At 38.2% G+C, this 131790-nt stretch overlaps 4 protein-coding genes and 1 pseudogene across 6 annotated transcripts; 1 reads left to right on the plus strand and 4 right to left on the minus strand.

Moving 5' to 3' along the window:
- Positions 1 to 12475: 12475 nt before the first annotated feature.
- On the minus strand, positions 12476 to 74339 carry LOC116144528 (annotated as a pseudogene).
- LOC116144500 (MATH domain and coiled-coil domain-containing protein At3g58250-like) lies at positions 63836 to 65125 on the plus strand. 3 transcript variants are annotated; one of them, XR_004130267.1, is made up of 3 exons: positions 63836 to 64082; positions 64651 to 64820; positions 65024 to 65125. XR_004130267.1 is itself a non-coding variant. In XM_031429940.1 (3 exons), exons 1-3 carry the CDS (start codon positions 63992 to 63994, stop codon positions 64838 to 64840), a joined length of 393 nt encoding a protein of 130 aa, XP_031285800.1. In that variant the 5' UTR covers positions 63836 to 63991; the 3' UTR covers positions 64841 to 64974. The 3 variants fall into 3 exon arrangements, 1 of the variants encoding a protein (XP_031285800.1); XM_031429940.1 differs by lacking the exon at positions 65024 to 65125 and adding an exon at positions 64406 to 64517 and having other exon boundaries at positions 64651 to 64974; XR_004130266.1 differs by lacking the exon at positions 63836 to 64082 and adding an exon at positions 64351 to 64517.
- A 33857-nt stretch (positions 74340 to 108196) lies between the features above and the next one.
- LOC116144532 (GDSL esterase/lipase At4g10955-like) lies at positions 108197 to 110162 on the minus strand. The gene is made up of 2 exons (XM_031429973.1): positions 110055 to 110162; positions 108197 to 109428 (listed from the first exon to the last, which is right to left on the minus strand). The coding sequence occupies exons 1-2, from the start codon at positions 110147 to 110149 to the stop codon at positions 108474 to 108476; spliced, it is 1050 nt and encodes a 349-aa protein (XP_031285833.1). The 5' UTR covers positions 110150 to 110162; the 3' UTR covers positions 108197 to 108473.
- A 5551-nt stretch (positions 110163 to 115713) lies between these two features.
- On the minus strand, positions 115714 to 116258 carry LOC116144499 (non-specific lipid-transfer protein 1-like). Its single transcript, XM_031429939.1, has 2 exons — positions 115870 to 116258; positions 115714 to 115773 (listed from the first exon to the last, which is right to left on the minus strand). Exons 1-2 carry the CDS (start codon positions 116214 to 116216, stop codon positions 115761 to 115763), a joined length of 360 nt encoding a protein of 119 aa, XP_031285799.1. The 5' UTR covers positions 116217 to 116258; the 3' UTR covers positions 115714 to 115760.
- Positions 116259 to 121664: 5406 nt separating this feature from the next.
- On the minus strand, positions 121665 to 122277 carry LOC116144511 (non-specific lipid-transfer protein 1-like). Its single transcript, XM_031429954.1, has 2 exons — positions 121833 to 122277; positions 121665 to 121724 (listed from the first exon to the last, which is right to left on the minus strand). Exons 1-2 carry the CDS (start codon positions 122174 to 122176, stop codon positions 121715 to 121717), a joined length of 354 nt encoding a protein of 117 aa, XP_031285814.1. The 5' UTR covers positions 122177 to 122277; the 3' UTR covers positions 121665 to 121714.
- Positions 122278 to 131790: the final 9513 nt, after the last annotated feature.

Below are 131790 nucleotides of genomic sequence, written 5' to 3' on the forward strand. Positions count from 1 at the left end.
TTGGGCGAAAAAGGGAAAAATTGAATTGGGTGAAGTGAGCTGCCTTTGGTCTCTTCTTTTCTTTGTAAATTTGAATTGGGAAAACCAAATATGAAAGAAGAAAAATAAAGATTCGCCATTGTGAAGAAAAAATGAATTGGGAGCAAGGTGGCAGACGAAAGGTAAGAAGGAAAATATGCAAGGAGAGGGGACAAACAAACAACTTAAACGCCGTCGTTTCTCTCACACTTTAGTTCTTTCTAGGTAGATATAAAGAAATTAAACATATCTAATTAATAAGGATATGCAATAAATGAGCAGATTTGCCCGGGTGGTTGAGGGGGAAAACTGGGGAGAACACTAGTTCGAATCTTACTATCCTCATTTAAAAAAAAAAAAAATTTTTTAATTTTTTTTTAATCCGTTTCATTAGCAGCTCCACCAATGATCTTTGCATGTTATTTACTCTTAATTTGGAAAAAGAAAGAAAAAACCCATTTTAGCATATTAGAATATATCCTAACCTAATAAAAATACAATGATAATCCATGGTTTAGGCTTTTTATACAGACTTACATCTTATCCCAATTCATAATCCTAAAATGATTGTAATGGTATAATATAATGAGTAATATTCCTAACCATAGCTAGTAATACTTAATCTTAATACTACTCTAACTTATAATAATAACTCTAGACTAATAAAACTTGACTAAATTAATTAATATCAGAAAAAATCCTACAACCAATATTTGACCATACAGACGGTTGTCTCGTCCTCTTTAGAACACTTTCATTCTTTTAGGTTGTCATGTACTAAAATATATATAGTATATGATCATATGAAATNAGCGGAATGGACATAAATTGCTTGGCAGAAATTCTCTAAAACTTGAATGCTAGCTATGTGAAATTGTTAGAATTTCGATTGGAAAGTTTTGGGGATTTAAGGAGTATAAATTGTTGTTGGAAATTTTACTTTAAGCTTGTATAGGTGTTGTTTTGCTTTCATTAATGTTGGTCGAGTACCACATGATTTTATACGTTAAAGAAGAAATTGCGCTATAATCGTTCTATAATTGTGCAATTATAGTTTATTTTATCTAAATCAACCTAATTCTAACGTTATTTTGGATTTTAAGTCAATTACACACGTAGTCACACCAGGGTACTCTCATTCATCTTTGATTTAGCATGTTCATTGTTTTATGGTATGAAAATAACTAATTTTCGTAGTCAAACTCCCAATGTTGGTAGTGCTCAGGTTGATGACCGACAAACTCTCTCTAATGGCAGTGATGTTCATGATAGTCCACCATCGAGCAAAACTTCAACTAATAATACTTCATTCTTCTCTACAGAAAGGAGCCTAACTCGTGTGGTAAACAATGTCCATGAAGACAAATACGCCAATGTCTTAGTGATGGGAGGTCATATAATTTGAACCACCTCTGTAATTTTGGCGATTAATTGCAAATCTGAGATGTCTAGTAGAGCAAAATACCTATTATATTTTCTTATATCTTTGTTAGTGTACTGTCCCATTTGTATGATTAATTTCTTTCTAGGTACAAGAGAGTTGTAGGGTTTATGACGGCAACTACAATTGTTGCCATGGGCTTTAGCCTTGTTACTGCAACTGGGCTCCATATGCCAAACGAGGTGGTTGTCTTGTCACTGTTGGTGTTTTAATTGTAAGTGCACCAGTGATTTTTGGTTATGCTATAAAAACTCTTATCTGATATTTTTGTATCGTTTGTAAAGACATATAAAGACATTCTCTAGAATTTGAGAAAGGTTTATAGGAGTTTTAATATAGTTATCGGTTTCCCATATTTCTTTTGCTGTTTACTGTAATTAGTGTTTCTCATAGTTATAAAAGACATGTTTTTGCACCATCTTCTTCCTATAAAAATTCGTCTATGTTTTGTAGAGAAAATAAATAATGAGCATCCTAGTTAATGAGAGGAATGGACATAAATTGCTTGCCAGAAATTGTCTAAAACTTGAATGCTAGCTATGTGAAATTGTTAGAGTTTTGATTGGAAAGTTTTGGGGATTTAAGGAGTATAAATTGTTGTTGGAAATTTTACTTTAAGCTTGTATAGGTGTTGTTTTGCTTTCATTAATGTTGGTCGAGTACCACATGATTTTATACGTTAAAGAAGAAATTGCGCTATAATCGTGCTATAATTGTGCAATAATAGTTTATTTTATCTAAGTCAACCTAATTCTAATGATATTTTGAATTTTAAGTCAATCACACACGTAGTCACACCAGGGTTCTGTCATTCATCTTTGATTTAGCATGTTCATTGTTTTATGGTATGAAAATAACTAATTTTCGTAGTCAAACTCCCAATGGTGGTAGTGCTCAGGTTGACGACCGGCAAACTCTCTCTGGTGGCAGTGATGTTCATGATAGTCCACCACCGAGCAAAACTTCAACTGATAATACTTCATTCTTCTCTACAGAAAGGAGCCTAACTCGCTTGGTAAACAATGTCCATGAAGACAAATACGCCAATGTCTTAGTGATGGGAGGTCATATAATTTCAACCACCGCTGTAGTTTTGGGAACTAATTGCAAATCTTAGATGTCTAGTAGAGCAAAATACCTATTATATTTTCTTATATCTTTGTTAGTATGCTGTCCCATTTCTATGCTTTACTTCTTTCTGGGTACAAGAGAGTTGTAGGGGTTATGAGGGTAACTACAATTGTTGCCATGGGCTTTAGCCTTGTTATTGCAACTGGGCTCCATATGCCAAACGAGGTGGTTGTTTGGTCACTATTGGTGTTTTAATTGTAAGTGCACTAGTGATTTTTGGTTATGCTATAAAAATTGTTATCTGACATTTTTGTATCGTGTGTAAAGACATACAAAGACATTCTCTAGAATTTGAGAAAGGTTTATAGGAGTTTTAATATAGTTGTCGGTTTCCCATATTTCTTTTGCTGTTTGCTATAATTAGTGTTTCTTATTGTTATAAAAGACATGTTTTTGCACCGTCTTCTTCCTATAAAAATTCGTCTATGTTTTGTAGAGAAAATAAATAATGAGCATCCTAGTTAATGAGAAGAATGGACATAAATTGCTTGCCAGAAATTGTCTAAAACTTGAATGCTAACTTTGTGAAATTGTTAGAGTTTCGATTGGAAAGTTTTGGGGATTTAGGGAGTATAAATTGTTTTTGGAAATTTTACCTTAAGCTTGTATAGGTGTTGTTTTGCTTTCATTAATGTTGGTTGAGTACCACATGATTTTATACGTTAAAGAAGAAATTGCGCTATAATTGCGCTATAATCGTGCTATAATTGTGCTATAATAGTTTATTTTATCTAAGTCAACCTAATTCTAATGATATTTTGAATTTTAAGTCAATTACACGCGTAGTCACACTAGTGCTCTCTCATTCATGCTTGATTTAGTAGGTTCAATTTTTTATGGCATGAAAATGACTATTTTTCGTAATCAAACTCCCAATGGTGGTAGTGCTCAGGTTGACGACCGGCAAACTCTCTCTGGTGGTAGTGATGTTCATGATAGTCTACCACCGAGCCAAACTTCAACTAATAGTACTTCATTCTTCTCTGCAGCAAGGAGCCTAACTCGTGTGGTAAACAATGTCCATAAAGACAAATACGCCAATGTCTTAGTGATAGGAGGTCATATAATTTAAATCACCGCTGCAGTTTTGGCGACTAATTACAAATCTGAGATGTAGGCGGGCAAAATACCTATTATATTTTCTTATATCTTTGTTAGTCTACTGTCCCATTTCTATGCTTTATTTCTTTCTGGGTACAAAAGAGTTGTAGGGGTTATGAGAGCAACTACAATTTTTGCCACGGATTTCAACCTATTTACTACAACTGGGCTCCATATGCTGAACGAGTTGGTTGTCTTGTCACTGTTGGTATTTTAATTCTAATGCACCAGTGATTTTTGATTATGCTATAAAAACTATTACCTGATTTTTTTTTATCGGGTATAAAGACGTATAAAAACATTCTATAGAGAATTGAGGAAGGTTTATAGGAGTATTAAAATAGTTATTGGTTTCCCATATTTCACTTGATGTTTGCTGTAATTAGTGTTTCTCATAGTTACAAAAGACATGCTTTTGCACCATCTTCTTCCTATAAAAATCCGTTTATTTTGTGTTGAGAAAATAAATTATGAGCATCCTAGTTAATGAGAGGAATGGACATAAATTGCTTGCCGGAAATTGTGTAAAACTTGAATGCTAGCTGCTTGAAATTGTTAGAGTTTCGATTGGAAAGTTATGGGGATTTAACGAGTATAAATTGTTGCTAGAAATTTTACTTTAAGCTTGTATAGGTGTTGTTTTGCTTTCATTAAATGTTGGTTGAATAACACATAATTCTATACGTTAAAGAAGAAATTGTGCTATAATAGTTTATTTTATCTAAGTCAACCTAATTCTAATGATATTTTGAATTTTAAGTCAATTACACACGTAGTTACACTAGGGTTCTCTCATTCATCTTTGATTTGGTAGGCTGACTGTTTTATGGTATGAAAATAACTAATTTTCGTAATGAAACTCCCCATGGTGCTAGTGCTCAAGTTGGTGACTGGCAAACTCTCTCTGGTGGTAATGATGTTCATGATAGTCCATCACTGAGCCAAACTTTAATTAATAATACTTCATTCTTCTCTACGGAAAGGAGCCTAACTTCTGGGGTAAACAATGTCCATGAAGACAAATACACCAATGTCTTGGCGATGGAGGTCATATAATTTCAACTAGGGGTGAGCACGGGTAGCGGGTAGAACCGGAATCGGGGGTAAGAACCGGAACTAGAACCTACCCAGAACCTGCACTATGCGGGTAGGTTCCGGTTCCAATTTTTTGGAACCGCTATTGTACGGTTCCGGTTCCGGTTCCGGTTCTTGCATGTGGAAGAACCGAAACTGGAACCAGAACCTGTAAAAAAGGTACCCTGTTTGGAACCTATAGGGGGTATCCGGTTTGGAACCTGTTTTGGAACCTGTTTGGAACCTGTTTTGGAACCTATTTGGAACCTGCTTTGGAACCTGTTTTAGAACCTGTTTGGAACCTGTTTTGGAACCTGTTTTGGAACCTGTTTGGAACCTGTTTTGGAACCTATTTGGAACCTGCTTTGGAACCTGTTTTGGAACCTGTTTGGAACCTGTTTTTAGAACCTGTTTAGAACCTATTTTGGAACCTGGACTATAATGAAATATTTGTGAAATGTAAATAATGGGGGAGTTTATATTATTTTACATATAAAAAAATTTAAAATAGAAAAAGTNTTTTTGGTTATGCTATAAAAACCATTATCTAATATTTCTGTATCGTGTATAGACATATAAAGACATTCTATAGAGAATTGAGAAAGGTTTATAGGAGTTTTAAAATAGTCATTGGTCTCCCATATTTCATTTGTTATTGTTGTTTGCTATAATTAGTGTTTCTCACAGTTACAAAAGACATGTTTTTGCACCATCTTCTTCTAATAAAAACCCGTTTATGTTTTGCAGAGAAAATAAATTATAAGCATCCTAGTCAATGAGAGGATTGGACATAAATTTCCTGCTAGAAATTGTGTAAAACTTGAATGTTGGCTACGTGAAAATGTTAGAGTTCTGATTGGAAAATTTTAGGTATTTAAGGGTATAAATTGTTACTGGAAATTTTACTTTAAGCATGTATAGGTGTTGTTTTTGCTTTCATTAATGTTGGCTGAATAACACATGATTTTATACGTTAAAGAAGAAATCGCGCTGTAATCGTGCTATAATAGTTTATTATATCTAAGTCAACATAATTCTAATGATATTTTGAATTTTAAGTCAATTACACATGCAGTCACACTAGGGTTCTCTCATTCATCTTTGATTTGGTAGGTTATTGTTTTATGGTCAAAAAATGACTAATTTTCTTAATCAAACTCCCCATGGTGGTAGTGCTCAAGTTAACGATCGGCAAACTCCCTCTGGTGGCAGTGATGTTCATGATAGTCCACCACCGAGCCAAACTGTAATTAATAATACTTCATTCTTCTCTGCAGCAAGGAGCCTAACTCTTGGGGTAAACAATGCCCATGAAGATAAATATGCCAATGTCTTAGTGATGGGAGGTCATATAATTTCAACCATTGTTGTAGTTTTGGCAACTAATTGCAAATATGAGATGTCTAGTAGAGCGAAATACCTATCATATTTTCTTATGTCATGCATCTTATATCTTTGTCAGTCTACTAACCCATTTCTATGCTTTATTTCTCTTTGGGTACAAGAGAGTTGTAGGGATTATGAGGGCAACTACAATTGTTGCCACGGACTTCAACCTTCTTACTAGAACTGGGCCTTATATGCCAAACGAGGTGGTTGTCTTGTAACTATTGGTGTTTTAATTGTAAGTGCACCAACACTTTTTGGTTATGCTATAAAAACCGTTATTTGATATTTTTATATCGTGTATAAAGACATATAAAGACATTTTATAGAGAATTGAGAAAGGTTTATAGGAGTCTTAAAATAGTTATTGGTTTCCCATATTTCATTTGTTGTTTGATGTTTGCTGTTTGCTGTAATTAGTGTTTCTNGGTTTAAAGCCACAAACCACTAGATCATTGCTTCACAAACTTGGGCCTCATCGTGGTGCCATGGCACCATGAACTTATTGAGATAGGAATGTGAAACCTGAAGAATTGCAGTGGCAGGGCAGCAATATAGGCAAAGGAATTGAGACAGTTTCTTCATCCAAAGCATATTAATGTTTTCACCACCACTAGCTTCTTCAATTATATGGGTGAAGAGTGAGTGTTGTGAATCGTGAGGACTTCGCTTTTTGGGATTTGTGTGTATAAAAGTGGGAGAGTGTTAAAGAAAGTGAGAGATGGGTGTACGTTTGGGTTCGGGTTTGGGTTTGGGTTTAACATGAGTGTATTAGATTTGTACTATATTCTTCAATTCAATCATTTGATTTATATCCCGTGGATGTAAACATAATTTTGCCAAACCACGTAAATTTGGTGTTCTTAAGTGTGTGATTGTCTTATTGGCCTCTTTATTTTTCATATCTCTTATTTAAATCCTATTTTCTAAACAGAGTATGAAAGTCATTGCAATTTTTATGCAACATGTGTTAATCAAGCCGCTTTCATCAAGGTTGAAGTTGGACATTTTGTAATAATTATTTTATAGGAAAGAACAGGGAGCATTAAAAACAAAGCGAAGCATAAAAGGAGAATATGCAATTATTCGAGCTCATAATTTTTCTGCCAACTAGTAATAGCACTAAAAGTATGTTAGTATCATTAATTTAAGAATAATACTACACTCACAAAGACTCTATACAAGGTCTTTCACATAAAGTGAAGTGTGAAAACATGATAAGATAAATTAGTATAAAAATTTGATTTTTATATTAATTCATCTGATCATATTTTGACACGTCACTTTATGTGAAAGATTTTATATAGAGTCTTTGTAAGTGTAGTACACTCTCAATTTAATTACGATAAATTAGGCATAGTCTATACATCACAATTAATTAGTCCTCGTATAGAAGGCATTTCATAGGAACGTCCTTCCAATTAATTCCTATAGTTTTAGTTCGACGAATTGCTGATGACAACGATGAGATCATTTCTTGGCTACTTTCAATACCATTCAAACATGCTGGCTTGGAAGCTCCATAATAAGAGAAAGCCATCATTTGTTATAACTCATCTGCAGTTTGAATTGCTGAAAAACCAATAAAAAGGAAGTTTAGATCATAAGAATTATTAAAGACCACCTAGAGAAAATTATAGACTTTTANTTGGTTGAGTGCCACATGATTTTATACGTTAAAGAAGAAATCGCACTATAATCGCGCTATAATCGTGCTATAATTGTGCTATAATAGTTTATTTTATCTAAGTCAACCTAATTCTAATGATATTTTGAATTTTAAGTCAATTACACACGTAGTCACACTAGGGTTCTTTAATTCATCTTTGATTTAGTAGGTTCATTGTTTTATGGTATGAAAATGACTAATTTTCATAATCAAACTCCCAATAGTGGTAGTGCTCAGGTTGACGACTGGCAAACTCCCTCTGGTGGCAGTGATGTTCATGATAGTCCACCACCGAGCCAAACTTCAACTAATAATACTTCATTCTTCTCTGCGGCAAGGAGCCTAACTCGTGTGGTAAACAATGTCTATGAAGACAAATACGCCAATGTCTTAGTGATGAGAGGTCAACAACCGCTGCAATTTTGGCGACTAATTGCAAATCTGAGATGTCTAGTATAGCAAAATACCTATTATATTTTCTTATATCGTGCATCTTATATCTTTGTTAGTCTACTGTCGCATTTCTATGCTTTATTTCTCTCTGGGTACAAGAGAGTTGTAGGGGTTATGAGAGCAACTACAATTATTACCAGGGACTTCAACCTTGTTACTGCAACTGGGTTCCATATGCCAAATGAGTTAGTTGTCTGGTCACTGTTGGTGTTTTAATTGTAAGTGCACCAGTGATTTTTGGTTATGCTATAAAAACTAATATCTGATATTTTTGTATCGGGTATAAAGACATATAAAAACATTCTATAGAGAATTGAGGAAGGTTTATAGGAGTTTTAAAATAGTTGTTGGTTTCCCATATTTCATTTGTTGTTTGTTGTAATTAGTGTTTCTCATAGTTACAAAAGACATATTTTTGCACCATCTTCTTCCTATAAAAATCCGTTTATGTTGTGTAGAGAAAATAAATTATGAGCATCCTAGTTAATGAGAGGAATTGACATAAATTGCTTGCAGAAATTGTGTAAAACTTGAATGCTAGCTGCCTGAAATTGTTAGAGTTTCGATTGGAAAGTTTTGGGGACTTAAGGAGTATAAATTGTTGCTAGAAATTTTACTTTAAGCTTGTATAGGTCTTGTTTTGCTTTCATTAATGTTGGTTGAATAACACATAATTTTATACGTTAAAGAAGAAATTGTGCTATAATCATGCTATAATAGTTTATTTTACCTAAGTCAACCTAATTCTAATGATATTTTGAATTTTAAGTCAATTACACACGTAGTTACACTAGGGTTCTCTCATTCATCTTTGATTTGGTAGGTTCATTGTTTTATGGTATGAAAATGACTAATTTTTGTAATGAAACTCCCCATGGTGGTAGTGCTCAGGTTGACGACTGGCAAACTCTCTCTGGTGGTAGTGATGTTCATGATAGTCCATCATCGAGCCAAACTTCAACTGATAATACTTCATTCTTCTCTGCGGCAAGGAGTCTAACTCCTGGGGTAAACAATGTTCTTGAAGAAAAATACACCAATGTCTTAGTGATGGGAGGTCATATAATTTCAACCACCACTGCAGTTTTGGCTACTAATTGCAAATCTGAGATGTCTAGTAGAGCGAAATACCTATTATATTTTCTTATATTGTGCATCTTATATCTTTGTCAGTCTACTGTCCCATTTCTATGCTTTATTTCTTTTTTGGTACAAGAGAGTTGTAGGGATTATGAGGGCAACTACAATTTTTGCCACGGACTTCAACTTTGTTACTACAACTGGGCTCCATATGTCAAACGAGGTGATTGTCTTGTAACTATTAGTGTTTTAATTGTAAGTGCACCAACGCTTTTTGGTTATGCTATAAAAACCGTTATCTGATATTTTTGTATCGTGTATAAAGGCATATAAAGACATTCTATAGAGAATTGAGAAAGGTTTATCAGAGTTTTGAAATAGTTATTGGTTTCCCATATTTCATTTGCTGTTTGCTGTAATTAGTGTTTCTCATAGTTACAAAAGACATGTTTTTGCACCATCTTCTTCCTATAAAAATATGTTTATGTTTTATAAAGAAAATAAATTATGAGCATCCTAGTCAATGAGAGGATTAGATATAAATTTCTTGTTGGGAATTGTGTAAAACTTGAATGTTGGCTGTGTGAAATTATTATAGTTTCGACTGGAAAGTTTTGGGGATTTAAGGGGTATAAATTGTTGCTAGAAATTTTACTTTAAGCTTTTATAGGTTCTGTTTTGCTTTCATTAATGTTGGTTGAATAACACATGATTTTATACGTTAAAGAAGAAATCGCGCTATAATCGTGTTATAATCGTGCTATAATATCTGCTAAAGATCCTTTCTACTATGTTTTCCAGATCTAGGTTCAACTGTTGGGCATGAAATTTTTCCTTCAAATTCATTTTTCTTCAGGTGTCGTTGTCTCCAACTTCACATAAGCAACTGTTAGAACCTAACTCCTAGCATGTCTAATTTTTCCAGATCTAAACTTAGTAACTGGCATGTCTACTTGCACTTTTAGAACCTAACTCCTGACTTCAGGTTTGGAGCTGTGTATTCCTTGTTGAAATTACAATACAGAGTTTGGGAGATTCTAGCTGTTGCCACTGTTAATCAAGGTGCATTTTTTTGCTTCTCTGTATAGTTTATTTAATGTTGTCTCATTGTTTTGGTTTTGGGCAAAGAGATATTGTGAAATGCATCAAGATTTTTCCTTAGTTTATTTAAGGAATTGTTATTTACTTTCTCTATGCAAAAAGCACTATGTAAGATCCCTACACTTAGATTTAACATCGCAGGAATCACTGTAGGGCTTAAAATTTTCCTTCTGCAACTTCATGTAAGTATATTTGACACTGTTTTTCTATATATAAACTTTTAACAAATGATGATCCCAAATCATTTTCTGTTGCCTATCTTATTGTTTATTATGTACCTTACTCTTGGATTTGCAAATGAAGTCCACCAAATGATATGAGAAAACCAAGTAATGGACCTCTAGACATCCTGCTAAAGCAGAACAACCAATCAGTGTTTGTCTAAACAAAGTATGCAGTTACCTCATATAACATAAAGTATCTCTTATTCAAGTCCTATTTTCTAAAAAAAGTATGCAGTCATTTGAGTTGATTTCATCAAAGTTAAAGCTGGACATATTATGAAAATTATATTAAAGGAAGGAAAATAGAGATCATCAAAAACAGATAGAAGCATAAGAAAATCATCAACTCCATGAATATCCCAAAATTTAAGCTGGACATGATGCTTAATGTCTACATTTCAGCTAATAGTTTTACCGCTAAACAGTAGGTAATAGTACTATAAACTCGATATCCCAAGAACGATTGAGCTAAAAACCATAGATCTTAATTATCCAATTAGACATATGCTGTACAATTATTAGTGCTCGCGAACAATTCTAGTTTTAGTTCTGTTGGATTGTTGATGATAACAGATGGGATCATATCTGATTTGTAAATGTTTTTCATTAAAAAGAAATTTATAGAATGCTTGCTCAATGTAACTATTTAACTGTCTCTTGAAAACTTTAAATCTAGAAAACAAACTTCTTCTTCAGACTCTTATTGTTTCTCAGTCTGATCTACTCTTAACTCGTAAAGGAGCTGAATCTTCTTCTTCTTCTTCTTTATTTTGATCAACAAATTTAGAGATTAAATATTACTCAATCCATAGCTCAAACAATGCATATTTGTCAGTTGCTTAAAACCAGAAAAAATGAAGCTCTTCACATTAGTGAGATAAGTGAAATTTTTATACTTTGATGACAAGCCTTTTTCTTAACTGTGCTTGATTAAACTTGTATGCATCCAATAGAGATATTAATCAAATTATTCACACAAAAGGGGATGAAATAAGAAACTTGGAAACTGGCAATTAATTATTACATTATTAAGAAACAGAGTATATGACAGAAGAAAGAATAAATCCTGTTGTCTTTCCAAGAATGGAATTTGAGTAACTGGTGAAGAACAAGAAGCTTAATTGCATAATCATTGACAAACAGTCTGCATGTTTCATCTGGATTCTGGGTTGGCATCTAAGCAAGAAAAAGTAACCTCTACAGTGGATATGAGATTGCGAGTCGTGGATCCAACATATCACTGACAGCTACATTCACATTGGAAGACAAGGATGACAACATATCCTTATAGATGTAAATTACGAGATTACAATATACATATAAATATTATTATGTGGAGGTAAATTTTCAATCATGCACTTGATTATGCTTGTAAACACACACACACACACACACATATAATTGTTGTAACAAGCTAAATCTTACCGTGTTAGTTTTAGCTTGACGAAGAATTAACGAAGAAGGAAATGCAGGCTTTTAACTTTTAAATATCAGTTAAGGCTACGTAACAGAAGTTTGTTAAACCCACCATTACAGTTCTAATTTCACAAACAATATCTCTGCTTTTTGGAAGTAGCATAGGCACCTCAAAAAAAAAAAAAAAAAAAAAAATGAAGAATGCTTGAACTATATTTCCGATATTTTAACATACTTACAACCCGCTGTTTCCTATCCACATTTTACAAACTTCAGGTGTTGAATGATTTAATATATCAATTTTTCAACTGATGAATAACTCTACCTGCTGTGAACCAATGTTGGTTTTTTGTTTAATGATTTTCAAAAGCCATTAATAAACTAAATGAATAGTCCCTTCACTCAAGATTGACCACTAACCACAAGGGTTTATTTGCAAAGAAAGCCTTCAAGTTAAACACAATCAGCTCCTCCAATGCATCAAAGCATTCTGGAGTAGCAACTGCGCAATGGGGAGGTAACACAACATTATCCATTGAAATAGCTCTTTGGGCACATGTGGTTCATTTTCAAACACATCAAGCCCAACACCACCAATCTCAACACGCACCAAAAGCTTCACCATTTCCTTTTCATCAATGAGCGCCCCATGTCCAACGTTAATTGCCACTCCAATATAATCCATGTCCATTTAAGAGGATAGATGGCAAGAAGTCTCTTGAAGAAACTGGATAAGTTAAACATACATGATTTACCCACTCATTTCTTGTCTTCACTTAAGAAATTTGTAATTCGTAAGTGTCAGTAGCTGATACACTTGCATTGAAATGTTTTTACTTTATCAACTGTTTTGCATATTTTCTTGGTTGTCTTTTCACAAATACTTTCTCTCTTTTGCAGGTGATTTCGCTAATAACACCAACCTGGATAGACATTTGAAGAATACCTAAAGAGTGTCAAGGCCACAAACCACTAGATTATTGCTTCACAAACTTGGGGGCTCCATTCAGTCACCATGGCTCCGTACGTGAACTTATTGTCATCATATGAGGAATGTGGAGCCTTATAAATTGCAGTGGCGAGGCAGCGATGTATGCAGTGGAATCAAGACAGCTTCTTCATCTAGGGAAAACTAATTCGTTAAGAAAATTGGTGAAGAGTGAGTGTTGTTGTAAAGTCTTGTTAAATAGTAAGAGCCAAGACAATAGAAGAAAGTTTCATCTTTTGGGATTTTTGTGCGTAAAGTGGGAGAGATTTAAAAGAAATTTAAAGGAGTAAGAAACCGATGAATCATCTGATTCTGGAGAATCATCTCATTATTCAAGGTTCGTCATTTTCTTAATTTCACCTCTACTATTATCTAGTTTTTTTTTTTTTTTATTTATCTAATACAGTATTTTTTGATTGATTTTATCTAATACAATATAAACTCACTGTCACATATATATATGATTGATTTTATATGTTTTCAATAAATTGATTGTAATCTCTGTACCATTCTGATATCAGGCACTATTGTGTGTGATAGGTAACTGAAGAAAAGAAAAAACTTTGAACTTGGACAAAATTCTAATTTCTGGAGTTCTTAATACAAGAAAATTCTTCATGTTCTATCTTCATTTTTTAATTTCTAAGAGGATCTTTGAATAAAAAATTAGATAATATTATTGGTTAGTTTGTGTGAGTTTTGAGATTAGATGCAGATTAGACAATTTTGGCTTATATTTTTATGCTTATACAATATTCAGGGCAAGAACATTTAGAGGCGAGTGTCAACGAGATTCTCAGATTGGAGGTTCTTAAGGTACTTGTATGTTTCGTGTCAATCTCATTTCTGGTTGAATTTAACACTCAATATTTGAAATTCAGCTTAGTATTTTTATCAGTTTTTTTTTCTAGCAAGAAGCAAGTGAATAGTTGCTCTAGTTTCAAAAGTACAGCATGGCATTTTGATAGCATAATACTTCCATTGAAAGCGGTTCCTCTATTCCAAAACTTCACTACTTTGTCATCTCATAGATTTTCTCAACTCTTGTGGTTCAAAGGTAACCAAAAGTAAGCAATATCTGCAATTTCTGATAAAACCATCTGCTAAAGATCCTTGCTACTATGTTTTCTAGATCTGGGTTCTACTACTGCATAGGCATGAAATTTTTTCTTCAGATTCATTTTTCTTCAGGTGCCGTTGTCTCCAACTTCAAGTAAACAGCTATTAGAATCTAACTCTTGGCATATCTAACTTTTCCAAATCTAAACTTTAATAACTGGCATGTCTACTTGCACTTTTAGAACCTAACTCCTGGCTTCAGGTTTTGAAGCTTTGGATTCCTTGCTGAAATTACAATATATAATTTAGAGCTTCTGTTTGTTGCAACTGCTAATCAAAGTGCATTTTTCTACCTCGCATAGTTTCTTTATTGTTGTCTTATTGTTTTTGTTTTGGGCAAAGAAATGTGAAATGCATCTGGATTTTTTATAGCTTATTGAAGGAATCATTGTTTACTTTCTCTGTGCAAACAACTCTATGTAGAATCCCTACACTTAGATTAACATTGCAGGAATCATTGGAGGGCTTAAAATTTTCCTTCCCCAACCTTGTGTAAGCATATTTGACATTGTTTTTATACATTTAAACTTTTAACAAGATCACAAATCACTTCTATTTCGCACATCTAATTGCAAATTTTGTATCTTACTCTTGGATTTGCATATGGAGTCCACCAAAAGATGAGAAAAAACCAAGTAATAGACCTTTATATATCTTGCTAAAGCAGAATAACTAGTCCATGTTCTTCTAATGCAAGCATTTAAGCTATTCTTGCTTGATCCTCTTACGTAGTCTTATTCTTACATTTTCCCACCATAATTTCCCTTTTTATTCTAGNACCCGTTTTTTTAGACCCGTACCTGGCCTGGCCCGGCCCGTATAACTGATGGGTTATATGAGTGAACCCGCGAACACCTGCAGGTACCCGTTTTTGCAAATCTGAAATGAATCCCTAACCCCTAATTTTATCAGGCCTCTCATCTCTCACTCTCAGTAACTCTATCGCGGCCGCATCTCATCTCTCAGACTCTCAGTAACTCAATTCTGTCCCGTATCTCAATCTCTCATCAGTCAACTGAGTACCTCCCTCTTTAGTCTTTGCCATCTTCTTCATACCTCAAGTTCAACTCCCTGTCTCCCTCTTCGATTAATTGTCAGTTCGTCACTCATCAGTCATCCAGTTCGTCATTCCCATTCTTAGTACCACAGTTGCCGGTCGCCGTCACTCATCCTCATCGGCTGGTCATCTCCTCTCTCTCATGTCGTCGGCTGGTAAACAATTGTCTTGGTTTTTTCGTTAAGCATTAAAATTTTTGTGTATTTGTTTTTGTTTTTTTGACAAATTTTGTGTTTTCTTTTTTGATTGAATGGTTAATGTCGGTTATTGCATATTTTGTATTTTAATTTTTGTTTGTGAGATTAACATTGTCTACACTTATATTATTGTTTGGTTGAGCTTTCCCCATACGTCGATCTGTGTATAGTTGTTTTCGTTGAGTGTGTTTGTGTTGAGTTCCCCTGGTTGATGGGTTTTGCAAGTGGGGTTTACTGAAATGTATAAGGGATGCATGTTGTGGATCAACTCGAACTTTAGTGCTGCAAGGATTGAGATGGGAATTAACCTTCTGCTGGAATATTTTTTTCTTGCCCTCGCAAAAATCAAGATTGTTGTTGCTATTACATAATATGTATTAACTAGTTACATGCATGGCATTAACATGTAAAAGCTCCTGCTATCCCTATTAGTTTTTGGTTGAAGACCGAGTGAAGAATTTGGCATGAATATTTCTCTCTAAATTTTTTATGTTTGGCCAATTTATTTAACCTCTAATTTTCCACCTTTGTCAGGGCTTTCTAAGCTAAAGGAGTTACAAATTTCTAATTATAACATTACAGATTTCGGAATTTCTTATTTAAGAGGTATTTTGCAGTTTGCTTTGTTTAATTATTTTTTAGTTTTATTTTCATCTTTGTAGATCATGAGCATTAGTGTTTGTAAGGGTATTTTAGAAAGTTTATTTCTTATAAATAATATGTACTGAGATCAGGGAAAGTTTGTGGTTATACACTACTTTTTGCATACTTCTCCTTGTAATCTAAATCCTAGCATGATATCCATGCTAAGTTGACTAGTAGTCTTTTGTTCAAGTTCCTTCATTATTGAGATGGCAAAGCCTGATCCTAACAGTGTGTTGATTGGTCAAAAAATGCTTTTTTTATTCAGCTTTTGTGTTAGTATGGGTTTTAGAACTCTGCAGATGGAGGCATGTATGGTGGCCGTGGGCTTCAAAGGGTGTGGACTGCCTCTTTTGTAATGCTGCTGCCTGCTTGTATTGGTCTTCTTTTTCCCTTTGTTCACATGGTGATTGGGCCAACATGACTACCTGTTAAAGATTATGATAATTGGAGTCCTTATATCCTTGGCTTTTTGCATACAAACATCATAACTGTCAAATTTGTAATCTTCCATGTCTTTTAGCCATTTTTATTTAAAGCTTCTCAATCCATGAACTCCTATCACTTCATTACCCATTTTATATTTACTTATTTATTCGCTAATTTATCATCAATTATTGAGTCTATATTGAATTTCCTTCTCTTCTAATTCCTTATCAACATTCTTAAAAACAGAAGATTTTGTGAAGATCTCATTCCATTTAATTAAAATACCCAATTTCTTATTTGTCAAACAATTAAGGCCTTAATCAAACTATCTAGACTTGGATCATAATATTTGCGCCACCCACTTTGGATTTCTTTTTTATTTTTATATGCTAATCTTTTTACTTATTTCTTTAATTCTTATAGCCACATTTAATCATCTTATCATAGAGTTCAATCTCATGTTCAAATTCTTCTCAAATAATCAATCTCAATCACTACTAATTATTAGATTAATTAAATCAACTTAGGGTGCTTGGCCAAATGGTTAATTGATATTATTATTATTATTATTATTAAAATAATTAGATTAAATTAAATTAATGAATTAGGGTTTGATATAGAATGAGACATAGAGAAGTGAACAGTAGTAATTGAAGGCGCTAACACTTCGTGGGGTCCAATATAACATGATTCCTAAGAAAAATTTTGGAATGTTTATGTACTTGAATTAAGTCAAAATGTCCCATTAAGTGCTGTTGATGCGTGATTTTGACACCAACAAAACGCACGTGTGAGATGCTAAGCTAGCCCAGAAGACACATGTGAAAGCAAAAGAATCGAGATAAAATGTAGTGGGAAAAGAGTTTTAAAGTGGTTCGAATGCTAAGGAAGCAAGTCCTATGTCCACTGATGTTTGTATTAATAATAAGGGTCAGGTCACTTTAGCCGACTGACTTTACAATGATAATACAAGGTATCAAATGTTGTCTTTTCTAGAGAGAGGGTAACTCATTAGAGTAAAATGTGCCAATCTCTTAAATGAGAGAGGAACTCTCAATTTATAGTAGGATGGAATAAGGTAATCATCACTGAATCTGTGAGTTGGTGGGACTGTCTTTGCAAATCCTTCTTTATGTCACATTACCCACCTTCTAGAGTAATTCACGTGGTTTGCTGCAGGGATTGGACATGTGTACATCATCTAGCCTTTCTTCAATCTGGCGCGCACCCACTGTACTGATAGGAGTGTGCTGCTTGCATCATCATGCGATGCGGCTACGCCAGAATGTCAATTGACTCTTCCCGAGGTTTGACCTTTCTCACTTAACTGGGTGCCATGTCAGCCCTATTTTTCTAGACATAACAGAAGTCTCCTAGTTTTTTAGGTTTGTGAATCGAATCTTGGAAACTATAGATGCCTTGATATAGGGTCTTAAGAGATGTTGATCGCTACGACTTGTTTGTAAAGGAGATCGGGACACTTTCAGGTAGTTGAGGATTTGTGACCTCATGGACAGCGACCTGGGCTCGGATACTCGATGCTAGTGGTGACCCCGACCTGAGGAGATTCTCGACCTGTTCTCACTTGATAGCTTTTTAGGACGAATGGCTATGCTACTTCGCAACAGGCGTCATATCACTTCGTGATTGTCGCAACCCAAACAATCAGGTCGCTTCGCGATCGATGAGGTGCGAAGAGTCGCGTCACCTCGCAACTGGCGACGAAAAATGTTGCTGGTAACGACCTCTTCAGATATTCGTTGTACCTTTAGCTGTGAACGCATTAAATGAAATGCTCTTTATTCTGACAGACGTGTCCTTTGCGCAATAAGTGCCAGCTATGCGCATCAAATGCGAAACATGTTGAAACGACATTCCTTATCAAGGCATTCAATGCGGCAGTGGGCACATTTAATGCAGAAAAGGGAAATCGTGTCATCGCTTGAGCATTTCAACGAGAGGGGGTGACAATCTGGTTTCCTAAGGCGTGATGGTCACTCTTCCTTGTTGATTCGTGACACGTGGTCGCGATCAATGGTCAGTTGCACTCTTCGCTCAAACGTGGTTTGATTTCGGGGAACCAAAGTGCCACTTCATTATAAAAACCCCAAACCCTTTTTAGGTGAAGCCACAGCATTTTCATTTTCAGAGAACAAGAAACCTTTGCCGGTCTTGATTCCTTGCTGTTCAGAGCGGCGTTCGTTTGATATCTGGAACAGAAGAGTCAACCCTTCTCATTTTCAGAGGTAAAGATGACTTCCTTTTTATCTTTAATGTCTTTTAACTTTCGACAGTCACTGTGTGATGGTTGTCCATCGGTAGCTCATCAGAGACGAAATGTTTTTCATCGGGTTGGAGCCGTTAAAGGCTCCAAGTACACTTGTTAGGGTTTTTATGGGTTTAAGGAGGAAAACTTTTCACCTACATCATCATAGGAAAATGTACAAAGACTGAATGGTACCCTTTTGTTGCTTCTGCAGATTGCAAAATGGACCTTCCAATGACCAGAGCCGAGGAAGGCGTTAACTTGCCTATAGAGGGTGCTTTCGCCCCCCCCCCCCCCCCCCCCCCCCCGCACCCCCCCCCCCCCCCCCCCCCCCCCCCCCCCCCCGCACCCCCCCCCCCCCCCCCCCCCCCCCCCCCCCCCCCCCCCCCCCCCCCCGCTTCCCCCCCCCCCCCCCCCCCCCCAAGAGGAATTTACTCAGCGCTTACTGCTAAGGAGCTGTGAAAGGTAGTTAGTCAGTTCACTGTCAGAGTAGATGTCTTCCACGAGGTGGCATATACTGCCCGGGATCTACCAAGTGGGTTCGCTGCAATCTCTAAAGATATCTTTAAGGGTGGGGGATTGATTCCTTTCCACCCTTTCACCAGGTCGGTCCTCGATCATTTCGGGATCGCACCGATGCAGCTCACCCCGAACGCGTACATGATTGCCATTACCATGTACATCGCGTGTCGAGAGAATAGACTGGGCGAGTTAACGCGGTTGAGCTCGGCTGCTCGTATGTCTTGAAAAGGAGCAAGGACAAGGATTCCTGGTACTTGTCCAGATGAAACACAATACAGGCTAAGATACATAGCTATTCGAGCAATGTAGGAGCATATGACACAAGGTTTTTCTTTTTCCATTATGACAACATCAGCCGTTTTCAGGATCTGAGTAGGTTTTGTTTCCTTCTGAGCTCAGTTCGATTTTGACTTTTTGCTAACGAGTCGTTTGCTTTCCTCGATAGTTAACAGAACGACTAGTCTAAACCTGCTCGCGGACCCGGACAGGATTGTAGCATTTAGCTTTCTGCCCAAGGGGAAATACGACGCGAGGTTGCTCATGACAACCAAGAACTTCCGGAGGTACGGGCTTTTCAACGAGTCCGCAGCATTAGAGCCCCTATCGAGTAAGTTTCGACTATCCTTACATTACATTTTTTTTTTGTAGCGAACTGTTTTACTAACGTTCATAGGCAGCGACCATGCCTCCACGAGTGTCCAAGTCGCCGCGAGCAGGACAGTTTTCTTTTCCCTAGAGGTGAACCACCGGACCCGCTGGAGCTGATCCCAGCGGTCCCTTAGTCGCACAGGCGGGTGCTCTGGCCCGAGCTACTGAAGTTCTTCCGCCTGCTGCTCCCCTGAAGCAGAAGACAATTGCGTCAAGGCCCAAAAAGAGGCTGCAAATCCGGATCAAGGAGACAGAGTCCGAAGGGGAGAGTGTGGACATTCAGCCCAATAGGTCACAGCCTTACCGAGCATTCGGCTCGGGAGGGCTACCTAGAGGCACGACCGGCATTCCCATCGGTCAGCCGCTGTGACCTGCAACCACAATCCCCTGGAGGAGGCCAGGGAAAGAACCCACGGGTTAGGCTCCACCCGTCGAGGGCGTCGGCACACCCCTGCTAGAGTCAATGGCCCATCTTCCAGACCATCTACAACTGGTGGTCCTAACACTCTTGGAATGCGGGCTCGCAGAGTCGTTCGAGCAGTTTTTGACATCAAGTTCTATCGAACTCCTGTCCACATCATTCCAACTGTTCAGCAAGCTAAACAAGCTACTCTGGTCGGGGTCCTTTACTCCTTAAAGGGAAATGTATCTTATCGTGCAGGCTCTGCTTTCCTTGTACATGTCTCAGCAGAAGGCCTAGCTAGGGTCTACTAAGCAATTGGTCGAGTTTCAGGGGGAGAATGCTTGGCTCGTGCAAGACCTAGAGGCTGTGCGAGCTGACAGAGATTCGTCCATTGCTCAAGCATACCAATTTATGTCTGAAAGGGACGCTGCTCGTTGTACCGTGGACTTCTAGAAGACCGAACTGGACAAGCATGGCGAGGAGGTGAAAGAGCTCCAGTGGACTGTGGTTAGGCTTTCCAAGGAGGTTGGGGAGAAGGACCAGGTGCTGCAAAATTCCTCTGAACGAGCCATGCGGGCTGAACAGGAAAGGGCCAACCTATGGGAGGCTACATAAAGGCAGCGAACAGAGCTTGAGGCTGCGCTTCACTTCACTCAGGGCCGCGTCGCCTCGCTAACCGCAGAGATGGAAAGGTAGGAGGCGGAAGCGGAGAACAGGGCTGCAGACTAGACGATCAGGTCCATCTTCATTCTTCAGGCGAAGAACCCTGAGATGGATCTATCCGATCTTCCTAGCGAGTACCAGGACGAACTGGCTACTTTAGCCCAGGCTGAGGCTGAGGAGATGGCTATGGGGCCTAATTCGGAATATCACCCGGAGTATATCCCTGAGGTGGTTTCGCCCGAACAAGAGGAACAGGAAGTCGGCGACCAGCTTGGGATCACAAGGCTTGCTCCTCCGCGGATCAGTGATTCGTCCTTGTAGCCCTTATCTTGCTTTATGTACCTCCCCTTTATAATGAATAAAAGTTGCTTTGAATAATTTTTTAGCATGCATAGGAATTTTGAGTACCCTATTACATATGAGATCGCATAGTGGTTGCCTACGATTGCATTGGAACAAGTCTATGCGAACATAATTATACAGAATTGGATATACAAAGCGATTACAAAAAGAACTAAATTACATTCGCTATTTACAAAAGCTTGCGAAAAATAAAAGTTTACAAGGAAAGTAAGTTCGGAATTACTGATAGTAAGGTCGTAGATGCTCAGCATTCCAAGCTCGCGGCACCACGAAACCATTCAGCCTTTTGAGGTGGTAAGTCCCCGGTCTTATCACTTTGGCAATACGGTATGGGCCCTCCTAGTTTGGTCCCAAAACTCCGGCACTTACTTCTCTAGTACCGAGAATAACTTCCTTCAATATAAGGTCACCGACCTGAAGTCTCTTCGTCTGACCTTAGAATTGAAGAACCTTTTCGCGGTTTTTTGATAGGTTGCTATTCTTAGCGAAGCCTTGCTGCGACGCTCTTCAATAAGGTCCAGACTTACGCGCATAAGCGCTTAGTTGTCTGCTTCATTGTAAAGGTCCCTCCGAAGTGAACCGGTTCCTACCTCCACAGGGATCATTGCTTTGCAGCCATACGCTAGCGAAAATGGAGTTTCCGAGGTAGAGGTTCTCAGGGTTGTTCTATACGCCCACAAGACTTCGGGAAGATCGTCGGCCCAGTTTCCCTTAGCTGCGCCAAGTTTGGCCTTTAGAGTGTGCTTGATGGTTTTGTTGACGGCTTCAACTTGACCATTTGCTTGCGGGCTCGCGACAAAGGCAAATTTTTTATGGATACCCAGCTCATTGTAAAACTGCTTGAACTCCTCGTTGTCAAATTGTTTACCATTATCTGAAATGAGGGTATGAGGAATCCTGTAGTGGCACACAATGTTCTTGAAGACGAAGTCCTTAAGCTTTCTAGTCATGATCGTGGCTAATGGCTTAGCTTCGACCTATTTGGTGAAGTAATCCACTACAACCATGGCATATTTCACTCCCCCTTTACCAGCTGGCATGGGGTCGATGAGGTCGATCTCCCACATAGAGAATGGCCAGGGGCTGGTCATAGTCGTCAGCTAGTGAGAGGGAGCTCGCGGTATGTTCACGAACCATTGGCACTTATCACACCTTTTGACAAAGTTGTAGGTATCTTACTGGATCAGAGGCCAGTAGTACCCTTGGCGAATAACTTTATTGGCAAGAGATCGTGCGGCGGTATGATTACCGCAGATCCCTTCATGTATCTCCCTCATGATATAATCTGCCTCTTCATTATTTACACATCAGAGGAGAAGGGCGCTGAACCCTCGCACGTACAACTGATCTCTGATGAGGGTGTAACGGGCAGATCTTGTTCGCAGAGTTCTTGCCTCGACTTTGTCATCAAGTAAGTGTAAGAATCAGCATGCATGAAGAGTGGTGGAGATGGAGAATGAAAGCATGGATTATAAAACCGGTTTTCAAACAAAGCTTGAAAAGAGATTATACCTACTCCTTTGCTTTGGATTGATGAAGATTAGCTTCAAAAGGATGAAACCTCCACACTTTAACACCACCTTGAGAGGATTAGAGAGTGGCCTTGGCTAGGGAGAGAGAGCTTTTAGTTTGTGTTTGAGTGAACAAGTGAATAATGAACAAAAATGCAACCTTTTGCACTTATATATACTTGGGCTATTTTGCAATTATTTATTTTTCACTTCCAAGCCCAATAAAATCTTATTTTATAAAGGGACCCCACGAATTTAATATGCTACCCTTTGAATAATCAATATTATTCAAGGGCCCATGTAAACTAAACTAGTTTACATTAACAACCCATAAATTTACCCTTTTTACCCTTTAACTATTAAAAGGTTATTTTTGTTCATCTCATTAATCTTAACACTTTAAGATATAATAATTAAATATAATTAATTATTGCTTGACCATTTTAACCCTTAAAATGTCACAAATTGTTTTCTATGTAACTATTACTATAGAAATCCCGTTATTACCCTCGGAAGGTGCTAGCCCTCTTCGGATAATCATTTCTCTCTCTCATCCTTCTCTAACTTCTCAAGGCTATTGGTGTGACCATGTAGGTCCACCGTGGATTAGCCGTGAGCCGGTTCTGGATGAATCCGGAAACCTGTCCGGAGGCCCAACGACTATGGTAAACATCTAGCAATGTGCCATAGTCCCTAAACCACGATGAAGAAATACTTCATCGAACCCATTTCAGATCATACGTACCATGCAGGTAAAGTCCCTCCATTGAGATATCCTAATCGAGTATGGATTCATGGAACGTCAAAATCCTAAACTCGATCTTCTACCGAATTGTCGATCAATATGTCCGGAACTTGTCATCACAAACTTACTTTTGTATGACTAATAATAGACTCTGGCCAGAGATTCAGTTTTCTGACATTTATCGATGTTCGTCTAGGAACTCGAATCCGGATGGAGTCAGCGGTACTCCCGATCCTATATTTTCGAGTCAATGGATCCCCTCTTGACCATCGTTCGTTTCCGCATATGAACAACGCATGACCAAATAGGCTTTATTGTACGAAACATGATTAGTCTCGTACTTATACACCGTATGAACCATACGCATCCATATCGGATCCGACTACAATGTCTCAGGTCAAAGGACTACATCGTGCACTGATATAACCAAACGATAAATCATTGACTACATGCTTTTCCAAGTGATTTGTCGTTATTCGGTCACGTTCGAAAAACAGTTCACCAACCGTTAATCCATACCAATGCCCCAGTGACATGACTATCATCGTCATCCGTACTTATATCAACTCATGATATCTTTCGGAAGCATCCGGTATGCCTACTGTACAATATAGTTGCCCAAATTTATATTGCTTCCGTAGGGAACCCTTTTCGATAATTCATTTACCGATTAAATGAATCATCTGGACAATTCATATACATACTTTATTTTAAATGCATGACTGAATAAAGGAAGCAACTTACATATATAAATTGAAGAACTCTTTCTTCTATTATTTATGATATATATATAGATACAAGACAAAATGCTCTGAAACCGACAACACGAATGGTTTCTAGGGCATACACTAATATACACTAACAGTAAGGTCCCATCTTTGAGATACCGAATAATGGGGGTCATCCATGAATCTGAATCCGTTATATTCACGGCCTGTTCGATTGGGCTGATACTGGGAATCTCAATGAATCGAATAGGAATGCTCTCTGGTGCATCCGAGTCCAATGATGAGGCTATTCTTGCCAAGGCGTCCGCCACAGAGTTGCTCTCCCTGGGAATCTAAGTGATCGTGAAGTGCTTAAACGGCTCGAGTGTGGCTTTAGCTTTCTTCAGATAATTGATCATGTTATCTTCCTTGGCTTGGTACTCACCCAAAATCTGGTTAACTACCAGCATGGAGTCACTGTGGACGCTAATCGGGGTTGCACCTATTTCCCTGGCCAACCTGAGTCCAGCGAGCAGAGCTTCATACTTGGCCTCATTATTGGGTTCTTTGAAACCGAACCGGAGAATGCCATGAATGCGAGCCCCTTTGGGACTCAATAAGAGAAGACCCGCCCCGGCCCTCTTTTTGTTAGATGATCCATCGACGTAGAGGGTCTAGTAGAGAGATTTTGAACAGTTTCCTCGATGATTCGTTGGGCCATTCCGACTCGTTCGCTGGATGATGCGAGAACTCTGATACGAAGTCGGCAACAGCCTGCCCTTTAATAGTTGCTCTTGGTTTGTAATGGAGATCGAACTGACTGAGTTCCATGGCCTATTTGAACAATTTACTCGACGCATCCAGTTTTTCGAGGACCTGTCTGAGCGGGTAATTAGTCAATACGTGAACTGTATGGGTATGGAAGTAAAGTCGCAACTTTCGGGAAGCGATCAGCAGGGCATAGGCTAATCGCTCCATTTCTGGATACTACATCTCAGCATCCAACAGACCCTTGCTCGTGTAATACACTGGCCATTGTGTTCTCTTCTCTTCTCGAACTAAAGCTACACTGACCGCGAACTACGAGACGAACAGGTACAAAAGAAGGATCTCTTGTGGGAGAGGTTTGGATAGAAGTGGTGGCTTCCCAAGGTGTTCCTTTATTCTCTGGAAGGCCTGTTCGCACTTGGGAGTCCATTTGAACTTCTTATTGGCCCTAAGTACATTGAAGAATGGAAAACAGCGATCTGTTAGCCTCGATATGAAGCGACTTAGCGTTGCTATATGCCCGTTCAAGCTCATGATCTGTTTTTTATTGGTCGGGCTCTTGATATTGAGGAGAGCTTGGATTTTTTCGGGGTTGATCTCAATTCCCCGCTGGTTAACCATGTACCCTAGGAACTTTTCCGAGGATACTCCGAATGAACATTTGAGGGGATTCAGCTTCATTCGGTACTGCCGGAGGACGTCGAACATCTCAGGGAGATGTGCTACATGATTTGAAGCGACACGCAACTTGACCAGCATGTTGTCTACGTAGACCTCCATCAATCCGCCTATCTGTTCGGAAATCATCCAGTTAACCAGTCGCTGGTAAGTTGCACCAGCTTTCTTGAGGCCGAAGGGCATAACTTTGTAGTAGTATAATCCCCAATCTGTAACAAAAGATGTATACTCTTCGTCCGGCGTGTACATCGGAATTTGATTGTATCCCGAGTACGCGTTCATGAAACTCAGCAGCTTGTGCCTTAAGGTGGCATCCACAAGCTGGTCGATTCTTGGCAGGGGAAAACTATCATTCAGACATGCCTTGTTGAGGTCGGTGAAGTCGATGTAGGTCCGCCATTTGCCGTTAGGCTTCTTTACTAGAACTGGGTTGGCAACCCAAGTCGGATAGAGTGCTTCTCGGATGGATCCATTTCGAAGGAGGTTATCCACCTTAAGCTTCAAGGCAGCATACCGCTCCAGATCCATCGCTCTCCTCTTTTGGCGAACTGGCTTGGCTTCACTGTCGATGTTTAATGCATGGCAAATAACATTTGGGCTGATCCCGACCATATCTGCGTGCGACCATGCGAACACATCGATGTTTTCCCTGAGGAAGCTGGTAAGTTCGATAGCGAGCTAGGGATATAGATTTTTACCAATCCTTAGCACCCTGCTTGGTTCGTTCTGGTCGACCAGTACTTTAGTCAGGTCCTCAACTGGCCCACTGGAAGGGCAGTCTTGAATGCGAGGATTAATACTATCCTCCGCTGGGCCAGGCTGTGGCTCGATCCGGCTGATTGCCATTGCCTGGTTGTGATTGCCGCAGGATGTGCCTTTGCCTTTGCATGCCATTTACACTGCCTTCATATAGCAGTCGCGAGATACACGCTGAGACCCGCTAACTTCCCCAATCCCCGTCGGGGTGGGGAACTTCATCTTTAAATGGTATATTGAAGTGACTGCCGTGAAGTGTCTCAGCAAAGGTCGCCCCAGGATTCCATTAAAGGCGGATGGGCAATCCACTACCAAGAACTCAATTACCCTGGTCACCTCATCGAAGTCACCTAGCATGACTGGGAGTGAGATCGTTACTTTGGGGAGTAGGTGGTCCCCTGTAAAGCCATATAAAGGGAACGAGGCAGGCTTCAGGTCGGCCTCGTCCAAATTTATTCTTTCGAAAGTTAAAGCGAACAGGATGTTCACAGTACTTCCGTTATCCACTAACATTCTCTGGATATTATGGCACCCTATGAGGGGTGTGATCACAAGGGCATCATCGTGAGGATGATGCAGTCGGGCCGTATCTTTTTCAAAGAAGGAAATTTCCTCCTCCCAGCGAACCTTTTATGGTCGTTGTGCCAGGCTCATCGTTCTAATGGGATCGTGATGTGCCTCGCAAGCATACCTTTCTTGGGCACCTCGCAAGTTCCCTGCGAAGTGTGGTCCCTCGAAAATTAAATTGAGGGTACACACTCATTTCTGATCGCGACGCTTCTTAGTTGGCTCCCCCTGATTTTTCTCTTGTGAGGGAGCAGAGTCATCAATATACTCCTTGAAATGTCCCTGCTTGATGAGGTTTTCGATCGCTTGCTTTAGAGCTTGGCATTCATCGGTATGATGTCCATTGTCCTGATGATAGCGACAATATTTTTTACTGTTCCTAGCCGATGGGGGATTTTTCATGGGCTCAGGTTCTCTAAGCATATTGGCCTCTACTGATTTGTCAAGAATAGCTGATACAGATGCATTCTAGGGGGTATATTGGTTCCTATTGCGATCGCGACGAGGAACTGGGGCATAAGATGTTTTGGGCTCATAGCGCGGCTTCTTCCCTTTTCGCTGATCATCGGGAGCCCATCGGCGATCAACTCTCATTCTTTCTTCCTGACCAAGCGCACTGCCTGAGGTGCTGTGATCGCGGCGGTGGAGTGCAGCTACAGAACTTTTAATACTGAGATACTTCTCCACGAGATTGTAAAAACGGGTGAGGGAAACATCATCCTTAGCCTGTAGCTCTTTCCACAGGTCAGTTTGCAGATGAACTCCTACATTGATGAGAGTCCAAACAGACTCCTCGGGAGTGTAAGCCACTTTGTTGAGTTCTCTATGGCATCTGTTTATATATGATTGGAGGGATTCATCCCTCTCTTGCCTTATGTTGCTGAGGTAGCTCAAAGGCATCGAGAACTTTTTGTTCGCTTGAAAGTGTCTCAGGAATGTCGTGCTCATCTGAGGCCACGAGCTAATCGATCCCGCTGCGAGCAACCTAAGCCACCGTTTGGTATGAGAGGTTAAGGTCACTGCCAAACACCGACATTTTGCCAAATCTAAGACCCGGTGAAGCTCCATCAGGTCGTTGAATTCGTATAAGTGATCTTACGGATCAGAATTTCCATCGAACGCCCGCAAGTTAGGCATTCTAAACCACGATGGTAGTGGGATGGCTAATACCGCCAGAGAAAAGGGAGACGCCGATGCGACTTGCCCTTACTCGTTTTGCTGAGCTTTCAGTTGATCAAGAGCTCGCTGCAGCTCTTCGATTTGAGGTAGTGGCGCTACCTGGGGATTACTTTCCGCAACGTGGGTGCGACCCTCATGGTTACGGTTAAGGAATGATCATAGGTCGGATTCCCTCTCGCCTTTGCTAGTAGTCCCAACCAATCTTGACACACGCTGGCTGGAGTCATGTGATGACGTTGCATTGTTCGGGGAGCTTTCACGACCTCCGCAGTGGTACGAACTGACCCACAAAGTGTGGTAGCTTCCCCCGTGACGATCAGGATCATTCTGGTGATGTGAATTGCCCCGCCCAGCACTTTTGTGGGGGTTTTCACACGACGTGTTATGGGATGGCTCGAGCTACACCCTTTCACCGAGTCTCAACACCACAGGTATTCTATTAAGGGCGTGGTCGGTGTTTGCCAGGCCTTTTGAGCTTTTAGGCCCATTCACCACTTGCTTACCCTTCCTTCGATGTGCTACAGTGCTCGTGGCACGGGCTATCGCCCTTTGCCATGCTTTCACGAGACCTGCAGGCGTTTTTGGCGGTTGCACAGCCTTATTTAACTTGGGTGGTACATTCTGGTCCAAACGGTCCAATCTCCGCATGACCGCCTGGAGAGTATTATTGAACCGCTCTAGGTAGCTTAGAACAACAAGCTCAAGTTGTGAACTTGACAGGATGTTCCCCGCGGTAGTCTATGGGGCCGAGGGTACCCTGGGAGAGGTATCCTCCTGCATTTGAGGGATCCCCTCAGTATTTTGGTTGGTTTTCTTAGGTTCAAATCGATGAGCCATTTTTCGCTGTAGGGCCGACAGGTTAGAGACTCTTTTGATAAAGGACGAATGTTAATATGGCCTTCTTCTAGCGCCAAACTGTTGATACGTGATTTTGACACCAACGAAACGCACGTGTGAGATGCTGAGCTAGCCCAGAAGACACACGTGAAAGCAAAAGAATCAAGAGAAAATGTAGTGGGAAAAGAGTTTTAAAGTGGTTCGGATGCTAAGGAAGCAAGTCCTATGTCCACTGATGTTTGTATTAATAATAAGGGTCAAGTCGCTTTAGCTGACTGACTTTACAATGATAATACAAGGTATCAAATGTTGTCTTTTCCAGAGAGAGGGTAGCTCATTAAGAGTAAAATGTGCCAATCCCTTAAATGAGAAAGGAACTCTCAATTTATAGTGGGATGGAATAAGGTAATCATCACTGAATCTATGAGTTGGTGGGACTGTCTGTGTAAATCCTTCTTTATGTTACATTACCCACCTTCTAGAGTAATTCACGTGGTTTGTTGTAGGGATTGGACACGTATACATCATCTAGCCTTTCTTCAATCTGGCGTGCACCCACTGTACTGACAGGAGTGTGCTGCTTGCATCATCATGCGACGCAGCTGCGCCAGAATGTCAGTGGACTCTTCCCGAGGTCTAACCTTTCGCACTTAACCGGGCGCCACGTCAGCCCTATTTTCCTAGGCATAACAAGTGCTAATGATTATGATTTGTTTTGAATGGAAACAATTAATTGTCCCATCACATCATGACTCTTGAGCAAGAGAATCCAAATTAAAGTCTTTCATTTCATGTCATAGATTTCGGCTTGTTGGGTGCATTTTCATCTCCTGTTTCTTTCTTTCTATACACTGCTATCGTGAATTAAAATTTACATCAGTTATAAGTTTTGAAAACCACCCATTTGTGTTTTTTTTTTTTTTTTTAACAGCTGCTGGTGAAAATAAATAATTTTAACAGACTTTGGATCTCATGTGTGTGTATATATATATATACACTTGAAACATTGAAAAAGACTTAACGTAAAATATTTCTATACCAACATGCTGCTTGATGTTTGTTTCTTTATTTCATTGTATTATCCTTTGAGTGTGTATGAGAGACATAGTATCTATATATATATAGGGCTGACGTGGAGCCCAGCCAGCGCGAGTGGTCAGGCCTCGAGAAGATCCCACTGACATTCTGGCACAGTCGCGTCACTTGATGACATAAGCAGCACACTCCTGTTAGTACAATGGGTGCGCGCCAGACTGAAGAAAAGCTAGAGGATGTCCACGTGTCTAATCCCTACACCAAATCGTGTAAATCGCTCTGGAAGGTGGGCAATAGGACATAAAGAAGGATTTGCACAGATAATCCCACCAACTCACAGATTCAGTAATGATAACCTTAATCCATCCCACTATAAATTGAGAGCTCTCCTCTCATTTAAGGGATTAACTACTCTCTCTCAAGAATATACAGCATTTTTTACCTTATACTGTCATTTGTAAGTCAGTCAGCTAACGTGACCTGACCTCTATCATTAATACAAATATCAGTGGACGTAGGACTTGCTTCCTTAGCATCCGAACCACTTTAAAACTCTTTTCCCACTGCATTTATTCTCATTTTATTGCATTCACGTGTGTCTCCTGGACCATCTCAGCGTTTCACATGTGCGTTTCGTTGGTATCAAAATCACGCATCAACAGTTTGGCGTTAAAAGGAGGGCCTGATTTAGCATTCGTCCTTCATCAGGAGAATCTCTAACTTACGGGTCCTACAACAGAAAATGGCACGCCGACTTGATCCTAAGCAGACCAATCAGGGTGCTAAGGGGATCCCCCAAGTGCAGGACACCTCCCTCGGGGTACCTTCAGTTCAGTAAAGTGTCGTGGGGTACATCCCCTCAAGTTCACAACTTGACCCTGCCATCAGAAACTACCTGGAGAGGTTTGATAATACTCTACAGATGGTCAATCGAAGGTTGGACCGTTTGGACTAGAGCGTGCCACCCAAATCAAATGAAGTGGTACAACCATCGAAAATGCCTACAGGTATTGCAAAAGCGCGACAAAGGGCAATAGCCTGCGCCGTGAGCACTGCAGCGCGCCGAAGGAAGGGTAAACAGGTGGTGAAAAATGGGCCTAAGGGCTCCAAAGGGTCAGCGAACACCGACCACGTCCTGGGTAGAATACCCGTGGCGCTAAAACTCAGTGAAAAATCACAGTCGGAGCCATCGCATGTCGCGTTGCATGCACACCCCCATAAAAGTGCTGGGCGGGTCGATTCTTATCACCCCCAGAAAAACGACTCTAGTCGTCATCGTGCGGGAAGTTCCCACACTTTACGGGACGGTTCGTACCACCGCGGAGGTCGTAAAAGTTCCCCACACCATCCAACGCCATCGCACGGCTCTAGCTAGCGTGTGTCAAGGTTGGCTAGGGCTACCGGCAGAGGCGAAGGGGAATCCGACCTACGGTCATTCTTCAACCGTAACCGTGAGGGTCGAACCCATGTTGGAAAACGTAATCCCCAGGTAGCGTTGCTACCTCAAATCGAAGAGCTATAACGAGCTCTTGATCAACTAAAAGCTCAACAAAATGAGCAAGGGTAGGTCGCAGCGGCGTCTCCCTTTTCTTCGGCGTGTTAGCTGCCCCTCTCCCATCAAGATTTAGGATGCCCAACATGCGGGCGATCGATGGAACTTCTAATCCGCAGGATCACTTGTATGAATTCAACGACCTGATGTAGCTTCACCAGGTTTCAGACTTGGCGAAGTGTTGTTGTTTGGCAGTAACTCTAACTAGGGGTGTTCAACCGCTTTTCTAAACCGAACCAGATTTTCGGTTCGGGAAAATTTTCAAACCGAAACCGAACCGGTTTTAGGGAAAACCAGTTTTTCAGTTAACCGAAAAACTGGTTAACCGTTTTAAAAAAAGCGGTTAACCGGTTTTGAACCGGTTTTCTCTTTTTTTTTTATAAAACTTTTTTTTTTTTTTAAAATTTTGTCCTAAATTTAATTGTAAATATAGACAATACATTGGGAACTAAGAAAAAAAATTTGGGTTGGGATTTTAGATTGAGTGAATTAGAGATTTATGTTAGTTTAGGTTATTATTTATTTATTTAATATATATTTGAAAAAAATTGGTTTAGAAAACCGGTTTTCGGTTAACCGTTTCTAATTTCTTCCGAACCGAAAATTCGGTTTTTTGAATTTTTCAAATCGTAACAGAACCGTTTTTTCGGTTAATCGGTTTTTTGGTTCGGTTAGCGGTTCGGTTCAGTTTTTTCATTTTTTTGAACACCCCTAACTCTAATTGCTCATGCTAAACGATGGTTCAGGTCGCTCCCAGCGAGATCGATCAGCTCATGGCCTCAGATGAGTGCGACATTCCTGAGGCACTTCCTAGCAAACCGAAAGTTCTCAATGGCTTTGAGCTATCTCAGTAATATAAGGCAAGAGAGGGATGAATCCCTCCAATCGTACATCGATCGATTCCATAGAAAACTCAATAAAGTAGCTCACACTCCCGAAGAGTCTGTTCGGACTTTCATCATAGTGGGAGTTTCCCACAAACCGACCTGTGGAAAGAGTTACAGGCTGAGGATGATGTTTCCCTCACCCGCTTCTATAATCTTGTAGAGAAGTACCTCCGTATTGAAAATTCAGTGGCGGCGCTCCACCGCCGCTGCCCCGACCCTTCAAGTGGTATGTCTGTTTGGGGGGAAAGTAAGAGAACTGATCGCAGATGGGCTACTGACGATCAGCAAACAAGAAAGAAACCACACTACAAGCCCAAAAAGTCTTACGCTCCAGTTCCTCGTCGCAATCGCAACAGAAATCAGTATACGCCTTTGAATGCCTCTGTATCGGCCATTCTCGACAAGTCAGAAAAAGCCAGCCTGCTCGAAGAGCCTGAAACCATGAAAAATCCCCCATCAGCCAAGAATAGTAAAAAGTACTATCGCTTTTATCGAGATAATGGGCATCACACCGATGAGTGCCAAGCTCTCAAGAAGGCAATTGAATACCTCATCAAGCAGGGGCATTTCAAGGAATATATTGATGACTCCACTCCCTCACAGGAGAAAAATGAAGGGGAACCGAGAACAAAGCGTCGTGATCGCAAAGGGGTATGTAGCCTCAATTTGATCTTCGAGGGACCGCACTTTGCAAGGAACTTGCAAGGCGCCCATGAGAGGTATGCTCGTGCAGCTCATCACGACCCTATCAGTGTGATGAGCATGATGCAGCGACCACAAAAGGTTCGCAAGGAGGAGGAAATTACCTTCTCCGAAAAGGATGCAGTTCGATTGCATCATCCCCACGATGACGCTCTAGTGATCATGCCCCTAATAGGGCGCCATAACACCCACAGAATGTTGGTGGATAACGGAAGTGCTGTGAACATCCTATTCTAGTCAACTTTCGAAAGAATGAACTTGGACGAGACCGACCTGAAACCTGCCTTGTTCCCCCTATACGGCCTTATAGGGGACCACCTGATCCCCAAAGGAATGATCTTACTCCCAGTCACACTGGGTGACTTTGACGAAGTGACCAAGGTAACTGAATTCTTGGTGGTGGATTGCCCATCCGCCTTTAATGGTATTCTGGGGCGACCTCTGCTAAGAAACTTCAAAGCAGTCACTTCGATATACCATCTGAAGATGAAGTTCCCCACCCTGATAGGGATAGGGAAAGTCAGCGAATCCTAGCGTGAATCTCGAGACCGTTATAAGAAAGAAATGCAGATGACATACAAAGGGAAAGGTATCTCCCGCGGCATTCCCCGATAGGCGATGGCAATCAGTCGGATCGAGCCACAGGCTGGTCCAACCAAGGATAATATGGATCCTTGTATTCAGAAATATCCTTCCAGTGGACCAGTTGAGGATTTGTCTAAAGTATCGGTCGACTAGAACGAGCCGAGCAGAATATTAAGGATTAGGAGGAATCTCAATCCCCAACTTGCTACCGAACTGACCAACTTCCTCAAGAAGAACATCAATGTGTTCGCATGGTCGCACGCGGATATGGTCAGGATCAGCCCAGATGTTGTTTACCATGCATTAAACATCAACAGTGAAGCCAAGCCAGTTCGTCAAAAGAGAAAAGCGATGGATCCGGAGCGATATGCTGCCTTAAAGCTTGAGGTGGATAACCTCCTCCGAAATGGATCCATCCGAGAAGCACTCTATCCGACCTGGGTTGCCAACCCGATTCTAGTAAAGAAGCCTAATAGCAAATGGCAGACCTGCGTCGACTTCACCGACCTCAACAAGGCATGCCCAAAAGATAGCTTCCCCCTGCCCAGGATCGACCAACTCGTGGATACCACCTTAGGGCACGAGCTATTGAGTTTTATAGACGCGTACTCAGGATACAATCAAATTCTGATGTACACATCGGACGAAGAGCATGCATCCTTTGTTACAGATTGGGGACTATACTGCTACAGAGTTATGCCCTTCAGCCTCAAGAACGCTGGTGCAACTTACTAGCGGTTGGTTAACCGAATGTTCTCCGAACAGATTGGAAGATCGATGGAGGTCTATGTAGATGACATGCTGGTCAAGTCACATGTCGCCTTAGATCACATAGCATATCTCGCTGATGTTTAACATCCTCCGACAATATAGAATGAAGCTAAACCCCCTCAAGTGCTCGTTCAAAGTGTCCTCGGGGAAATTCCTAAGATACATGGTTAACCAATGGGGAATTGAGATCAACCATGAGAAAATCCAAGCTCTCCTTGACATGAAAAGCCCCACCAACAAAAAGCAGGTCATGAGCCTTAATGGGCGAATAGCGGCACTAAGTCGTTTCATATCGAGGGCAACAGACCACTGCTTGCCATTCTTCAATATTCTAAGGCCAATAAAAAGTTCGAGTGGACTCCTGAGTGCGAGCAGACATTCCAGAGTATCAAAGAACACCTCGAGAAACCACCCTTCCTGTCCAAGCCTCTCCTGCAAGAGATCTTCCTCCTGTATCTGTTCGTCTCTCAGTTTGAGGTTAGTGCAGCCTTAATTTGAGAAGAGGATAGGGTCCAATGGCTAGTATATTACCCGAGCAAGCATCTGTTGGATGCCGAGATATGGTATCCAGAAATGGAATGATTAGCCTATGCCCTACTGATCGCTTCCAGAAAGTTGCGACCTTACTTCCACGCCCATACGATCCATGTAATGACTAATTACCCACTTAGGCAGGTCCTCCAAAAGGCAGAGGCGTCGGGTAAATTGCTTAAATGGGCCATGGAATTAAGTTAGTTCGATCCGAAGTACAGACCAAAATCAACTATCAAAGGGTAGGCTGTTGTTGATTTCATATCAGAATTCTCACACCTTCCGACGAGGGAGTCGGAGCAATAGCCCAGCGAAGTCATTTAGGAAACTGCTCAAAATCTGTCTACCTAGAGCCTTTACGTCGATGGGTCATCGAACAGAAAGAGGGCCGGAGCAGGACTTCTCCTTTTGAGTCCAGAAGGGGCTCGCATTCATGGCATTCTCCAGTTCAGGTTTAAGGCAACCCATAATGAGGCCGAGTATGAAGCTCTACTCACTAGACTGCGGTTAACCAGAGAAATGGGCGTGACCACAATCAGTGTCCACAGTGACTCCATGCTGGTCATTAACCAGATTTTGGGAGAGTACCAAGCCAAGGAAGATAATATGATCAGTTATCTGAAAAAAGCTAAGGCCGCACTCGAGCTATTCAAGCACTTCACAATCACTCAGATTCCCAAAGATAGAAACTCTATGGCAGATGCCTTGGCAAGGATAGCCTCGTTATTAGACTCAGATGCACCGGAGAGCATTCTTATTCAGTTCATCGAAACCCCCAGTATCAGCCCGATCGAACAGGCCATGAATGTAACAGAATCAAATTACTGGATGACCCCCATCATTCAGTATCTTAGGAACGAGACCTTACTTGGCGACAAGATCGAGGCAAGGACTCTGCGAACAAGATCTGCTCGTTACACCCTCATCGGAGACCAGTTATACAGGCGAGGGTTTAGTGCCCCTCTCCTCCGATTTGTAACCGATGAAGAAGTAGATTACATCATGAGGGAGATACACGAAGGGATCTGCGATAATCACACCGGCGTACGATCTCTTGCCAACAAAGTTGTTCGCCAAGGGTACTACTAGCCCCTAATCCAAGAAGACACCTATAACTTTGTCAAAAAGTGTGACAAGTGCCAGCGGTTCGCGAACATACCGCGAGCTCCTTCCCACCAGCTAATAACCATGACCAGCCCCTGGCCATTGTCTATGTGGGGAATCGATCTCATTGGTCCCATGCCAGCTGGTAAAGGGGGAGTCAAGTATGTCATGGTTGCAGTAGATTACTTCACCAAATGGGTCGAAGCCGAGCCGTTAGCCATAATCACGACCAAAAAGCTTAATGACTTTGTCTTCAAGAACATTGTGTGTCGCTACGGGATTCCTCATACCCTCATCTCAGATAATGGTAAACAGTTTGACAACGAGGAGTTCAAGCAGTTTTGCGACGAGCTGGGTATCCATAAAAAATTTGCCTCAGTCGCGAGACCGCAAGCAAATGGTCAAGTTAAAGCTGTCAACAAAACCATTAAGCACACTCTGAAGGCCAAACTTGGCGCAGCCAAGGGAAATTGGGCCGACGACCTTCCTGAAGTCCTATGGGCGTACAGGATAACTCCGAGAACCTCTACCTCAGAAACCCCTTTTTCGCTAGCATATGGTTACAAAGCAATGATCCCTATGGAGGTAGGAACTGGTTCACTACGAAGGGACTTGTACAATGAAGCTGACAACGAAGCGCTTATGCGAGCAAGTCTGGACCTTGTTAAAGAACATCGCAACAAGGCTTCGCTAAGAATAGCAGCCTATCAGCAACGCGGGGAAAGATTCTTCGATTCTAAGGTCAGACGAAGAGACTTCTAGGTTGGCGACCTTGTATTGAAGGAAGTTCTTCTCGGTACTAGAGAACCAAGTGCGGGAGTTTTGGGACCAAACTGGGAGGGCCCATATCGCATCGCCAAAGTGATAAGACTGAGGACTTACCACCTCAAAAGGCTGAATGGTTCCGTAGTACCGTGAGCTTGGAATGATGAACATCTCCGACCTTACTATCAGTAATTCCGAACTTTGTTTCCTTGTAAAGCTTGTAGTTTTCGCAACTTTTGTAAATAGCGAATGTAATTCACTTCTTTTTGTAATCGCTTTACATGTGCAATTCTGTTCAATTATGTTTGCATAGACTTATTCCAATGTAATTGTAAGCAGTTAATATGCGATCTCATATGTAATAGAGGGTACCCAAAAATTCCAAGTACTCGTGAAAATTACCAAAAGCGATCTTTATTCATAATAAAAAAGGGAGGTACACAATCAAAGCAGGATAAGAGCTACAAGGATGGATCACTGATCCTCGTTCCCAGGCCGCGGAGGAGCGACCTCTATATTCCCAGGCTGGTCACCGACTTCCTGTTCAGACACAACCACCTTTGGGACATACTCCGGATGACCTTCCAGGTCCCTGAGCCGTCTCCTCAGCCTCGGCTTGGGCTAGAGTAGCCAGTTCGTCCAGGTACTCGCCAGGAAGATCGGATTGATCCATCTCGGGGTTCTTCGCCTAAAGAGCAAAGATGGACCTGATCGTCCAGTCCGCAACCCTGTTCTCCATTTTCGTTTCCTGCTGTTGCATTTCCATAGTTAGTGAGGCAATGAGACCATGAGCGAAGTGGTACGGGGCTTCGAGCTCTGTTCACTGCCTTTTAGTAGCCTCCCATAGGTTGGCCCTTTCTTGTTCAGCTCGCATGGCTCGTTTAGAGGAAGGCTACAGCACCTGATCCTTCTCTCTAGCCTCCTTGGAAAGTCTAGCCATAGTCCGGTAGAGCTCCTTCACCTTCTCGCCACATTTGTCCAGTTCGGTCTTCTGGAAGTCCACTATGCGGCAAACAGCGTCCCTTTCAGACATGAATTAGTCTACCTGAGCAATGGACGAATCTCTGTGTACTCATGTGGCCTCCTGCTTCTGCACGAGCCTAGCATTCTCCTCCCGCAGCTCGACCAATTGCTCAGCAGACCCCAGCTGGGCATTCTGCGGAGACATGTGCAGGGAAAGCAAAGCCTGTACGATAAGAGTAAAAGAGTTAGTCTACTTCCCTTTAAAAGCGAACAGAGGTCCCCGACCAGGACAGCTCGTTTACCTGGCTAAAGAGTTGGAACAATGTGGAGAGCAGTTTGGCAAAACTGGATGTAATAAACTGCTCGAACGACTCCGCGAGTCCGCATTCCAAGAGTGTTAGGACCACTGGCTGCAGATGGTCTGGGAGCTGGGCCATTGACTTTAGCACAGGCGTGTCGACATCCTCAACAAGTAGAGCTGTCCCACACGACCTCCTCCTGGGGACTGCGGTCGCAGGTCACGTCGACTGACCGATGGAAATGCCAGTTGCGCCTCTAAGCGGCCCTCCCGAGTTGAACACTAGGTAAGGCTGCGACCTCTCAGGCTGAACGCCCAAACCTCCTTCTCGGACTTCGTTTCCTTGGTCTGGATTTGTTGCAGCTTCTTGGGCCTCAAAGCTGCAGTCTTCTGCTTCGGGCGAACAGCCGAGGATGGAGGAACTTCAGTAGGTCAGGCCAGAGTACCCGCCTGTGTTCCTCCAACTAGGAGACGGCTGGGATCAGCTCCAGAGGGTCCGATGGTATGCCTCTGGGGAAAAGAAAATTGTCTTGTTCGTAGCGACTTGGACACCCGAGGAGGCATGGTCGCTGCATGTAAACACCGTTAGTAAAACAGTTTGCTGCGAGAAAAAATTAAAAGGATAGTTGAAACTTACTTGATGGGGACTCTAACGCTGCGACCTCGTTGAAGAAGTCGTACCTCCATAAGTTTTCGATTGTCACGAGCAACCTCGGGTCCCGACTCTCCCTTTGCAGAAAGCCAAATGATACGATTATGTCCGGGTCCGCGAGCAGGTTTAGAGTGGTCGTTCTGTTAACTGTCGAGGAAAGCAAACGGCTCATTAGCAAAAAGCAAAAATCAAGTTGAGCTCAAAAGGAAAGAGAGCCTACTCGGATCCTGAAAATGGCTGATGCCGTCATAACAAAAAAAGAAAAACTTTGCATCGTATGCTCCTGCATTGCTCGGATAGCTATGTATCCTAGCTGGTATTGTGTTTCGCCTGGACAAGTACCAGGAATCCTTGTCCTTGCCCTTTTTCAGGATATACGAGCAACCGAGCTCAACCGTGGTTAGGTCGCCCAGTCCATTCTCCCGACACACGATGTACATGGCAATGGCGATCATGTATGTGTTTGGGGTAAGCTGCATCGGTACGATCCCGAAATGATCAAGGACCGACCTGGTGAAAGGGTGGAAAGGTATCAACCCCCCGCCCTTGAAGATATCTTCGGAGATTGTAGCGAACCCACGTGGTGGATCCCAGGCAGTATGTGCCCTTTCATGGAAGACATCTAAGCTGACAGTAAACTAGTTAACTACCCTTCACAGCTTTCCGGCGGTAAGCACCGAGTAAATTTCTTGAGGGGGGCCTATAAGGGCATCCTCTACAGGCAAGTTAGCCCCTTCCTCGGCTCTGGTCGTTAGGGGGTCCATTTTGCAATCTATAAAAGTGACAAAAAGGTACCATTCAGTCTTCGTACTTTTTTGTACGATGACGTGGATGAAAAGTTTTCCTCCTTAAACCCATAAAAACCCTAACAACATGCTTAAAGAGCCTTCACCAATGACTCCAACCCGACGGAGAATATTTCATCTCCGATGAGCTACCAATGGACAGCCATCGCATAGTGATTGTCAAAAGCTAAAGACATTGAAGATAAAGGAAGGGAAGTCGTCTTTACCTCTGGGAATGAGAAGGATCGACTTTTCTGTTCCGAATATCAAGCGAACGCTGCTTTGAAAAGCAAGGAATCAAGACCGACAAAAGTTTCTTGCTCTCTGAAGATGAAAATGTTGTGACTTTGCCTAAAGAGAGTTTGGGGCTTTTATAGTGAAGGAAATGACGTTTTGGTTTCCCGAAATCAAACGACGTTTGGGTGAAAAATGCATCTGACCGTTGATCGCGACCATGTGTCACAAATCAAAGAGGAAGAGTGACCGACACACCTCAGGAAACTAGACTGTCACCCCAACCCGTTGAAATGCTTAAGCGACGGCACGATTTCCCCTTCTCCACATTTAATGCGCCTACTGCCGTGTTCAATGCCCTGATAAGGAATGTCGTTTCAGCATGTCTTGCATTTAATGCGCATAGCCGGCACTTATTGCGCATAGGACACATCTATCAGAACAAAGAGCATTTCATTTAATGTGCTCACTGCAAAAGATGCAACGAATGATATCTAAAGAGTGTTGTTACCAACAACACTCTTCATCGCCAGTTGCGAAGCAACGCGACTCTTCGAACTTCTCATCAGTCGTGAAGCGACGTGATTGTTCGATCTTATCTCACGACAATCGCGAAGTGATGTGACACCTGCTACGAAGTAGCATGGCCATTTGTCCTAAAAAGTTGTTAAGTGAGAACAGGTCAAGAATCCCCTCAAGTCGGGATCACCACTAGCATCAAGTACCTGAGACCAGGTCGCTGGTCCTGAGGTCGCAGATCTTCCTAAGCCACCTATGAGAATGCCCTCCCGATCTCTTTTACAATCAGGTCAGATCGACCAGCATCTCTTCAAACACATCAGATCGAGGCATTTATAGTTTCCAAAGTTCGATTCTCAAATCTTAAAAACTAGGGGACTTCTGTTATGCCTGAAAATATAGGGCTGACATGGAGCCCAGCCAGTGCGAGTGGTGAGGCCTCAGGAAGATCCCATTGACATTCTGGCGCAGCCGCGTCACGTGATAATGCAAGCAGCACACTCCTGTCAGTACAGTGGGTGCGCACCAGACTGAGGAAAGGCTAAAGGATGTCCACGTGTCTAATCCCTACACCAAATCACGTAAATCGCTCTGGAAGGTGGGCAATGGGACATAAAGAAGGATTTGCACAGATAATCCCACCAACTCACAGATTCAGTAATGATAACCTTAATCCATCCCACTATAAATTGAGAGCTCTCCTCTCATTTAAGGGATTAGCTACTCTCTCTCAAGAATATACAGTATTTTTTACCTTGTACTGTCATTTGTAAGTCAGTCAACTAACGTGACCTGACCTCTATCATTAATACAAATATCAGTGGACGTAGGACTTGCTTCCTTAGCATCCGAACCACTTTAAAACGCTTTTCCCACTGCATTTATTCTCATTTTATTGCATTCATGTGTGTCTCTTAGACCATCTCAGCGTTTCACACGTGCGTTTCGCTGATATCAAAATCACGCATCAATAAAACGTTTCAAAGGAGAGGACTTGTAATTTGAACTGGTTCATTTTTTGCAAAAAGGACTCAGAGAATATTGACCCTCTTTTTCTGTTTTGTCATTTCCAGCTGTTTGCAGAACAATTTGTTAAGGAGTTTAAACTTTCCTAGGCATTACCTTTTAGTTGTCATTTGGCTCTAATAGGAAGACACACAGCTATGAAAGGCAGAAGGAACGCTGGTGTTTTAATAGTCTGTGCTTTAATCATGGAAGTTTATTGGATTTTGTGGTTGGATAGGAATAGGAGACATTTCGAAGATATTTGTGGAAAAGGGAGGTTTTTGGTGGGATAAACTAAAGTTTTGGATATCTCTTAGGCCTTTATGTCCTCGAATATTAAGGAAGTTTTTCTTTATTCATTGAAATTGGGAAGTTTCTATGGCTTCACCAGGGAAGGATTAGCTTGAGAGTCCATTTCTTTTTTCTGGTATAGTTTTTGGAACCCTTTCAAGGTCTTGAGAAAAAATGCTGGTGCAAACTGGCTGAAATAATCTCTCTTTTTTCATATGGCAATAGCATTGATAAATTTACAGCTTGTTATGCTTTCATACTTATAGCTACTTTAATGTTTGTGATGTAGATGGTAGAGTAAGGCGATACCACACAATGAAGACCAGATGGGGTATCACCAAATGCATAGACCTGAAATCATTTCATGACCCTATGAAGGGATACCTTATCAATGATACTTGTGTCTTTGGTGCTGAGGTTTTTGTTGTAAAATGTGTTTCAAAAGTGGAGTGCTTATCTATGATCAAAGAACCTGCTAGATGTTACCTTCTTTGGAAAATCGTTAAATTTTCAAATTTACTTGATGAAACTTATAAGTCTAAACCATTTGGAGACTACAACTGGTACATATACACTTCTGATATGGAATGGCTTTTATTTTCTCTTTGCCATATGAACCATTTCCTGAGTTTAATTATTTTTTAATTATAATGCAGGAAAATTTTGCTCTACCCTAATGGATTTAGACATGCCAAGGGCAACAGTATTTCAATTTTTCTGTCGCCGTTCAACTCAAGTATCCCTAATGACACAACTAAATTGTTAGCGAAATGCATTGTGCGTGTCAAAGATCAAATTAAAGGAAGGCACATTGAATTAGAATGTGAGATTAATAATTCTTACCATACAATTTCTTCAATTAAGAGTTCATGACAATATAGTTTTTACCTAAAAGTTCTTGATTGTTAAGAAAAAAATATGAAACTACTTAATCACTCATTAACTCTTTTGGATTGCAAGTCCAGAGCTCAAGGTTTAGTGTTTAGAGCTTTTGATATTAAGTGTCTTATTGGTGTAGAGAGAAATGGTGCTAAATGAATACTAAAGATTGCACATTGAACTGGCATATAGGAATCTTTTGACTGCAATTTAAAGATTAGTCATTCTCGAATGCAGTTCTGAAATTTTTAACATGCGGACGAATGGTGAATATCTAGAAGATCACTTCACACAACCCTACAATCAAAAGTAAGCAACTATTCGCTCACCTTTGGTGAGTACGTTAAAAGTTTCAGGACATCTGGGAAAAGTTTTCAATGTGAAGATTGCATTACAGCAATAATTTTTTGCCTTGGTTCTTATGGTTGGAATGATTATAAACTCACTTATATATAATTTTTTTTTTCTTCCTTCCTGCAGTTCAAAAGCTGTTTGCTCCAGGCCAGTATGAGGGTTTTCAAAAGTTCTTATCGTTGCATAAACTCAAGGATCCAAAACAGGGTTTCTTGGCGGGTGACACTTGCATCCTTGAAGCTGAAGTTACTGTGCTTGGATTGATTGGAACAGCATGATGAATCTGTTGCTAAATTTCTGATAATGCTTTAGTAATAACAATTTGAATTCAAACTGGTTCTGTTCAATATATGCTTGAGACAAATAATGTTACTCAACAAATTGTCACAGTATTAATACTCGACATTACATGTAATATCGTATTATTGAAATCAATGAGTAATGATGTAATCTGCACCATCACTTTGCTGAATTAGCTCACATGTGGTGGTCCTGAACTGGAAATCAAGTGCAGGTTCATAATCATGAACGGACCAAAATATCATAAAATGGCTCTAGGTCTGAATCTTTCTACAAGTCCATAAGCCGATCCATGAGTAGTTTAACAGTGGCTAGAGCATCAATCGTGACAGCTATCTTCACTGTAGGTTTGTCCGACCACTCGATGTCTTCTGCAAATCTGGTTGAAATGGATGTCTTAGTGGGAGGACAAAGAAGTTGTAGTGACAGACATTAGAAGTTCCGATGAAGCATGATTCAAGAACATGTTAGAACAGAAGTTTGAGAAATTTATCATGTAGCTTTCCATTTTCCATCTAAATTTATCATGATCAGGTTACTGAATTGACTTGAAGAAAAGGTCATACCTCTTCTGTTTGTTGTATAATACTGTGAGTCCCCTTGTAATGCCCCAAATAGGAGCCCCAACTCGCAAGGCTATGGCTCTTCGAATTGTCATGATTCATAAGGCAACGATATAATTTTGAGATAGATATAGAAGCAGAACAATATATTATCTAATGAACTGTTTGTAAGAGTAAAGAAAAAAAATTTTGAATAGTCAGACAGTTGAGATCTGAAGAGTTAGATTTGAGGAACTCACAGTGGCCTCTGCTATTGGGTTCACATTTCCATTTACTGAGAAAGCACCACCAAGAACTACTATTTGCCCAATGTGTCTTTCCCAATGCAAGATCTAGATCAACCTCCCGTACCAATAGAGAATATATCAATATATAACCCCTATACATTGGTTGTTCTTAAAGTACTGTTCATGTGCGAGTAGGAACGACCGTCCCTTGAAGCCGAACGGGTGCTTCATGAGTCGGAACGGGCATAGGAAATTATGCTACTTCTGAGGAGCCAAGTCACCTTTTGCAAGTAAATTAAATAGTTGTCAAAGTTTACTATTACAATGATTTGGTTGGTGGTCCTTTGGGACTACATGATAAACACTACGGTGGCTTCTAAAATACCTGTCCCCACTCCCTAGAGCTCTTTGACAAAAAACCTACTGCCTCGCTGTCTCTCCCTCCCGCTCACCTACTTAGCTGTTCTGTAACAAATTAATGATATGTCTTATTGCTTAGGTTTATAATAACATATAGGGTGCGCTTGATTCATTATTTTGGATAGGATTTTAAGAATAATATTGGATAGTTGATTAGAGTTATGATTACTAGAATAAGATTTACGGAATATGTGTTTGATAGAGTATTTTGACCTTGATATTTGTGTTGAATATTTAATTGATATATTTTTTTATAAGTGATTTATTAATATAATATAAGTGAACAGATGACGTGAAGAAGAAGTGAAAGAAGAAAGAAGAAAAAGTGAAAGAAGAAAAGTGGAAGAAGCAGTGAAAGAAGAAAAGTCAACTCACAAATAACTTTAGGCCTGTAACTGTCTTCAAACGGTCATAAAAGGGTTAGGAAGTGTCGGGATAATATTCTCAAGATTCTATTACACAAATATTCAACCAAACGCTATCTCCAAGTTGAAAATATGAATAAAAATATCCAACCAAACACATAAAAGTATTCAAATATTGATTTTCTTTTAATTTTTTTAATTATTATTTTAAAAACAGGAGAGGGTAATTTTTGTAATAAATTTAAGGGCTTCAATTAGAAAGAAATAAATTGAATGTTACCAAAATAGCTTTCTCGGTTGTTTGGTTAAGTTTTTNGTCGGATTCAGAAACTTGTTCAGAGAAAGCAGAGGTCGTTCAAAGAAAGCAAAATTTTTTGGGTAAAATGAGTATTGTCGAATGGAAGAGACGAGAGTTGGATTTTGGAACCAGGGATTAACTATTCAGGCTTTTTTCTTTTTGTTTTTACACCGGTATATCCGTGGGTACCCACGGGTATATCCGGCACACCCGCTAAAAAGGGGTCAGGTCCGGGTACGGATCCAAACAAAACGGATCCAATTATATGGACCCGCATTCTATATTATTTATCCGGATACAGCCGACCCGCGAGTCTGAACCGTTTTGCCAGGTTTGTAAAGGAATAGTGCCCTCATTTTGTAAACAGTTGATGAAAAAAAAATTTGGCTTCCTTTAGTTCACATATCGCAAAAACTATTTTAGTTTTCCCAAAAACTTTCCAAAAATGTTGGGCTCCGTTTGGTTTGGGAAAACTATTCCCAAAAAAGTTAATTTTATTTCACCTATTTTCAAAATGGTTTTCTAAATTATTCAAATTTCTTTAATCCCCCTAAATTTGTTAATTTAACTAACAACTCCCAAATTTTTTTTAAAAATTAACAAAAACACCCCAATAACCCAAATTTACTAGATTCCAGCCAGCATTATCGGAAGCTAGCCAGAATCTGGTATAATGGCGTACTACCGGCTGAATCTGGTCGGTAGTGCATCGATCTAGCCTTTTCTGACCAGATCCACGTTGGATCTGGCCGAAAAATGCCAGATTTACGACTAAAGATCTAGCCGTCAACGGCTAGGTCTTTGACCGTAGACAGTCGTCAACGACGGCCAAGATATAGTCGTCGTTGACCATCAACGACGGCCGTATCTTTGGCCGTTGTTGACGACCAAATGTGGCCAAATCTGGCCGTCAATGATCAGATCTAGTCGCAGATCTAACATTTTCCAGCCAGATCAATCAGAAAAGGCCATATCAGTGCATGACTAGCAAGATCGAGCCAGTCATACGCCGATAAGGCAACTCCAGCCACCCTCTAGTGGTGGTGGCCGACTGTCTGTATTTTTAAGTGGATTGGGGGTGTTTTTGTTAACTTTGAATATTTTATTATAGGGTGTTTAGTAAATAAAAAAACATAGGGGTATTTATGTTAATTTTCAAAATTCTACATCGTAATACCCACCCAATTTAACTTTTTTCAAAAGATTATTCTAAAAACTACCCAATAATGAACCAAACGGAGCCTTAACTTTGGTTCACCTATTTTCAAAATATAATTCTAAATTATTCAATTTCCTTTAAACCCCCTAAATTTGTTAATTTAATTAAACAACCCCTAAAAAAAATTTAAAAATTGACAAAAACACTCCAACAACCCAAATTTACTAGATTCTGGCCACCACTGTCAAAAACTGGTCGGAATTTGGTGTAATGGTGTACTACCGGCTGAATCTAGTCAGTAATGCGCCGATCTAGCATTTTTCGACCAGATCCACGTTAGATCTGGTAAAAAAAGGCCAGATCTACGGCAGATATTTGGCCGTAGATAATCGTTAACGATGGCTAAAATATGGTCGTCGTTGACCATCAATGATGACCGTATCTTGGTCGTCATTGACGACGAAATGCTGCTAAATCTGGCTGTCAATGGCCAGATCTAGCCGCAGATCTGGCTTTTTCTGTGTATCTAATAGAAAAAGGTCATATCGGCGTACAACTGGCAAGATCGAGTCGGTCATACGTCGATACGACAACTCCAATCACCTTCCGACGATGGTGGCCAGCTGTCTGTATTTATGAGTAGATTAAGGGTATTTTTGTTAATTTTAAATATTTTATTATTAAGGTGTTTAATAAATAAATAAACATAGGGGATATTTAATTAATTTTTAAAATTTTACATAACTGTTTTAAAATGTTATTCTAAAAACTATCCAATCAACCAAACTGAGCGTAGAATATTTTAGAGGTACGGATTTGTGTATCTTGAAACCTCCTTTAAAATTTTGGGTAAAATTACGAGCATTTTGAAAGCATCTTTGTTTCTTCTTACTTTGAGCTCCATTCTAATTTTTTTTTTTTTTTTTGTTTCCATGTTCTAATGCTGTGATTTTCTTAAATACGGGAGCAAATAATTTTCCTGTTTAAGTGTTTATCCACATCGGTGCAAGCTATTAATACTTTATTCTTGTGCTGGGGTCTTGCCATCTTGGTAGTTATTCTCTCTTTACTCCTGGGTAAGCTTTTATGGCTTCATTAGATATTATAATTTATTTTAAACTTTTTTATTCTATAGTATCCTGAACTTTGTGGTGGTTATTATTTAGCATCCTGAACTTTTTGGTTGTTATTACATTGTATAATTTGGATTTATAGCCATTAAATACACTGTAATTGTTGTTGATTTGGTTACAAAGTGAACACGTGTTACAAGTGTTTGATGAAATGACTGGGAGAATTACAAGAGCTGGATCTGATTTTGTGGCTTCAAAGATCAAAGATTAAATGAAGAAATCAACAAATATCAAAAGGAACAAACAAATATATTTACTTTAATTTTAGCTGGTGGTGGAACCATCACCATATCCTGCATAATTTAATTGCCATTTGCTGCTATGTGGAGGCTTTAAAGGGATGCGTAAATTGGACAAGATGATCATTTGGTAGGCTTAGGATAGGATAGGATAGGGCAGGTTATATATTTATAGAGGGGCCACTAAATGACCTCACCTCAACACTAATCTTTCAATGGGGAGTTAAAGTTTGACTGAAGTTAAGATAGTTGTAGCTTTTGTTTCAATGGTGAATAAAGTCGTTAAACACTGGTAACCCAGATGGCGTTTTTTCTAGGTGCACAACTATTTTGGCACCCCATGGGCGATTGTTTCTTAAGTTGTTGGTACAATCATTTTGGTTCTCACGTTGTTACAGACTTGGTATGCAATTCTTAGCTACCTGGGAGATAATAATTTGATCTTCAATGTAAGTTGTGTTGTTTGTTTAGAAGTTAATTCTATGTCTTATCTTGTAAAAATAATTTAATTGTGAATATTTTGTAAACCAAATCTACTTCTATTATTTTTAATTGATAGAGTGCATTCTGATTGATATTCACTTGCAACAATTTCCCTTCTGAATATACATTTGGTTAATTGGTTAATTATTATTTTATTTTATCTCAATAGTGTATTCATGTGATAGTTAATATTAAAGGTAACATGTTAACATATATATTTCATATGTTTTATTATTTTCATTTATTAATATTTATAGTTGTTAATCTTCTTCGTGTGCAATTAACTAATCCGAGGAGTGCGGAATATGAGACTCCACAAACACCAACATTGTGGGATGAAGATGATTTATATTATGTTATGTTTTTTAATTTGTAATTTTATGTTATGTTTCATTGCACATTGCCAAGTTAAATTTATGTTATGTTTTTGAATTTGTAATCTTATATTTGTGGGATGAAAATGAAAACTATAGGAATTTGGGAGGTGTAACTGTCAAAATTGAAAACTGCCATGAGTAGTACAGGTACCCGCTGGTCCACCCATACCCGTATAGGGTAGGGTAGGGTGCGGGTCCAATATTTTAGACCCGTTTTGGAGCCATACCTGTTTGGGTCCAACTCATATTCGGCCCACCCACTTGTTTTGCCAGGTCTATTCCTTTGTATAGTAGTTGGTCGTACAAACTAATACCCAAAATGCACCATTCTATCTTAACTTCTAATTATTACAATTTAACCCTGACCAGTCTACTTTCAATCTTTTCAAATCAGTCGTGGCTTTTAGTTGTCGTTTGTTTCATTTCTTTTTTTTCCACTATCCTATCTTATTATCATATCCAGTCTTATCCAAATACACATTTGTTTTAATATTCACAATTCTCATTAAAATCTAATCTTATTCTATTCAACTCAAAACATTAACAATCACCTTTCTCAACCACATCCCAACTACCCAATCTTTTTTTCTGGAATAAATATTACAATTTTAATCTCAATGTTGACTCACTATTTAAATAAATAAGCTCATAAACTTTGAAATGGTGTTCGATGCTTTTTGTTATCAGTCAATTACAGATTGAGATAACGGCAGAAGAATAAGTAGTGGGAAAGAAGGAATGGGTTTGCTTTTTAAGTTCAATAATTCACCAAACAAAAAGATTCCAACTAATTTATGTTATGTTTAGTTGCACATTGCCAAGTTAAATTTATGTTATGTTTTTGAATTTGTAATTTTATATTTGTAGGATGAAAATGAAAACTATAGGAATTTGGGGGGTGTAACGTCAAAATTGAAAATTGTCATGAATAGTACGGGTACCTGCAGGTCCACCCATACCTGTATAGGGTAGGGTGCGGGTCCAATAGTTTGGACCTGTTTTGGAGCCATACCTGTTTGGGCCCAACTCGTACCTGGCCCACACACCTGTTTTGCTAGGTCTATTTCTTTGTATAGTTTTTTGTTACGTACAAACTAATACCTAAAACGCACTGTTCTATCTTAACTTCTAATTATTACAATTTAACCCTGACCAGTCTACTTTCAATCTTTTCAAATCAGTCGAGGCTTTTAGTTGTCATTTGTTTCATTTTTTTTCCCACTATCCTATCCTATTATCATATCCAATCTTATTCAAATACACATTTGTTTTAATATTCACAATTTTCTTCAAAATCTAATCTTATTCTATTCAAATCAAAACATTAACAATCACCTTTCTCAATAAAAGTTTTTAAAATTAATAAAAACGCCCCCACCCACTCAAGCCATTATCATCACCAGCAGTCGTTGTCGCCACTGTTGCCGCCGTCATTGTCGGGATGGCGCATGATTGATTGGATTTTGCTGGTCGTGCGTTGATCTTACATTTTCTAGCTAGATCCATTGTGGCCGTTAATGGCTAAATCTATCTGGCCGTTGACGACGATCATATCTTGGTTGAGCCAATCAAATTCAATCGGTTGTGCACCATTCCGGTGCTGAAGGACGGCGACGGCGGTGGCTACTGGCGAATGATAATGACTTGGGTGGGTAAGGGTGTTTTTGTTAATTTTAAAACTTTTATTGTCAAGGATGTTTAGTTAAATTAACTAATGTAAGGGTTAAATAGAAATATAAATATTTTAGAAAATGTTTTTCGATAATATATTAAATACATTCTCAAAATCTTATCATAAAATGTACTCAGAATAGAATTTGACAAATGCTATTAAAAAAAGTGCAAGAAAAGTGTGTCAAACGAAGCCTAAATATTCCCACTTAAACCAGAGCACACTCACACTCTTCATTCTCTTTTACCTCGATATTCCTACTTAAACCCAAAATACTCTTTCACTCTTCAGTCTCCTTCAAAATCTACTTTAGTTCAATCATATCAAAAAACACCTAAATAAGCTCCAGTCATCTACTCATCTATCAACAACCATTTGATGAATTCCTCAATCAACAATAGGTCAGGCCCTTTGGCCTACCCCTAAAAAAAAAAAAAAAAAAAAAAAAACCAATTTTTTTTTCTTTTTTTAATAAAAAAGGTCTTCCTTAGAATCTCTCCTTATCCTTTGGGATTTTACCTGTTTTTACTAATTTGACTTTTAAGTCCTCCCTTTCCCCTAATAGTCTATATAATATACTGCACAAATCACTATTAACTGTGATTTTTTAATTTTATGATCTAGCCTCACTATCATTTTATCTATACTTACCTTTCTATCTTTTATCCCTCTACCTAATTAATTATTTAACAGATGTCAATTCTCTCTATTAATAAAAGATTTCATATTGTAACTGACACCCTTTTTTAATAGAAATAAAGATTAATAATTTATATAATTATAAACTAATAATCTACTTAATAGTTATCATTATCTTTCCTTGCTTTTAATAAATTTTGAATGTTATGCTATCCTCTTTTCACAAATCTATCATTTAATTAATGACAATGATGTGACATAATTAAAAAAAATCAGATTATAATTTAATTTGAATCATTCATTGAACTTTGACCATAACAATCTAATGTTAAGAGCAAGCATAATTGTTTATTATTTAATTTTTTAAAGAACTTAATCATATAAAACATTACTTTAAAAGTGCAAATAACTCAACTCATTTTTTCCATTCGGCCCTTGCTTCTTTCCTTCCAATTTCATCACAAATTTTCATAAGACATTAATAACATCAATTGGTAAGAGAATAATTTGAATTGAAAACAAATTAGGACAAGATTTAGGGTTTGAATTTAAGTTTAGGGTTTTTTATTCTTTTCACAATGAAGAGGTATTTGCACGTAAAAATTTGCTTGTGTTTCTTTGTGAATTTGATATTATTTCCAACATATTTGCTTAAGGTTTTGCTCCTCATAAATTTATTCAAGTATGAAAGTATTGTATTATTACATTATTTCTTTTCAGGTTCTTGATATTGTATTAGTTCCTTTGCTCAATGTTTGATGTTTTTTTTTTAAGTTTTCACTAGTTGATTGATAAACAATAGTCGGGCCATGCCCCCTGGCAAAAATCCTGAGTCTACAACTGATCAACAATAATTAGCAAAATTTGCTTCAGTTCAATCATACCAAAAAACACCTCAATCAACTTCAGTCATCTACTCATCTATCAACAACCATATGATGAATTCCTCAATCAACAGTAATTAGCAAAATCTACTTCAGTTCAATCATACTAGAATTGCTATCATTTTAAAAATGTTATTGTGGATATATATTAATAACATTTTTTTAAAAAGACCTACCATTGATAGATAATAAGTTATAAAAATATAAAGTATTACTTATCAAAATTGCTATCATATCATTTTAACAACAAATATTACCATAGATATGCATTTCGTAACATATTAAGGAAAAGTGATACTATCTAATGTTACCATAGGTTTGGTTTTTTTTTTATTTTTTTTTATTTTTTTTTTTCTCTGGTGAGAGATGCACGGGTTATGAGAGTAACCAACATTGTTGCGACGGGATTCAGCCTTGTGACTGCCACTAGGCTTCACATTCCTAAGGAGTTGGCATGTTGTTTGCAGTTTACGTTTGTGTATGAAGTATTATATATTTTCAATTTATTTTTACCACTATTATTCTTGTCATTCCATTGACAAAACTTTTTTGCCTAGCGTCTCATCAAGAGCACGTTATTCAAATTTTGAATAAAACTTCCCCCAGTGGTGATGGTTAGGTTCATGACCAGCAAGTTGCTCTAGATGGTCCACCTGTGAACCCAACTCCAACTGCTAATTTTGTATTCCCCTCTCTGGCAAGGAGCCATACTCCTATCAATGAGGTAAGCAATACTCCACCTAATGATAACCATGAAAGCAAATACGAAAATGTCTTATTAATGAGAGGTGATGTCGTTTCTACTACATTAAATTCATTGTCAGGTTCATTGCATTGTCAGTCTCTAACTTGGAAGAAGAACCAGAACAATCCATTAAAGTTTTGGTTTATTATGATTTGCAATAGTTCAGATCATATTGTTTATGCCATTGCGTGTCACATGGTCTCCTTGTCTATCCTATTGATAATCTTACCTAAGATTTTTTTCAAATTGCTTTGACCAATGAATTAAGAAAATTCTTCTTAATAGTACTCAAATTATGTGCATGATCTCGTCTATCTCCATTAAAGCTTCTAATTAAGACAAAATAATTATTTAATTGAAAAGGTGGTCGCCCAGTGAAACTACACAAACAAATGGAATTCTGTGAACAAAATTTATCATGTTTCAACTAATGTTAGGCGAGACATATTGCTTAAAATATTAGTGCATGAACGACTAATGTTTTGTCTCTTAATCAAATTGTTTAACTATTGTTTTACAAAGTTCGTGTGCTTTCTTCATCTTTCTTTAATTTGTATCTTAAATGTACTTTGTCATAACCTAACAGTACTTCCTTTAAGGTTATCTTTAATCATATTTGTACGATATATTACTTTTGTGGTTTTTTATACATATCATATTTGTATCCATGTATTATGTTGAAGACTTTTATATGTTCTTGTCGAAACTTTCTTGATGTTGATATCCGAAAAGAATTGGATCTTTCAATGATTATTCAAACTTTAATTCATTCGTGGAAAATTGCATGTAGAATCCGGAGAAAATCATAGCGTTTTCTAATTGTCCATTTTTATTTTTCTCCTACATAAATTTCTTGCAATTGATACATTGCTTTGACGATGCATAATTTTTTAGGCCAATGGGCTTAAGCTGGGCCTTGGAGAATATTTTGCTCTTGGTTGAATTACTCTACATTGCTTTTCTGATGTTTAATAGATCATGAGCCTAACATCAACTATGTAATCAGACTTAAAGTCCATACTCAGTACAAATGTAGACTTGGGCCTTGAGAATTTTGGAAAATACAATTTTATCCATATTCCAAAAGGAAGTCCTCCGTTAGGCTATGAAATTGTTATCGAGGACACAATGAATATTTGACAAAGCATTTATTTTTAATTAGTGGATTGCATTAAATTAACTCATAAAATCAAAATTTTTATATATAATGTCATATTTTATAATATTAAAAAAAATAAAAAACTTTCTGTCCTTAGCTAAAAAATATGTTTATTCTTTTCTTTTTAAAAATTGTGTTTGGTCAAATTGATGTTGTCCTTGTGATGAAGATTGCTAGATTTTCAACCTATTAAAATCATTATATCGTAATTAACTGTTTAAGTGGAATTTTGAAGGGTGTACAATACTTCCAATCTAAAATAATTACTTAATTGAAACTAGGAAAAAATTAGTATTGCAATAATGTCGATCCAATCATTAAAATTTATATTAACTATGTTGGTAGAACCTTTGAATCATTGAAGATTGTTTGGTTTTAGATTGTTTGATTTGAAAGAAACTTGAGAGAAAATTTCTACTAACAAAATAAGATTAATATTGATATTCTTCCCCATACAGTCTTAAAGAAAATTTTCACACAAAAGGTCCTCATTTCATATACTATTCCTAGCGTGGTACATGAGAGTTGCATAGGTTATAAAGGCAACTACCATTGTTGCAACGAGATTCATCCTTGTGACCGCCACTAGGCTCCTAATGCCTAAAGAGCTGGTTGTTTTTGTTCACTTTCGGGGTTTTTAGTTCTAAGTATACCGAAAATTTTGTGGTATGCAATAAAAACTGTTCTTTGATATGTTTGGGATTGTGTATTGATGCAAATAAATCAACTCTAGCAAGTGCACTAGTCATGTTCAAGTAATAAAATGATGAGTTTGAGTATCGTCCCACAGAAATCAAAATAATTATTTGTAATTACCAAAAACTATCTACACATTATTTGAGAAAATGAAATTTTAGAGTGTAAAACTAACAGATTAAAAATATCTAAATTAAACAAAAAAACAATGTGAAGAGCTTTGTAGTATAAATGGAGTTAGGGGTACAGATTTCTCCCTAATTATGCTTGACAACTACTCTTAATATTCGTTTGTGCTAAATTGGTAGGATTCTTCTAAGGTTAATTATCCTTATTCAGGCATAATATTCAACTTAATACAAAACCCTATTCGGTTACTCTGAAATTAAGAAGCATAAATTCATTAATCCCTTACGACTAATTCACCCTATTCGGTTATGAATTAGGTGGACCACAAATTAATCCTAGAATCTCTATTTGATTACTTCTAGTTTTAAAACGTTGTGCAATGTTATTCTAATAAAACAATTATAAATATGAATTAAGCAATAAACTCTAACTTTCCTATTCAAAACATCATCAAGGTAATTGAATCAATCCAACATTCATAAAGCATTAAACCTTAAACTCTTGCACAAGTTCATCAACATGAATCTGGTATTAAGAATAAAAATTGTTCAAAACATAATTAGGGTTTCATCCTCCCCTAACAAAAGAGATTTACTCCATCCTAAGAACAAAAAAATAAATAGAGAAAAAAAAAAAAAAACATATTCAGACTTGAAAATAAACAAAAATCACAAACTCTTAAATCTGATCTTCAGTCTTCAAGCCCCAAGAATGTGTCTTCTCCTCACCAAAATATGCAAGATTCGTTTCTCTTCAGTTAATCTCAATCATACTTAAATATCCTAAAGAGTCTTCAATGAAAAAAGAAAAAAAATATTGACAAAAACGCCCTAATAGTTTCTGCCATGGCCAAATTTACGTCACCACGGCTTAGGTCGTGGTGCTCTCTATCCTTTTGGTTGTATCTTAATTCCACCACCATAGCCATGGTGAACTACCAAGGCATGACTGTGGCTTTCAAGAATGTTAGGTAATCTCAACTTCTTCAAGCTTTAAGTCTCAATTTCATTCCAATGCTCCAATCTACTCAATTAAAGCCTAAAAAGTACAAAAGCTATCAAATCAATAGCTAACCATTCATATCTCAAACTTGAAAAAAAATAACATCAAAACAAAGAAAACAAATGAGAAATTAACTAAACTAACATAAAAACACTCAATTAATGCAAATTATCATGTATAAAGAAGTTTTTTACAGTAAGAACTGTTTTCCGATATTTTTGTAATTGTGTATGAAGACATTTTATAAAAAATTTTGGGATTGTGTATAAAGACATTCTATAAAAGATTTAGAAAGACTTATTTGGGTTTCAAAAAGTTACTAATTTTCCATATTTCGCTATTTTCTATAATTAGTATTTCTCATAATTACAAAACACGTGATTTTGTGTTAAAGAAGAAATTGTGCTATAATAGTTTATTATATCTAAGCCAACCTAATTCTAATAATATTTTGAATTTTAAGTCAATTGCACACGTAGTCACACTAGGGTTCTCTCACTTATCCCTACCGGAATGGAAGATCAAGAAAGGTAAGATTCTCTTTCCCAAATCTTGAATTCATATGCATATAATATTGCCTCTTAAATCAAATTAAATGGTAGGAATGTTCGTTTGTTAAATAAGTTTTGCTCAGAATCGGACATTTCTAAATCAAAGTTCTCGTTTAAATTTTATAGTTCTTAGGGTTTTATCACTCTGATGGCCAATCAAAGAACAAAGTATGATCTTTTTCACAAATCTCCAATTCATATAGGCTCTCAAGCATCTAATGTTCTCTTAAATCAAATATCAGCTCAAAGTTTCGCTAAAAAACAGAGGATGAATTTAAACTTTCGTTGATAAGCAAGTTTTGCTCACCACCGTGGTAAGTATTCTTAATCAAAATCTTTATTTGTTATGTTCTTATTTTATGGTCTAATGATACCTCCATTCGATTTAGGGTTCCATGACCTGACAACTCTTAAGACTTAATAAAGAAAAACACACCATAAAGCTTTAGTAGATATATTGAAAAGAGCTTTCCTCATTGTAGACATAACATATTTGCTTTTGTATTTGTATAAACTATGTGTCCTTTTCCTATTTGGGGATACAAATCTAGAAAGAATTGGTTGAGTTTATGCCAATCTTGAGTTGTTGACTGTCGTTTGGTCTTATGGTGAATGTTTTTATTATTGAAAGTCATGGTTTCAGTTTTATGGTTGGTAGGGTTCTCGCACTGATGGCTACTCCAATCAAGAATGAATATACAAGGTATGGCAGTAAGGTTCTAAAAATGTCTTGTTCAGAAAGAGACCTTCCGAAATCATATGCAGAGGTGGAAAACTCCCGCCTAACCCGGCCCAGGAAAATGAGGGTTAAGCCCGGACCGCCAAGATGGCGGTCCAGGTTGACCCTAACCCGGAAGCAACCCTCGGGCGGGCCGGGTTGCACAATGGCAACCCACAACCCGGCGGGTTGCTATTTTGTCTCTTTTGCAAGAGACCCGGCAACCCGTCGGGTTGGTTGTGTGCAACCCGGCGGGTTGGCCGTTACAACCCGCCGGGTTGTAACGGCCAACCCGCCAACCCTCCGGGTTGCAACAGCCAACCCGGCAGGTTGGCCAAAAAAAATATAAAAAATATAAAAAAATTTATTTTATTTTTCAAATTACCCCTTTATCCTTGAAATATAGCCGTTTTATAGCCGTTGGAAGGGTCTTTTTCGTCATTTCTCTTTCCCATTTTTTCCTATAAATTGGCCCTAAGTTCTCACATTTTTCTCACAACTCAAATTCTCTCATTCTCTCATATTCTCTAATCTCTCAATTATTCATTTATTATTTATTTTTTGATAAATGAATAAGTCTAATTTTTCTTATATTATAATTTTATTGTATCAAAATTGAATTAATATTTGAAATGTTAACAAACAAAAAAATTGAATTGAATTATTGATATTTGAAAAGTTAATTAAAAACAATTATATTTATAATTATTTATTTGAAAAGTTAAAAAAAAAAACAAAAAAAATAGGAAAATCGGGCTAACCCGGCCCAGCCCGCCACCTAACCCGGCGGGTTAGGGCTGGCGAGCCGGGCTGGGCCAGCCATTTTGGAGGAAATGGCGGGCCTAACCCGACCTGCCTTTGTTGGCGGGCGGGTTAGGCCTGGCCCGCCAAACAAAGTAACCCGCCGCGGGCCGGGCCGGGCGGGTTACTTTTCCACCTTTAATCATATAACATCAAGGTTCCTCTTTTACCAAACTCTCAATCAGAATCGAACATCAATGAGGGGTACGTAATCTTGATCAAAATCTTTATTTGGTAGGTTTATTGTTTTATGGTCTAAAAATGACTCAATTTCTTATTCAAACTCCCCCTGGTGGCAATGGTTAGTTTGATGACCGACAAACTCCCTCTAGTGGTAGTAACGTTCATGATAGTCCACCACTGAGCCAAACTTCAACTGTTAATACTTCATTCTTCTCTGCTAATACTCTCGGGGTTTTAGTTTTAAGTGCACCAACAATTTTATGGTACACAATAAGAACTGTTTTATGATATTTTTTGGATTACGTACAAATACCTTTTTTTTATAGTAAAAATTGTTTTTTGTTTTTTTTTTTTTAACTGTGCATGAAGGCATTCTGTAAAATATTTTGGGATTTTTTAAAATGACATTCTATAGAAAATTCAAAATATTATTAGTTTTATGTATTTCTTTTATTGTTTGCTGTAATTAGTGTTTCTCATAATTACAAAACACATGATTTTATATGTTAAAGAAGAAATCGTGCTATAATCGTGCTCTAATTGTGCTATATAGTTTATTATATCTAAGTCACCCTAATTCTAATAATATTTTGAATTTCAAGTCAATTACACATGCAGTCACACTAGAGTTTTCGCACTCATCCCTACCGCAATGGAAGATCAAGAAAGGAAGGATTTTTTTTCCCAAATCTCAAATTCATATGCATCTAATATTGCCTCTTATATCAAATTAAATGGTAGGAAGGTTCATTTGTTAAATAAGTTTCACTCATAATTAAACATTTTTAAATCAAAATCCTTGTTTTGATTTTATAATTGTTAGGCTTGTATCACTCCAATGGCCGATCAAGGAACAAGGTATGATCTCTTTCACAAATCTCCAATTCATATATACTCTCAAGCATCTCATGTTCTCTTAAATCAAATGTCAGTTCAAAGTTTCGCTCAGAAGCAGAAGATGAATTGAAACTTCCATTGATAAGCAAGTTTTGCTTACCATCAGGGTGAGTATTCTTAACCAAAATCTTTATTTGGTAGGTCTTGTTTTCTGGTGACTAATTGCAAATCTGAGATGTCTAATGGAGCAAAATACCTATTAGGTTCTCTTGTATCGTGTATCCTTATTAGTCTGTTGTCTCATTTATATACTTTATTTCTCTCTGAGTACAAGGGAGTTACAAGGGTTGTGAGGGAAATTACGATTGTTGCCATGGGTTTGGGTCTTGTTACAGCAACTAGGCTCCATATGTCAAACGAGGTGGTTGCCTGGTCACTGTTGGTGTTTTAATTATAAGTGCACCAGCAATTTTTGGTTATGCTATAAAAATCATTATTTGATATTTTTGTATCATGTACAAAGACATATAAAGACATTATGTAGAGAATTGAGAAATGTTTATAGGAGTTTTAAAATAGTTATTTGTTTCCCATATTTTGTTTGCTGTAATCAGTGTTTCTCATGGTTACAAAAGACATGTTTTTGCACCATCTTCTTCCTATAAAAATCTGTTTATGTTTTGCAGAGAGAATAAATTATGAGCATCCTAGTCAATGAGAGGATTAGACACAAATTTCTTGTTGGAAATTGTGTAAAACTTGAATGATGGCTATGTGAAATTTTTAGAGTTTCGACTAGAAAGTTTTGGGGATTTAAAGGGTATAAATTGTTGCTGGAAGTTTTGCTTTAACCTTGAAGGTGTACTAATTAAGTTTAAAAATTAAAACTATCATTATTAAGAGTTTTCTGGGGGTTGATTGCAGAGACCCAAAGTTTTGGGATTGTTTAATGGTAAGACATTTTATGGATATCAAATGGAAGTTTGCATATAAATAATGTTGTTCTACGACTACAAGTTGTCATCCATGCTTTACATGCTAAATGGGTTGAGAATTATTTCTGTATAATTAAAACATTTCCTGTGTTATATACAAGGGCGGATCTAAAAATTTCTATTAGGGTGGGCCAAAATAAAAACTAATTGCACATTAATATTTTTGATATTTTTGGGATTGTGTATAAAGACCTTGTTTTACAGTAAAAATTATTTTCTGATTTTTTTTTTAATTGTGTATGAAGACATTCTGTAAAATATTTTAGGATCTTGTAAAAAAGACATTCAAAAAGTTATTAGTTTTCTGTATTTCTTTTGTTGTTTGCTATAAATAGTGTTTCTCATAATACAAAACACATGATTTTATATGCTAAAGAAGAAAGTGTGCTATAATCGTGCTCTAATTGTGCTCTAATAGTTTATTATATCTAAGTCAACCTAATTCTAATAACATTTTGAATTTCAAGTCAATTGCACATGTAGTCACACTAGAGTTCTCTCACTCATTCCTACTGCAATGAAAGATCAAGAAAAGTAAGGATCTTTTTCCCAAATCTCAAATTCATATGCATCTAATATTGCCTCTTAAATCAAATTAAATGGCAGGAAGGTTCATTTGTTAAAAAAGTTTCACTCATAATCGGACATTTTCAAATCAAAGTCCTCGTTTTGAATTTATAATTGTTATGGTTGTATTACTCCAATGCGATCAAGGAACAAGGTATGATCTCTTTCACAAATCTCCAATTCATATAGACTCTCAAGCATCTCATGTTCTCTTAAATCAAATGTTAGCTCAAAGTTTTGCTCAAAAGCAAAAGATGAATTGAAACTTCTTTTGATAAGCAAATTTCGCTCACCACTGTGGTAAGTATTCTTGACCAAAATATGTTTTCTTATATCGTGTATCTTTATCAGTCTGCTATCCCATTTCTATGCTTTAATTCTCTCTGGGTATAAGAGAGTTGTAGGGGTTATAAGGGAAATTACGATTGTTGCCACGGGTTTTTGATTTTTTGCTGCAACTGGGCTCGATATGCCAAACGAGGTGGTTGCTTGGTCATTGTTGGTGTTTTAATTGTAAGTGCACCAGTGATTTTTGGTTATGCTATAAAAATCATTATTTGATATTTTTGTATCATGTACAAAGACATATGAAGACATTATGTAGAGAATTGAGAAAGGTTTATAGGAGTTTTAAAATAGTTATTTGTTTCCCATATTTCGTTTGCTGTAATTAGTGTTTCTCATAGTTACAAAAGACATGTTTTTGCACCATCATCTTCCTTTAAAGATCTGTTTATGTTTTGCAGAGAGAATAAATTATAAGCATCCTAGTCAATGAGAGGATTGGACATAAATTTCTTGCTAGAAATTGTGTAAAACTTGAATGATGGGTGTGTGAAATTGTTAGAGTTTTGGTTGGAATGTTTTGGGGATTTAAGGGGTATAAATTGTTGCTGAAAATTTTACTTTAAGCTTGAAGTGTTGTGATTAAGTTTAATAATTAAAACTGTCATGATTAAGAGTTTTTTGGGGGTTGATTATAGAGACCCAAAGTTTTGGGATTGTTTAAGAGAAAGACATTTTATAGGTATCAAATGGAAATTTGCATATAAATATTTTTGTACTGCAACTACAAGTTGTCATCCATGATTTACATGCTACACGGGTTAAGAATTATTTTCTATATAATTAAAACCTTTTTATCTATTATTTACAAGGGGTGGATCTAGAAATTTCTATTAGTGTGTGTTAAAATAAAAACTAATTGCGTATTAATATTTTTATCTATTAATATTTATGCTATGATGGGTCAAAGTCTAGAAATTATACATATTAATATATTTTTTTTTTTTTAATTTTGAGGGTGGGCCATGTAGTATTGCATCTGCCCCTGATTATGTGTATTGCATGAGAGCATTCTGCCTTGGCGGAGATTTTTCCCTACTATAGTAGGATTCCCAAGGGGCAGTTTATCATTTTTTGTGAATATTGAAGCATAGAGACGGGGTTAATGTAAGGTTTAAAGGTTTGGGCTGAATAAAGGACAAATATTGGGTTAAATAGATACTTTACAAGGTATTTTTGAAATTTTTTGAGTATTGTGCCCATATTTACATGATCTTTGCACCGTCACTTTGCTCACTTTGTTCACATGGGGTAAGTTCATTGTCAAGAACTTGCTAGATTGTCTCATAATGGCTCTAGTCTGAACCTGGTTGAAAGGGATGAGTTAGGAGGAGCACAAAGAAGTTATTGTGACAGACATTATAGGGTTCAAATGTGACAGACATTATAAGGTTCAAATGAAACATTATTCAAGAACATGTAATATCATGTAATTTTCCCTTTTCTTTCAACCACACAAGGTGATTACTAATGTCTCAGGCATTGGTGAAGTTGTCATATTACATATTTGATCTATAAGTTAGCAATTTGAGAAAATATAAATCAAGTGAATCTTGGAGAGTATGTAATGCTTATGTTGTGTTAATTAACGAAAAACATTATGTAGCCCTTTACTTGTCGTTCAAATTTACAGAGCCTTGGCTTTGACGTTTAATATCATGTTTTTTAGGCGCTAACAACATTAATTAATTGCTTGTGTCATAAGCTTAATATGTTTTCGTGGTTCTCAGTTGAAGAATAATATAAAGAGATAACTATTGAGCACATATGATATACTAATGCCCAAAAAAAAAAAAAACTATCTTTCAAATGTAGTATGAATTCTGATTCTATCCTTAAAATCATTATCTATTAAATATATAACTTTAATGGATCGTAAAATAAAACATATCAAAATGATCAAAATTTTATTGGTTGTTAATCTCAACGTGTAATAAGCTTATTTGGATTTACAAATCAAACTTTTGATTATTGGGCTGATCCATTTTCTCATTAAAATAGGAGAAGCCCTTTACATAGATGCTCCTCTTACATACAAACTTGTACAAAGATAATATTCTTATTCCTTGCGTTGCAAGAAGAAGAGGAAGAGTCAAACCAATTCGCTTATTGAAACTTTGGCACCTCTTCACATTCACAGTTTTCTTCTCAACATCAACATGAAGACCGAGGAGTCCACTGAAGTTGTCATCTTGGAAGGTATCTTTTATTTAAAGTGTGGATTTTAGTCTCTTGGGCTGATTAAAAATATATTAGGTTGTGCAGAGTTCTTAGGTTGTAATCCCATTCATGCAATTTCATCAGGATTTGATTTATAGCTAAAAGTTTTAATTTATTTATGTGTTATGTGGTATATATAGTAATCAAAGTATTTGTCTACAAGACTGATGACATAGGAAGATCTTTTCCATTCATGACAATATAGTTTTACCAAAAAGTTCTTGATTGTTAAGAAAACAAAAATATATGAAAGTGCTTAATCAAGTCTAAAGTTTAGTGTTTAGAGGTTTCGGTATTATAAATCTTTTAGTTGAAGAGAGAAATGGTGCCAAATGAATACTAAAGATTGTATATTGAAGTGGCATAGAGGAATCTTTTGAATGCAATATAAAGATTAGTCATCCTTAAATGTGGATGTTCTGAAATTTTTAACATGCAGACGAAAGGTGAGTATCAAGACGCTCACTTCATAAACCCTATAATCAAAAGTAAGTAACTAGACGCTCAACTTTGGTCCGCTTGTTAAAAGTTTTAGGACGTCCATGTGGGAGAATTTTCAATATAAAGATTGCATTAGTGACTTAATTTCTTGCCTTGGTTCTTATGGTTGGAAGGATTATAAACTCATTTATTTGTTCTCTTTTTTTCCTTCCTACAGGCGAACAGCTGTTTACTCCAGCCCTGGCTTTGGGTCCTAGAAAGTTCTTATCGTTGCATAAACCCAAGGATCCAGAACACGCTTGCATCATTGAAGCAGAAGTTATTGTGCTTGGATTGATTTGGAACAGAGTGATGAAATCTTTTGCTAAATTTCTTAGAATACTTTAGCTAGAATGATTTGGTTTATGTTCCTGTTTTTTCCCTTTTTATATATGCTTGCTATTTTGTTATACGTCAATTAAAACTGGTTCTTTTCAATTCGGGCCTTTTTGTTTTCCCTTTAATATTTTCTGGATCCGCCCCTGATCAGGAGGTTGGGCAAGTAGAGTTGATTTAACCTTGCCTTTCTTAAAAACTTGAACAAAATGATCTTATTCATTCCTTGCCTTTCTTACAAACTTGAACAAAATGGTCTTATTCATTCCTTGCCTTTCTTACAAACTTGAACAAAATGGTCTTATTCATTCCTTGCTTGCAACAAGAGGGAAACTCAAAAATAAAAACCGTGTCTCAGGCCAAAGCGCCTGTTTAGACTTAGCACCACTTCAAATTCACGTATCTTTTATAAACAACATGCACACCGACGACTTCTCTGAACTTCCCAATTTTTCTCTTCTCAACAACACGAATGCTAGCGACTCCATTGAAGCCGCCATCTTAAGAGGTACATTATTTTAATTATATATTATATTTTTGCCATCAATTAAGTATATACAAAATACAAAGTCTCTAGGTCTTGGTCTGTACATTAAAAACTTCAGGACGTTTGCGCCTGAGAATTTTCACACCAGATATATATAACATGTAAAATCATACTTCATTTTTCATGCTAGTGCTTTGGTAGTTGTATGATGTTAATTAGTGGGGTTTAATGATAAGAGATGAAGATTTTTAACCGGAGTTGTTCACTTTCATATGTTGAACCATATACTTTCTCTTATAATTCATGGAACTTATTAAAACTGTAATAAGTTCTATACTCTTCAGGAAGGGATGCTCTGCCTAGTCATTTCTTGTTCAAAATCGAGTCCTTCTCATTACTAGAAGATTCAATTGATATATACAGAACAAGCCAATTTGAAGCAGGGGGTTTCAAATGGTATTTTATTTCTTGGTTGAAATGTTTTCTAAAACAGTTTTATCTGTTTTCCATAGTTTTTAAATATGCTTACTTGCCAAATTAGTACAAGACCTTTCTTTGTTTCAGTTTACCATTGGACCTGGTTTTACAGGAGATTGCTGATATACCCAACAGGGGACTCTAGCAAAAACGCGGAAAATCATATCTCCATTTACCTGGAATTGATGGAGACAAGTTCTCTCCCTGCAGGATGGGAAGTCAATGTGATTTTCAATTTTCTAATATTCAATCAGCTTCAAGACAAGTATGATAGTCTCCAAGGTAAAGTGCTTAAAGACTAACCGCAGAGCTCATACGAGGATCTATTGTTTATATGATTCGTTTGCATCAACTTGTGGTGCCACATATTCTCTCTTACTTTGACAGGGTAAATTATACAGATAGAATGACGATAAATCCAGTGCCTAAGTTTAGAAATTGTTATGCTTTTGCACTCAATAGATTCATTAATGTTTGTGATGTAGATGGTAGAGTAAGGAGATACCATGCAATGAAAACCAAATGGGGTATCACCAAATTCATAGATCTGAAAGCATTTCATAACCCTCTTAAAGGATACCTTATCGATGATACTTGTGTCTTTGGCGTCCGATGGGTTTTGTTGTCAAAAGTACTTTTAAAGGGGATTGCTTATCGATGATCAAAGAACCTGCTACATGTTACCATCTTTGGGAATCACAGAATTTTCAACTTTACTTGATGAAAATATTTGTCTGAACCATTTGGAGATTATAACTGTGACAATTCACTTCTGATATGCAATGGCTTTTATTTTTTTGCTAGATAAACCACTGCCTGGGTGATTATATTCGTTAATGCAGGAGAATTTCGCTCTACCTAATGGACATGCAGAAGGCAGGGCAACAGTATTTCAATATTTCTATCGTTGTACAAGGAAAGCATTCCCCTAGTACTAAGTTGTTTGTGAAATCATTCTGCGTGTCAAAGATCAACAAAAGAAATCATGTCATATTATATGTTGAGATTCCTTATCGTTTAACTTCAAGTAAGCTTATGATAACATAGTTTTTTTCTCATACATAAACTATCTCTTTAGGGTTGCAAGTCGTAAACCAGGAAGATACAAAAAAAAAAATTAAACCTGAACTGGCATGAGAAAAATTTGAATGCAATATAAGATTGCATCAGTGCCATAATTTCTTGTTGTAACTCCCTTTCCTGTTCTTCATTTTTCCTTCCTGCAGTTTAAACGGTTTTTTCCTCCACTCCTGGATTGGGGTGCTAGAAAGTTCATGTCATTGCATAAACTCAAGGTCCAAACAGGTTTCTTGGTGGATAACACTTGCATCATTGAGCAGAAGTTACTGTGCTTGGGTTGATTAAAACAGAGTCATGAATATGTTGATAAATGTCTCAGAATGCTTTAGATATAATTATTTAGTTTAACTTGGCTTGGCCTTTAGCCATATATATGCTGCTATTATGTTATAGTTCAATTCAAACTGGTTCTGTTCATTTTGCAATTCGTTATGCATTTAAGTGGAAGACTATAGAATCCAATCCATCATATAACTGACATGCTGAGACAAATAATGTTACTCACATTTTGGTACATGATATTACATGAAAATTACATGCAATATTTTATATTGCAATCAATAAGTATGATGTGAATTCATTCAAGCTCAATAGCTTTGCAATATCACTTTGATCAATTATATGGGGTGGTTCTGAACTAAAATCAAGGGCAGGTTCATTATCAGGGAGGGACTCACCGATTGTCATATAGAACTGTTTCAAGTGTGTTTCTATTAGTCCAAAAGCCGATCCATGAGATAGTTTGACGATGGATGGAGCATCAACCGTGACTGCTACCTTTACTGTTGGTTTGTCTGCCAATCGGTGACCTCTGCAAATCTGTTCAAGTGGATGGTTAGTAGAGCACAAAGATGATGCAACAGAGTACAATAATAAACGTCCGTAGTGCCTATTTACGACCACGAAAAAACAAAATTTTGAGAAGTACTTAATTTCATGAAATTTTAAGTTCCAGACTGACTTCAGCCTGTATGATGTCTCGCGCATTGTTCATTTCAATTTCTTCGAAGGAATTAGCATTGTTTAATGTCAAGCTCTATTAAGTCATATTACTGGCAATACCACAACAGCAGTTTCTCAGCTTCACTTCGACACCTGATATCAGGGTATAGCAGAAACTAGGGGTAGCTGAATTCAATGTTCTTATAAAAAAATGCACAATGTATCAGATTTAAAGTATCATCTCCTCATGGTTTAAACTAGAGCAGCTCTACTAATTTTGCTTCAGATGGTTTTCTATTAGAATACTTGGCTTATTATTTTTTTTTTTTCGTATATATAATAATATTATTATTATAATTATTAATCAACCCATCAATTCTGAAAATGAAAAGATTCACTGAAAATAGCTTAGTCATATTAACAGTCAAGGAAGGGTACCTCAGGTAACTGAAATTTTTTAACTTTGATGACAAGCCTTTTTCTTAGTGGTGTTAGATTAAACTTGTCTACATCTAATAGAGATTTAATCAAATTATTCACACAAAATGGTATGAAATAAAACTTCGAAACTGGCAATTAACTATTACATTATTAAGAAACAAAGTATATAACAGAAGAATGAATAAATCTTGTTGTCTTTCCAAGAATGGAATTTGAAAGCACAGTACACTCACATAGTTTAGTCTGTGATACTACCTGGTGAAGAACAAGAAGCTTAATGCTAATCATTGCCAAACAGTCTGCATGTTTCATCTAGATTCTGGGTTGGCATCTAGCGTATGAGATTGCAGTTGTGGATCCAACATATCACTGATGCTAAATTCACATTGAAAGACAAGGATGACACATATCCTTATAGATGTAAATTACAAGATTACAATCCCTTCAATCATGTACTTGACTATGCTTGTAAACTATATATATAAAGAACTCAACAAAACCTCTAAGATTCAAGGTTTTGGATTCAAGTTCTATTCTATCTTCTCTATTCTTTTAAAAATGTACCTGTCTTAACACTAATTGTTTGTAAAAAGCTAAATCTTACTGTGTTTTTTTAACTTGGGAAGAATTAACGAAGAAGGAGATGCAGGCTTTTAAGTTTCAAACATCAGTTAAGGCTACATTTCTAATTTCACAACATATCTCTGCTTTCTCTCGAAGTACATAGGCACCTCAAAAAAACTAAACTAAATGAATAGTCCCTTCACTCAAGATTGACCATTACCACAAGGATTTATTGCAAAGAAAGCCTTCAAGTTAACACAATCAGCTCCTCCATCATCAAAGCATTCGGGAGTAGCAACTGCACAATGGGGAGACAACACCTTATCCAATTGAATAGCTCTTTTGGCACATGAGGTTCATTTTCAAACACTCAGACAACACCACCAATCTCACACTACCAAAACTTACCATTTCCTTTTCATCAGAGGCGCCCACGTCCGACGTTAATTATCACTCCTTCCTTTCCCAAGCTGTCATTACATCCTTGTTTGATTATTGTGAGTTTCTTCTGTGAAGTGCACAGCAAACAACAAGCACATCACTGTTCACTGCAAGCTCATAGACATCTGGGTAATAAGGGAATGGGATAGCTGATTCTTCCTTCTGTTTGTAAGAAATGATGCAGCCAAAGACCTGAAGTCTTTTTACAACTTCGAGCCAATCTTCATCCAATCCCACCTCCCAAACTCGCTTTCCTCCTACTGAAACATAAATTCATAGTCAATAAATCATGCCTATTGAGAAGCAAATTCTTCGTATCAAATTCTAGATATAAACAACATTGTTTCAGTAAAATATTTATATAATTGTATACAACAAATTGAATTCTTATGTAAAAACTAAAACATTGTTACTCTGAACTAAAACAAGCGAGCATAGCAAATCCCACTTCCAGTAGAAATCTACTAAAAGCATGAATTCATTGGTAAATCCAACAGGGTTAACCTTTTGCAACAAAAATCCAAGAAATTCAATGAATTCCGACCCAATTGTGAGTAAGATTAAACCTTGGAGCCCAGCGCGTAATCACCGGTTTAGCCTAGGAGGAGGCTCACTTAATGCGTGAAAACCACCAACACCAGTGCACGCAAATCCGATTTAGAAAACATCGATCCAGAGGCACGTAAGTCTACCGGACGGACAACGGTGCATATACTCAAACGGCCAGCGTTACCTTCTGGCGCGACTATGTCAAACACCCACAAGGATCGTGGGATGCAAATCAACGCGACCGTGGACACAATGATTCCAGTGGAAGAGACAGGATCGGAGAAGACGGGTGTGGAGTACACGCAGAGGAGGACCTTATGTTGTGGGCTGGCGCAAAGGAGGAAGAGCGAGTTGAATCGGTGAGTCAAGGGGACGAAAGGTTGAATTGAGTTGCTAAACGGTGTCTGAATGGGAAGTGAAGTTTGTGGTCGATGACCAGACTAGTGGACGATTGACTTCTTCTTCATCCATTGACTTTTGCTGATGGGTTGCTTTAGGAACATGGATAATATACGAATATTCCTCTCCAGAACAGAAATATTAATATAAAGAATGGTTTAATTTATTTTAAAACTATATTTTTCTATTTTTTATCCTTCAAACCTTTTTTCTTCTGAAATATTTAATCCAACTCCGTTTTTTATGTTATGAGTTTTTATAACCTTTCTAAAGCACAAGTATATTGGATTAAAATTTTATTCACTTCCAAAAAAAAAAAAAAAAAAAAAGGAAACAAGTAAAGAATGAAATGTTTTTGAACAATCTATTGTTTTAATCATGTTAAATAAATGAGAAATGTAAATTAAGAACGAGATAATAGGAAACTAGAGAGGTTCCAAAAAAAAAAAAAATAGAAAATGTTAATTTTGGAATAAAATAAATTATTAAATTTAATTGACTCTGGGACTTAAAAAGAGTTTAGGGTGGGTGTTAATAAAACCACGCAATTATTATATTGTAGTATCTGAAATTGGTATATGCATTATGGTAAAAAGTAAAAACAATGATTAATTATCATGCAAACCCTATAGTTGGGTCCATTGTGCAAGACCTTTATTTTTATAACTAGAATAATATTACATCATAAACACTCACAATACATCACACTGTATATAAACTGTACCTGGCAAAATGGGTCCAAGCCCCGCGGTCGGCCCGTCCCAGTAAAAATATAGGGTATAGGCCTTCAATATAAACCCGTTTTTTTAGCCCGTACCCGGCCCAACCCGATAACATGAGTGTATATGGTGAACCCGTGAGCACCTGCAGGTACCCTGTTTTGCAAATCGTGAATGAATCCCTAACCCCTAATTTATATCAGGCCCTCATCTCCCTCTCAGTAACTCTATCCGGCCGCATCTCACTCTCTCAGACTCTCATAACCATCTGTCCCGTCTCTCAATCTCTCATTAGTCAACTGAGTGCCTCCCTCTTTGTCTTTGCCATTCTTCGTACATCGTTCAACTCCCTGTCTCCCTCTTCGTATATTGTCAGTTCGTCACTCATCAGTCATCCATTCGTCATCCCATTCTTATACCACATTGCCGGTTGCCGTCACTCATCCTCATCGGTCTACTCTCTCTCTCTCACGTCGTCGCTGGTAAACAATGTCTTTTTTTTTCCGTTAAGCATTAAAAATTTGTGTATTTGTTTTTTTTTTTTTTGACAAATTTGTGTTTTCTTTTTTGATTGAATGTCAATGTCGTTTATGCATATGTATTTTATTTTGTTTGTAAGATTAACATTGTTTACACTTATATTATTGTTTGTTGAGCTTTCCCTGTACATCGATCTGTGTATAGTTGTTTCGTTGAGTGTGTTTGTGTTATGTTCCCTTGGTTGATGTTTTTGCAAGTGGGGTTTACTTAAATGTATAAGGGATGCAGTGTGGGTTCAATCGAACTTTAGTGCTGCAAGGATTGAGACGGACTACCTTCTGCTGAATTTTTTTCCTGCCTTGCAAAACAAATGTTGTTGCTATTACATAAATGTATTAACTAGTTACATGCATGGCATTAATGTAAAAGCCTCTGCTATCCCTCTTATTTTTGGTTGAAGACCGAGTGAAGAATTGGCATGAATATGTTGCCTAAATTTTTTATGTTTGGCCAATTTATTTAACTCTATTTTCCACCTTTGTCAGGGCTTTCTAAGCTAAGGATTCAAATTTCAACGTAACATTACAGATTTCAGAATTCTTATTAAGAGGTATTTGCAGAGTTTGCTTTGTTTAATTATTTTTTAGTTTATTTTCATCTTTTAATATGAGACATTAGGTTTGTAAGAGTATTTTAGAAGATTTATTTCTTATAATAAGATCACGAGATCAGGAAAGTTTTGGGTGGTTTATACACTACTCTTTTTGCATACTTCCCTTGTAATCTAAATCCTAGCATGATATCCATGCAGTGAAGTTGACTAGATAGTCTTTTGTTCAAGTTCCTCATTATTGAGATGGCAAAGCCTGATCCTAACAGGTGTGTTGATTGTCAAAAAATGCTTTTTTATTCAGCTTTTGTGTTAGATGGGAGTTTTAGAACTCTGCAGATGGAGTATGTATTGGTGGCCGTGGGCTTCAAGGGTGGACTGCCTCTTTTTATGGCTGCTGCCTGCTTGTATTGGTCTTCTTTTTCTTTGTTCACATGGTGATGGGCCAACATACACCTGTTAAATCTCACTGAATGAGTATCTGAATTTAGCAATCCATTTAGGGAAAATGACACTGAAATTGAAAGTGGAAAAGAATAGATAATTGGATCCTTATATCCTTGGCTTTTGCATACAAACATCATAACTGTCAAATTTGTAATCTTCCATGTCTTAGCCATTTTTTTTAAAGCTTCTCAATCCATGAACTCCTACACTTCAATTACCTTTTATATTTACTTATTTATTCGCTAATTTATCATCATTATTGAGTCTATATTGACTTTCCTTCTCTTTTAACTTCCTTATCAACATTCTTAAAAACAGAAGATTTTGTGAAGATCTCAATCCATTTAATTAAATACCCAATTTCTTATGTGTCAAACAATTAAGGCCTTAATCAAACTACTATACTTGGATCATATATTTGCGCCAAACACTTGGATTTCTTTTTTATTTTTATATGCTATCTTTTTCACTACTAATATTAGATTAATTAAATCTATATTTGCTTGGCCAAATGGTTAATTGATATTTTATTTATTATTAAAATAATTAAGATTAAATTAAATTAATGAATAGGGTTTGATATAGAATGAGACATGGGAAGCGAACAGTGTAATTGAAGGCACTAAACAACCTTTGGTCCAATATAACATGATTCCTAAGAAATGTTGGAATGTTTATGTACCTGAATATAAGTCAACAATTTCACCATTAAGTGCTGTTGATGCGTGTTTTGACACCAACAAAAAACACACGTGTGAGATGTCTGAGCTGCCGCCCAAGACACTGTGAAAAGCAAAAGAATCGAGTAAATGTAGGGAAAATATTTTAAAAGTGGTTCATAAGAAAAAATCGCTAACTAGAACAAGTCCTATGTCACTTGAATGTTTGTATAATAATAAAGGTCAGGTCGCTTTAGCCGACTGACTTACAATGATAATACAAGATATCAATGTTGTCTTTTCTAGAGAAAGGGTAGCTCATTAGAGTAAAATGTGCCAATCTCTTAAATAGAGAGACCTCTCATTTATAGTGGGATGGATAATGTAATAATCATGAATCTGTGAGTTGGTGGGACTGCTCTATGCAAATCCTTCTTTATGTGACATTACCACACCTTCTAGAGTATCACGTGATTTGCTGCAGGGATTGGACATGTGTAATCATCTACGTCTTCAATCTGCGCCACGCCCCACTAACTGAGATAGGAGTGTGCTGCTTGCATCACCATGCGATGCGGCTACGCCAGAAGTCAATGGACCTTTCCGAGGTTTGACCTTTCACACTTAACTGGGTGCCATTCAGCCCATTTTCCTAGGCATAACAGAAGTCCCCTAGTTTTTAGGTTTGTGAATCAATCTTGGAAACTATAGATGCCTTGATAGGGTCTGAAGAGATGCTGGTCGCTACAACTTGTTTGTAAAGGAGATCGGACACTTTCAGGTAGTTGAGGATTGCGACCCTCTGGACGCGACTTGGGCCGGATACTCGATGCTAGTTGTGACCCGACCTGAGGAGATTCTCGACCTATTCTCACTTGATAGCTTTTAGGACGAATGGCTGTGCTCTTCGCAATAGGCATCGTATCACTTTGTGACGGTCGCAACCCACAATCAGGTTGCTCATGATCGATGAGGTGCAAAGAGCGCGTCGCCTCGCAACTAGCGACGAAAAATGTTGCTGGTAACGACCTCTTCAGATATCCGTTGTTACCTTTAGCTGTGAGCGCATTAAATGAAATGCTCTTGTTTTGACGGACGTGTCATTTGCGCAATAGTGCCAGCTATGCGCATTAAATGCGAAACATGTTGAAACGAATTCCTTATCAAGGCATTGAATGCGAAAGTGGGCGCATTTAATGCGAAAAGGAAATCGTGTCGTCGCTTGAGCGTTTCAACGAGAGGGGTTGACGATCTGGTTTCCTAAGCGTAATGGTCACTCTTCCTTATTGATTCGTGACCGTGGTCGCGATCAAGGTCATTTGCCCTCTTCGCTCAAACTGTTTGATTTCGGGGACCAAGCGCCACTTCATCTATAAAACCCCCAACCCTTTTTAGGTGAAACCACAGCATTTCATTTTCAGAGAACAAGAAACCTTTGCCGTTCTTGATTCCTTGCTTTTCAGAGCGGCGTTCGTTTGATATCTGGACATAAGAGTCACCCTTCTCATTTTCAAGTAAAAATGACTTCCTTTTTATCTTTAATGTCTTTTAACTTCTCGACAGTCACTGTGTGATGTTGTCCATCTTGTAGCTCATCGGAGACGAAATGTTCTCCATCGTTGGAGTCGTTAAAGGCTCCAAGTACCACTTGTTAGTGTTTTTATGGGTTTAAAGGAGGCAACTTTTCACCCACGTCATCATACGGAAATGTTGAAGACGGATAGTACCTTTTGTCGCTTCTTGCAGATTGCAAAATGGACCTTCCAATGACCAGAGCCCGAGGAAGGCGTTAATTTCCTATAAGGTGCTTTCCCCCCCCCCCCCCCCCCGGTGGGAATTTACTCAACGCTTACCACTAATGAGCTGCGAAGGGTAGTTAGTCAGTTCGTTGTACGGGTAGATGTCTTCCACGAGGTGGCATATCCTGCCCGGATCTACCAGTGTGGTTCGCTGCAATCTCCGAAGATATCTTTAAGGGTGATGATTCCTTTCCACCCTTTCACCAGGTCGGGTCCTCGCATCATTTCAGATCGCACGATGCAGCTCACCCCGAACTGTACATGATCGCCATTGCCATTACATTGCGCTGTCGAAGAATGGACTAGGTGGTTAAACCCGCGGTTGCCTTGACATGCTCGGTATGTCCTAAAAAGGAGCAAGGACAATATCCTGCGCTACTATGTCCAGAACGAAACACAATACAGGCTGGGTATCATAGCTATTCGAGCACTGTAGGAGCCATATGACACAAGGTTTTTTTCCATTAGGACGACATCAGCCGTTTCCCAGGATCTGAGTAGGTTTTGTGTCTTCTTTCTGACTCAGTTGATTTTGCTTTTGCTAAAAGATCAGGTTTGCTTTACCTCGATAGTTACCAAACGACAGTCTTACCTGCTTCGCGAAGTGACCCGGACAGGATTGTACACAAGCTTTCTACTTGCTGCCCAGAGGGGATGCAACGCACACTCATATCGCTCATACCATGACACAACCAAGAAACTTTCGAGGAACGGCTTTTTCAATCACGAGTCCGCAGCATTAGAGCCCCCACCGAGTAAGTTTTGACTATCCTTACATTACATTTTTTTTTTTTTTTTTTGGTAGCGAACTGTTTTACTAACTGCATAGGTAGCACGACAGCAGCTCCACGGAGTGTCCAGCTCGCCGAGCGGACAGTTTTCTTTTCCCCAGAGGTGAACCACCGACCCGCTGGAGCTGATCCACGTCCCTTAGTCGCACAGGCGGTGCTCCGACCCGAGTACTGAAGTTCCTCCGCCTGCTGCTCGCCCAGCAGAAGACAATTGCGTCGAGGCCCAAAAAGAGGCTGACAAATCCGATCAAGGAGACGAGTCTGAGGGGGAGAGTGTGGACATTCAGCCGAGAGGTCGCAGCCTTATCGGCGTTCGGCTGCTCGGGAGGGCTGGCCTAGAGGCACGACCGGCATTCCCATGCGTCAGGCCGCCGTGACCTGCAACCGCATCCTCGGGAGGAGGCCAAGGAAAGAACCCACGGGTTAGGCTCGGTAGCGGGCCAAATGCACCAAATTATTAACCTTACTGACCTAACTATTGAATTGTATAAAGGGGCAAGCAAGGGTCGATCCCACAGGGAATGACTCGATTAATTTCTATATTCTAAACATAACAAAAAAAAACAGAAACGCAAATTAACTCTAATAGAAAACTAACAACATAATGAAAGGGGGTTTGTAATCAAGGCAAACAAAGTAAAACAAGAAATAAAATATCAGTTAACAACTTAGCTCTCGGTTCAAATCCACCTAAACATGCATTGGACATAAGGTAACCGTAACATTGTTCTATCTCGTCATTATGGACTATGACCCTAGGAAACAACAAGCTCTGTTACCCAAATTCTCCTTAGTTTGTCACTACTGAAACAAGCTCTCGAGTAGATACTAACCTTGACAAACCAGACAAGCTCTCTAAATTTAATTCAATGGCAGCCTTAAATTAGGAGAATAATCAATCTAATCAACAATAGCAACATACCACGCAAGCTCGGATTATTAACTTAGGTTATGTTATTCAAGACAATAGACCGAAACTTGTCCTAATCATCAGCTCCCGCTATCATCATGTGTCCCTCATTGATAGTAAAGGACAATTCTATGTCACATTCTCTATTCTATCATGATAAAATTCCGATGAAATAATTCAGCAGGCCATTACTAAATCACCCAAACAGAAAATTATAAACAATTAAAACAGAATAACATAAACAATTCCAATAAAAACAAGATTAAGAACAATGTTACTGAAGTTAGGCTACACCAATGACACGAAATTAGGCTTCAAAATCCCCTTGAACTGAAGAAGGAAATTAGCCGCACATCTTGATGTAGAAAGCAAAAAAAACTAAAAGAAAAACTCTCTGCTGCTCTCTCTGTTTAACCTAAAAACTTCTAATTAAATAACAAAAGTGGAATTTCCTAATCTTTTATCACTTACTTTCTAAAGTCTATCCAACTATGCCAAACTCACAAAATAAATTCTAATCCATTCAAATAGGCATAAAACATAACAAAAAACATAATATGGAAGGAATAAAAATATATCAATTACACTCTTATCAGGCTCCACCTATCGAGGGCGTCGGCACACCCGTGCTAGAGTCAATGGCCCATCTCCCAGACCATCTACAATCGGTGGTCCTAACACTCTTGGAATGCGGGCTCGCAGAGTCGTTCGAGCAGTTTTTGACATCAAGTTCTATCGAACTCCTGTCCACATCATTCTAACTGTTCAGCAAGGTAAACAAGCTACTCTGGTCAGGGTCCTTTATTCCTTAAAGGGAAATGTGCTAACTCTTTATCTTATCGTGCAGGCTTTGCTTTCCTTGCACATGTCTCAGCAGAAGGCCCAGCTAGGGTCTACTAAGCAATTGGTCGAGTTTTGAGCGGAGAATGCTCGGCTCGTGCGAGACCTAGAGGCTGTTCAAGCTGACAGAGATTCGTCCATTGCTCAAGCATACCAATTTATGTTTGAAAGGGACACTGCTCGTTGCACCGTGGACTTCTAGAAGACCGAACTGGACAAGCATGGTGAGGAGGTGAAGGAGCTCCAGCGAACTGTGGTTAGGCTTTCCAAGGAGGCTGGGGAGAAGGACCAGGCGCTGCAGAATTCCTCTGAACGAGCCATGCGGGCTGAACAGGAAAGGGCCAACCTATGGGAGGCTACGGAAAGGCAACGAACAGAGCTCGAGGCTGCGCTTCACTTCGCTCAGGGCCGCGTCACCTCGCTAACCATGGAGATGGAAAGGCAGGAGGCGGAAGCGGAGAACAGGGCTACAAACTAGACGATCAGGTCCATCTTTGCTCTTCAGGCGAAGAACCCTGAGATGGATCTGTCCAATCTTCCTGGCGAGTACCAGGACGAACTGGCTGCTTTAGCCCAGGCTGAGGCTAAGGAGATGGCTATGGGGCCTGATCCGGAATATCACCCGGAGTATATCCTTGAGGTGGTTTTGCCCGAACAGGAGGAATAGAAAGTCGACGACCAGCCTGGGATCACAGGGGTCGCTCCTCCGGGGATCAGTGATTTGTCCTTGTAGCCCTTATCTTGCTTTATGTACCTCCCCTTTATGATGAATAAAAGTTGCTTTGAATAATTTTTTAGCATGCATAGGAATTTTGAGTACCCTATTACATATGAGATCGCATAGTGGTTGCCTACGATTGCATTGGAACAAGTCTATGCGAACATAATTATACATTCTATGAGAGCAAAATTGGATATATAAAGCGATTACAAAAAGAACTGAATTACATTCGCTATTTACAAAAGCTTGCGAAAAATAAAAGTTTACAAGGAAACTGAGTTCGGAATGACTGATAGTAAGGTCATAGATGCTCAGCATTCCAAGCTCGCGGCACCACGGAACCATTCAACCTTTTGAGGTGGTAAGTCCCTTGTCTTATCACTTTGGCAATGCGGTATAGGCCCTCCTAGTTTGGTCCCAAAACTCTGGCACTTGGTTCTCTAGTACCGAGAAGAACTTCCTTCAATACAAGGTCATCGACCTAGAAGTCTCTTCGTCTAACCTTAGAATTGAAGAACCTTTTCGCGGTTTTTTGATAGGTTGCTATTCTTAGAGAAGCCTTGCTGCAACGCTCTTCAACAAGGTCCAGACTTATGCGCATAAGCGCTTCGTTGTCTGCCTTATTGTAAAGGTCCCTCCGAAGTGAACCTGTTCCTACCTCCACAGGGATCATTGCTTTGCAGCCATACGCTAGCGAAAATGGATTTTTCGAGGTAGAGGTTCTTAGGGTTGTTCTATATGCCCACAAGGCTTCGGGAAGATCATCGGCCCAGTTTCCCTTGGCTACGCCAAGTTTGGCCTTCAGAGTGTGCTTGATGGTTTTGTTGACGGCTTCAACTTGACCATTTGCTTGCGGGCTCGCGACAAAGGCAAATTTTTTATGGATACCCAGCTCATCGCAAAACTGCTTGAACTCCTCGTTGTCAAACTGTTTACCATTATCTGAGATAAGGGTATGAGGAATCTCGTAGCGGCACACAATGTTCTTGAAGACGAAGTCCTTGAGCTTTCTGGTCGTGATCGTGGCTAATCGCTCAGTTTCGACCCATTTGGTGAAGTAATCCACTACAACCACGGCATATTTCACTCCCCTTTTACCAGCTGGCATGGGGCCAATGAGGTTGATACCCCACATAAAGAATGGCCAGGAGTTGGTCATAGTCGTCAACTAGTGAGAGGGAGCTCGCGGTATGTTTGCGAACCGCTGGCACTTATCACACCTTTTGACAAAGTTGTAGGTATCTTCCTAGATCAGAGGCCAGTAGTACCCTTGGCAAACAACTTTATTGGCAAGAGATCGTGCGGCGGTATGATTATCGCAGATCCCTTCATGTATCTCCCTCATGATATAATCTGCCTCTTCATTATTTACACATAAGAGGAGAGGGGCGCTGAACCCTCGCATGTCCAATTGATCTCCGATAAGGGTGTAACGGGCAGATCTTGTTCGCAGAGTTCTTGCCTCGACTTTGTCATTAGGTAAGGTCTCATCTTTGAGATACCGAATAATGGGGGTCATCCATGAATCTAAATCCGTTACATTCACGGCTTGTTCGATTGGGCTGATACTGGGAATCTAAATGAATCGAATAGGAATGCTCTCTGGTGTATCCGAGTCCAATGATGAGGCTATTCTTGCCAAGGCGTCTGCCACAGAGTTGCTCTCCCTAGGAATCTGAGTGATCATGAAGTGCTTAAATGGCTCGAGTGTGGCTTTAGCTTTCTTTAGATAATTGATCATGTTATCTTCCTTGGCTTGGTACTGACCCAAAATCTGGTTAACTACCAGCATAGAGTCACTATGGACGTTGATCGCGGTTGCACCTATTTCCCCGGCCAACCTGAGTCCAATGAGCAGAGCTTCATACTCGGCCTCATTATTAGGTTCTTTGAAATCGAACTGGAGAATGCCATGAATGCGAGCCCCTTTGGGACTCAACAAGAGAAGACCTGCCCCGGCCCTCTTTCTATTCGATGATCCATCGACGTAGAGGATCTAGGTCAAGAGATTTTGAACAGTTTCTTGGATGACTTTGTTGGATCATTCCGACTCGTTCGTTGGATGATGCGAGAACTCTGATATGAAGTCGGCAACAGCCTGCCCTTTAATAGTTGCTCTTAGTTTGTAATGAAGATCGAACTGACTGAGTTCCATGGCCTATTTGAGCAATTTACCCGACGCATCCAGTTTTGGAGGACCTGCCTGAGCGGATAATTAGTCAATACGTGAACTGTATGGGCATGGAAGTAAGGTCGCAACTTTTGGGAAGCGATCAGCAGGGCATAGGCTAATCCCTCCATTTCTGGATACCACATCTCAGCATCCAACAGACGCTTGCTCGTGTAATATACTGGCCATTGTGTTCTGTTCTGTTCTCAAACTAAAGCTACACTGACCGTGAACTGTGAGATGAACAGGTACAAAAGAAGGATCTCTTGTGGGAGAGGTTTGGATAGAAGTGGTGGTTTCCCAAGGTGTTGCTTTATTCTCTAGAAGGTCTGTTCACACTTGGGAGTCCATTCGAACTTCTTATTGGCCCTGAGTACATTGAAGAATGGCAAACAGCGATCTGTTAGCCTCGATATGAAGCGACTTAATGCTGCTATACGCCCGTTCAAGCTCATGACCTGTTTTTTGTTGGTTGGGCTCTTCATATTGAGGAGAGCTTGGATTTTTTCGGGGTTGATCTCAATTCCCCGCTGGTTAACCATGTACCCTAGGAACTTTTTCGAGGATACTCCGAATGAACATTTGAGGGGATTCATCTTCATTCGGTACCGCCAGAGGACGTTGAACATCTCAACGAGATGTGCTACATGATTTGAAGCGACACGCGACTTGACCAGCATGTCGTCTATGTAGACCTCCATGAATTCGCCTATCTGTTTAGAAAACATCAGTTAACCAGTCGCTGGTAAGTTGCACCAGCTTTCTTGAGGCCGAAGGGCATAACTTTGTAGCAGTATAATCCCCGGTCTTTAACAAAAGATGTATACTCTTCGTCCGACGTGTACATCAGAATTTGATTGTATCCCGAGTACGCGTCCATGAAACTCAGCAGCTGGTGCCTTGAGGTGGCATCCACAAGCTGGTCGATTCTTGGCAGGGGAAAACTATCATTCAAACATGCCTTGTTGAGGTCGGTGAAGTCGATGCAGGTTTACCATTTGCCGTTAGGCTTCTTTACTAGAACTGGGTTGGCAACCCAAGTCAGATAGAGTGCTTCTCGGATGGATCCATTTCGAAGGAGGTTATCCATCTCATGCTTCAAGGCAGCATACCGCTCCGGATCCATTGCTTTCCTCTTTTGGTGAACTGGCTTAGCTTCACTGTCGATGTTTAATGCATGGCAAATAACATTTGGGCTAATCCCGACCATATCTACGTGCGACCATGCGAACATATCGATGTTTTCCCTGAGAAAGCTGGTCAGTTCAGTAGCGAGCTGGGGATTGAGATTTTTACCGATCCTTAGCACCCTGCTTGGTTCGTTCTAGTCGACCAGTACATCAGTTAGGTCCTCAACTGGCCCACTGGAAGGGCAGTCTTGAATACGAGGATCAATACTATCCTCCGCTGGACCAGGCTGTAGCTCGATCCGGCTAATTGCCATTGCCTGGTTGTGATTGCCGCGAGAGGTGCCTTTGCCTTTGCACGCCATTTACACTGCCTTCATATAGCAGTTGCGAGATACGCGCTGAGACCTGCTAACTTCCCCAATCCCCGTCGGGGTGGGGAACTTCATCTTTAAATGGTATATTGAAGTGACTGTCGTGAAGTGTCTAAGCAAAGGTCGCCTCAGGATTCCATTAAAGGTGGATGGGCAATCCACTACTAAGAACTCAATTACCCTGGTCACCTCGTCGAAGTCACCTAGCATGACTGGGAGTGAGATCGTTCCTTTGGGGAGCAGGTGGTCCCCTGTAAAGCCATATAAAGGGAACAAGGCAGGCTTCAAGTCGGCCTCGTCCAAATTCATTCTTTCGAAAGTTGAAGCGAACAGGATGTTCACAGCACTTCCGTTATCCACTAACATTCTCTGGATATTATGGCGCCCTATGAGGGGTGTGATCAAAAGGGCATCATCATGAGGATGATGCAACCGGGCCGTATCTTTTTCGGAGAAGGAAATTTTCTCCTCCCGGCGAACCTTTTGTGGTGGCTGTGCCACGCTCATCGTTCTGATGGGATCGTGATGTGCCTCGCAAGCATACCTTTCTTGGGCACCTCGCGAGTTCCCTGCAAAGTGCGGTCCCCCGAAAATTAAATTGAGAGTACACACTCATTTCTGATCACGGTGCTTCTTACTTGGCTCCCCCTGATTTTTCTCTTGTGAGGGAGCAGAGTCATCAATATACTCCTTGAAATGTCCCTGCTTGATGAGGTTTTCGATCGCCTGCTTTAGAGCTTGGCATTCATCGGTATGGTGTCCATTGTCCCGATGATAGCGACAATATTTTTTACTATTCCTGGCCGATGAGGGATTTTTCATGGGCTTAGGTTCTCCGAGCATACTGGCCTCTTTTGATTTGTCAAGAATAGCTGATACAGATGCATTCTAAGGGGTATATTGGTTCCTATCGCGATTGCGACGAGGAACTGGGGCATAAAACTTTTTGGGCTCATAGCGCGGCTTCTTCCCTTTTCGCTAATCGTCGGGAGCCCATCGGCGATCAACTCTCATTCTTTCTTCCTGACCAGGCACACTGCCTGAGGTGCTGCGATCGCGTCGGTGGAGTGCAGCTACAGAACTTTCAATACGAAGATACTTCTCCACGAGATTGTAAAAACGAGTGAGGGAAACATCATCCTCAGCCTGTAGCTCTTTCCACAGGTCAGTTTGCGGACGAACTCCTGCAATGATGAGAGTCTGAACAGACTCCTTGGGAGTGTAAGCCACTTTGTTGAGTTCTCTATGGAATCTGTTTATATATGATTGGAGGGATTCATCCCTCTCTTGCCTTATGTTGTTGAGGTAGCTCAAAGGCATCGAGAACTTTCTGTTCGCTTGAAAGTGTCTCAGGAACGTCGTGCTCATCTGAGGCCACGAGCTAATCAATCCCGCTGCAAGCAACCTAAGCCATCGTTTGGTATGAGAGGTTAAGGTCACTGCCAAACACCGACATTTTGCCAAATCTAAGACCTGGTAAAGCTCCATCAGGTCGTTGAATTCATATAAGTGATCCTACGGATCAGAATTTCCATCGAATGCTTGCATGTCGGGCATTCTAAACCACGATGGTAGTGGGACGGCTAATACCGCCGGAGAAAAAGGAGACGCCGATGCGACTTGCCCTTACTTGTTTTGCTGAGCTTTCAGTTGATCAGGAGCTTGCTGCAGCTCTTCGATTTGAGGTAGCGGCGCTACCTGGGGATTACTTTCCGCAACGTGGGTGCGACCCTCATGGTTACGGTTGAGGAATGATCATAGGTCGGATTCCCTCTCACCTCTGCTAGCAGTCCCAGCCAATCTTGACACACGCTGGCTGGAGTCGTGTGATGACGTTGCATTGTTCGGGGAACTTTCATGACCTCCACGGTGGTACGAACCGACCCACGAAGTGTGGTAGCTTCCCCCGTGACGATCAGGATCATTCTGGTGATGTGAATTGCCCCGCCCAGCACTTTTGTGGGGGTTTTCACGTGACATGTTATGGGATGGCTTGGGCTACACCCTTTCACAGAGTCTCAACACCACAGGTATTCTATTAGGGGCGCGGTCGGTGTTCGCCGGGCCTTTTGAGCTTTTATGCCCATTCACCACTTGCTTACCCTTCCTTCGATGTGCTACAGTGCTCGTGGCACGGGCTATCACCCTTTGCCACGCTTTCACGAGACCTGTAGGCGTTTTTGGCGGTTGCACAGCCTTATTTAACTTGGGTGGTACATTCTGGTCCAAACAGTCCAATCTCCGCATGACCGTCTAGAGAGTATTATTGAACCGCTCTAGGTAGCTTAGAAGAACAGGCTCAAGTTGTGAACTTGACGGGATGTTCCCCGCGGTAGTTTATGGGGCTGAGGGTACCCCGGGGGAGGTATCCTCCTGCATTTGAGGGATCCCCTCAGTATTCTGGTTGGTTTTCTCAGGTTCAAATCGGTGAGCCATTTTTCGCTGTAGCGTTGACAGGTTAGAGACTCTTTTGATAAAGGACGAATGTCAATATGGCCTCCTTCTAGCACCAAACTGTTGATGCGTGATTTTGACACCAACGAAACGCACGTGTGAGATGCTGAGCTGGCCCAGAAGACACACGTGAAAGCAAAAGAATCAAGAGAAAATGTACTGGGAAAAGAGTTTTAAAGTGGTTCGGATGCTAAAGAAGTAAGTCCTACGTACATTGATGTTTGTATTAATGATAAGGGTCAGGTCGCTTTAGCTGACTGACTTTACAATGATAATAGAAGGTATCAAATGTTGTCTTTTCTAGAGAGAGGGTAGCTCATTAAGAGTAAAATGTGTCAATCCCTTAAATGAGAAAGGAACTCTCAATTTATAGTGGGATGGAATAAGGTAATCATCACTGAATCTGTGAGTTGGTGGGACTGTTTGTGCAAATCCTTCTTTATGTTACATTACCCACCTTCTAGAGTAATTCACGTGGTTTGCTGTAGGGATTGGACACGTATACATCATCTAGCCTTTCTTCAATCTGGCACGCACCCACTGTACTGACAGGAGTGTGCTGCTTGCATCATCACGCGACGCGGCTGCGCCAGAATGTCAGTGGACTCTTCCCGAGGTTTGACCTTTCGCACTTAACTGGGCGCCATGTCAGCCCTATTTTCCTAGGCATAACAAGTGCTAATAATTATGGTTTGTTTTGAATGGAAACAATTAATTGTCCCATCACATCATGACTCTTGAGCAAGAGAATCCAAATTAAAGTCTTTCATTTCATGTCATAGATTTCGGCTTGTTGGGTGCATTTTCATCTCCTGTTTTTTTCTTTCTATACACTACTATCGTGAATTAAAATTTACATCAGTTTATAAGTTTTGAAAACCACCCATTTGTGTTTTTTTTTTTTTTTAACAGCTGCTGGTGAAAATAAATAATTTTAACAGACTTTGGATCTCATGTGTGTGTGTGTGTGTGTGTATATATATATATATATATATTTACACTTGAAACATTGAAAAAGACTTAACGTAAAATATTTCTATACCAACATGCTGCTTGATGTTTGTTTCTTTATTTTATTGTATTATCCTTTGAGTGTGTATGAGAGACATAGTATCTATATATATATAGGGCTGACGTGGAGCCCAGCCAGCGCAAGTGGTCAGGCCTCAGGAAGATCCCACTGACATTCTGGCACAACTGCATCACTTGATGACACAAGTAGCACACTCCTATCAGTACAATGGGTGCGCGCCAGACTGACGAAAGGCTAGAGGATGTCCACGTGTCTAATCCCTACACCAAATCGTGTAAATCGCTCTGGAAGGTGGGCAATGGGACATAAAGAAGGATTTGCACAGATAATCCCACCAACTCACAGATTCAGTATTGATAACCTTAATCCATCCCACTATAAATTGAGAGCTCTCCTCTCATTTAAGGGATTAACTACTCTCTCTCAAGAATATACAGCATTTTTTACCTTGTACTATCATTTGTAAGTCAGTCAGCTAACGCGACCTGACCTCTATCATTAATACAAATATTAGTGGACGTAGGACTTGCTTCCTTAGCATCTGAACCACTTTAAAACTCTTTTCCCACTGCATTTATTCTCATTTTATTGCATTCACGTGTGTCTCCTGGACCATCTCAGCATTTCACACGTGCGTTTCGTTGGTATCAAAATCACGCATCAACAGTTTGGAGCTAAAAGGAGGGCCTGATTTAGCATTCGTCCTTCATTAGGAGAATCTCTAACTTACGGGTCCTACAATAGCAAATGGCATGCGAACTTGAACCTGAGCAAACCAATCAGGGTGCTAGGGGGATCCCCCAAGTGCAGGACACCTCCCTCGGGGTACCTTCGGTTCCGTAAAGTGTCGTGGGGGACATCCCCTCAAGTTCACAACTTGACCCCGCCATCAGAAACTACCTAGAGAGGTTCGATAATACTCTCCAGATGGTCAATCGAAGGTTGGACCATTTGGACCAGGGCATGCCACCCAAATCAAATGAAGCGGTGCAACCGCCGAAAATGCCTACAGGTATTGCAAAAGCACAACAAAGGGCAATAGCCCTCGCTGTGAGCACTGCAGCGTGCAGAAGGAAGGGTAAACAAGTGGTGAAAAGTGGGCCTAAGGGCTCCAAAGGGCCAGCGAACACTGACCATGTTCCAGTTAGAATACCCATGGTGCTAAAATTCAGCGAAAAATCACAGTCGGAGCCATCGCATGTTGCGTCGGATGCACACCCCCATAAAAGTGCTGGGCGGGTCGATTCTTATCACCCCCAGAAAAACGACTCTGATCGTCATAGTGCGGGAGTTCCCACACTTTGCAGGGTGATTCGTACCACCGCGGAGGTCATGAAAGTTTCCCACACCATCCAACGCCATCACACAGCTCTAGCCAGCGTGTGTCAAGGTTGGCCAGGACTACCGGCAAAGGCGAAGGGGAATCCAACCTATGGTCATTCTTCAACTGTAATCGCGAGGGTCGAACCCACGTTGCAAAAAGTAATCCCCAGGTAGCAGCGCTACCTCAAATCGAAGAGCTACAACGAGCTCTTGATCAACTAAAAGCTCAACAAAATGAGCAAGGGCAGGTCGCAGTAGCGTCTCCCTTTTCTTCGGCGTGTTAGTTGCCCCACTCCCATCAAGATTTAGGATGCCCGACATGCGGGCATTCGATGGAAATTCTAATCCACAGGATCACTTGTATGAATTCAACGACCTGATGAAGCTTCATCAGGCTTCAGACTTGGCGAAGTGTTGTTGTTTGGCAGTAACTCTAACTAGGAGTGTTCAAAAGCAGTTAACCGAACAGGTTAACCGCTTTTCTAAACCGAACCAGATTTTCGGTTTAGGAAAATTTTCGAACCAAAATCGAACCGGTTTTAGGGAAAACCGGTTTTTCGATTAACCGAAAAATCGGTTAACCATTTTAAAAAAGGCGGTTAACCGGTTTTGAACCGATTTTCTCTTTTTCTTTTATAAAATTTTTTTTTTTAATTTTGTCCTAAATTTAATTGTAAATATAGACAATACATTGGGAACTAAGAAAAAAAATTTGGGTTGGGATTTTAGATTGAGTGAATTAGAGATTTATGTTAGTTTAGGTTATTATTTATTTATTTAATATATATATATTTGAAAAACCGGTTTTCAGTTAACTGTTTCTAATTTCTTCCGAACCGATAACCGAACCGAAAATTCGGTTTTTTGAATTTTTCAAACCGTAACAGAATCGTTTTTTCAGTTAACCCGTTTTTCCGTTCGGTTAGCGGTTCGGTTCAGTTTTTGCATTTTTTTGAACACCCCTAACTCTAACTGCTCATGCTAAATGATGGTTCAGGTCGCTCCCAGCGAGATTGATCAGCTCGTGGCGTCAGATGAGTGCGACATTCCTGAGGCACTTCCTAGCAAACCGAAAGTTCTCAATGGCTTTGAGCTATCTCAACAATATAAGGCAAGAGAGGGATGAATCCCTTCAATCATACATCGATCGATTCCATAGAAAACTCAATAAAGTAGCTCACACTCCCGAAGAGTCTATTCGAACTCTCATCATAGCGAGAGTTCGCCCACAAACCGATCTGTGGAAAGAGTTACAAGCTGAGGATGATGTTTCCCTCACCCGCTTCTATAATCTTGTAGAGAAGTACCTCCATATTGAAAATTCAGTAGCGGCGCTCCACTGCCGTAGCCCCGACCCTTCAAGTGGTATGTCTGGTCGAGGGGAGAGTAAGAGAACTGATCGCAGATAGGCTACTGACGATCAGTGAACAAGAAAGAAACCACACTACGAGCCCAAAACGTCTTACGCTCCAGTTTCTCGTAGCAATCGCGATAGAAATCAGTATACGCCTTTGAATGCTTCTGTATCGGCCATTCTTGACAAGTCAGAAAAAGCCAGCCTGCTCAGAGAGCCTGAACCCATGAAAAATCCCCCATCAGCCAAGAATAGTAAAAAGTACTATCGCTTTTATCGGGATAATGGGCATCACACCGATGAGTGCCGAGCTCTTAAGAAGGCAATTGAATACCTCATCAAGCAGGGGCATTTTAAGGAATATATTGATGACTCCACTCCCTCACAGGAGAAAAATGAAGGGGAACCGAGAACAAAGCGTCGTGATCGCAAAGGGGTATATAGCCTCAATTTGATCTTCGAGGGACTGCACTTCGCAGGGAACTCGCAAGACACCCATGAGAGGTATGCTCGTGCAGCTCATCACGACCCTATCAGTGTGATGAGCACGATGCGGCAACCACAAAAGGTTCGCAGGGAGGAGGAAATTACCTTCTCCGAAAAGGATGCAGTTTGATTGCATCATCCCCACGATGACACTCTAGTGATCATGCCCCTAATAGGGCCCATAACACCCATAGAATGTTGGTGGATAACGGAAGTGCTGTGAACATCTTGTTCCAGTCAACTTTCGAAAGAATGAACTTGGACAAGACCGACCTGAAACCTGCCTTGTTCCCCCTATACGGCTTTATAGGGGACCACCTGATCCCTAAAGGAACGATCTTACTCCCAATCACACTGGGTGACTTTGACGAAGTGACCAAGGTAACTGAACTCTTGGTGGTGGATTGCCCATCCACTTTTAATGGTATTCTAGGGCGACCTCTGCTAAGAAACTTCAAAGCAGTCACTTTGATATACCATCTGAAGATGAAGTTCCCAACCCCGATAGGGATAGGGAAAGTCAGCGGATCCCAGTGTGAATCTCGAGACTGTTATAGGAAAGCAATGCAGATGGCGTGCAAAGGGAAACGTATCTCCTGCGGCATTCCCTGACAGGCGATGGCAATCAGTCAGATCGAGCCACAGGCTGGTCCAACCGAGGATAATATGGATCCTCGTATTCAGGAATGCCCTTCTAGTGGGCCAGTTGAGGATTTGTCTGAAGTATCGGTCGACTAGAACGAGTCGAGCAGAATATTAAGGATTGGGAGGAATCTCAATCCCCAACTCGCTACCGAACTGACCAACTTCCTCAAGGAGAACATCGATGTGCTTGCATGGTCGCACGCGGATATGGTCGGGATCAGCCCAGATGTTGTTTGCCATGCATTAAACATCGACAATGAAGCCAAGCTAGTTCGTCAAAAGAGAAAAGCGATGGATCTGGAGCGATATGCTGCCTTAAAGCTTGAGGTGGATAACCTCCTCCGAAATGGATCCATCCGAGAAGCACTCTATCCGACCTGGGTTGCCAACCCGGTTCTAGTAAAGAAGCCTAACAGCAAATGGCGGACCTGCGTCGACTTCACCGACCTCAACAAGGCATGCCTAAAAGATAGCTTCCCCCTGCCCAAGATCGACCAGCTCGTGGATACCACCTCAGGGCACGAGCTATTGAGTTTTATGGACGCGTACTCAGGATACAATCAAATTCTAATGTACGCATCGGACGAAGAGCATGCATCCTTTGTTATAGATCGGGGACTATACTGCTACAGAGTTATGCCCTTCAGCCTCAAAAACGCTGGTGCAACTTACTAGCGGTTGGTTAACTGAATGTTCTCCGAACAGATTGGAAGATCGATGGAGGTCTATATAGATGACATGCTGATCAAGTCGCATGTCGCCTCAGATCACATAGCACATCTCGCTGATGTTTAACATCCTCCGACAATACAGAATAAAGCTAAACCCTCTCAAGTGCTCGTTCAAAGTGTCTTCGGGGAAATTCCTAAGATACATGGTTAACCAATGGGGAATTGAGATCAACCATGAGAAAATTCAAGCTCTCCTCGACATGAAAAGCCCGACCAACAAAAAACAGGTTATGAGCCTCAATGGGCAAATAGCGGCACTAAGTCGCTTCATATCGAGGGCAACAGACCACTGCTTGCCATTCTTCAATGTTCTAAGGGCCAATAAAAAGTTCGAGTGGACTCCTGAGTGCGAGCAGACATTCCATAGTATCAAAGAACACCTCGAGAAACCACTCTTCCTATCCAAGCCTCTCCAGCAAGAAATCCTTCTCATGTATCTGTCCGTCTCTCAGTTCGCGGTCAGTGCAGCCTTAATTCGAGAAGAGGATAGGGTCCAATGGCTAGTATATTACCTAAGCAAGCATCTGTTGGATGCCGAGATATGGTATCCAAAAATGGAACGATTAGCCTATGCCCTACTGATCGCTTCCAGAAAGTTGCGACCTTACTTCCACACTCATACAATCCATGTAATGACTGATTACCCAATCAAACAGGTCCTCCAAAAGGCAAAGGCATTGGGTAAATTGCTTAAATGGGCCATGGAATTAAGTTAGTTTGATCCGAAGTACAGACCGAAATCAACTATCAATGGATAGGCTGTTGTTGATTTGATATCAGAATTCTCACACCTTCCGACGAGGGAGTCGAAGCAATAGCCCAGCAAAGTCATTCAGGAAACTGCTCAAAATCTGTCTACCTAGAGCCTTTACATCGATGGATCATCAAACAGAAAGAGGGCCGGAGTAGGACTTTTCCTTTTGAGTCCAGAAGGGGCTTGCATTCATGGCATTCTCCAGTTCGGGTTTAAGGCAACCAATAACAAGGCCGAGTATGAAGCTCTGCTCGCTAGACTATGGTTAGCCAGAGAAATGGGTGCGACCACAATCAGTGTCCACAGTGACTCCATGCTGGTCATTAACCAGATTTTGGGAGAGTACCAAGCCAAGGAAGATAATATGATCAGTTATCTGAAGAAAGCTAAGGCCGCACTTGAGCCGTTCAAGCACTTCACGATCACTCAGATTCCCAAAGATAGAAACTCTATGGCGGATGCCTTGGCAAAGATAGCCTCGTCATTAGACTCAGATGCACCGGAGAGCATTCCTATTCAGTTCATCGAAACCCCCAGTATCAGCCTGATCGAACAGGCCATGAATGTAACAGAATCAAATTCCTGGATGACCCCTATCATTTAGTATCTTGGGGACGGGACCTTGCTCGACGACAAGATCGAGGCAAGGACTCTGTGAACAAGATCTGCTCGTTACACCCTCATCGGAGACCAGTTGTAGGCGAGGGTTTAGTGCCCCTCTCCCCGATGTGTAACTGGTGAAGAAGTAGATTACATCATGAGGGACATACACGAAGGGATCTACGGTAATCATACCACCGTACGATCTCTTGCCAACAAAGTTGTTCGCCAAGGGTACTACTAGCTCCTAATCCAAGAAGACACCTACAACTTTGTCAAAAGGTGTGACAAGTGCCAGCGGTTCACGAACATACCACGAGCTCCTTCCCACCAGCTAATAACCATGTCCAGCCCCTGGCCATTCTCCATGTGGGGAATCGATCTCATTGGTCACATGCCAGTTGGTAAAGGGGGAGTCAAGTATGCCATGGTCGCAGTAGATTACTTCACCAAATGGGTCGAAGCTGAGCCGTTAGCTGCGATCACGACCAAAAAGCTTAAGGACTTCGTCGTCAAGAACATTGTGTGTCGTTATGGGATTCCTCATACCCTCATCTCAGATAATGGTAAACAGTTTGACAACGAGGAGTTCAAGCAGTTTTGCGATGAGCTGGGTGTCCATAAAAAATTTGCCTCAGTCGCAAAACCGCAAGAAAATGGTCAAGTTAAAGCTGTCAACAAAACCATCAAGCACACTCTGAAGGCCAAACTTGGCGCAGCCAAGGGAAATTGGGCCGACGACCTTCCCGAAGTCCTATGGGCATATAGGACAACTCCGAGAACCTCTACCTCAGAAACCCCTTTTTCGCTAGCATATGATTGCAAAGCAATGATCCCCATGGAGGTAGGAATTGGTTCGCTATGGAGGGACTTGTACAATGAAACCAACAACGAAGCGCTTATGCGAGCAAGTTTGGACCTTGTTGAAGAACATCGTAACAAGGCTTTGCTAAGCATAGCAGCCTATCAGCAACACGCAAAAAGGTTCTTCGATTCTAAGGTCAAACGAAGAGACTTCTAGGTTGGCGACCTTGTATTAAAGGAAGTTCTTCTCGGTACTAGAGAACCAAGTGTGGGAGTTTTGGGACCAAACTAGGAGGGCCCATATCGCATCGCCAAAGTGATAAAACCGAGGACTTACTACCTCAAAAGGCTGAATGGTTCCGTAGTACCGTGAGCTTGGAATGCTAAACATCTCCGACCTTACTATCAGTAATTCCGAACTCAGTTTCCTTGTAAAGCTTTTATTTTTCGCAACTTTTGTAAATAGCGAATGTAATTCACTTCTTTTTGTAATCGCTTTACATGTGCAATTCTGTTCAATTATGTTTGCATAGACTTATTCCAATGTAATTGTAAGCAGTTAATATGTGATCTCATATGTAATAGAGGGTACCCAAAAATTCCAAGTACTCATGAAAATTACCAAAAGCGATCTTTATTCATAATAAAAAAAGGGAGGTACACAATCAAAGCAGGATAAGAGCTACAAGGATGGATCACTGATCCTTGTTCCCAGGCCCCAGAGGAGCGACCTCTATATTCCCAGGCTGGTCACCGACTTCCTGTTCGAGCACAACCACCTTTGGGACATACTCCAGATGACCTTCCGGGTCCCTGAGCCATCTCCTCAGCCTCGGCTTGGGCCAGAGCAGCCAGTTCATCCAGGTACTCGCCAAGAAGATTGGATAGATCCATCTCGAGGTTCTTCGCCTAAAGAGCAAAGATAGACCTGATCGTCCAGTCCGCAGCCCTGTTCTCCATTTTTGTTTCCTGCTGTTGCAATTCCACGGTTAGTGAGGCAATGAGACCCTGAGCGAAGTGGTACGGGGCTTCGAGCTCTGTTCGCTGCCTTTTAGTAGCCTCCCATAGGTTGGCCCTTTCTTGTTCAGCTCGCATGGCTCGTTCAGAGGAAGGCTGCAGCGCTTGATCCTCTCTCCAGCCTCTTTGGAAAGTCTAGCCACAGTCCGCTAGAGCTCCTTCACCTTCTCGCCACATTTGTCCAATTCGAACTTCTGGAAGTCCACTATGCGGCAAACAGCGTCCCTTTCAGACATGAATTAGGCTGCCTGAGCAATGGACGAATCTCTGTCTACTCGTGTGGCCTCCCGCTTCTGCACGAGCCTAGCATTCTCCTCATGCAGCTCAACCAATTGCTCAGCAGACCCCAGCTGGGCATTCTGCAGAGACATGTGCAGGGAAAGCAAAGCCTGCACGATAAGAGTAAAAGAGTTAGTCTACTTCCCTTTAAAAGCGAACAAAGGTCCCTGACCAGGACAGCTCGTTTACCTGGCTAAAGAGTTGGAACAATGTGGACAGCAGTTTGGTAGAACTGGATGTAAGAAACTGCTCGAACGACTCCGCGAGTCTGCATTCCAAGAGTGTTAGGACCACTGGCTGCAGATGGTCTGGGAGCTGGGCCATTGACTCTAGCACAGACGTGTCGACGTCCTCAGCAAGTAGAGCTGTCGCACACGACCTCCTCCTGGGGACTGCGACCGCAAGTCGCGTCGGTTGACCGATGGAAATGCCAGTCGCGCCTCTAAGTGGCCCTCAAGAGCTGAACGCTCGGTAAGGCTGTGACCTCTCAGGCTGAACGCCCAAACCTTCCTTCTTGGACTTCGTTTCCTTGGTCTGGATTTGTCGCCTCTTCTTGGGCCTCAAAGCTACAGTCTTCTTCTTCGGGTGAACAGCCGAGGACGGAGGAACTTCAATAGGTCAGGCCAGAGTACCCGCCTGTGTTCCTTCGACTAGGAGACCGCTGGGATCAGCTCCAGAGGGTCTGGTGGTATGCCTCTGGGGAAAAGAAAATTGTCCTGTTCGCAGCGACTTGGACACCCGAGGAGGCATGGTCGCTGCATGTGAACACCGTTAGTAAAACAATTTACTGCGAGAAAAAATTAAAAGGACAGTCGAAACTTACTCGATGGGGGCTCTAACGCTGCGAACTCGTTGAAGAAGTCGTACCTCCATAAGTTTTCGATTGTCACGAGCAACCTCGGGTCCCGACTCTCCCTTTGTAGAAAGCCAAATGATACGATTATGTCCGGGTCCACGAGCAAGTTTAGAGTGGTCGTTCTGTTAACTGTCAAGGAAAGCAAACGGCTCGTTAGCAAAAAGCAAAATCGAGTTGAGCTCAGAAGGAAAGAGAGCCTACTCGAATCCTGAAAATGGCTGATGCCGTCATAACAAAAAAAAAAAAAAAAAACTTTGCATCGTATGCTCCTGCATTGCTCNTCATGATATCTTTCGGAAGCATCCGGTATGCCTACTGTACAATATAGTTGCCCAAATTTATATTGCTTCCGTAGGGAACCCTTTTCGATAATTCATTTACCTATTAAATGAATCATCTGGACAATTCATATACATACTTTATTTTAAATGCATGACTAAATAAAGGAAGCAATTTACATATATGAATTAAAGAACTCTTTCTTCTATTATTTATGATATATATAGATACAAGACAAAATGCTCTGAAACCGACAACACGAATGGTTTCTAGGGCATACACTAATATACACTAACAAACCACCCTTCGTAGCTCATCGGCGGTAAGCGCCGAATAAATTTCTCAAAGAGGGCCCGCAGAGGCATCCTCTACAGGCGAGCTAGCTCCTTCCTTGGCTCTGGTTATTGGGGGGTCCATTTTGCAATCTGCAAAAGCGATAAAAGGGTACCATTCAGTCTCCGTACATTTTCGTACGATGGCGTGGAGGAAAGTTTTTCCTCCCTAAACCTAGAAAAACCCTACAAAATACTTGAAAAAGCCACCACCAATGGCCCCAACCCAACGGAGAGTATTTCGTCTCTGATGGGCTATCAATGGACAGTTATCGCATGGTAACTATTGAAAACAAAAAACATTGAAGATAAAAGAAGGGAATCATCTTTACCTCTAGAAATGAGAAAGATTGGCTCTTCTGTTCCAAATATCGAGCGAACACCACTCTGAAAGGCAAGGAATCAAGACTGGCAAAAGTTTATTGCTCTCTGAGAATGAAAGTACTGTGACTTTGCCTGAAGTGAGCTTGGGGTTTTTATAGGAAGGAAATGGCGCTTTGGTTTCTCGAAATCAAACGACGTTTGGGCGAAAAATGCATCTGACCATTGATCGCGACCACGTGTCACGAATCAATGAGGAAGAGTGACCGTCACGCCTCAAGAAACCAGATCGTCATCCTCTTCTGTTGAAACGCTCAAGTGATGGCATGTTTTCTCTCCACATTTAATGTGCCCACACCTGCATTTAATGCTCTAATAGGGAATGTTGTTTCAACATAGCTTGCATTTAATGCACATGGCTGGCACTTATTGCGCATAAGACACGTCTGCCAGAGCAAAGGGCATTTCATTTAATGCACCCGCTACAAAAGGTGTAACGGATAATATCTGAAGAGGTCGTTACTAAAAACACCCTTGACCATCAGTTGCGAAGCGACGTGACTCTTCGGACTCCTCATCGTTCCTGAAGCGACGTGATTGTTCAACCCAATCTCACGACAATCACGAAGCAATGTGACACCGGCTGCGAAGCAGCGTGATCATTTGTCTTAAAAGATTGCCAAGTGAGAACAGGTCGAGAGTTCCCTCAGGTCGGGATCATCACTAGCACTGGGTACTCGTGACCAGGTCGCTGGTCCTGAGGTCGCGGATCTTCCTAGGTCGCTTGCGAGAGAATGTCCTCTTGATCTCCTTTGCAATTAGGTCGAATCGACCAACATCTCTTCAAACGCATCAAATCAAGGCATTTGTAGTTTCCAAGGTTTGATTCTGAAACCTTAAAAACTAGGGGACTTCTGTTATGCCTGAAAAATATAGGGGACTTCTGTTATGCCTCAAATCAAGGCATTTTCACATTCACGTGTGTCTTCTAGGCCTGCTCAGCATTTCACACGTGCGTTTGGTTGGTGTCAGAATCACGCATCAACAAATCTAGTTCAGATATATCCACCAATTAATCATCAAATGTCCAACAATGCAGCAGAAAAAAACTTCCGTGATTAAACAATCAAGCCCCAACAACTTAACCAAGTACACACATTCTCAAACAGAAGCTAAACCCAGAATCCCATTTCACTTACCAACTCAAACACACAAAACCCAATTACAAAACCATCTCAAAACCCACAAAACTCAACACTAACCATAAACAAAATACAAAACCGTGCCATTTTCAACAAATAGGGTGTTATCTTTTTCAATCTCATAGACTTTAAACCCTCTTCTAATTTTTTTTTTTTCTTTATTGAAATTGAATGAAGCATTCATTTCTATCATTTTTACCTTATTTCTATATGCGCCATAGAAAGAAGAAAATCCATGAAGAAACACTCTACCTACCCTCCTCAACCCTCAACTTAAAACTTGGTTCAGCTCACCCTAGCTTGATATGAGAGCTTCAACTTACATGCACAGTTGTATATTATTACCTAAAAATGACAGATCTAAAGCCCATAACCAGTATGAAAAGTGTTAAAATTGAAACAAATGTAAAGAAATAAAAGTAGAGAAGGGAACCTTGAAGAAGAGAGAGTGACCGAATCTGTGTTTGGTGAGTGAAACTGTGAAAGGAGAAAGCGGTTTGAGTTGTGTATGGGTTTCTCCACCAATGGGCCTTGAACGAATCTACGCTTTTCCTGTTTCAAACAGTTGTGAATTTTTCAGATGTGAAGACTATGGTAGCTGATTAGGGATTTGGCGACTGAGTAGTGGTAGTTTAAGGGGTTTTGCGACTACTATAGGACAACGAGTGCTGTGGTTTAGTTTTGCAACTGTTGTAGGATGACGAGTGCTGTGGTTTAGTTTTCATTTTAGGGTAATTCTAATTTGACGTGAGCTCAGACGAACGATTGATCGAGTAACGAGCTGAAAAACTAGACTAACAACGCGAGCTTCAACAAAGGTCGCAAGCAGCTCAAATCGAGCCCCATCTGCTCGACAAATTTTTGCGAGCTTGAACTCACGCTCTAACTTGTCGTCTGCTCGAGGATACTCGAACTCGTCATCTGCTCGTCACGAATCGATCTCGAGTTGCTTGCGAGCTACTCGGGTCGACTACACCCCTACCCCCAGGTAATATTATTTCTGATGATTTACCCTCAATTTGGCACTGTTTGACATTTTTTTTTTCGGGAATGTTGTTTACAAAACAACCAAATATGGTTATCTACCCAATTTAAACTATATTACCCCCGTTATGTAATATCAACCCGATCCAAATGGGCCCATATTGTTATCGTCGCCTTGTAGATAATTTGAAGTAAAATACTACATAATATTATCACTGCGGATATTTACTAATCTTCATTCAATATATACATTTTTTTTAATCTTTTATTTAGAATTGTAAGCAAATAATTGAGTTAAACTATTCTAAGTGGAAGATCATAGATATGAGAGCTCTGGATCATCAGATGGCAAATATGATATGTGTGAACACACATAACTTTTTCATGGTGAGAGAAGTAAAAACGTTACGGGCTCTCTTTAATTACTTTTGGAAGCATAATGACGCACCATTGGACATGTATACTTGTGATTAAGCAATTTCCAGATTTTGTATTGGTTTTCTTATTCATAACAGAAGATAATTGAAGAATTAAACGCTATTAGGATATATAAATAATAAATATTAGTTTGACTAACCTTTTTGAGAGAATGTATCTTTGAATCTCGATAGAACATCACTTGACTATTTCTCACTGATACATGAAGCAAATGACACTCCATTTTGACAGAATAGCAACATCCAAGATTAACTTCATCAGTGATTCTTAGTCAATTCGCATGCCAGAATATCAATCGAACAGAAACTTAATATAGTCATTAGTCAGTATACTTTAATACCATAATCCAAAATATAATAGAACTAAATTTCGTCTTCCTCTCTTACCAACAAAAAAGTATAGGCTCTGTTTGGTTCACAAATTGGGAAAAGTATTCTAGTTTTTCCAAAAAAATTAACACAAAATTTGTGTTTGGTTCACTCATTTTCAAAATACAATTCTAAATTATTCAATTTCCTTTAAACCCCCTAAATTTGTTAATTTATCTAAACAACCCCCAAAAAAAAGATTTTAAAAATTGACAAAAACACTCCAACAACCCAAATTTACCAGATTCCGGCCACCACTGCCGGAAGCTGGCCGAAATCTGGTGTAATGGCACACTACCAACTGAATCTTGCCGGTAGTGCACCGATCTAGCCTTTTTCGATCAGATCTACAGCCAGATCTTTGGCCGTTGACAGTCGTCAATGACGGCCAAGATAGGGTCGTCGTTGACCATCAACAACGGTCGTGTCTTTGGCCATCGTTGACTACCAAACGTGGCCAGATCTGGCCATCAATTGCCAGATCTAGCCGTAGATCTGGCCTTTTTCGGCTAGATCCATGGTGGATCTGACCGAAAAATGCCATATCGGTGCATGACCGGCAAGATCCAGTTGGTCATGCACGGATAAGGCTACTCCGGCCACCATCCGGTGGTGGTGGCCGGCTGTCGTATTTAATGAGTGTGTTGTGGGTGTTTTTGTTAACTTTGAATATTTTATTATAGGAGTGTTTAGTAAATAAATAAACATATGGGGTATTTTTATTAATTTTTAAAATTCTATATCGTAATACCCACCCAATTATACTTTTTTCAAAATATTACTTTAAAAACTACCCAATAATGAACCAAACGGAGCCATAAATTCTGGAGTTCAAAGACAAAATAGGATGATGTGCTATATATTATGTAAATTCACCTCAGCTGTAGATATCACTTACGAGCTTGAGAATGTGAGGTCAAAATTTGCAAAGCCAAACTTCATAATCAAGTAAGAGCACACATTTTAGTCCAAACTCTGATAGATCAACATTATAAATTCGTATCCTTTAATTATAATTTGTGGAATTGGTACAACTAGTCCATTATAATTGTGGCAAGTCCTTGATCTTAAAAAGTTCTATTGTAATTTCTTGGGTGCACTTGATTCAACTTTAATGGTTTGAGAGGTGGGTCTAAAAGTATGGCCCTGTTTTTTAAGCAATCTTTTGACTCCATTCTTATATGAATGCTAGATCAGAACGACAGCGACATAACCAAAGAATCAATCTAAAGCATAAAAAACCTATCCCTAACACATATATTGTAACACTCCATTTGCCTAGAGTTTACAAAACATTGGACAATTGCTTTAATTTTCTTTTAAACATGTTTATATCTAAAAGATTTTAAAATGAGATAATTAGTAGATAATATTTTATTTAAAGGATAAATGAGAGAATTTATTAAAATATGGTGTAAGAAATAAAATATTGTCAAAGGGCTTACTCATAAGTGATGTCATGGTTAATCATGGAGTTTGGTGGATTAAATAAGGAAAGAGAATGTTGATGTAATTGTAATGACATGTGAGAGGAGGATTCTATTTGTAATTTTTTTAAATTAATTGGCTCGTTTTGGGAAGAAAGAATAAAGATATGAGGTTTTATTTAGTTTATTGGCCTTAACTGCTCTTTCCTATTATTTCAACATAAACAAGTGGTGGCACCATTAGAGGATCCAGTATCTCTTCGGCTTAAAGTCGAATCGTGAGCGGAACTTTCAAAACTTGATAATAATCCTTCATAACGTCCGCATCAATTACTTTTCAAAAGAAACTAAAAGATGTGATGTCGTAGACCATAGGTTTTGTCAATGGGCCTCCTTTTCACTTAGAGGGAGCCTTTTTGTTTGCTTGGGTTTTGAAGGCACATGTCTTCATGCTTAATCAACAACTTCCTTCTTAATTAATATACAGTAGAATCCCGGTATAGTTATAATATTAAAATTAATTAAATTTATTATTATAAAAAAACTATAACTTAATTATTATAAAGAAGCTATAACTTAATAAAATTATAGTTATAAAAATTATTATTTAGATTCAAAAATTATTATTTAAATTTCTTATTTTATAATTTATGTTTTAGTAATATTAGAATTTCAATTCATTGTTTTAGTAGTATTATGATAGTAACGAAAATGGATATCAAATAGTCATTGCAAAATTGAGTGATAAGATTCAACAACTTTAATATAATCAAATGGATATTAATATTTTCATAAATCATCCAAATGAGCAACAAGTCGTGTATGCTTTAACTAAAGAATAAATCATTACTAGAATTAGATAAGAAGAGTAAGGAGATAATCTAAGGATGATAATACGATATACCAAAAGTTTTGTGTTAAGAAGCTCTAAATATGCTTGAGAAGTTAGAAATATTTTGGCTTCAATAAGAAGGTGTCTATGTTGACGATTTATTACTTACCCGAAAGATAAAAAATGTGGTAAAAACTTTAAAGCATAAATCATTTTCTCAAACAATTTTAGATAAATATTTTATTTCATCTTAAACCTTAATGTAAAATAACATATATTTTTTAGTAATATACATATAATTATTACTATGTAGAGACAAGTTCCTTAAGAAGGAACCTAGAAAAATTATAACTTATTACAATATGAAATTTATTCTTATTTATAACTGACCTAAGTTGGAATCATAATTTTTTATGACTACATGAAAGTTTTTCCTATATAGAGTATCACTATAGAGAGATTCTACTGTATAATTGTTTGTTAAAGTAAATTAATTATGTAATCTGTATTATTAATTATATTCTTTTGTAAGACATACAAGTCAGCCAAAAAATTGTGCTCAATTTTGTGTACCTTTCCATATTTCTTTTTAATTATTCGTTAGTTTTATTCGTTCAAATCCTCTATTCAAATTATATAGATCCTATAACTGTCTTTGATTACCAAATTTTTTGAAATAATAATATAACTAAAGATCACTTGTCCTTCGTGTGAAAATAATGATGTTAAAAGTGTGATTTTAGTAATGATGGTAGGCCAGCGATTGTTATGGTTGTAATGTAGTGATAAGACAATCATTTGATTTAATTATTAATATTTTAATTTAATAATTATTAAATAAAAATAATTAAAATTTTAATAAATTATTTTAGGGTTAAAATAGGAAAAAATATTTGAAATAGGGGAAAGTGGCCATTTTCTGCGCATGAAACTAAATGACCCTGGAATGGACATTCTTTCCAACTACCGCTTTTTAAAGGAACAATAATACTACGGACACCAGGATTCTATACCGAATTCTTACACCAAATGACGTGTCCTGTAACTCACACCTACCACGTTTCACGTACACAAATATTTTGCTAGTGAATGGTCGTTCATCAACTATGGACGACCATTCACTTACGATGGACTTCCATCCATATTATATGGACAGGAGTCCATTTACTATAGACAGGAGTCCATTTACCATGGACGGGAGTCCATATTTAAATGACGCCCATTCATCACTAAATGAAAAAAAAAAAACAATGTAAACAAAAATAATGGATAGCCATTCATAGGTTATGTCCATAAATAAAGGACATACGTCCACATATAATGGACATCTATCTAATCTTTAAATAATAAAATTTATATAAAAAAAACTAATGGATGGGCGTTCATATGTTAATAAACGCCCGTCCATTATTAATGGTTTTAAAAAATTATAAACAAATTACGACTTCTCCAAAAAATTATATAGGTAATCGACTTCTCCATATCTATAACGTCAGATTCTCCAGTTTTTCCATTACTCTTGCCATTGTCATGGTCTTGCTTGGCCGACGAAGAAGATAGATCCACCTTTTCCTCATCATCTAATACGACTTCATTGTTGTCGTCAGCATCATTCTGAACTAACTTGGTCGCGCGCATCAATAGATGTTTCTCCACAATCTTAAGCCTGAGGTCCTCGTTCGCCTCTTCATCATCCTTGCTCACTGCCACGACCTCCTTTGACTTTGTTTCCTCTTCATCAGGATCCAATTTCTGTTTTTGTTTTAGTCCCTGCGACATGTTCTCGGACTCAAAATTGTGAAAGAACTGTAATTTGAAAGAGAAAGTGAGAAAGAATCAGTTTGCATTTAAGTCCATAACTCACGTGCATAAACCATGATATTTTTTTAAAACCATTAATAAGACATATGAAAACAACTGAAGGTGGTGATTTCCCTCACAAGTGTGTTGATAAATTAGAGAGTAGTTTGTCTGGGGAACCAAATGAGAGAGCAAGTAGACAAGCAAGTGCAGACGTGTTGCGGGGAACAAAAACTGAAGTGAATGCAAATGGGTTGCAGGGATCAATAACTGAAGTGAGGGCAAATGGGTTGCAGGAAACCATAACTGAAGTGAATGCAAACCGGTTGCCAGGAATATAAACTGAAGTAAAATCTAGGAAAAGGAGATCTAAGAATAGGAAACTGAGTGAAGGTAGTGATGTGTCGCTCAAGAGTGCTGAGAAATCAGAGAGCATCTTTTCTAGTGAACAGAATCAAGGGTATAATAACCAGGCAACTATAGATGGATTATAATTTTTTTTCAATTTAACGTGTGGACGAACGTCCATTATTTGTGGACTCCCGTCCATTATTTAGGGACTACCGCCCATAATATATGAACGGGTATCCCTGAATTTTGTTTATAATTTTTTAAAACCATTAATAATGGACGGGCGTCCATTAACATATAAACGCCCGTCCATTAATTTTGTTTATATAAATTTTATTATTTAAAGATTGGACGAGCGTCCATTATATGTGGATGTCCGTCCTTTATTTAGGGACGATCGTCCATTATTTTTGTTTACATTGTTTTTTCTATTTACTGATGAACAAGCGTCCTTTAAATATGGACTCTCGTCCATATAATATGGACGGGAGTCCATTATAAGTGAACGACCATTTACTAACAAAATATTTGTGAACGTGAAACGTGGTTGGTGTAAGTCATGGGACATGTAATTCGGTGTAAGAATTTGGTGAAGAATCCCGCTGTTTGTAACATTATTGTTAAAGGAAAAGGGATTGAAAACTTTTTTCTTGTCGAAATTCCTTGAACCAAACAAGGGAATCGTATTCTCCACTGTTTTAAAACCCGGCTTAACCCAGCTGATTTAACCGGTTGGATCAAAAACTAGCCACTAAGCTGGGCCGGTCAGGGTGAAAAAACTAGGAGTAAAAGTTCACTCAATTTGACCCGCGGTTGGACAGAGGTTAACGTAACAAATCGTCGGTCTAACTGACTTTAACCCAAAACTGGGTTAACTCTTTTTCCCCTTCCCCAATTCTAAAATCTAATTTTCTAAGTCCCTTTTACCATTTTCAATAGACAATCGAACCATAACCTACATTTTCTCTCTTCCAGTGTTGCTTTCTTCAATCGATCACCGCCGTCGGTAGCACTGCAGTCGCCGTTCGATGAGGTACCCATCTCATTTCATCTTCACTTCATCTTACCATGTGTTCATTGCGTTTTCGACTCTCTAATTTGTGTTTCATTCTATCTTAAAGTGAAGAAGAAGAACATCACCAGCAAATCTCTGCTAGAGTCTAGAATCAGAACAACCAATCTGACTGAATCTCCATCCTTGACAGGTAAAACATCATATGCACATATTTTGGTGGCTTGCAATGTTTATAAATTGCTTTTTCCTTCTGCTAGTATGCAATATCAAACAAACAGAGAATGAAATTTGGTGAAAGATAATACTCAGTTTTCTTTATTTATTCTCATGTGTTGAATTTTTAACTTAATAGTTGAATTGCGTAGGTTTTCTTCATACATGAATTGAACTTAATTGGAGGAGAAAACTAGGAATAAAGCATGTTTATCTACTAATAATTTTGATAGTCTTTCGGTGTTTGATTATGTGGTGGGTTGTTGGCCTGTCCATTGCATCTCTAAAACCCCAGAAAGAGACCAAATTCTTGTCTGGTGAATTTTCCTTAGTGCTGACTCAGTATGAATATCTTAATTATACTTTGGTTTACACTATGTTTGTCATCATTTTGCTACTGGGCTGATCAAATTGGTTGACTAGTTTTGCCACAAGACTCTTTTGTGTGTGTGTGTGTGTGTGTGTAAGGCCGAGATTGAATTGAAAAAGAAAATACTACCTAAACTGGTCCAGAAGCCCAAATTCCACAAAAGTTCCACCAGACAAGCTTTGTAGCCTGCTTAACCTAGGCAATTTTCATCTAGTGTGCAACTCATTTTTCTTTCGTGAAAGAAGTATTTTAAATTTGCAGCAACCATATTTGGAGCTTGAAAAAGAACTACTATAACGATCTTGGTATAATTATGCAGAAATAGGTTAGTTGTTTAAACAGAATACATAAATACACAACTATTGGAAATGAATAAATGAAAGATGGAATTAAATAAGGAAGAAGTGACACATGGTAGGAGGCATAGGTGTTGATAGTTGAGTTAGCTTTGGAAGAGAAGCTGGAGTATCAGAATATTTAACAAAACAAATTGAATGCGTTTCTACCTGCCTATCTAATTTTTCAATAGTAATTGTCTGGTTGTTTTTGAAATAATAAAATTAGGTACTGCTCAGATGACTCTGTTTGTTTCTATTAAAATTTTACCAATTTTTAATTAGAAAATGTATCGGTCAGATTATGTGAATTTATTATATGTAGATACAATTAAATAAAATGTACTGCATCGTTGGATTTTTTGAAATTTTATTTTGCATTTTGTTTTGCAAGAATTTTTTTGCAGTTTGCAGTCTTGCATTGATAGAAAATTGCAGGGCCTGTTTGGTAGATTATTTGAAAAATGTTATTTTGAAAAACTATTTTAAGTTGAATTGAGTTTGATTAAATCGAATTGGATCAGATTCTGAAAATGTGTTTGGTAAAATATCCGAAAAGTATATTTGATAAAATGTTGAATAGTTGTTTGTTACATTTTCTTAACATATTTTAGATTCTGTATGTTAACCCTCTATATTTGTTAATTTAGCTAAACACCCCCTCCAATAAAAGTTTAAAATTAACTAAAGCATTCCAGCCACCCAAGAGGACAGTCGGCCGTTGACCACCACCGTTGGACGGCAGCCGATAGTCGCCAGAACCGCGTGCGATCGGCTGGATCTGGCTAATTGTGGGCCAATATGGCTGTTTCTGGCCAGAGCTACAACCAGATCTCTGGCCGTCAACAACAGTCAAGATCTGGCCGTAGATTTGGCTTTTTCCAGTTAGATCCAGCTGGAAACGGCAAGATCAGCACACGACCAGCTAGATCTGACTAGTTGTGCATCATTCCGACCACGACAACCGACGGTAGTTGCTAGCAGGCAATGGTGGTCTTAGGTGGATTAATTTTCAGATTGGAAGGAGTGAAATGTAATTGTTTTTAGTTGAATAGAGTTGGAAAAATGTTTTGAGTTGAATATAATAGGATAATAGAAAACAAGTCCGACCCATTTTCATTTTGAGACAAAAAAAATCTTATTTTAGTTGAATTAATTTTCTAAATGAACTGGCCCAATAAGTAAACAAACATATATTTTGTTTTTTAATCTAAATAGGATAACAAAAAAATGATTTTAAATAGTGTAACAAACAGGGGCACAGTTTTGCAGTTTTTTTTGGATTGAGTTTGCAGTTTTTTTTTTTTTTTTTTTTTTTTTTTTTTTTTTTTTTTTTTTTTTTTTTTTTTTTAGTTTGCAGTTTTACAATTTTCTATCATTGCAGAGTGCATACTACAGTTTTGCTTGCAGTTTGTTGTGCAGTTCAAATACTACAGTTTGCACTTTGCGGTTTGGAAACAAAGCAGTTTGGATTGTGTTTGGAAACTGCAATTTGCAAAGACAGAAACAATGCAGACTGCAACCTGCTATTTTGCAAACTGCAAATTTACAAACTGAATCTGGGTTCAATTGGGTTGAGTTAAAGATCTAACAATATGATTGCTTCTTGTTATTGGTTGCCATGGAAGAGATAAAGACCATTGGTCTGTGCAACATTCTATGTCTACAGGTGCTCCCTCAAAATCTTTCCAAAAAAGGAATGGTGTAGCATTGGGACATGTTGTTGAGGGCATTGATCAAAATGGAAGGAAGATATTAACATGACCATATTGTTCAAAGGTAATTAGAAGGAAGATATTTTATCATATGAAACTACATCTAGCGGGACTGAAGGGGGAAATTGGAAAGTGCACAAAAGTTCCTTATAATGTTAGATTCCAAATGCAAGAGGCACTAAAAGAAATTTGGGTAAAGAATAAAGAAAAAGCTAAGGCTCGTAAGTATGCAAATCCTTATGGTGCTAGCAGTAATGGATTTGAGAGTGACATGTTAGGTGGAGATTATAAAGAGATCTCTCTATCATAAATGATCGTGAATGAAGGTGCTTCGAGGACTAAGAGAAATAGACCTATGGGGATTAGTGATTATTTTGCTTTGAGAACTAACCCTCAATTGCGAGTGTTTTGGCAGGAAAAGAAGCCAAGTGGAGAGTAGACATGACTTTTGCGAGGTTCTTTTATGATGTTTGTATACCTATTAAAGCTATCAATTCAATTTATCTTTTGCTCTTGGTGGATGTTGTAACTGTAATGGGTTTTAGGTATAAACACTCAAATTATCATGCTATATGTGTTAATTTATTGAGAGATACTAAGAAGAAAGTGTATTATTAAAACATGTTTTAAATTTATTTTAACACCAGTCAATCCGGGACCCGGCCTCTTTGTCGAGTTTCACCCCGGGCCGATTATTAAAATATTCGTATGCTCCCATTTCCAGTCCTTTTTCATTTCACCAACTAAACCCTTTAAGATCGAAATATGTTTTAAATTTGGGTTAACATGAGAGAATTTTGTACTAAGGTCCAAGTTTATAAGGACCAAATTACTGATTTTAAATACAAAATTTAATGTATAAAACAACTTAAAAGATAATTTTCTCCAATTTTCTTTAGCAAATGGCCCCCTTGTCTGCCATGATTTGATTTAACAAGAGGAGAGCATATCAAACTTGTCAAACAGCACTTTTACTGTTGATAACCAATCAACTCCATCTCGTAGACGTGTTTCATTTTATTCAATATTACAATTTTTTCCCAAATGATAAGATAATTTAATATGTAATGATGTATCATTATAGATGCGTAAAACTCGTCAACCTGATCCCACTTTAAACTTTAAAACTATTGTGTTAAATTTATCCTTTTGTATTAAAGAGGCAACTCAAGTTATTAATTCGAGATTCAAAGTGATAGGTTGAGTTGTAAAACCCCATCAAATGTACGGGGCCTTATTCCTTTTCAGATATTCTCATATACTTGATATTAATTTTTATTCATCAAAATGTCAATATTTTGTTTTAAATACATATTTAATCATAAAATTACATGGCTTAACATAGTTAACATAATTGCCCTTAATGAAAATTAACAAGACGGCAATAATTGGAATGTGTTAAGTTTTCAAGTTTAACACCATCTAACATAGTTTAGCATACTGTAATTAGATTGTCAAATTATAATGTTAAATGCTAGATTTTCGTGTCTTATATAATCTAGCATAGTCTAGTTTTATATATTAGAAACATATCATTTATTGTTTCGTTCAAGGTATAATTGGTAAATTATTAGATTTTACAGATACATTTATTCTCTAAATAAAGCTTAAGCATTTTAGAAAATTTTGATTATTGAGTTGGTTATATATGACCAAACCCTGATTTATTTATTTATTTATATTTTAAGAAATTTGTAAAATACCATATGGAAATTTTTTATCAAGGATTCCATACAAAAAGCCCACTCAGAAAATTGGATGCAGTTAATTCATCAAACTTTCTTAAGAAACAATTAACCTTAGAGAAAAGTTATTTCACCACAATAAGAGAATCAGAGTAAACGACATGTTCCCAACCCAGGTTTAGCGAAATAACAAGTTTCTATCCCTAGTTTCATTTATTCTAGATTCTCACCCTTAAAAGTTAAAATAACACCGTCTCTTTTGTTTTAACCGTTGAAGGTTAAAATAGTCATTTTATTCGTTTTCTCTCTTCCATTTCCTTTACTAAATTCTAGATTCCAACTCTGTGTACTCCCATCTTCTTCTTCTTCATCTCTGCCTCCTCCTCCTCCTCCTCCTCCTATCTTCTTCTTTTTCTCTCTTCCTTTTCCTTTTCTTCTCTTCTTCTCTTTCTCCTCTCTCTGGCGGTGGCTACTACTGGCCAGATCTAGCCGGCACTTGAGGCCCTTGCGTTGGCCAAAGGCGCGATGCAAGAGCCACATGTCGGCTTGATTTGTCCGGCCGAGAAGTTTCATTTGCTGGCCAAACTGAGTCAAAGTCCAGTTGCTTGAGAGAGACATGATATTTATTGCTTTTTTGATATAATTTTTTTATTGATGATTGTTGTGTGTTGTGGTGATTGTGTTGAGAAAAAATCGAAGTTTGGTTGTGGTTGTTGGATTGAACGAAGTTTGGTTGTTGATTGTTATTTTGAAGGTTTTTTTTTTTTTTTTTTGGGTGAAGAGCCGTACTGCCACCCATCGCCGTCGAACACCTCCCACCTTCCCAAATCCAGCACTGCCCCCAACACCTATTCTCCAAAAGTCCCCAACCAGCCATTTCACCCTCCCCTGTTCGTAAAGAGTCCCCAACCACCCAAAAACTTTGCATTTGTTCAATTCATGTAAAGAGAAGACAGGGCATTGCTAGAACAATGCCGCTGATTAAGCTGAGCAACACTAACAAACGATCACCGGCAACTTCATCTCTGCTTGTAAATGAGTGTGAGTTACGTTCATAGCCATCCGGATAGCATGGGTTTATTTGCATGTGTTTGTGCTGGGTTGATTTACTTCATGGTGGGTGTTGTTTTAGAGAGGAGGGTGGGTGCTTCTTTATAAGGTGGGCCGGCTTCAGTGGTGGATTGGAAATGGGTGGTTTGGCCGGTTGTAGTGATGGTTTAGAATGGGTTGGGGTGGTGGTTTGGAATGGGGTGAAAGGTAGTTTGGTAATAGCATTTCTGTATATATGTCAGAATCCAAACCGTCATTAACAGTGTTACTTTAAGGGTGGGTATCTAGAATAAAAGAAACTAGGGGTGGAAACTTGTCATTTCGCTTAACCTCGAGTGGGAACATGTCGTTTACTCGTAATTATACAAGTCTTTGAGACTTATTATCGTGCTATTATATAATATAGTAAGACTCACCAAATATGTCCTTAAAGCACAATCTATGAATAGAAAAGTTTAGAAACCCAAATAATTTGATGAAACTAAATTCAGACAACTGATTCAGATCAAAGACCAAGAGGTCAATGTGCAAAAATATCTCATCTTCTATTACAAGGATATATAAAACACCATAGAAAGTTCCTCCACTCATGATTTTCTCCATACATTATAACTACTAATGGTAATGTTTAATTAACACAAGAAGTTCCTTGGTGATGAACAATCAACATCATTAGGCGGCCTTCTAGCTGGTTAGATAGTTACAATTAAGAGAACCAAAGTAATTCATAGAGAACATAGCAGGTTCCCACCAGATTTGTGCAGTGTGATTAAACAGAATTCTTCACCAAGGAATCCTAAAAGGAGAAAAGTTCATACATTACCTGAACAAATGAAGCTCGGACTGGCCATCAAAACTTGGATCCCACCACTGGTGAATTCCGTGTGCTCGTTTAAAATCCGGAGTCTGACTCATATTAATAGTCAGATATGCTGAAGGCAGCAGATGCAAGGGTTCGCAATCCCTCACACACACACCAAAGATCATATTCCCTATAGAATTTTGTGTTGCAAGTCTCTCAATCTTTGTAGCTCCAACCTCCTCCATCTTCTTCCTATGCTCAAAATAACCAATATATTCAGAGCAAATATGATCAGCTGGGTTAACAAATAGGTAAGGAACCCAGTCAGATAATACAAAAAAAGAGTCATCCTTTTGAGAACTATGGTGTTGGCCCTTTACAGCAATAGCAATCCCTGCTTTAACAACACTTCTTGCAATGCGAATCCCGTGCTTCACCTTTGGATTACTAATACATTCTATGGGGAGGGAAAAGAATGGTGGATTGAAAAGGTAAGTTTCAATAGGATAATTTAGCTTGGTCATATTCTTTCCTGCAAGCAACGCAATAGCAGATCCCAGAGAATGTCCAGCTAACCAAATATTAGCTGTTCCTACTACCGCAACTAAATCCTGGACGGCCTGCATTGCAAGCTGAAAGCGGGAGCTTTGATGAAGTTTGCTGCGGATGGCCTGGATGTCTAGCTTAAGATCTCTTAATCTGGAATCTGGCTTGTTTAGTGTACCCCGGAAGGCAATAACATATTTTGGGGCATTATGTTCACAAACAGATGAATTATATTCATAAATCGCACCAAAGATTGAGAAATCAACATCATCTATAAGTGGACTAATTAATTGAAAGTGGAAGAAGTTCCACCATGGAGAAGCATGAGATTGGTGCCCTTGGCGCTTCTGTTGGCGGTCGCGTTCTAGAATGTACACTCCTTGAACCAAGCTTGCAGCAACTGATCTTCGGTGATGTGAATTTTCCCTGTAATATATTATAAATTAGAGAATAACACCTGAAGACACTTGTTACAAAAAGTTCAATTGATTAATTCATAGGATAATCAGGTAGAAAGTCCATCACATATGCCTAGCAGCAAAAGCAACTTCCTATTAGGCAGAGCCTAAATTTTTTGAAAAATGAATCCTGACTGGATTTTACCTATACGACATTTAACTGAATACTAGTTATGCTGTTGCAAAACTTCTGTATAATTTTTCAATTAAACATGTATCTATGAATTGTGCACTATTTTCAGCCAGATTATCATTATGAAGCCAGCCAAAATGGGTGCAACGACCTGATTATTATACTACTTTACATTTGAAAACATTCGTCCTATAACCCAACTCCGGCTATCTTATCAATTCTATTCTAAGCACACCAAGAACCCTGCTAAAAACTGGTTTCATTTAGCGGTTAAAGAATAGAACAGGTTTCAACATCAATATAAAGCACAAGAGTCAAGCTCCAAATTTTATTTTTTTTTATTTTTTTTATTTTTTAAATCAAGTTTAACCTTGGCAGGCTCAATGCCCCAAGTATCTTAACAACCGAGTAAATGTACTTACTCCAAATCAATGAACAATGTGAGAAAGAAATGGTCTTACCAATCAACAGCAGTGAGGTATAAAGGTCCGGAAAGGCCAAAAATTTCCCTTACAGATGCCACTGCCTCTTGTTTTCCCGTTTCCCTTTCTTCCATATACCCCCTACAAGCCGCTGCAGAACGGAAAATAGGAATTCAACAATAAAATAAAATAAAATAAAAATTTCTCTCAACAAAATATAGTTCACCCAGATTACAGGGATGATAACCCCAGAAAAATCCCAAAAGAATTTTCTGAAATGTCTATTGCGAGTTATTTAACAAGTCTTTGCACAGCCTATTTGGTTAATATAGGCCAAAGTTTCTCATTACAAACATTAAAATTGGGGGATGGATGCAAAATCTGTAGAATGACTCTAAATTTCCTTCAAAATCCCTTCAACCCTTTTGCAAAGAAATACAATCAACCATTAATGATACCTGCAAAGCTTTGGTCAAGTCGTAGTTCAATTTCTTTTTAAGAAATAAAATACCCCAACACATTATATCATCAAGCCTTGTAATTGAATTCTATCAAAGGCAAAAAATTTGTTACATCTCTCGGCCGTACAATTAACCAACCAAGAGATCCCATCCCACGTCAAAATATATGAGATGTACTCGTTCTATAATTAGTTGTTCGTCCATATACTCAAAAAAGAATATACCCATATTAACACACTCAATGACTAATAACAATGACTGTTTCACATCTAATCGATGTAAAGTTTACTAAAGTTTCGGAAAAAAGAAAAAAAATGTAAAGTTTATTAACATTGAATAACGTTTAACATCTAAAAACCAGTCATTAACTGATTTATACCCACATTTAAACATGTCACAAATTTAACCTTCTATGTTACAAATTTGTTAACATGAAAGTGGGGTATTGAGAATTTACGTCTACCAAAGAACACACACATANTTTTTTTGTTTTCTTAATTTTTTTTTATATTGACTATTGAAATTATGTAACGTTACGGTATTTGCATATTTATTGTTAGATATGATTCATACTTTGCATAGACCTAATGCTAACACATTCGATGCAGATTTATATTATTGTATTTTGTAGATTTTTGAAACTCAATAAAACTACTTTATTTAAATGTTGGACGTAATCCTTTCATTGATAACGAATAAGAATAAATCGATTTGTTTTTGCTACTTTTCTACTTTCATTGTTGTGTGTTTTAGTTGTGATTTCAACATTTGCAAGCTAGCTAATCATATTCTTCTTAGAATGTGCATGACATTAGACATAAGTCTACATTAAAATATATATATTTTTTGGGTAATCTCGACAATTGTATAAAAAGAAAAAGATTACAACATACGGAAACGGCTGCTCTCCAATCAAAAACCCTGGACAGGGCCAAGGAAAAGAACGATACAAGGGTCTAAAAATATACTAAGGCAAAAAGCATTTGTACAAGGTCAAAAGGGGAAGCACATTCACCCAACGGGAGGGGCTGCCAAAAAAAAGACAGCCCACCTCCAACCACAACTTTGCAGTCAATAACGAGCCCAAAAGTCAAGAGGGCATTAATTATATTTTGGCTCAATAAAACTGAGAAAATGCATAGCTCAATGAGATATATCATTCCTGGATTATCCAATACACTTCATTATTGAATAATTTGGGTTGACAAAAGTATAAGCTTGGGCTTGTAACGAGTTTTAGAGTTTATTAGATAATTAATAGAAAGACCCAATAGATTGTTATAAATTTGGCTAAGTCCTCTTTTTAAAACGTGATCGCGCACTGAATCCCATTTGAAAGTTATCATTTTAGAACGTTTCTAGAAAGAAAGACTGGTCACTACTTCTGAATTCAAGGAATTCAAAAGTTATGGTAGAACCAGGTTTTTCTAACCCTTAAGCTTTAAATTCAGTTGATGAGAATCCAAGCTCATTGTGTTCTTTAAACATGCAAAGATTGTTCATTGAAGATTCAAGGAGCCCAAGCCTTACAAGGAGGACAACATTTAGTCCAATCACTCAAGAAAGCTCACAAACTTGTTCAAGATGTGTTAAAGGTCCAAGACATGGCACAAACCCTTTTGTGTAGCTCAATCCATGGAGATCAAGTGGGGAGAAGCTTAATTAGTCCAAGCCCAATGCGTGGATGCTATTTGATTCAATTTGGCGAAGGAAAATCAAGTAAAATGTAATTAGGCACATAGATCCTTAATTTAAGGGGTGGTTGTCATTTGCATTAAATGGACATGGTTTGCATTTTGTAATAGAATGGTGGAGAATTAACCATTAATATTTTGTGTAAGATGTAGTAATATTTGTTAGGGCAATTCTCATGTTTTGTAAACTCTATTTAAAGGACACTCTTTCATAATATGAATTAGACAATGAATATTACATGAATAGTATTCTCCTTGGAGAATTGTTTTTGTCTTTAAATTCCTTTACCCAAGTTTTGGCCAAGCTTGGTGGTGAATTGATTTTTCAAGTTGGTAGAGCTCTTTTAGGCTTGAATGATCCTTGGCCATCTATCTTGTAAGTTATTTTCTATTTGATTACCATTCATCTCAATTTCGGATTTGACTTGTTTTGTTTGTGTTTCAATTTGTGTTGTGTAGAGAAGTGAAATGACTTTGTGTTGATTGAGAATAGATGAAAAGTGTTGTCCTAATGAGACGGTGGCAGTACCTGTAGCATTATTGTCCTTGAAGCAGGAAATATGTAAAGCTGAAAGAAACCCATTTGGTTATTATTTCCTTTTGGCTTTGGGCATACGAATTAATCAGTCATAAAAATGTGTGGGTTCAACCTCTCTAGCCTCTCCGTTTGGTAAGCGATCGGGTCCCAGTTAGCACCAATTGAAGAGCTTCACGTAATACCAGATATGCGTTTATAACCACAACATCATCGTCCAATTGACGGCAATCAGCTTTCGTTGTCTTCAATTCTGTCCGATGGTTTATGCATGCGTTATGCGTTCGTAATCTATTGTGATGGTGAAGAGACAATTAATTGACGGAATTTACTATGCGTTATGCGTTCGCAATCTTCTGTCGTCGGTGTTACGAAGAATCAGTAGTTTCTTTCTTCTTCTTCTTCTTATGGGGTTTGAGAGGACACTTTTATTTTACAGAAACTGTTAATAACTATTATTGGTTTGATTCATTAAGCAAGTTTGTTCATTGCTGTTTTTGTGATACAAATTTTAAAAAGCATAAAGAAATACTATAGGTATAAATTTGTATACATGTGACACAAAATAAATAGATGAATTAATATAAAAGCATCACTTTGTATACAAATTTTGTACGTGTAATACATTCCACTTTTTTTAAATTACCATTATTAGAAAAGCAACACACAAATCCCCCAAACTCGAATGTTTTTCCATGTAATTTAACTTTTTTTTTTTTTTTTTTTTTTTAATGATCAAGGTGTGGATGTTATTTGATTCAATTTGGTGAAGTAAAATCAAGTAAAATGCAATTAGGGACATAGATCTTTAATTTAAGAGGTGGTTGTCCTTTGTATTAAATGAGTATGGTTTGCATTTTATAATTGAATGGTGGAGAATTAACCATTAATATTTTATGTAAGATTTTGTAATATTTGTTAGGGCAATTCTTATGTTTTGTAAAGCCTATTTAAAGGTTATTCTTTCATAATATGAATTAGACAACGAATATTATATGAATAATATTTTTCTTGGAGAATTGTTTTTCTCTTTGAATTTCTTACCCAAGTTTTGGCCAAGCTTAGTGGTGGATTGATTTTTCAAGCTGGTGGATTTCCTTTGGGCTTGAATGATCATTGATCATCTATCTTGTAAGTTATTTCCCGTTTAGTTACCATTCATCTCAATTTCGGGTTTGACTTGTTTTGTTTGTATTCCAATTTGTGTTGTGTACTTGAAGTGGAATGAGTTTGTGTTGATTGAGATTAGATGAAAAGTGTTTTTCTAAAGTTGTCATAGGGGTTCTGTATGCTTGTGGAGTGTTAGCCGGATTTGTGTTAGGGTATTGCAAACGAATCCTAGCTTATGTTGAGTTGAAATTGGTTGAAACAAGGTGGTATATGAATTGAGGTTGCATGAATTCATATCATCAGTATTCTATAATTAATATGTAGATTTTGGGATTGATTGTTAGAATTGAGTGGAATTCATATTAGAATTCCTACAAAATGGGTTAGGATTGGGAGCCCTTTTTCTTAACACAAGTTGTGACACAAATTTTGAACCATTATGTTAATGTATTTGAATGGTTGAGAATGTATTTAAATATGATATTTTTAAAAGGTTTAATTATGCGAGTTGTATTGAATTGAATCTCAACCATCCAAAGTGTTTTGATTTAATAGCTTATAAAGTGTGTCACATTTTATGTAAAAATGTGGTTCTCCGAAACTTTTCCCTTTTACAGAAGTAATGTTAGGTTTGGCAGCACGAAAAGAGAGGCTGTATATTATTTTCCATTTTTGAATATCAGACATAATTAATAGGGTTAGGACGGTGACCACGAAATACAGTTTCCTTTCTTTTTCACTAATTCTCATTAATTAGTATTAACTTTATTATTTCATTTATACTCTTTCCTTAATTATATGTGACATCAATTTATGTCAAAAAAAAAAAAAATCATCTATGAAGTCAGTGTGTTTAAATATTGTTCTCATTGAAGACATAATACATGATACATTTATCAACTAAACCTTAATCTATAAAATTTGTATTATAATTATGAACACCTAAAAAAGAATTAATACGCATATTTTTAAAAACAATATTTTCTCTCCTGCAAATAACACCATTCGAAATTCAAATATAAGAGGATCTAAAGTCAAATCTAGGTTTGTATGTATCCATTAAAAACAAAAAAACCCCAAGGTTTCTAATGTTTGTAAGAATCAATGAGATGAACCTAACAGTAACGGGAATCAGTCAGCTTTCATTGAATTAATGAGACAGTGGCAGTACCTACAGCATTATTGTCCTTGAAGCAGGAAATATGTAAAGCTGAAAGAAACCCATTTGGTTATTTCCTTTTGGCTTTGGACATACGAATTAATCAGTCATTAAAATCTGTGGGTTCAACCTCTGTAGCCTCTCGGTTTGGTAAGCTATCGAGTCCCAGTTAGCACCAATTGAAGAGCTTCACGTAATACCAGAAATGTGTTTATAACCACAACATCATCGTCCAATTGACGGCAATCAGCTTTCGTTGTCTTCAATTCTGTCCAATGGTTTATGCATCGCGTTATGCGTTCGCAGTTGATTGTGATGGTGAAGAGACAATTAATTGATGGAATTTACTACGGTTACGAAGAATCAGTAGTTTCTTTCTTCTTCTTCTTCTTCTTATGGGGTTTGAGAGGACACATTTATTTTACAGAATCTGTTAATAACTATTGTTGGTTTGATTCATTAAGCAAGTTTGTTCATTGCTGTATTTACCTATTTTCAATTTTTTTATCCTTTTTTTATTAACCTTGAAGCTAGATAATGCACCAGCCAACCGGATGTTCATTATAAACCAAATCAAGATAAGACCATTTATACATAAAATAAAGTAGTCTACATCTTGTAGTCAAATATAAAATGTGGGATACGAGGTCTAGTGAAAGAAATACAATTACTTAGATTAACACTACGATTACTCCCTAGATGAGAAGATACAGATTCTTCGCTCCCACTTTATTCCATCCATATAATATATTTTGCTTCTGAGAAGTATTGCTTCTCTTCACGAACTCAGTACTTAACGCTGCACATAACAACAACAAAAATTAATAAAGGATTAAAATCCATAATGAGGCAATATATATATTCACAATAGTGTGTAAAAATTTTGTTTAATTACGTGCTGCAGTCAGTTGATGGGCTGATCTTGTAAGGGATGCTGACACCGCACTTGCCGGGAAGCCCAGCTGCAATACCGTAGTTGATGCCGGAGATGGCTGATACAGCGCTTTTAATGCACTTGCAGGCCGCCTGGGTGTCAGCTGTGGTCTTGGCCGCCGCTCGAAGTGCTTTGATCCCGGCGCAGCAAGCCGGGGGTAGAGCCCCGCCAGTTTTGACGTAGTTTATGCATGGCCCGAGGCTGGTTGACACTTGACCACAAGTGATGGCAGCTTGGGCAATGGGCGCACCCACCACCATGCACAGCAGAACCAAACCAGCCAGTCGAAGAGCCAGAGGGTTAGCCATGATAATTTGACTTGCTTAAATTATAAGAGAGAGTTGGAAGTTTCTTTTGAAGATGAGTGTGAGAATTATCGTAATAGATTAAGGTGTTTATATAGAAAATATTCCTTTAGGATCCTATATGAGTCGGAGGAATTGGGGTCTAGTTAACAGTTGGATTAATTTAATGCTTTCGTTTTCACGTCGGGTTTACAGTTGAGCAACTTTAAATGCTCTCAAATGATCGACCGAAATGTATTTAATGAGACGAATTATTAGGATAATAATATCAGTACCCTTTATACTTTTTAAAATTTATTTTCTATATTTAGAAAGTTAAATTTTATTCTTTATTCTAATTTTAATTAATAAATTACAAATTTTTATATATTTTATTTATTAATTTTCTTTATTAAGTCTCTTTTTAAAAAAAAAAATATATTATCTCTCTTAAAATTTAAAGAATCAATTAGATTTAAATAAAAAATTTATATTTTATATTTAGAAATTAATAAAAATACTTTTTATTTATATAAAAGATAGTCTTTAAAAATAAAGAGCATAATTGGCATTGAAGATACTCTAAGACGAATGATCAGCATATTCATACGGAAATATATTTGATTGGAGCCATAAGCAGATATTATCTTTAAATTTGTCTTTGATTTGAAACCATTAAAAGAAGAAAAACATCCAAAGCAGCTTATGTGCTCTATATTAATGAGGGTGGATGAACAATTTAAAATTTGAGGATTCCTTTGACGTTAATTCCTTGGAGCTTTACAAGTCCGTTAATGGAAATTGAATTATTAAAGAGAACAAGCTGGTAAACAATTGTTAATAAGTAATTAATTTTGATGTATAGAGATAAATGCCCCGGCCAAATTTATGGTCCATGCTTACAAAATTGAGAGAAAATCAGTCACCACCCTTGATATTTCATAATCAAACTATGGTAGTAACTATTACAAGTTTAATTAAACTACCCCATCATCTATTTGAAATCCATTAATAACCCTCCCACACTCCCTCGTCCTCCTCCTCCAACATCGCCCCATCATGCACAACCAAACTCTACGCTCATCGCCACCCCTCGCACGCAACCGAACCCCACCTATAGCGCCCAGTGACCAACCCTAACCATGTCTGTGATGAAAGAGTTGTGATGCGAATTCTGATATATTGGTTAATTGAATATAAGATAATTATAAAATTGATAATTTGGTATCTATAACTTTTAAAAATATTTTTTGTTTATATTTATTATTTCAGTATATATTTTATTGTAAATTTATCAATTTAGATCTTTTGACCCCACTGACTAGAAATCTTGGCTACGGGTTGTGCCCAGCCTATCTTGCTCCCCATCACCACCCCATCGTGCACAACCAAACTCCACGCCCATCGCCACCCCTCGCACGCAATCGAACCCCACCTGCAGCGCCCAGTGATCAACCCCAACCACGGCTGTGAATTGTGATGGAAGAGTTGTGATGCGATTCTGTGTTTTTGTGGGATTAGGTTGCATCAAATCAGTTCGCTTAGCTGCCTAGTAACGTTCAACGTCACGGCTGGGTTTCGAAACGTGACTCCAACCGCTGCCATTAAGAACTTGGAGAAGAAATAAAAAAAAAATTATGAATTTGGACAAAAGAAATAAAAATGTGGTTGATGTATTGCTTGTTGTATTCTCATTTATGGTTGATTTTGTGGTTTAGATTTGGTTCTTGAATAAGATTTAGAAGAGTGGAACTGGAGAGATGGCAATGGTGGGGTGGTGGCGGCAGTGTAAGGTGCGAGATGAAGAAAATGAGGAGAAAGAAAATGGCATAAGAGGCGTGACGTTGAGTCCACATTTGGTGGAAAGGCCAGCTTCAGTAGAGCACTAGAGTTGATACCATTGATTGAGTTGGTGACAGTTTGAAAGCATTGGCAAGTCAATATTTGAGCCGCGGTGGTCTGGCAGTGTAGTTTAGGGCCTTGACTCCGGCGCAGCAACTCACCGCCACCGGCACAGAACCATTACCACCTCTCTCCAGTTACCAAAGGCATGGAGCCAGTTTATCGATCACCCGGCGACAGCCGAAGCCATGAACCCTTGTTGCAGTTATGACCAGCATGCATACAACCAAGGCACAAACATTAAACTTTAGGCTAGCCATTAGGATTCTCCAGAATAATCAAAACAGACTGTTTACCGAATGGCTTGAGTAACGAACGCAGAATTGACAGGCTTGAGGTTTATATAGAAAGCTGTAAGAAGTGAAGATAGAGAGATCAGGACCCAGGAGAATGTAGGGTTTGTGGTTGTTGTTAAGTTAATAAAAACTCATCAAATCTTACATAAATTCTCAACTTTAATTGAGTTATAATTAATTAACCCTATTTTTTCATTAATAAATCTATTATAAGGGTAAATTTATAAGTAAAAATAACAATATATAGAGTATGCAGAGCTTATTAAAGGGGGTGAGTGTACTCAGCAGAACTTTTTTTTTTGCCAAGAAAAAAGCTACTTAATTTCCTCAAAATTCAAAAAAGCTGCCATGCCCACACTTCTCTCTATTAGAATATGACAAGTCCAAAGGATATGATTTTCATATTATATGCATTTTGTAATAGTGAGAAACCCAAAGTAAAGAAAAACACAGAGTAAAAGTAAACTGTCGTGATTTACATTGTATTTATTAACAATTTTTCGATATTTCAATAAAAGTATTTTATTCGAATGTTGTACGTAATGTCCTTATTGGAACAATCAGAGTAAATCGTGTATCTCTTTACTTTTCTAGTTTAATTATTATCTGCACGTTTAGTCGTGGTTTCGACACTCTCTAACACCATTCCACTCATCAAAGATTGTTTTATGACTCAATACACTTTCATTAATTAACTCGTATTTCATATTTTTTTGCCTTTATTTTAACTTAGTACCGCAACCTCTATTACAACTTGTCTTCTGTCTTCTCCATATGGCATCCTCCCCCAATTTCGCCACCACGCAAACCTCTTCTATCTTCTTCTTCTGTTTCTAATCTTTTTTATTAACAGTTACTCAACCTAGTTTTTATGTCAATTTGTGAATCATAAAACCCCAAAAAAAAAAAAAAAAATCTGCAATAAACATATACTCTTCTAATTATGATTCTTTTTGGAATAGTTTCATTCCTTCCGAAATTTTTCTGTCCAGGTATGTGTAATCTATGTGGTGTTTACATGTAAGCAGGGGCACAGCCTAAAATTTATGGGGGGCCACAATGGCATCTTCAATGAATAGAGGGGCCACAAAATAGTGGGAAGTTACATTTATGGGTCCAAAGTGTTACTTCAAAACCTGGGGTGCCCAAGAAACTTATTTATAGGACTAAAATCATTACATTTTATATAAAATTGGAAAATTTTTGTGGCATCAGTGGCTTAGCTCTGCCACCACAAACAAGTGAAGTGGTGATCTTGTAAATGATAGGTCAATATAGCACAGAATAACAACTTGGCTTGTGGTCGGATAACGGCATCCGGTGGCTTAGCTCCGCCACCACAACTAAGTGAAGTGGTGATTTTGTAAATTCTATAAATATATAAGATTTTATTTTTATTTTTTTAAAAGTTAGTGGGTCAATTGAACCCACATGTTTGTATGTGCTACATGCCCACATGTTCACTCTGTGAGAGGACACTTCACTTATAAGTCTATCAAGGTTATTCATTAGTAGCATCATTTGTGCTGACAGTCATGTCGCGTGCCCCCTATCAGAAGATTCTTTAATACAAGTCCCAAGGCAACGTAATATAAACAGGTCTCAAACGTGATGAAAGATCTTTTATAACACTTTTCCTGCTGTGAAAATTTCCTCCTTTTACTTAGAATGAGTTTCCTTATACTTGAAAACACATAAGAAAACAAAACAAATAACAATAGATCTAAGCAATTGTGACACCTAATCTAACCACTATCGATCTTGTGTTTTATATCATCTTAACATACACTAGCATTCAAACACCGATTTACCTAACATTTGCATAGATTTTCATCGCAAAAATTTTTGACTTCTGTTGATGCAAAAAAATGCATTTGCACCAACACGTAAGCCATATTATTCTCAATATCATATCACATCCACGTAGAGTAAAATAAAGTAAACTTTTAACATGATTTTACATTAAACATATGTGCTCGAGGTCCGTTTAAATTTAACGTAAAAGAAACCATATATTATAAAATCAAATCAACAAAACATGAATGACATTAACATTAGAAAAAATGAAACTATACCTATCGCTCTCCGTTATAGCAAATTTAACATATTTATTAATTTTTTTATAGTTTTTTCATTCAATAACCACAAAATTTGGACCCCCATAACTTAATTTACCTTCCCTTCTGAGATATAGAAGCGTGGTGCCATCATCTGGAAGGCATGCAGCAGCATCCACACGTGAGATTTGTTAATGCTGCTGCCTGCATACGAAGTAAGAACCTTCTTTCCTCGAGAAATACGTTAAAATTTTTTATTGTTTAAGTACTTATATGTAAAAAGGGAAAAAGAATGTATAAGAGGCCAAAAATGGTCACCTTATCTTAGGACAAGCTAAACGAATGATACTATCAGACAACTCTAGTAGAGATTAAAATAATAACAAAACCACCTATTTCAGGACGTGCCTTGGTTAGGTTCAATAGTTACAAAAAAAAAAAAAAAAAAAAAAACCTATACAAACCACACCACCCCCCCCCAAACAGGTTCGTTAACATTATTCCACCATATCATAACCTTTTAACTCCCATATGCAGGGAGGCAGCAATATTCTATATTAATTCTCTATCCACGCCGATTAGCTTGTAATATGTTAACAAATATAAAATTATGATTGATGGGTAACGACTAACGAGTGTTGGATATGGTGTATATTTCTCTTATCCTTTGACGGATTGTCTGCCTATATGTTCAAAATTGGTTTACTAATATTTTAGCCTAGATCGGGTTAGCTTTGAGTAAGTCCAAATAGGGTTAAATTTCTAATATGTATTTTCTATAATAGTGAAAAACTTAAAGTGTGAAAGAATGGAGATTGAGAGTGAGTTGCCGTTGTAATTGCTGTTGAATATTGATATTCAATAAAATTCTCTATTTGAATGTTGGACATAGTTTCTTAATAGAAACGAACCAGAATAAATCATGTGTTTTGTCTTTCATTCGTTTCAACGAGGACATGAATTTTGTTTCATGCAATTAAATTACACGGCATATAGTCGTTTATGATCTCATGCATATTAGTTAATATTATGGCTTGTTCTTGTTCATTGAAAGGAAAAGAGCAGAGATAAAACAGAGAACATAACTTATTTAAATAGATGTCGTAACGACACAAAATCAAAAGATACACACTAAAACTGCGATATCAGACAGATCTCACACAGGGGAGATCTATATATATATATTCGGATACTAATAAAATTTATTATTCTTCTCGTACTAGCATATTTTACTCTTCACCAGTAAATCGCCAGTAGATGATGCACTTCACTGGATGCTGCATGCAACACAAACAAAGAAAGAAATTAATCAAAAGCTTAAGAAATTAAAATTACTAAAAGGGAAAAAAAGAGTAGTTCAGAAATCAATAACAAAAGTTGAAAACCTGGAGCAGTTAGTAGAAGCGCTCATCTGGTAAGGAATAGTGATGCCACACTTGCTAGGGAGCTGAGCAGCGGTATTAGTGTTGATACCGGAAGCCGATTGGGCGGCATTTTTAAAGCATTGGCAGATCTGTTGGCGGTCGGCTGTGGTCTGGGCGGCGTTGTTTACAGCTTGAAGTCCACTGCAACAGTCTGCCGGGGCAGGACCCTCACCATTAGTCATCAGGTAACCGTAGCATGGTGCCAGTTCACTGGTCACCTGATTACAGTCGACGGCAAGAGCCATTGGTGCAGTCATCACCATGCACAAAACCAAGACACAAACAAGCTTCAGGCTACTGGCCATTATGATTGATGAGACAAATAAAAAAAAAGATAACTTTACTATAAGTAATGGAGAGAAATCAGTAAGAATGCGAATGCGCTTGAGTGAGTGTAGAATAAGGAGACCTGGCGCTTTTATAGAAGCTTGTAAAGAGAGAGAAAGTGAAAAGAAAGAAGGCGGTGGTTCGTTGGTAGCTGGCTCTCTTGAATTCACTGGGAGATATTCTAGAATATTATCAAATATTATGAGAAATAATTATAAAATCCCCATAGACAGGGTTGATTTTATGGTATCTAAAATGACGGTATAAAATTTACGGAAATATTTTTTTAGAAGTCCAATAAATAATAAAAATTATTAAAACAACATTGATTAATTAGATGAAAAAAAAATGTGGCTAACAAGGTTTTCTAGAACTCTCAAAATGTGGCCAGGAATTATTCTTAATTTTCTTATGGCATTTAGGCATTAGGTTTTGCGGGTCGATGAGTTAAAGTTTGTGGGCTCGGAGTTGGGCCACGCAACCCGATTCGGCAAGCCCAATTGTTCGACTCTTGTTTTTTACATACCTAAATGCTTTCATCTTAAAAAATTCCCCCAATATTTGTACTCTATATATATATATATATATTACCTTTTACAGTGTATTATCAATGTTAAGTTGTTTGTTTTTTCACGTAAAAGTGTATCTTTAAATTATTATTTTGACATATAAGCCCCTTTGATATTAAATATCATATTACTTAAAATAACATTTTAATTTTTATCAGTTTAAATAATGCAAGAACTAATAAGTTGACTCTCGAATGTTTGGCCTAATGGGAGGGAGCTCATTCAGGCTTTAGATTCCAGTCTCCATTGTGATGCCCCAAACAGGATGGGGTTGGGCACTTGGGCTACTCTAAGCTTTTATTTGTTTCTATTTTATTAAATAATTAGAGTTTGTTTGGCGGAGCTAATAAAAATTAACTTACAAGTAGTTAGTGATTATAAGAGCATCCTCAATAGTGTTCTTTAAAATAAAGAGTATCTTTTATATAAATAAAGAGTATCTTCATTAATTTTTAAATATAAAGAATAAATTTTTTATTCAAATCCAATAGACTCTATAAATTTTAGGAAAGAGAATATGTTTTTTCAATAAAAAAACTTAATATGAAAGATAAATAATAAATAAAATGCATAGAAACTTGTAATTTATTATTTAAAATTAGGATAAAGAGTGAAATTTCAATCTTTAGATGTGGAGAGTCAAACTCACTCTTTAATTTATATTTAAAGAATAAATAGTCTGTTAGACTTTTATTTTTATGGATAAACTCTTTATAATAAATAATTTGAGTTATATAAAAAATCATTTGGAGATGCTCTAAGAATTTAAAATTTAAGCAATTGTGTATTTAATTAAAGTACTTATAAATTATTGATAAATAAGTGACTTGTTTAATAAAATGTGATTCATAAGTACATTTAATTATTAAAATGACTAAAAAATGTATTATATTATTAAAAATAAGGTTATAAGATGAAATTTTAAAATTAAAAAAGGGTAATATAGTAATATATTTTATCAAAGTAATTTATAAACAAAGTGTTTATAACAAAAAATATATATATATCTTCCTTCAACTTATTTCTTTCAACAAAAAATTATAAACAAATAAATCAGTTTAATTTTAAAACTTCTAAACTAGTTTGACCGAACAAGACAAAATCTATTTGTTTCTATTTTTAAAATCTATCTGTTTCTATTTTTGAATCTCTTTGATAACCCCATCATCTATTTCATTCCTTCATAGTCATCTTTTTTGTCTTCAAATAAATAAATAAAAATAAAAATAAAAACTGAGAATGAAAAATATATACTTTCCATTCGGTCGATATGGAAGGTTTCTTTAGCCACAGACTGCAAGCACCTGCAAACCGCTTGCCGTTTCTCTCTGGTATCGGCGGCCTTGTAAATTGCCTTCGTTTCTTTGCAGCAGGCGGCTCTGTTCTCAACTTGTTTATGTATTTAACGCATGGGACGAGGTTACATTTCAAGTCATGAATAACTCGAAAAGTTGCATGAGTCTTTGGTACAGCCACCAACATGCAGGCAACTATTACGCAAAGAAACTTGATAGTGGTAGCCATAATTGGCTTGCGCAGAAAACTCAAAACAAAAACCCTTTACTTCTTCAGTATTGGCTTATGTTTAGACGACTGAAGTTGGATCACTGAAGATCTCCCCACCGGAAAGAGGATTTAATTAAAATTCGTTTTTTTTGTTTTTTGTTTTATATTTGGTATAATCAATCCAGAGTTTTCCACCCATCTAACGTCCCTCAAATACTCAATAACCAATATCTTATTTCCATAAATAATTAAACTTTCTAACTTAATATATATTACATTTTAAGTCCTCTTAATATATTACAGCACGTCCACTTTCATAAATAATTTAACTTTTTAGCTCTATGTACAAACTTTAATGTATCTAAACTATGTGTTTTAATATGGCTAAAAAAATTAAATTAAAAACAAATTAAATTGGATGATGCGTTGATCATCTTGGTTTGCATAAATTAAGCTATAAGTCGAGTTTGTCTAATAAATGTAGTCACTAAACCTCTTATTCAGCTTATAGTTTCAAGATTCCGAGAGATTAATTAAGATGCGCGTAAGCTAATCCGGACATCCCCGATCATCTAAAGAAAAAAAGAAAGTCAAGTTTGTATTTATATGTAATACTGCTCATCATTTACTATTCATTTGCTTAAATATATATATGTATATTAGATGTAAAGGGTATTCATGTAATTTACTTTTATTCTTCAGTCAATAAGTAACTTCAGTTGACTAAAGTTACTGCTATATATAAACAAACAGTAACATTCAGTAAAGAGCAGATTCGCACTTTCCCAAATTCAACTCCATTTCCTTTTCTCTCGTTTATTAATATGGTATTAGAGCTACGGAATCTCCAACCCTCACCTGAGAATAAGTCAATTAGAGTGAAGCTTTTTTTATTCAGATAAGTTCAATTCAGCTTGAACACTTGATTTCTACTTGATTTTTTTGCTTCATCCTTCGAATTTTTTAGTTCGAGATTTGTTCAATCTAAATTCTTAGTAGATTCGACTTGAATTTGATTCTAGACCAATCAATTTGATAATTAGTTGATCAAATATCGCAACATCGACAGAAGAAGTTACCATTCAATCGATTGACTCCAACTCTCCTTTGTATGTCCATCCATCAGATACACCAGGCTCTGTACTGGTTTCTGAACAGCTTGTTGGAGCTGAAAATTACAGCATCTGGAGTCGAGCCATGACGGTCTCTCTCTGTGCTAAAAATAAACTTGGATTTGTTAATGGTAAATGCACAAAATCGACTGTACATTCTAGCTTGGTTCCACAATGGGAGAGATGTAATTCACTTGTGCTTGCATGGATTTTTAATTCAGCCTCGAAAGAGATCTTCAATGGTATAGTTTACTCTACAAGTGCTACATAGGTCTGGCTAGATTTGAAAGAACAAGATAACAAAGTGAGTGGCACTAGAGTGTTTGGGTTGCATCGGGAAATTGTTAACCTAACTCAAGGAACTAATTCTGTAGCTAGCTATTATAGTAAATTGAAGTCATTATGGGATGAGTTGGACTCCCTGATCAGTCTTCCTGCACCTGATAGTGCCTCGGCAAAAGCATATTTGGAGCATCTGAATCAACAGAAATTACTGCATTCTTTGATGGGATTAAATGAGTCATATTCCATGGTTCGAAGCCAAATCTTGCTAATGAATCCTTTACCGAATGTCAAGCAAGCTTATTCAGTGGTCAATCAAGATGAAAGTCAGAAAATCTTGGCAAGGATGAGTTTGAATTCAGAAGTAACTACAACACTTTATGCCAATCATTCTGAAAATGGCAAAGGTCAGAATCAACGCCAAAAATATAAGGGGAAGAAGCCCTACATTGAATGCGAATTTTGTCACATTCCTGGACACAAACGAGATACTTGTTACAAGTTGCATGGGTATCCACCTGACCATCAATTCACTAAAGGCATAGCAAACTCTAAGTCAAAATTTACTGCCAATCAGGTGCATACTTCAGAGTCATTGGATATGGGAAATTCAGGATCAATGGTTAGCACTGGAAACTCAGATTCAGTTGTTGGTCCTGTTCTGACTACTGAGCAATACAATCACATCCTCCAATTGCTAGGAAAGGAGAATGTTTCTCCTCCCACTGCTAACTTGGCAGGTAATTCTATTGTCTTGATGTCTTACCTTGATAAGAATATTTCGATAATTGATACTGGAGCATCTGTGTAATAACTACTTCTTACTCAAATACTCATAAAAATATACATAAGAAAATACATGTATAATAACATAAGTAGTTGGGCCCAAATTTTTCTTTATTAAACATATACATTCTTTATACAAAATTAGTATCATAAACAAAAACTATCAAAAAACTATGTAGACAGTGTAACCATTCCTCCTCCCGTGTTGATGTTCATCTGACCGTGTCCTCACCTAAATCTTGCAAAAATATAGAAAGACAATGGGGTGAGCACAAATAATGCTCAGTAAGTAAACCCTCTAGTCATCTATCCCCGTAACTCTCTCTCTCTAAGTCTTTCCTTACAATTCTTATTTACTCTCTCTTTTATACTTCTCTCTGTTTTCTCCTTCTGTTTCTCTCTCTCTGTTTTCTCTTTCTTAGAACTCTTTTCTACTAACTCTCTTTAGTAAGTCACGGCCTCATCTTACTGGGGGCACGGCAGTGACTCGCTCCCGCTCTCCATGACTTCTACTCGTTCTTAGCCGATCGGACTCGGTTATGCATGGATTCGGAACCCTTGGCCATGTGAGTATATAATCTCTCTCTCGGGTACTCTCGGGTATAGCCCTCATCCGCATGCACTTTCACGGGCTACACCACTTCTCTCTCTCATACTCATACCGCTCTCTCAATGCGACGTACATGCGGGAATACTCTACCTATTACTCACTAGTTTCCCATCGCACAACCTACTCTATTCTCTTTTTCTCTCTTTTCTCTTAATAAAGTTCACACTCAAAGTTCACTACTTTTTTTTTACTCTTTCTCTAATGCATAATTAATGCATATGGATGATTCATGCTCATTAATGCACTCATGAAATGCACAAATGCAATGTTGCATCAAGATAGTTATTCTGCATAGGTCACACTCAAGAAGGCATAACTTGGGTTACACATATCGGATTGCTACGAATTTGGTCTCGTTTTAAAGCTTAGAGACAGGGCTACAACTTTTATGTTTAGGTCTCAACCCAGTTCAATCTGTAAGATGCCCAAAAATCACTCAAAAGTCACGGCTGTGACAAGACAGTTTTCACTTAGGCTTTTCACTTAGGCATTTCATCAAACAATAAATGTGCAAACATAAGTTCTACTTTAGCTATAACTCTTCTTCTTTCTTTAACTATCAAAAATGGGAGTAAAGCTCCCATGTATCATCACAAAACCTGTCAAGGAAAAACACTCTCAAAAGTTTACTCAAACTTCTTTCAACTTCAATCAAACTTCAACCCATCATCATACAATCAAAAGCACTTCTCATAATTCAAATATATACAACAACAAGCATAATTCATCATCAATCACATCTTAATTTCTCAATAATCATAACACATACATAATTAAAAGAAATCTCTACTCACTTGATTTTCTTAAATCTTAACTTGGTTAGATTTACTTACCTTGAATTTGAGCAACNGTTCATATGGTCGAAGAGTGGCTAGGGTTTCACTCTTCAATTTGATATAACATAAAAAAAATATATATATATATATATATATGTATAGTTAGTTAGTTAGTTAGTTTCCCATTTTGCCCTTGCTCTTTCTTAGAAATTCCATCTATGTCCCTTAGTCAATTACAATAATGCCGTCATTTTTATTACATTCTCCATGAAATTCTATCTCTTTTCACTCCCCAATTTTTCAACTAATTTTGAGTGAAAAGACCATTTTACCCCTAATGAAAGTTTAAGGGATTTTCTTCACATTTTACTCAAAATAACTTTAACAAAATTCAATTAAGGGCCAACCAACCAAAAATAACAACATGCAAGCTCAAATGAGAACAAATCAATAAACATTCAAGCAATGCAATAATAATTTAACTACATACCTCAAATAGGGCGTTACAATTTGACCATATGACTTTTGATTATTCTGTTCTGCAATTACCTACTATTATAAAACCTTTTGCAAAATACCTTGTAGGGTTACCAAATGGAACAAGAACGTATGTTAAAAATGTAGGGTCTGTAGTTCTGGATAAAAACTTACATTTACTAAATGTCCTGCATGTTCCAGATTTCCATCACAATTTACTTTCAGTCTCCAAACTTACTGCTTCTAATAACTGTTTTGTTACCTTTTATCTTGATTTTTGTCTCATTCAGGATCTTTGCAATGGCAAATTGAAGGGGATTGGTAAGCATGGGCAAGGTCTTTATTTATTTAATCCAAATTTGAAAATTTCCACTTTTGTATCAGATTTAGGACAGTTAAATAAGGTTGTTTGCAATACTATAGAATCATCTTAGATTGTACCTTTTGAGATGAATTTGAATAAAATGCCTATTTCCATGTTGTCATTATCTTCATCTCATGATTATGCATTATGGCATCAAAGATTAGAACATGCCTCTTATTCTATTTTGCCTCTTGTTCATCCCAGTTTGTCAAGTGCTCAAAGTAGTTTACACTCTATGCATTGTCCTGTTTGTCCTCTAGCTAAACAGACCAGGTTACCCTTCCCTAATAGTACATCTCAAACACAAAAAAAAATTGATTTACTACATATGAATGTATGGGGTCCTTATAAAACACCTACACATGGGAATGCTAGATACTTTCTCACTATGGTAGATGATTTTTTAGGGTTTCTTGGTTGTTTCTTATGCAATTCAAGTCAGACACTTACTCTACCATTAAACACTTTCTTCGTATGGTCCATACACAATATAGTTTGACTCCTAAGTGCATTAGGACTGATAATGGTTTAGAGTTTTTTAACAAAGATTGTCATGAACTCCTAAGTAGTTAGGGTATCATTCATCAAAGTTCATGTGCTTATTCTCCTCAACAAAATGGTATTGTTGAGAGAAAGCACAGGCACATCTTAGAGGTTGCTAGGGCTTTAAAATTTCAGTCCAATATTCCCACTCATTTTTTTGGGGTATTGTGTACAAACTGCAGTCTACATCATTAATAGACTACCTACTGCAGTCCTTAAGGGTCAGTCACCTTTTGAGAAATTTTTTGACAAACAACCTTTCTTGCATCATTTAAAGGTCTTTGGATGTTTGGCCTATGCTACAATCTTACCTTCTAAGGACAAATTGCATCCTAGAGCTGCTCCTTCAGTTTTCTTGGGTTATTCTCTTACCCAAAAGGGCTATATTTTACATAATTTATCTACCCATTCTGTTTTTGTCACCAGGGATGTCATTTTCCATGAAAATGTCTTTCCTTTTGCCTTGTCAACTTCTTCCTTGAATCATTTTCCTATTAATTCAGAATTCCTTATTTTAGAGTCAATTCCAACTCCTCATTTTACTGCTGATTCTCCTGTTATCCAGACTACAGATTCGATTGTTTCTCTTAATTATATTCCTATGCCTAGTATTACTCCTATTTCACCTCCAGCTCTTAAAAGATCCAGTAGACATACTAATCCTCCTATGTGGATACAAGATTTTGTTTGTCCTACACTACCTCATAATCCTACAGCTAATACTTCACACCATCCCATTATCAATTTTGTTTCCTATGCTAATGTATCCCCTTCCTATAAAGCATTCTTGTCCAATCTCTCCTTAGTTGAACCCACTACATTTACACAAGCTTCTAAAGATTAGAATTGGGTCCATGCTATGCAATAAGAAATTCAAGCATTAGAAAGCAATCAAACCTGGTCCTTAGTATCTTTGCCCCTTCGTAAGGCTCCCATTGGTTGTAAGTGGGTTTATAAACTTAAGTATAAGGCTGATGGTACCCTAGACAGATACAAGGCATGCTTGGTTGCTAAGGGATATACACAGCAAGTCGGGATTGATTATGAATAGACTTTCTCTCCAGTTGTAAAGATGGTTACTGTTAGAACAGTTTTGGCTTTAGCCTCTATGAACAATTGGCCTCTTTATCAACTTGATGTGGACAATGCTTTCTTGCAAGGAGACTTGCAAGAGGAAATTTACATGACATTGCCCCAAGGTTTTCNCCCATTACAAAATGCGTAACTCAAGAATAAAAACCTAAATTCTTTAAGGCGATAGAGAGACTACATCGGTAACATCATAAACCCTCATAAAAGCCATAGACGACTTTGGTAATATAAGACGAGGTAATAAAATTAAGTTAATTGCCATTTATCAAAAAGCTAACACTACTAATCAGTCTGGCTATTTCATCTGAGAATCTAGGGAGGTTTGGGAAAATGACACTTTCCCACCTGTAAAGTTACTTTCTCAACATTTATTAGATTTTGTTAGTGTTTTTTTCGTTAATATTTGATTGAATGGCTGAAAATACTATTAAATAGTTTATTATAAATTAAAATTTAATTAAATCAAAATCTTTACTCGATTATTTATTAGTTCAAGTATAAAGATGTATTTTTCTTTTTTTTTTATTTAATTAATTAGGAATATTGATTTTTCATATTAATTAGTAAAAATGAAAAACATTATATTATGAAACACATTATAAATTTAATAGATTATTGAATTATAGTGATGAGATATTAATGACATTATAAATAAATAAATAGTAAGGTCATTTAACTTTAAACAATTTTATAACATTACTCATAACTTTTTAGGTGGAACTAATTATTTTTTCTTTTTTGACTTTTTAATATTTGACTTTTTGGCTAATTAAAAGAAATTTATAAAGTTAAATATTTAAAGATATTTTTAAATTTTTAATAAAATATTAACGAAAAACATAATAAAACTTAACAAACAGCGAAAATGTATCATTTTCAAACTTGAAGGATGGGAAATTGTTGTTTCACCAAACCTTGGGTGGGAAAATGCTGTTCTCCCGAGAATCTACAAGCATTTTTGGTTCTGTCCAGGGGCAAAGCTATTCACACCACACAAAAGTTTTGAATTAATTTGTATACATGTGTAATTATTTTTTTTATTTTTATTTTTTTTAGTATCCAGATCAGTTTATTCGTATCTTGACTATTCCTCCAGAACCCTAAAATTAACGGTTAGGTAAGTCTCCAGTGACTACCCCTTATTAGTAATCATGGAGATTAGAACTTATGACCTCTTGAATAATACACCCAAGAGCTTCAAGCGAATCGTCAAGCTATATAGAGGTAGTTTACATGTATAATTTCGTTCTTCAAAATTCAATTTTTCGTATATATATTCTTTTCCTGGAAATCAATTTACTAAAGAATTTGAAGTAATTTTTATTGGATTTGCATTTAAAAACACATGTTTTCATGTAAGTACCATACTTCATCCCATTGATAATCCATCATTTACTGGGATTTACAAAGGATGCTGTAAATTATGCAGCTTTTGACATAGAGTAAATTTTATGAACATGCTAAGGATAGACCTA

Source organism: Pistacia vera, unplaced genomic scaffold (assembly GCF_008641045.1).
Source record: "Pistacia vera cultivar Batoury unplaced genomic scaffold, PisVer_v2 Contig446, whole genome shotgun sequence".
Taxonomy (NCBI): domain Eukaryota; kingdom Viridiplantae; phylum Streptophyta; class Magnoliopsida; order Sapindales; family Anacardiaceae; genus Pistacia; species Pistacia vera.

Coding starts and splice junctions, on each gene's coding strand:
- LOC116144500 (XM_031429940.1), top strand. CDS start 63,992: ATGCACACCGACGACTTCTCTGAACTTCCCAATTTTTCTCTTCTCAAC. Junction 64,083..64,405: donor TGAAGCCGCCATCTTAAGAG/GTACATTATTTT, acceptor TATACTCTTCAG/GAAGGGATGCTCTGCCTAGT. Junction 64,518..64,650: donor GAAGCAGGGGGTTTCAAATG/GTATTTTATTTC, acceptor CTGGTTTTACAG/GAGATTGCTGATATACCCAA.
- LOC116144532 (XM_031429973.1), bottom strand. CDS start 110,149: ATGGAAGAAAGGGAAACGGGAAAACAAGAGGCAGTGGCATCTGTAAGG. Junction 109,429..110,054: donor TACCTCACTGCTGTTGATTG/GTAAGACCATTT, acceptor AATATATTACAG/GGAAAATTCACATCACCGAA.
- LOC116144499 (XM_031429939.1), bottom strand. CDS start 116,216: ATGGCTAACCCTCTGGCTCTTCGACTGGCTGGTTTGGTTCTGCTGTGC.
- LOC116144511 (XM_031429954.1), bottom strand. CDS start 122,176: ATGGCCAGTAGCCTGAAGCTTGTTTGTGTCTTGGTTTTGTGCATGGTG.